The following is a 129,320-nucleotide window of genomic DNA, read 5'->3' as shown; positions in this document are numbered from 1 at the left end:
CCAGTGTGGGCTGGCATGGCCCTCAAGTGCTTGGGACCTTCACAGGCCACCCCGATGCCTTGGTGCATCGTCAGCCCACTGCAGCGTGCCTGTGTGGCAGCCAGGAGCAGCAGCGCACGGATGGAGGATCTTCCCTGGAGCCAGAGGTTAATTATGCTTTATTGGATAATTTTCAGCCGCCATTCCTGGCAATAAAGGGGATTTCCTCTAGATGGCACGCTTATCTCTGCGCTGGGAGGGAAGCCCACCAGCCTGCTCCCCCACAGGACCCCAGCCATGTATTTTCGGGGAGCAGGTAACCTACAACCTCTTAGAACACAATTTTAAGGCTCAATATGTAAACTGTGCAGAAGCCTGGAAAATGGTAATAAGAAAAGAGGCATTTTGTAATGAGTGTTTGTGAGATTCAGTTAGCTGGGTGATGCTGAGTATCTTCTACCGCAGAAATCAGGTCTCTCACAGTAATGTAAAGCCAGATGTGAAACATCAGCCTTTCCTTCAGCAGCCCTCAGTATTGTTTGTTCCATCTGAGTGATGCAGCTTCCTCTTCCGAGCAAGACCAAGCACAGGCTCACCTGCAGTAAGTGAAAGAAGGGGAGCTGTGTGTATCCATGCAGCCTCAACACCCCCAGAGTGGCTGGATTAACCTTAATCTGTGTGCTGACAGGCTTTCCCTCTCTTGCCTCTGTGCAGCTCAGGGCAACAGTTTCTTCTGATGGTTTGAAGTAAGGGGCAGGAGAAGTCGATACCTGTCTGGAGAGGCTGGACATGGGTTTGTTGTGTGTTCCTTTTCCCTAGTGTGCACTGCAAAGCACCTATTTTATAGAGATGCAGAGCTGTCCCTTGCAGCCACACTGATGCTGCCACAAGGGCAGCCTGGACTGTGCCAGTGTTCTGTGTCCCAGGGGCAAAGCAGGGGTTAGATTCTGGTCCTGGACCTGAAGAAAGGAGCTGCTGGTGTGTGGAAGTGCTGAAGCCAAGCTGTGGGGTGAAGCTGTGACCCAGTGATGATGCAGTGCAGGAACTGGCATCAGCAATGAAGCCAAGATTCACCCTTCTGTGCAGATTCAGCTCCAGAATATTGCAGTGATGCCTTATCTGATATTGTTCCTATGTGTCTGTTCTTCACTAGATAAAAGGACAGAGTAAAGGGGTTTGGTTCTGCCTCTGTTCTGCATGGGTGAGATACTTCACCTGCCCCCTCACACTTCAGGTTGCCCCTGTTTATTCAGCTCCTTCCCAAGATGGGAACAGAGAAAAGGAGCCCTGTGATATATTCCTGCATGGACTTACTTGAGGCCAAGAGGCAAAATATATCTAGGAACCTCTTTGCAAGGCAGATCTGTTCATATCAGCATGTATGTGCAGGGCTGATTATTGTAAGGATACAGCAGATTCACCCCAACCTGATCTCCAGATGGCAATTGCTGCATACTTCCAGAATGGCTCCTATCTGCAGCCATTTACTACATGCAGGAAAAGAATACAAAGGAGTCAAATCCTCAAAGGACTGGAACTTGTCCCAGTGAAGTTATATTCCATTATTTTTCCACCTTCTCTGTAATTTCCGTCTTTGAAAGCCCTTTCTCCTATATTCTATATTCCTCCTATACTCTATATTCCTCCTATACTGCTCCTGGCCCCCAAGCTGAGGGTGCTCAGGTGGTGTTTCTGGCAGAAGTGGACTTCTGCAAACTCAGCGGGTGAGCTGGGCATTTGGGCTGCTCAGCTGTCGAATGCAGAGAACTCAGCAGCAGGGATTTCCCGGGCACGTTTGGCATGATCAGATGCTGACATGGAAAACTTGGACTCTGAAACTTCATCGCGAGTTTCTACACCCTTGCGAATCTGGCCATTTCCTTGGGTTCTTGCACTGGTGCAGCCACTTTTGGAAAATCTGATTCCCTCAGACATCTATCTCCCATCACCCCCCAAAGAAATCCTCTCTTTTAATTTCAGGGACTTAAGAGAGAAAGAAGTGTCTTAGCAGGCTTGTTTTCACAGGGATATTTTTCCTTGTGTGGTAGGCACAGTTACCAGGCTGTTCTATACACGTTGCCATGTGCCAGAGTATAATTGCCTTCCACATGCATCAGCCTTTGGCTAATGTGTTTTTTATGGCAAGCAGGAGAGCTGGCTTTGGTGAGTCTCGAAAGTGCACCTGGTGGTTTATGGCTTGAAATCACTGCGTTCCCCTCACTCGTGTGTGTGTATCCATCGCTTTTCATGTCACATGGAAAAAAAAAAGCTTATACCAAGCCAGAGTTAATCAGTTGAGTGTTATGCTGAGTATGAGCTTGCTGGGCTTCAAATCCTTGTGGGATGGGATCAGTTATGAATGGAAAACAGCAAATACAGATTTTAAATAAAGCAAATCCAAACCCGAAGTCCTAAAGTCAGATCACAGCACCGAAATGAATGGATGTGCATAGGAGAGGAGTTTCCCACTCAGCTGAAGAGCAGGAAAGACACATGTGCTTGCTCTCCAGAGCTTCGTGGGGTTTAGCCAAGCACATGGGGTGTCTGGGAAAAGTCTCCCTTGACATCCAGGCCTTTTCCTGGGGTGTGTTTTGAGACACCTGCATTGAAAATCCAGGTCAACCAAACCGAGCTGTCCAACATCCGAGCGCTGCAGGGATGAATATAAACACTTGGCTCCAGTGGTTTCCAGACTGGGAATTTCATACATCCCGCACTATCTGGCACCACCATTCCCAGTAACCTCCCTGTGCTGGGAGCTCTTGGTGTGCAGGCTGCAAACTGATCTTTGCAAGCTGGGAGCTGGCGGTACGGGGCTGGAAAAAAGGTTGAACTGCAGGGAGCACTGAAGGTCTGAGCCTTGGATATAGAAAGAAGAGAAATAATATCAAAGGAAATCACATAAGTGGAAAAAGAGCCCCCTGGGGCAGTCCAGGCAGCAGCAGGTCTGTCTTGTTCATGTTTTTAGAGAAGTTAGAGGTCAGCCAAGCTTGATAACGAGGTAATACAGAAAAATCCATCACTGAGCCTTAGGGGACTTGTAGATGCGGTTCTCATCAGAATAAACGAATTTAGATGCTGCTCAGCAGAGGAAACAAGAACGATTATGTATCACAAAACCAACAGATCATTTGGAAGCATCTGGGAGCAACGTCGGCTGGGCTGGAGCTAAATCCCCCGCATTGCCCAAGGCAGCGCTCGGAAACACCGCAGGGCCCGATGCTGCCCTTCGCAGGGCTTTGCCCCAGTAAAGCCCAACCACGGGGATGCTCCGGCCACGACCAGCTGCATTAGGCGGCGACGTGGCCAGTGCCAGGGCGGGAGCAGCGATCGCAACCAGCCGTGCTCCGGGGCCGGTGTCCTGCCCTCCCTTCCACCATCACCCCGGCAATATCGGTCTCTGCGGACAGGCAGGGAGCAAGCTTTTCCCTGTGGATAAAGAATTGTGCCTGCTCTCTGCGGCCGTTCTGCAGGTTGCAGGGGCTCCGAGCCGCTCCCACGTTGCTCCCAAGGAGCGGGAGCACAGGGACACTGGGGGGATCCACCTGCTGTGGGGCGTTCAAACGCCGGTCCTACACGCCTGGATCAAACCCCTCATTAAGCCAGGCGGGATAGACAGACAAAGTCAATTTAAAGGAGATGGGGAAACAACCCTGATGGGCTGATGGCCTTTTATTTGCGGCTTGGTTTTTTTCCCCCCTACTTTTCAGATTTATTGGAGACTCTCGGCACCCCGCCAGCTCTCAGCCCCACGCACGTTTGATACCGCAATTTAACGTGAAATGTACAGCAGGATCGGGTTAAAACGGGAGATGGGAAGCCAGCCTGTCTGTAATGAAACCCTTCAGAGAGGAAAGCATAAAAAATCTGCCTAAGGAAAACCGCTTCCCTCCCTGCCCTGGAAACAGTGGGACGATGACAAAGCAATCCTTTCGGGTAGATCGATCGAGTTGCTTTTTCGGGACACCGCATCATATCTTACACCGGCATACACACCCGTGATTTAAAACTCACCCCTCGCTCCGTGTGCGGGTGCACGGCCGGGAGCGTGTGTGTGTGTGAGTACGTGTCTGGGATCCGACCATCTGGTTTGTTTCAGCCCAAGGTTTCCCTTTCCTAAATCATTTCGGGACGGGTGTAGTTTAGGTCCTTTTTCTCGTTTTGATTTGTTTCTACAGCCGGTCTTGCGTGGCAGAGCCGCGGGTAACACCACCTCGGCGAACGGGAGCCGCTCGCAGATGAAGGGACTGGGACTCATTCCCTGTCGTTTCTTTTTGGGTTGTTCCCGACTTTAACGGGGACTATATTTTGCCTTGAAACAGGCAGGAATCGTGTTGATGGTGGCTGGTCGGGACATACTATTTCTCGAGCTGCGGTGGCTCTGGATGCGCGATGATGCTGGGCGGAGGGCGCTAGGGAAGGTCCACGCGGGAGCGGGACAAGGCACCGGCCGCATCCCATCAGTAGCCGCCTCGAATCGACCCCTTTCCCCCCCCCCCCCATCATTTTCGGGCTCATCGAGATCCCGATGCCCATGAGTACAGCTGCAAACACAGACAATCCCAAACCCTCCGTTGCCGGGGGCTCCCCACCGGGCTGCCCTGCGCTGCCTTGCAGGCAGGGGGGAGACGGCAGCCGGGGCAGGGAAGGGTGGGGGAATCATACCCCAGGAGACAGGCACCTACATCTGTTTCACTTCGAGCAGTGAGGGACCAGCCTCTAGGCAGAGCGACCGAGAGGCAGCCGCCCTGCCCCCAGGGAGCGGAGGGGCTGCGGGGCATCCCCCAAGCGTTTGCTACCCTCCTGCCCTTCCCCTTCGCCGCCCTGCAGAGGCACAAGGCGCAGCTCCCGGCGGTTCCTCGCTGCCACGAAATGCACCAAGTAGAAATTCAATCGCCCCGTTGTGTGTGTGGTCGAAATCTCTGGCAGCTGCTTCGGAATTTTTTATGACACTTTCGTTTATGTAGGGGAGGCATAACTATTATTTTACTTAATAAAAATGGAAGGCGGTGCGGGTCTTTTCCCTCCTCGCCCTCTTCCATTTGTTCTTCCCGTCGCCTCTTCTGCAGGGCTGATGAACGGAGAGTTTAAAATGAAGTCGTAGGAAAGATGCGGCGTCTCCGAAGCACTTATCCATGTAAGCTTATTATATTTACATATATAAGAAAAATACATAAGAAATATACATAAATGCAAATATATATAGCTGAATACACATATATGCACATATGAGTGGGAGATGTACGTGTATGTGTTGCAAAAGTAGGTTATCAGCATCGGAAGAGTATAAAAGTGAAAGAGCTTAGGCAAGCTCCACCGGCCCTGACACACGTCTGCGGGACAGAATTCCCACCTTCCCGAAACATTCTCAGCCCCGTCATTCATCTATTTTCTCCTCTCCGGTAGAGAAATCCTCCCCGATTACAGCTTTGGTGGTGAGGGAGGAGGATGCGACCGGGACCGCGCAGAGGCTCTGAAATAGCTGCTTCAATGAGAGATGTGCTGGAGAAGCTCCGGCCGATCCTGCCCGCTCCTCGGGGTCCCCCCGAGCTTGGCGAGCCTGTGGACCGAGTCGTTAGGGCTTGAGTAATTGTGACCGGCATTTGGAAGCGGGGCCGCGCAGCTGTTTGGCCCGGCTCCCCGGTATTAGTGCTGGAGATTTTATCACCAAATGCTCGCACCTGTTAACGGCAGCGACTGGCAATTCATCACCGCAGATTCTCACACTGCTGAACGCGGCCCTGGAGGGGCAGATCTGCCCCTGGCACTCCCCTGGAGGAAACCATCGCCTTCCTCCCTCCTCAGGCATCCTTCTTGGGGAAGGGGCTATGTGTTTGCGGAGCCTCAAAGGGAGGGGAAAACCCAAACGTCCGAGCGTAGCTCTATGTGTCCAAGGCAGCGACAGCGACAACCGGCTGACACAGTCACCCCATGTGGGGTGGGGTGGGCGATTGCAGCCCCAGCACTGGGGTGGCCGCCTCCGCCTTGCCATGGGGAGGGGAGGCCGCAGGCGGGCAGCGGAGCTCCGCCACGCTGCTGAGGCTCCGGGGGCCCTGGGGTGACTCTGGTCACTGGGAAATCCTTCCGCTTGCGCTGCAGCCCGCGGCACAGCGGGTGTCCGCTGCCCGCCACCTCCCTGCCAGCCGTCGGGGGATGCTGCACCTCAAGGGGGAGCGATGGCAGGAGAGCGGCAGACAGGAGAACCCGAGGCCGGAGGAGATTCCCCGTCCTTGGGGCCTGGCCGAGCTGCGGGTGGGCCACCTCGGAAAGTGGTACCCGGCCGAGCCAGCCCCGTCCAGGGATGCGGGATGCGGGATGCGGATGCCATCCCAGCACTCGCGGACACGCACAGCTTTAATTATGGTTTATTCGTGAGGGGAGAGAGGCTTGGCCACGCGTTGCTCCCCGCCTTCCACCCCGCACCTGCCAGGCAGCAGCATCCCTCCAGCGGGTGCGGGCCCGTGGGAGCCCTCGGGGAAGTCAGATCTCCAGGATGGGTGCTCTGGACTCAGTGACGTGTCGGTGACGTGAGCGGGTGGAGAAGGGGAGCAGGGATCCCCAGATTCACACGACCCCTCAAGGGTACCGAGGGCTCGCCCCTGGCGGATTGAGGGTCTCCAACTGGGTGGTGGGCAACCCTCAGGAGGGAAGGGACCCTCCGCAGGCCCCGGGCGGAGGGAGGCGGCCGCCCCATCCCGCAGGAAAGGGGCCCTGCGAGCCTCCAGCCGCGGAGGGCGCTCGGGACAGAGAGGGAAAAGCTTTATCCAGCGCCGACCCCCCCTGTAGCTGCAGCCGGCTCCAGGCGCAGCCGGAGCATCCGAACGCCGGCGGAAAGGGCAGCGCCTTTCCTCGAAAGCATCCCTGCCCGGACGGGGGCCGCGCTCCCCGGGGATCCGGGCCGGGCCGGGCAGCCCCTCACCGGGACCCGCGGGGGCTGCGGCGGGCGCCACGTGATGCCGGAGCGGCGGTATAAAGGCCTGGGGAGCGCTGGCAGGAGGCGCAGAGTGGGAGCGTTTCCATCGGGTCCCAGCTCGGGAGGGGTGGGGAGGGGGGAGCCGCCTTCCCAACTTCTGCCCTCCCCCCTCCCTCTTCCCCCGCCCCTCCCTCCCTCTTTCCCTCCTTCCCCCTCCCTCCCTTCAGCCCAGCCAAGGAGCCGCCGTAACCCCGAATTTTTTTCCCCCTTTTCCTTTTTTTCCCCCCTTTTTCTCTCCTTTTATTATCATTATTACTGTTATTTATTACCGCTGCTTCCAAGCTCCCTGCCCAGCCTCCGGGCGCCCCGTCCCTCCCCCCCGCCCCGCGCCCCTTCGCTGCCCCTCCCTCCATAGCCACCACCCCGCAGCCCGGCCGCGGCCCCGCCAGCAGCGGCGCGGCGAGCGGGGCGCGGAGCGGCGGCGCCGGGGCGCGGAGTCCCAGCGGCGGCCGCAGCCCTCCGGCACGGCCCCGGGCCCATCCCGGGAGCCGCCGCTAGGTGGGGGGGGGAGCCCGGCCCCGGCCGCCCCGGCCGCACAACAATGACTTTGGGCAGCAGCGGCGGCGGCGGCTGCGGGATCATGTCCGAGCGCTCCCCGGAGGAAGAGCCGCTCTCCGAGGTGGAGGACGCGGATATCGACGTGGTGGGCCCGCCCCAGGATGGGGGCAAGTACAGCGAGGACGAGGAGGAGGAGGACGAGGAGGAGGACGAGGACGAGGAGGACGGCGGCGATCCGCTGGGGCTCGCCCTGCCGCGGAGCGGGGCCGCCAAGGCGCGCATGGGGGGGTCCCCGGAGCGACTTTCCCCCGCCGGCGGCTCGGAGCCGGCGTGTGCCCGCGGCGCCGCGCCCGGGGAGAAGGCGCCCGCGGGCGGCGGCGGCGGCGGCGGAGGAGGAGCGGGGGGAAAGAACCCGCTGGTGAAGCCGCCCTACTCGTACATCGCCCTCATCACCATGGCCATCCTGCAGAGCCCCAAGAAGCGGCTGACGCTGAGCGAGATCTGCGAGTTCATCAGCGGGCGCTTCCCCTACTACCGGGAGAAGTTCCCCGCCTGGCAGAACAGCATCCGCCACAACCTCTCCCTCAACGACTGCTTCGTCAAGATCCCCCGGGAGCCCGGCAACCCGGGCAAGGGCAACTACTGGACGCTGGACCCTGAGTCCGCCGACATGTTCGACAACGGGAGCTTCCTGCGCCGGAGGAAGCGCTTCAAGCGGCAGCAGCAGCTGCACCCGCCGCACCCCGAGCTGCTGCTGCGGGCCGGGGCCGCCGACCCTGCCGCCTTCCTGCCCAGCTTCGCCTACGGACCCTACGGCTACAACTACGGCCTGCAGCTCCAGGGTTATCCCCACCACCACCACCACCACCCCGGCGGCGGAGCCGGGGGCACCGCGGGCGCCTTCCCCTTCCCGGCGCCGCACTGCCCGTTACCGGCTCCGCCACCTCCCGCCGCCGCCTCCGTCTTCTCCGCCGCCTCGGGGCTGCCCTCCTTCCTGGGCGGCGAGCTGAACTGCAGGAAGTCCTTCTACCACCCCCAGCTGAGCCCCACCGCCCTGCCCGCTGCCCTCCTCCAGACCCTGAAGCCGGACCCCACGCCCGCCGGTGGCGGTGGCAGCGGCGGCGGCACCGGCACCAACCACCCGTCCCGGCCCTCTTTTTCCATAGACAACATCATCGGGGGGGCCGTGCCCCCGCCGCCCAGCACCAACCCCAGCGCCGCGCCCGCCGCGCCCTACCCGGCCGGCCAGGCGGGCCCCCCGGCGCAGGTCCTGGCCGTGCTCAGCCCCGCCTTGGCCCCGGCACAGCCCCAGGTCAGCCTGGCACACGAGCCGCTCCTGCAGCCGGCCCAGAACTTCTCCAGTAAAATCACAACCCTGAGCAGCTGTCATTTTTAAAGTGTGCTGGGGACGGGGGGGACCGGGGAGGGGGCGAGAGTCGCGAAGCAAAAGGCCCCTTCCCAGCTCTCCCCCCTCCTCCGAAACTGGCTCCCTTTCCCTCTCCCCTTCTCCCCCATCTCCTCCTGTTGTGTTTTAAAGGTAGGAAATATTTTTTTTTTAATTTTAATTTTTATTTTTAATTTTTACTTTATTTCCAGGCTCGGCGGCATCCAAATCTGTTTGTGTCTATTTGCTCGGGGGAAAAAAAAAAATATCATTAAATAACTCGGGAGGGAGAGAGAGGGGAAAGAACAACACGGTTTGGTCCCGCAAGCGCCAAAGCGTATTTATAAAGTGGCCGTAACCTAAGCTGGGACCTGGACTGGTTGAACACGCAACGTCTTGCGGGGGGGTGAAAGGGGGGGGGGGATTTTAAGAAAGAAACGGTCTTAGGGTCGGAAATGTTTCCTTTGAGAGGTGCGGGTTTTCCGCGGGGTCCCCTAAATCGCCTGGGAAAGCGCCCCGGGGAGTTGCAGACGCTCCCGGTCGCAGCGAGCCCGTTTTCGTCCCTGCAAGTCTCTCTCCCGGGCGGTTTTTGCCATGTGTTTCCGTGTCTCCCCTGCTCTCAAAGAAAATGTTTTAATGGTTCGATCTTATTTTTAGTTTCTTTGAAGCTTCGGGTTTGGTTTGAAAAGGCACTGTTTAGGGTTTCTTTATTTTTAAGAAGAAAAGTCGGTGAAACTCAGGACTGCGGTTTATTTTTGTTTCCTTTTTTTTTTTTTGTTTCTTTTTTTTATTATTTTCTTTTTCCAATGAGACATTCAAATGCACGTTTTAAAGAAAATCCGATCCGTTTGATGAGTTCCCATCCTATTCTTTTTTTTTTGACCCCCGTTTTCCCACCCCTTCCGTGCGTGGGTTTTTTGGTGTATTGGTAATTATTTGTATATAGATTATTTGGGAGCTAATGAGCGGAGTCCAGTTAACTCTTCACTGGTTGTGCATCCGTCATATCTATTTTATTGAGAGAATCTGTGAATAATTTGATGTGGAAAAGGCAACAGAATTTTGTCCACCGTTGGTGTAAATTAATAAATGTTTGTGACCTGGTTAAAAAAAATGATATTAATACTCCCAAACGTTCTTTGCGATGTCCTTTGTCACGCTGAGAGCCCAGAGCCCCGCTCGGGCCTCGGGGAAGCGAGTGACTCCCACCCTGGGGTTGGCGACACTCGCCCTGCCGCTGAGTTTCTGTGCCCGAAGCCGGCGGCGCCGAGCGCTCCCCTCCGCGGCCGGGAGCGCAGTTTACGCGGGGTGCTCCGCGCCACCTCCCTCCCGCTGCCTCTCCCGGCCGGGCCGGAGAGGGGGTCCCCGCTTTGGCCGACAAGGGGAAGGACCCCCGCATATTTTTATTTTTTCTTCATTATATTTTTTATTTACTTGCTTTTTGGTGTGTTCCCCACCCCCCCCCACCAAAATGCCTGTTTCTAGGGAGAGGGAGGTGGGGGTCGGGAGAGAGGTTCTCCCCCCCCCCCCCATCTCCTTTTATTTTGTTTGGAAAAGTTGACACATGAGAAAATCAGTTGGAGGGTTTCCCCCCCGCACACACGTCCCCCTTGGGCCTGCAGCATTTGAATGACCGAATGAAACTTGATCTCCGCCTAAATTTTGCAACAACTTACAAAGTAAATAAACATCTTTAAGCGCTCCCTTCTTCTCCAAACTTCTACCTCCCCCCCTACCCCCCCCCCCCCCCATTTATTTATTTCAGGGACCAAACGTGGCTCTTTGGTTTGTTCGTTGGCAGGGACCCTGGCCTAAAGAATCGAGGCCTTTCTCCCCGTGCAGCTGAAGGAGAAAAAGGAAAAGACAAAAAAGCAAGAGCTGAAACGTACGAGGCAGGGAGCGGGGGCCGGTCCCCGGGCGAGCGGGGCTTTGTGCGGGGCCCGCCGGGGCTCAGGCAGGAGCCGGGCGATGTGCGCCGATGAGGAGGGGGGTGTCGGCTTTTCTTTTCTCTCCCCCCCCTTCTCCTTTTTTCTCCCCCCTCCTCTGCCCCTGTCTGTGCCACCGCGAACCTCCGCGCAGTTTGTTGATGTTGTTCCTGAACGTGCCGCCTCCCCGCAGCGAGCGGTCTCACATCTCGCCTTCACACACATTTGCTTTTGAAAAGCGATCTTCGTGTCCGGCACTTGGTTGTCTCCCTTTCATGTCCAGCTCCTACAAAAGGGGCTACAAGACTCGACATGGGAGAAAAGAGGAGGCCAATGAATCTATTTTCCAGATTGCCAAGCACATGGTTGGAAATTGAAGGGGCTTTTGTAGCATTTCCCCTTCCTCCCTCCCTCCCCGCTCCTTTTCTTTTGCTTGTGTGCAAATTGTTCAATTGCTCTGGCAGGGGTGTTCCTGACAAGCTCATTACTAGAAGGTGCCAGACCCCTCCTCTCCCTCTCCCCCGAAGTCTTTGATGAAGTTAAAATGCGCTGATAACCGCTCTCGGGGCTATCTTTGTTCAGCCTTCTTTAATAACCGAGCCTGCTTTGAGGAGACGGGATCCGAAGGAAGAAAGCGATGTGCAGCGGGGCTGGGTGGTGGTTGTGGTGTGTCTGGAAGGGGGGGTGTGTGTATTTTAATATAAAGTAGCTATTTTTAATATTTTGGGGGCTTGTTTGTTTGAGAAGTGCGGATGGAAAATGAGCCAAAGGGGCCAGGAGCGGATAAGAAACAGCAGCCGGTGTCCCTGCAGCCCCCGCTGGTGCAGGAGGTTCTCCAAGTTGGTGGTCCCAGGGTTTGGAGGGATGGAGGGGGGTCCTCTCTGCAGGGAAGCGGTGTTTCCCCAGAGAGACCCCTTTCTCCCCCCTCTCAGGGGAGGAGGCTCAGGGGGTTCTGTCTCTGGGACACTTTACCCCAGCTCCGTTCCCCTTCTTTTGCCTTGCGGAGTCATTGCGGGGTTTTAAGCCGCGGGCGCCGGCCGGGATTGAAGTTAAGCTGGCTTGGGTGCGGGGGGATTTTGCCCCCTTATCCATGAGCCCTGGTAGCCCCCTCAGGACGGGCCGGAGCTGCGGGCTCTTCTCTCTTAGGCCTGCGGGGGCTGCGAGCGCCGGCGCCGTTGGGTTTTGGGGTTAGTTTCTTTTGGGGGCCAAGATCCCCAAACGGCCCTAACTTTAGATTTTCCCCATCCCCTAAATTTCCCCCAAGCACTCGAGCTCTTCCCGTGTCCCGGTCAAACTCACGCCGCCTGCAAGTATCCGCGGCGCTCAGGGAACAGGGAGGGGGGACCATCGGGGACCCCCCGAGAACCAGCTCCCCATGGCCGCCGGTACAGGGGGCAGCAGGGAAGGGCCCAGGGGGTTCCAACAGGGTCAGGAACCCCTAGTAGGGCTCAGATCGGGGGGCTGAGGTGAAATCTCGCCTCGGCGAGGCAGGACGGATAATGGCTCCTAATTACGGGGCTGGCTGGCTCCGCAGCCCCGATCTTCACGGGACATTATTTTTAAGCGTTCAGCGAGGATCATTTTTCACGCCTCGCTGCCTAAAGGAGGGTTTTATTTATTTATTGGAGGGGAGGCGGGGAGGACACCGGCAATAACGGAGCACTGAAAGGAAAATAATTAGCTGTTGCAGTCGCTGCTTGGGAGTCCCCGGCCAAAAAGGCGACCCTACATTTCTCTTCCTTCTCTTCCATAGGCGAATTCTCCCTGTTCTCGGAGTTGCTGTCGGTGGTTGTTTTGCCGGTGTTAAAGCCTCTCTCCGGCCGGTGGTGACCCCGCTCTCGCCGCGGGGCCCGATCCTTTGCTGTCGGTTTGGGCTTTTTTTCCCTTCTCCTTTACGCGCCGGGGTTCGGCGGCTGCTTGCGAGCGGGGCAGGGCGATGCGGGTTTCTCCTCCTTGCTCCGGCTTTGGTCAGGCAGCTGCGAAGCTGGGTTTTATTTATTTATGTTTTAAATGTGCCCCCGCTCCTCTCCTTTCCATATGTCAGATGAACGGGTTGTAACAAAACCGCGTATTTACTCCGCGGCGGTTTTCCGTGTAAGCGCAGCCGGGGAGAAGCGGAAAACACGGGGCTCTCCATGGGTTTATCGGGGCGGGATAAACCAATCCTGCCTCGGAATATCCCCTTCGGGACCTCAGCGGGGATGTGGGTTAATTTCTTTCTCTGCTTTCGCTTAACTAAACCCGCGTTCAGCAGAGCGGGTCCCGAGGAAGGAAGAGAATGGCCCTTCTCTCGCCGGCCGGGCTGCGGGGTGCGGAACCCCGGCCCGCTCGGCCTCGCCTCCTGCCTCCTCCCCTGGCACCTTCTGCTTTCCATTACTGCTGATTTGGAGAATTAGGAAAGGTCAAGATCTTATTCTTTTCTCCGGTAGCTTTTTGGTTTTCTCTTTCTAGTTCCTCGCAGCCCCGAACAAAAATAAATCAACCTGGATTACAGAAACCCCCTCAAGACAGCGACAGCATCTTTCCCAATAGCTCGGTCCTTCCTCCGGCAGTGCCCTGGCCCTTCCCTGTGACTGCGCAGAAACTCCCCTCTTCACGGTAGATTTAGGATTTAATAATAACGCCCAAGTCTCCCTGTGCCCCGGTGCCCGACCTGAAAACATTTTTCTGCCTCCTAACTTTGGAAAATAGCTGCCCTCCAGCATCTCCTTTCTCTTCCCATCTCCCTTTCGTTTCTTTCCTTTCCCGGCAGAGAAAGTAGAGGAAAAAAAAAAGGAATCCCGTTTTCCGATCTGGAGAGGGCGGGAGGAGCCGACTCAGCCGCAGGAAATTGCCTTGGAAATTAAGTTGGTACTTTTGAAATCCTCCTCGAGATGTTCGCGGTAGGTCAGGGCACTGCTCTCGTCCCTCCGTTTGTCTGTCGGGCGAGGAGAGGGGCCGAGGCTCCGCACTCTACCCTCGCTTCCCGGACCACGGCTCATCTTTCCTTCCTCCTCCTCTTCATCGCCTTTTCTTCTCGTCCGCTCTTCCCAATTTCTTTGTTTTTTCCCGTCTTTTCTTATTCTCCCTCTCTTCGTTCTTCTTTCCTTCTTCACTTCTTTCCTTTTTTCTTGCTGTCTCATTCTCTTTCCTTCTATTTTCCCGTCTTTCTTTCTTCTATTCAATTTACCTGTTTCTTTTTACTTTTCGTCCCCTTTCCCTCTTTCTTTTTATCTCTTCTTCTTTTTCCCCTCCCCTCTTTAGCTCTCCCCATTTAGCGTTTCCTCTCTTTTTACCTCTTTCTCTCTTTCCTTTTACTCTTTTTCCCCTTCTTTTAATCTCTCTCTCCTCTTATCATTTTCAAATCATTCTCTCGCTCCTTCTTTTCTTTTCCCCTTCTCTCTTCCCCCCCTTTCCCGCTTTCCTTCCCCCTCTCTTGCTCTTCTTAGCTTTCTCTCTCTCCCCCTCTTTCTTCTCTCCTTCCTGTGTCTCTCCCTGTCTCTCCAGTCTCACCCGCTTCATCCCGGGTTCATCGAGGGCCACTCTCCCGCTCTCTCCAGGAATTTTCCAGCCCTCTTCACCCGGGGGAATCTCAAGCCCGACCGAGGCAGGGGGTCCCCCCCTCTTCCTTTGATCCAGGGGAGACACCGGCGGCCCCCCCCGGGGTCCATGCGGGAGGCGCCGTTCGCATTTAATTGTTTCATTAAGTAAGATTCAAGTTGGCAGCCCAAGCCCGTGGCAGCAACAGGTGACGCTGCGAGCCGGGACGGGCATAAAACCCCGAACACTCGCGGCAAGGTTTCATCGCGCGTTTCCAACCCTTCACCATTCAAACGCTGACGGTCTCGGGTGGACGGTACCAGGGCTTTCCAGCCCCGCCGGGCAGTCGGTACCGGCATCCCAGAGGCCTTTCCCAGACGCGGGCAGGAGGGATGCCCCGCTTCTTAACCACCCTGGCTGCCGGGATCCGGATAAATCAGATATATGGGCATGGAGTGAACTATAGTCATTCATCTCCCCGTGTGCCAAGGCAGGTCTCGTAAACCGGAATGAGAAGCTGCAAGGGAGATCGATTGTCTCCCCGGTGAGAGGTCGGGTGTCGTGAGTTTGTGTGGCTGTTCCTACAGGGGAGGTTTCATGTCGGTGCCTCGGGATCGTTCTAATTACCGGTTTGGTGGTGTTTCCCCCCCTCTTCCTCCCGATGCTTTCCGACTATCGAGGCTTCATGTCGCAGAGTGGCAAAGAAACACTTTTCGGTGCTGTCCTTTGCCTTTGCGATCAGATTTCGATTTCCGCGCTTTAACTCGCCTTTTAAGTTTAATTACAGCCCTCTTTCGTTATCACCGGGCTTTTGAAAAGGGTTTCATCAACACCCGCGATTCCTTTCACTCTCGCGCAAATTCCCAGATCCTCCACTTTTCCCTGACGACGGAGGCGAGCGGAGAGTCCTCAGAAAACCCGTGTAACCTGAATGAGCCCCCATTCCCCTCCCTCCCCTCTTCCAAATCACTTCTCAGCAATGAGAGCCACCAGCGGGCACACGATCGCTTTTAATTCCAGCCGGACTCACTACAAAATCCGTGGGAATTTTCCCCTCCGCATGGACGACATTCCCTGGGGTGCCCCCCATGGTCCTCCTCCATCAGCCCTGCGCAGAGGAGGGACACACACACACAGAGGACAAGACCAGGGTGTAGGAAACCTTGCAGCGGGGTGGGAGCGGAGGAGCCGTGTTCGGGGCACCCCCGGATCCCCGCAGGGCCGGAGGAGCCGCCGCTGTCGCTTTAAATTCAGACAAAGTAAGTGCAGAAGGAAAAACTTTCCCCGTATGAGGACGGGGCCCAAAAATGCCCGGGTCCATGGACGGACCCCCTGGCCTCGGACCCTGGCTCCCCCCCGCTGCAGGTCCTGCGGGGTGCGTGGGGCGAGGGGGATGTGAAGCGGCCGGCGGGGCAGCGCTGCCCCCCGCCAGTCCCGGCTGCAGGGCTCCTCTGCTCTCCGCTTCCCAGGAGACAAACGTGGCCGCAAAACAGAAGCAACAAAAGGAGCGGGCAGGGCTCGGCTGGGACCGGGGGCCGGGCGGGAGACCCCCTCCGAGGGGTGTAGCGCCGAGCACCCACTGCCAGTCTGGAGGGGGTGAGGGGATCTGGGGGGCAGCCCCTTCCCTAGGCGAGCAGGGTCTCCCAGCGATGCTCTCTCCTGTATCGCCCAAACGCGCCTTCTCACCGCTCCCTCCCTCCCCCCACCTCCCCCCCGAGATTTTAAAGGGGTTATTTCTGAAATCCCCCCACTTTTGGGTTGTTTCTTTCTTTCTTTTTTCCTATTTTCTCTCTGTTATTTAACGACTTCACTTGCAAAATCCGAGGCCGCTGCCACCTAACGCGGATCCCGGCGCTGAAATCCACGTCTCCTCTGTGACTTACAACCCAAATCCCAGTCCCATGACCTTTCTCTTCCCCCCTCCCGTCCCGGGTTCCCCACCCTCGGTCATGTGGGACACGAGTAAATTTATCCACCCTAGTGGAAAGGCCTCCCTTCTGCAGTGGCTCCGGGGAAGCCCGACACATTTCACATGGAAGATAATTTCTTTTCCCCACCTTTTCCACTCCATTCCGTTCTTCTTTTTAATTCTGTTTTAATTTCATTTCCTCCTCTGCCCCACAACGCTCCCATCTCCTCTCGGGCATGCTCCTACACTGTGTATCTCTTTCAACAAGCCCCTGACAAGAGGATCACTTCAGAGGGACGTTTCTGACGGCTCTTATGCTCAGGAGATCATAGAAAAGGGCATTTCTGGCCTCCCGGGAGCGGAGAAGAGCTGAGCCCTGGCTGCTTCCCGTCACCCTGCAGCTCCCACCCCCAAACCGAACTGCGAAGGGTCCCACAGCCCCAAGGAGACGGAGTTGCTGCTGGTGGCTGAGACCTTCCCTGCGGAAGGGGAGAACCCCCCCATCCGGCCGCAACTCCATCTCCCCCGCGACTCCGGCCCGTCCTTCCCCCCATCCTTGCCCCTCTGCCCCCTCCAGATCATGGGGGTAAACCGCATCCCTGGGTCTTTTCGGGAAACTGCGGCGGGTGAAACAGCCCACCCCGGCTGTGTGTGTGTGTGTGTGTCCAGCCCAAGTGCGTTTTCCAGTTGCAGCCGGAGATGGGGACCCTCGGCCAGACTGCAGGGGGGTGCCCGTGTCCCCCCTCCCCATCTCTGCTGGGAGGTGAGTGGCGTTAGGAATAAGGTGCCACCCTCCTCGGGGCAGCACGGCAGCTACAGAGATCATGTGCGAGGGAGGCAGCTTCGGAGGGTCGTGAGCCCCTCTGGGAGGTTGAGGCCAAGCGGTGTCCCCACATCCCCACTGTCCCTGTCCCAGCGCTCCTCGGGTCTTTCCCCACCCGTGATGGGCGCTCCGAGCGGGGAGCCTGGAGCCATTCACGGGAGCTTGTGGGATGCTCGGCGTGGACGGCCAGGAGCAGGAGCTGATGCCGCCAGCTCCGCCGTCGGGGCCGGCTGGAAGAAGCCGCTCCTCCACCGCCAACGGCGCGTGAACCGGCTGCTGGCGGCTCCGGTTCAGGTCGCGCCGAATCCCCCCCCCCCACCACACTTTTATGTTTGTCCTGTTTTCTCTTTATTTTTGGCTCTCCAACGTGGGCCCGTTCTGCGCTTTATCCCATCCGCAGGCAGGTGCCGGGCAGTTTGGTGAAGGAAATGACACCCCGGCTCTGAGCGGAGCTATCTGGTCTTTCCCGTCCGTCCTTGCCTGGCAAACTCCTGCCTCAAGGGCTCCCCTGGGAAACGCCATAAAAATGGCAAGGAATTGATAGAAACGAATCGTTTCTCGGACCCTCTTTGACATCGAGAGAGGTATTTGGGAAAGCGTCACCGAAGCCCCGAAAAGCCAGATTTCAGGCGCTGCTGTCGGCTGCGAAAGTAGGGCAGTACATTCTCCCATATGGAAAATACACATATTGGAGACCCCTCGCCAGATCCAGCTGATATTACGATCGATATGCCCAGAAATTTCCTTTTGCTTTTGCACATTATTCCCTGGTCGCGCTTTTTTTCTTACGTGACAGAAGGGAAACATTCATGGAGAGGGAAGGTGCCTTGGGATAATAGGAAACACGGGTCCTTTTAAAAAATGAAAACACCACTTCCTCCCCCCACCCCCCCAGACACATTTCAAAGGGAAAAATAAAAATGTTGGAAAACAGCAGCGCCGATGGGAAAAAAAAAAAAAAAGGCAAATCAATCGGAATCGAACGTTTTCCCGAGAACCAAGTAACTTAAAGTGGATTTCCAACGCGGGGCCGAGCCAAGGGAGCGGATCCCACCACCCAGCCCGCAGGTGCCTCGGCAGGGACTCCCTATAACCCACCGGTTTGTACCATTTTCCACTCGGGCAGGGATGGACCCTTGCGCATTCCCGCTCCCAAATCCTGGTCACAGGCGCATTCCCGCTCCCCCCAGACACTGTATTTGGGTACCGGTGCTATTTCCAGGGCCTCCCCAACGGGAAAGGTGCGGAGATTTTACAGCGATGCTGTAGGTTTTCAAGGAGGGAGAAGCACGGAGTGGAGGGGGGGTGTGGGGGGGGTGTGTATGTGTGCGACGGCTGCCTCCTCTATTTTAATGTCATTATAGTTGCCGTGGCAACCCATTGGATCACTCCTCCTGGAATGAACCTTGTGACAATGGTTGGTTTGAGAGAAATCGGTAAATGTGCAACCGAGGGACACAGCTACATTACCGCGAACAACAGCGGGGGTTTAACATGTGACCCTTCCAATTACACTGATGATACCTCGGTGCAGCTGCCTCCGCCGCGCTGCCAAGATGTGGCTGTTTCGGGGATGGGGGGGGATTGGGGCTGTTTCGGGGTATAGCTTGATGGGGATGGGGCCACAACTCCCCATGACTCTTCCCTCCCGATGAGCGTTAAGAGGGGAATAGCATCTCTGCACCGGGATCGGGAATGTGGTCCTAACCCTTCCAAAAGGAAAACAGAAGAAAGGAAGAAAAGCTGCTTCGGGGAACGTGGAGGGAGCTGAACATGCGGAGGAGCTGGTGAATAATGACGTGCCTGGGGGGGGGGAAAAGGGACACCCCACCTCCCCACCCCCGTGGGGCACACAGTACCGGGGCACATCTGTAGCACGGCTGTAGGGAGGAATGAGCAGATTCCGCCCCCCCCAAAACTCCACATAGTTTGAAGCCTTAAAATATGGTTCAGAGAATTACAAGTAATCAGAGCTGCGGGGGTCAGCAGTGCAAACTTTTTAAGACTAATGTTTATTTAGAAAAGTGAGTGGTGTCTGCGTTGCTTTTCTTGTGCCCCGGCACAAAAGTCCTAATGGCTTTTGCAGACTTTCCATCACAAACTCCTGCGCAGGGCGCGGGGACCACCGCCGAAAACAACCCCCTGTCAAAGGGAGCATCGGCACAGGCTTTTAAATGCCCCCCCTCATCTTTCCATGAATCGGTGACAGTATTTTCGGCACCCCGTCCCCAGTTTTGCCCCGCTTTCCCGTTTATTTGATGTAACCAGAACCCTCGATAACGCTGGGAAGGAGAAATCGAGGAATGGGGACGGTGATTCCCCCCCCTCCCCAGCCCCGTTCAGTCCCGGTCCTCAAAGCAACGCGGGGGTTCAGCCGAGCTGGAAACCTCGTTAGGAGGAACCCGGGGGCAGAGGCAGGAACCGATCGGGCAGGCTGGCTGCTCGCCTCCGGGGAGGCATCGCTGGCAAACCCATTCATTCCCCCGTCTCCCCCACTCCAGGCGCTCTCCCGGAAGAGCCCCTGGGCACTTTTGGGGGTCTCTGTTGATCCCACCCCCAAATTCCCACGCTGGGGATCAAACAGGATCTCCAGGTGGGATTTGACCTGCCCTTGACGAGACTCAAGTCTCCGTCTCTGGATGCTACTTTTGTTCCCAGGAGGAATAAAACCAAGAACCCCCAAAACCTCACTCACTTTTTGGGGCAGTCCCTGTTCAACTTTAAACAAGAGGAGGATCCAAGGGAAACACAGACCTGGGATCCCTTTGGAAATCGGTGACACCAGCACTAAGTGCCTTGCAGCGTGCCTGGGAGAGCTCAGCTGTGCTTCATTCCTTCTCACATCACCCTCCTGCCCTTGACAGGTGGCAGGAGCAGGGAAGGGGCTCAGCTCCTTTTCCATCAAAGCACAGCAATAGCAGCCTAGATGTGGACCACAACCAGCAGCAAATCACACCTCCTCCCCAGGGTCTCAGCAGGTTTGAGTGTGCAACAGCAGAGGGATAGGGTTAGCCTGATTTAGCCAGGGTTAGCTTGTCCACATCCCACCATGTGTCCCAGGGGATCCTGCTCAGAAAAAGCATCCAGCAGGAAAGGGCTGGGTGATGGAGCCATGGGGAGTGGAGACCTTGAGAGAGCTCCATCTCTGGACTTGGGGGTATGAGGGTAGTGATCCGCCCCTATGTGTTGGGTCCCCAGTGGGGATGGACTGGAAACCCCTTGGTGTGGCTCAGACTGGGGTAGGGTGCCATTGTCCCCTCTCGCATCATTAGGGTTCACAGCTCATCATCAGGGGGCATGGGAGGCTCTGCAGTGGGACAGTGCTCTCAGAAGTGGGATGTGAGGAGAGAAACACAGTGGGGGAGAGGAACAGAGGACAAGGAGGAAAGAAAGAGACTGGATCCTGCTCCCTTTCCAGCCCAGTGACTGTCTTGTCCTACTCCCAGAACGCCAAGCTCAGTTTAACCCCTTCTTTGGTCTGAAGGGAAAAAAATAATAGCTCAAACCTGAGAAGGCTGAACCAAGCAATGGCAGCTGAAGGTGCCTCTGGGCACACAGGCATACCTGAGGCCTGATCCTGCCTTCCCCATGCCACGTCAAGCTCAGATGCTCAGCTCCCTCAGGAAAGGGTACCAGAGATGAGGATGCAGCCAGTGCTGAGAGGCTGAGCAAGGACTTTGGTATTTATAAACTGCTGAAAAGTGCCTGACACTTGAGGGAAGATCTTCGCTCTCTCAAGGGCTTTTGTTTGAAGGGCTTGACTCTGCCTTCCAAGAAGTTGATAAGACCTTCTGGCTCCCATTATCTCCCTGAGGACTCTGCATCACCCTTCTCACCATGTGCTGAAGGACACAGATCACGTCGCTGTAATTGCTTGGGGAATGATGGGAGAGAGCACAATAGCATCAGACCCCAGGGAAGGACCTGGCACCTCTCTTTAGGGTTTAGTCTCCTGGTACAAAGCTGGGCTGTGGGTCAGGGCTGGGTGGCACCAGTCCCTTGCTGTTCTGCATCCTTCCATCCCTTTTTCAATGCACAAATGCTGTGAATGCTGTTCAGCCCCAAATTGGGAACATTTGGGCTGAAATCTTTTGAATGCATTGAGGGTGGGGAGAGGAACACGGAAAGGGGAAAAAGCCTTGATGGCATGAAGCTTATTTGTCTGGATTCTGTCCCTTTGTGGCTGTCATCTGTCACTGTACCAGGGAGATGCTGCAAAAACCGCGTGTAGCTGAGCCTCAGGCGTACAAGAAGCCACATCAGGTGTTGTGACATTGCTCCCACCACAGCTTGCACCCCAATTTAAATCAAAGCTGCCTGGCAGGGAAAGGGTGGGCATCTCAACCAGCTCCTCCCGCATCTGTGTCATTTGACAGCATGGATGACATGGGTGACAGTGCAGGTGCTGATGGGTATCCCATGGAGGCCATGGGCCAGTGGAGCAAAGCCCCTGTGTCTCATGAGGGCTGGGGCCAAGCTGATGCTCCAGTGAGGTTTGTATCTGCCTCCACGATGTCAGCAGCACACAAAGGCAGGGGAGAGGTGAGCCCCTCTGTTAATACACATGTTTTAAATAACTGGTATTTTTATTTCTCCCCTTCGGTGCAGTGGGCTTGGCATGCATCGTTGTTTGCACAATTACCCTGCCTGTACGTTCTGCTGCCCAAGTAAGGAGAAAAAGATCCCGTGCGTGATCTGGAGGTGTGCTCTGCTGGTTCTGACATACAAATATTAATCCAGAAACGCTACAGAGAGGAAAAAAACCTCTCCTACCCTTGAACCCCTTCAGATCCCTTTATTGTCCTGGCAGTTGTTGCACTTGGACTGGCTTTTTGCTTTCTCTTTCCAGAGTGGCTGGCTCCAGCAACGGTCCCCAGATTCCTCAGCTATGTCCTACTGAGGGAAAACATTTATTGAAGTTTTCAGATTATTAGGGAAATACATATTTCTGCTTCTTTTCCAAGCTCCACCGACATCTTTTCTAAGCCAGCCCTGTGTGTCAGCATGGGGGCAGGAGAGGCATCCTCTCGCAGCTGGTGCCTCCTGCATGAACTTTGAGTACCCAAAATGCCACGGAGGAGGATTCCTACCACTGCCACGTGCTTCAGTAGTGGGCAATAGCAGTGAGTATGTGTGTGGTTTATTTTCCTCCATAAAGCTGCACTTCAGCTCACTCACACCTCTGCAGAAACAGAGGGTATGGACACACACATGCATCTCCTCAGATAACCACATTTCACATTACCTTTGCTGAGGCAGTGTGGGAGGAAGCATAGAAGTGAGGGTTATCAAAAGAGAGGAGGTCAGAGAAGGAGGAAAGGATTGGCATGAATCTGCCCTCACCTTGTTGGCACACATGCCTGTGACTGGCCTGCACGTACGCACTTGGGGTTGGGCCATGTGCTTGACTGGACCATACCTCATCGTTCCTCCCTTGTGATCATTGCCTGTAAGCATCATATGTGCCCAGCACTCACCTCCTGCCTCTCAGCACCCTCAACCAGGGCCAGGGTGCTCAGCATTCTTGCCAGCAAGGGATGTGGTGTTCTAAACCAGCAGCAGGATGCTTGCCCCAGTGCGTGTACTGCAGGCTCTGCTCCATGTGTGTACTCGTGTGCAGGCGCACGTGTGGAGGTGTGTATGCGTGTGTATGTGATCATGTCTCCCTTGGCAGCACAACGGAAGAGCAAAGTGTAAAATGCTCCCTCTGTGGCTTCTTGGATGAATTGTCTACAAAGGGCTCTTCAAGCTGAACACACATTACAAAGGCGCATGGCACTTCTCTGGGTGAACAATGGCTGGGGCTGAGAGACAGTGCTGCTGAGAAGCACCCCAACACTGCCTGTCAAGGGAAAGGGGCTTGTGTTTTACCCCTGAAACAGCATTTATAAATGAATTTCTGTGATCACTGTGGGATCAGGGGCACAGGAAAGAAGAGGAAAGGGAGGACAGGGATGAAATGCCCAGGCTCCATGTCTGTGGGATGGATGAAGTGCTTGCAGCAATAAGCAGATCTACAAGTGACACTGGTCCCTTTCCAGTTTCCACTGGCTGGGACCAGGGGAAGAAGGCACAGGGAGGTGTCCAGTTAAAGAACCCAGCAGCCTGTTTCACATGAAGAAGAGGAAATACCTTTCCCCAGGGCACCCCATAAAACTCCCTCTGCTATGGCTTGCACTCCACTGGCAGCTTCTCAGATGGTAAGTGCTCAGTTTTGGATGTGGCCTTTAGCTTCAGATGTCCTTGAAGCTTCAGCTGCCAGAGATTGGCAGGGTGCAGCAGGGAGAGGATTGTTCTGTGCTCTTGCTTTCTGATATTTCTTTAAAGTGTCTATCTCCAGCCACTGCTGGAGAGGAGGTTATTGGAGCTTTGGAAGAAATCCCACAAATTTTCATGGAAGCAGAACAGCAGGAAGGCAAACAGGAAAGAAGAGGAGTAATATACTATTCTCGGGGGCACTTGTTGCATTTCTCTGTTTGCTTTGCTGTGTCGTTTCCTTTTCTTCCAGCCACATAGTGCAGGATTATGGCAAATGAATTAAGGGATTAAATCTTAAGGGAGAACTAGGATCCTGGTGATTCTGAAGCAGAAACCCAGGTGGACTTACTGAGCTCTAGATAATGCAAAAGCATCTTGGGTACTGCTGTGGATGTAGATCACAGCATAATTTATGTTGGAAGGAACCTCTGAGGGTCTCTGGCCCAATTGCCCTCAAAGCAGAACGATGTTAAATCAGCTTGCCCAGGGCTCTGTCCAGCCAAGTTTTGATTGCCTCCAAGGGTAGAGATTCTGTCACCTCTCTGTTCCCCTGTGTTTAACCACCCTCATGATGAATTTTTCCCCTAACATCTAATCACAGCTTTCTCCTCTCCTGTTTGTGTTCATTGCCTCTCCTATCGCTGTGCACCTTCGGTGGATGCCCAGATGCATCAGGGACCTACTCAGGCTCTGTTCTGCCTGTCTTGTAAGCCAGATTGTTGGGCACAAGCTTCAGAGATGGTTCCAACTTAGACAGCAGGTTCTGGGCCTCCCTTGGACTCTCCTCATGGGAGCTCTGTGAGAGTTCTCACCTCTCCATGCTGCATCAGTACTGTGTTGAATGCGTCTCACCCATTCAACAGGGTGAGGATTTGCTATTGCTATGATAAAGACATCCCAAAGAGCATCCAAAGACTGCTCCCACAACCCATTTCTAGGGTTATTCTGGAGATGGGTCTGGGGAAAAAGGACACACAGTGGCCTTGTTCTGCTGCATCCACCCGTGGAAACAAAGGCACCAATAAAAACGATCACCTGCCCACCTTCATTGTTGGCAACTGGGACAAGCAGTTCTTCCTCCCCAGTGCCCTGAGCACTCCTCCATGCTGTCTGGGGTCACACAGCATGAGGCCATGCTGAGCCACAGCTTCTGGTGACAGGCTCCCAGACAGGTGGACCTCTCCCTGTACGTTTGGGCAGCTGGAAATCATCTCTGTGAAGGATCTGTGACATGTTTAGCTGCACCTTGGAAAACAGAAAAGAAGGGAAGGGAAAGGAAAGGAAGGGAAATGAAGGGAAGGGTAGAGAAGAGAGGAGGGAAAGGGAAAGGAGAAGAGAAAGAAAGGGAACAGAAAGGAAGAGAGGAAGGGAAGGGAAATGAAATGAAGGGGAGAGGAGAAGAGAGGAGAGAAGAGGAAAGGAGAAGAGAAAGGAGAGGAATGAAAAGAAAAGGAATGAAAAGGACATAAAATAAAATAAAGAGAAGAAAAAAGAAAAGGGAAAGAAAAGAAAAAAGGGAAAGAAAAGGAAAAGAAAAGAAAAGAAAAGAAAAGAAAAGAAAAGAAAAGAAAAAAGAAAGTTGTCTACAGCATCCTGGCTTGTCTCTGCCACTAGGAATGGATGTGAGGGCTCGTTCAGGGAGGAGGCAGCCTGGCCCTGTGCAGTGAGGAAGGGAGAGGCAGAAGTCATGAAACAGGGCTCTGTTTGGCCCCAAATTTGATTTGCATGGTTAAAACTTGTTGATCCCATAGAAGGTTCTCCTGGCTGGGAGCTGAACTTGGTTCCACAGCCAAGCTTTTTCCTTTTCCAGAATGTTCAGCATAAATCAGACTTTCATAGCCGCCTTTGAATGGAGGGAGCAAGAAATCTTGTTTTGTCTCCTGTCCAGGAGCTCTGGGAGAAAGGAGCTGTCAGGAACCAGCCCAGATCCTCTGACGTTGCTCCATGCATCCTTACTGCTTGGCTCTGCATTCCCCCATCTGGTGTAACGGCCCCATCAGCTCCTGTGCCTTACCTTCCCCAGCTGAGATCCCAGCAGGCTGCTGACATCCAAGTCAAGCTGTGCCCCAAGTGAGGGACACTCTAACACCTTTTGAGACCTGGTGCTCTCCCCTGCCTCTCATCCAAGACATTAAGTGGGTTCTAGCACAGATCCGGATATGGCGTGGTGCGCTGCTCTGGCCTCTTGCACCCTGCTGGTGTCATATCTTTAGGCTCTTTTTGACTCCAGGGAAGTCACCCTTCCACGTCCTTTCCTAGCTCTGTCACTGCTCTCACTTGGAATTATTTTCCTAATATCTAGGTAGAATTTCCCTTGCTGTGCCTTGTGTCCGTGGACTCCCACGCGTCCCCAGGAAGCGTGCAGCTCTCTTTTCCATATAACCACCCGTTATCCTTCTCCTTTGGCCGAGCAAGGCCAGCACCCTCCACATCTTCTGTTTTGGCTAAGTACTGCTAATTTTCCTTGTACTGCTTCATAAGCATTTGAAGGAGATGGGTAGGTTCCCATAAACACTACATGGGGCACCGGCACTCAAGCATCTCTTGGCAGGTAGGGAGGACTTTGGTGGAGATGGCTGTAGAAATCCTGCCAGCACCTGCAGTGGAACCAAGCAAAGGATTCAGCTCCATTGCTGATCCTGTTAAAGTAGAGGTTTAAAGCCTCTCTACTGGAGCCATTCCCTGCTAGTGAGATCCATGCAGTCTATTAAAATTAGGGATCTTATTATGGGCTATATAAAAAAGGTAAAGAGGAAATTAGAACCCTATGAAGTGTTTCATGCGTGCAGATGGTAAGGGCATCTGAGGCCAAGAAAGTCTCTACAATAGGCTTATTTCAAATAGAACTGTGAATTCTGCAGGTTTTCCCAGATGAAGGAGTATGTTTTCTGCACAGCTCACCGCTGCTGACCAGCCACACTGTCCTTGGGATGGAGAAACAGACCCTAAATATACGTGATGCTCTGTCTTGTTTTCGTCTGGAATAGAGTTAATTTTCTTCCTAGCAGCTGGTACTGTGCTGTGTTTTGGATCAAGTATGAGGGTAACGTTGGTAGCACACTGATGTTTTAGTTGTTGCTGAGTAGTGCTTACCCTAAGTGAAGGACTTTCCAGTTTCCCATGCTCTGCACGTGAGGAGGGGCACAAGAAGCTAGGAGAGAGCAGAGACAGGACAGCTGACCTGAACTAGCCAAAGGGGTATTCCATGCCATAGAGCAGCATGCTCAGTGTAGCAACTGGGGGGGAATTGGCTGGGAGGGGCCAATTGCTGCTTGGGGACAGGCTGGGAATCAGTCAGTGTGTGGTGGGCAGTTATACTGTGCATCACTTGCTTTTCCTTGGGTTTTATTCCTCTCACTCTTTTTGTTATATCCTTTTTAATTATTACTATTATTATTAATATTTATATTGTTATTACTATTATTATTATTTTAATAATTAAACTGTTCTTATCTGCCTCACAGCCCACCAGGATGTGTGTGGAGTGAGTGAACAGTGCATGGTACTTTGTTATTGAATGGGTTAAGCTGTGACATGGTCTCAGGAGCAAGGTCACCTCTTCTCCTAGCACCAAATTCAGCCTTCAAATGCACCTTTAAGTAATACTGAGGTCTATTCCAAACCCAAAGGATATGACTGTGTTTGCCTCCCCTAGCCTAGCTGAGGACCAGTGAGACATTCTCTATCCATCAGCATAGATAAGCTGTTTGAGTCTACTGAGTAGCACCAAAAGCACTGAGAGCTAGCCAAAACTGGGAATTTAGCCATCCAGCAGCAGCACCAGGCCACTGCTCTGCCCTTGTTTCAAGACAGCAGAAAACAGGGACCTCAAATACGGGATGGACTTTGGGTCTGTAGCAGAACCAGAGACCTTAGGAGACTGCGCATCCATTTGTTTGCCGGGACAACCTGCTGGGATGATTTTTCCTTTTCTCTTGCCATCTGCACCCGCTGTGTGTGGTGGTGCCAGTGTCAGGGAGGGTCCCAGAGCTGCTCTCTGAACCTGTTCTTGCAGGACCCCTTGCCCACCCACTTGTGTCCTACCGGAGCCCCAAAGGGACTGCAGAGACGGGCAGTGTCCCTGGAGCATGATTTATACAGCAGTCTAATGCCTCTCTATACAGAAGTATAATCGCTCTCTAGAGTTGTCCCCTTGTGCAGCTCTTAGCCTGAAGCACGGTGAAGCTAAGTGACATGACCAAGGTTGTGCAAGCAACCTGTGGCAGAGCAAGCAGCTCAGCAGTGTTGTGAGCCCTCATCCCTGCTGCTTGTCACCACTGTTTGGTAGTAGAGCCCTGGCTGCCTCTCCTCCCTGCCCGCCCAGGCAGCCAGCCTGCTCCTTTCTCCTTCAGACTCTTAAAATAAGACTTGCAAAGGCTGGAGCGTGGTTTCGATTTCATTAATAAATCCCTGCTTGCACTTGAAGCTGCTGTGCCTTTTAAAACATTATCCGTGGCTCTGATTACACTCCTGATGAAAGCAGGCATGGCCCTATTAGTTTTCATTGCAAACAGCACTGCCACCTCCTGCTATTCTTTATGCACTCAGTGTAACCCAAGTTCCACAGGAAGGGAAGGGGGCAAGAAAAGGTGTCTTGTAAAGGCAGTGTCTGTCTCCACCTTCACTTCAGACTGGGGACATTACACTTGCAATGCCCCCCTAGAAGCAGCCTGGATTAGTCCATACCAATTTTTTAAGCTATTTTCTTAATTGTTGCCAACAATTAACTCCTGCTGTGCAGCTCCAACCCAATGCCTCTGCCCCTCTGACCCCTTCAAGGGGCTGCACCAGCTGTAATGGGCATGGGGCAGGGAAAAGGGGAACAGGAGCTGTTCAAGCAGTGATGGGCAATAGGTGCTCTGAAGCAGTGTCTCCTCTTCATGGCTCAGAGAGGAGGTGGATTTTTGTTAAGTGCTTGCAGCCAACCGGTGGCAACACACCACTGGCAACAGGTCATTAATTCAGATATGCAGTTGGGTAAAATGAGGCACAAAGGGGTTAATGTTCTCTAGTAGGAGAGGATGGGAGGAGAAGGGGACCTCTGTTACAAAGCTGCCAAGGTGAGCTTTCCAAACTCCTTCAGCTTTGTTCTGCCCCTTAGGCAATGACTGGAGAGCTTTTGGGGAATGAGTTTGCAGTGAAAACAGGGAGTCTGTGCTCAGACAGGCCTGCAGGCACCGACATGGAGATGTGGGACTGTGGCATCAAGGAAAGGAAATAGATATAGAGGGATAGAGGGATAGAGGAACAGAGAAATAAAGAGTAGAGAAGAGGAAAGGAAAGGAAAGGAAAGGAAAGGAAAGGAAAGGAAAGGAAAGGAAAGGAAAGGAAAGGAAAGGAAAGGAAAGGAAAGGAAAGGAAAGGAAGGGAAAGGAGACGAAAGGAAAGGAAAAGAAAGGAAAGGAAAGGGAAAAGAAAGGAAAGGAAAGGATAAGGAAAGGAAGGGAAGGGAAAGGAAAGGAAGGGAAAGGAAAGGAAATGAGAAAGGGGAAAAGGAAAGGAAAGAGAAAGCAAAAAGGAAAAGGAAGGAAGAAAGGGAAAGGGAAGGAAGAAAAAGGAAAGTAAAAGGAAAAAGGAGAAGGAAGGAAAAGAGGGAGAGGGAAAGAGAGGTAGAAAGAGGACAGTAAGAATTAGAAAAAGAGAAAGATAAAAAGAGAAAGAAGGTGAGAATGAGGAGGAAAGAGTGAAGAAGACAAGGAAGATCCTCTTGTGGCTCCTGGGGCAGCTGGGTGCTGGAGGGCCATGCTCCTGTTTGTCCCGTGCTGCATCACACACCACCATCTGTGTCCAGGCACATTCCCTCTGGCTGCCCTGCCCACCCCAAAACTGAGCCTGGCAGCAGCCGGAGGGGCCAGGCAGGATGGGGAAGTGCTGGCTTGGCTTGGCTGCTGCCCGGGAGAGGGTGGCAGGTGAGCGGAGCACAGTCATCACTACAACAGATGGGACAGGCATGACATTACATGGCAGAGCTATTATTTACTGAGTGCTCGTGTTTGTCATGGCTGAAGATGATATCTTATTAAGGAGTCATGACACTGGGTTATTTTCTGAAGCCTGGGGGCCAAGAAGACTAATGAACAGGGATAGCTCTAGGAATAGATGGAGGGCAGGGCTGTTTTCAGCTGACTAATGTTTTACTGACCCGACCTCTGGTTGATTTCCAGGCTGTGGCACATCTCCCTTTTGTGTATAGGAATGGATGCTCCTTGCCATGGCCTGATTGTGCTGGCTCAGGTGGAAGTGTCTGTCTTGAAGGACCCTGCTGCAAGGGAGGAAACCCTAAACTGTGTCACCATAATGCTACCACCTAATGCCCATGGGCAGTCAAACACTGGTACTCCTGCAAGCAAGTCTGTATGGCAGGCACTGGCTTTTGGACTGTTTACCCTAATCCCACCTTGCAGGGGGTTTGGAGGAGGGCTTTTGGGCTGCATACGCAATAGCTGGGGGAGCACTCAAGGGTGACCTTGCTGTTAGCGTGTCACCCCTGTGTGATGCTTGTCAGGACGACTAGACCAAAAGCAGGGCTGCCTGGCTCATTTTGTCCCCCTCTCAGCCTTCCTCAACACCTTCTCTGAAGCCTTCACCTGAAACAAGAGTCTTCTCCCTGCAGCTCCCATCTGCTGGCTTCTTATCGCTGACCAGCTCTGTCAGCGTGGACGCTTGACTAATGTTCCCTTGTAAAATGTTGTGTTAAGCACATTCCAGCCGCTGACATTAAATACTTGGGCTGGGGCAGCTCTCGCCCTCCGGCGGACAGAGCGCTGAGCCAGCCCCAGCCACACGCCTGATGTTGCCATAGCCAAAACATTTGCTCTTTTCCGCCCCATCTCCACCTCTTCCGTGCTCTCCCTCCAGCACAGGCAGCATGGGCACTGGGGGAAGCGAGGAGGCAGCGGGCAGGACCATGGCTATCTGGCAGATGAACTAATAATTACCCCGGCCTCCCCTGCATTCCTCTGTGCTAACAGCTCAGCTTATTTTGTTTTCGTCCACAAATATTGACTTGCTGGGTTCTTTTCACCTCGTGCCTATTAAAAAGGCGTTGCTCATGGTATTGTTATTGAATTGGTTCTGCAGCTGGGAGAAGCATCCAGCGGCTTCAAGGAATTCATCGCTAGCACAGGCCCTGAGGGCTGTGTGCCCTTGATACCCTTGATGCCCTTGATACCTGAAACTGCTTTGCCTGCTGCTGTCCTATGGACAGGACCCAGGACTGGGGAAGTAAGGATGATACCCAGCCTTTCCGCCAAGAGTGGTGCTGGGCATGCGGCTGCAGAGATGTGGACAGCTCCTGGGGATGCTGCTTTGCTGCTCTGTGCCTCAGTTTCCCTATTCGCCCTTGTTATTTGTGACCATTTTTGTAATGCAAATGAACAAAAAGACGTTTGATTTAACAGCGTGACTTTGTGCTGCTGCAGTTTGTCCCTCTATGCGCAGTTCAGCTTGAAAACGTGGGATTTGTTTCCAAATGCCTTAACCTGGGGCAATAACCAGAAAAATAACCTCCTTCATTTCACACTGAGCTATATTGTCTGGGTCATTACTGAGCGTGATGGCAACGCTCACCTGACACAGCCCTGAGAGTCTGGGATCGTGGCTGTGCTGGGGGGCTGATGCTTCTCCCCCATGCAGGGGGGGTTTGCCATCTCTCCTGCCTTCCTGGCAGTGTTCAGGGCAGGGGCAGCGGGACAGCAGCCTGCTCGTGAGGAAATCCCCTGTTTCGGCAGCTGTGCTCAGCTTTGGCATCTCTCCCAGAATAAAAATGACTGGCACCACATTCCCGGAGACTCCCCTCTGTCCCCAGCCACCTCTCCAGGGGAAATCCCAGGGATGCTGGCTCTCTGTCAGCGGATCTTACCTGATTCCCAAATGCCAAGACAGAATGGGAATAGCGGATTGGGACAGGTGAGAAAGGCTGCAGCAGTGTCAGTGGGCACCCAGGGATGGGTGTCCTCATTGAAACCTTTCCCTGTCCCCTGCGAAGTGTCCTGATGCCCTCTTCTCCATTGGAGGTCTGACATATGCACATTCCTGTGGGTGGACTAGGGGTGGGCAGCCTTGGGATCCTCTGTATACACATCTCCTGCAGCATCTGGGGAAGGGAAGGAGCCAAGGCAGCAGCTCACTGGGGTGATGTCTGCACACATAACCAGTGACAGGACTGCCTCTTCTCCTTCCAGCTGGTCTGGGGACCACAGAGCAGTAAATCTGAAGAATCACAGAACCATGAAATCATAGAATCACTTAAGCTGGAAAAGACCTTTAAGACCATCAAGTCCTACATTTACCCCAGGACTACCATGTCTGCCACTAAACTATGTCACTAAGGGCCTCAGGGACTTTCCATGTTGATCTTATGGACCAACCCTTTCCATCCTCTGGCTCAACTTCACCCCTCTAACCTCCCTTCAGATGCTTTTTTAACCTCCCTCAGCATGAAAAGAGCCAGCAGGTGAAATCCCAGCTTATAACCCTGCCTAGACTTCAGCAATAGCCACCAGGCAAGCATGGTGGCTGCTTTTGTCACTGGCATCAGGCAGAGCTGTGACGCCCTTGGTGGAGGGATGCTCTTTTGAAGGGAGGGATGGGCCATGTGAGGGCTGCCAAGGGCTGCCTGCCTCGTGCCCAATGGGGCCATACATGTTGAGTCCTACTCAACCATCCCACTCATGGGGCTGCTGCCCTGTGGACCCCAGTAGATCCTGGCATAGGGACAGCAAAGCATGGCAAGAGGTGTTTAACCCAGGAGCATCACGAAGGCTTGGGACACAGCAGCGGGCTTAAAAAGGGGAGAGGTCCATGTAGAGGGGGTATACTGGGGATGGCTGCAAAGTCATGGGGGCAGATGTGATCCCAAACTCCCTGTGCTGAGCAGGTTGTCTCCAACCTCGTGACCAGCCTGCAAAATATAACACTGCTGCCGCCTCCTCGCAGCGCCTGTTCAAGGAAGGCAAATGTCAGCGTTGCCATGCCTGAGTGTTTATTTTGGCAGTGACCAGGGGCTTGGCTAGTAAGCACGAGGAGGGGGATGCGGCGAGGAGGATTAGCCACCCCTAGCAGCTCCTACCACCCCACCGAGGATACAGTGTGCACTTATCTCTTGGTTTCAAGCTTCACCACATCAGGTCTACTGTAAATACTGACTGGCTGCAGGGTGGGCATCATACCAGGCCCTGGCAGCAGCCAAAACTTGGAGGAGAATGGGACCTGCCTATGGGTACCACTGAACCCCAGTGTGACGCATCAGGGCACTGGCTTCAGCTAATGCCCAGGGTCATTCCAGGCATAGCAGCCCCATGTCCCTGCTGCGGGGGAAGGAAGAAAATGATTGCTGAGGAGTGTCCTGTTCTCCTGACCTTTGCTCTCCAAATATTTAGGATCCCACAGTGCATAGTCACAGGCCTTGTTCGGCTTCAGCGTGATGCCATTTGCCTCCTGTCTCAGCTGTCCTCAGTAATTCATCTCTGGCTTGCTGAGCCAGGGTTGGGGAAGAGAGAGACCTCACTTGGAGTATTGTGTGCAGTTCTGGTGTCCTCAACATAAAAAGGACATGGAGCTGTTGGAGCAAGTCCAGAGGAGGCCACGAGGATGACCAGAGGACTGGAGCACCTCCCGTATGAAGATAGGCTGAGAAAGTTGGGGCTGTTCAGCCTGGAGAAGAGAAGGCTGCGTGGAGACCTCATAGCAGCCTGCCAGTACCTGAAGGGGGGCTATAGGGATGCTGGGGAGGGATTCTTCATCAGGGCCTGTAGTGACAGGACAAGGGGTAATGGGTTCAAACTTAAACAGGGGAAGTTTGGATTGGATATAAGGAAGAAGTTCTTTACTGTGAGGGTGGTGAGGCACTGGAATGGGTTGCCCAGGGAGGTTGTGAATGCTCCATCCCTGGCAGTGTTCAGCGCCAGGTTGGACAGAGCCTTGGGTGACATGGTTTAGTGTGAGGCGTCCCTGCCCATGTCAGGGGGGTTGGAACTGGATGATCTTAAGGTCCTTTCCAGCCCTAACTATTCTATGATTCTATGACTCTAAGACATGCTTGCACCAGAAGGCTCCTGTGGGGTGAATGCAGGTATCAAAGCACCCTTCCAAGCCCCATCTGACCCCTGTTCCCTGCCACCCCCTGTCTTGTCACAGGTCCATGGTCACCACGGATGGAGGGGAGCACCCATGGGAGTCCCCTGTCCCTGTCTCTGCTCAATCCTTGCTCCCTGTTCTGCATCCATTGCCATCCCAGTGGTGACCAAAGAAAGCCCAATCAGGCATGGTCAGTGACCAAACCCTAGCAAAGAGCTGGACTTTGCATTAGGGAAGGTGCTGGAGAGTACATCTGGGGAGTCGATGTAATAAGCAGGATGATAAAACTGGGCTATACATGAGCCACTGGTAAGCCAAGAGAAGCAATCCCAGACTCCAATATAACCTGGTGTTTTTTGGCCAAGGGCCTGGGCTGGTGGCCATATGAACTTGCACTGCATATGCTCTAATTCTGTGCACATGGCCTTGTGCAGCACCAGAGGGGCCTGAGGTTGCTGTTAGGAGGTGGGATAGATTAAGAAGGATGCTCTTATCTCCTGGAATAGCTGTGGATATACAACCCCTGCTTCTTGACTTCCTAGAGGTGTCTCTGCCCTGAGTCTTCTTGGAAGAGATGCCTGGCTGGAGAGGTCTGGACAGAGGCTGGGATCTTCAGAAGAGACCCCAAGAGGAAGAGCCTCATTTGGGCAAGATCATCCTCTTGGTGAAGGAGGGAGAGTGCTCAGGTGGCAGGTCCTTGGGGCATGGCACCCGCTGTCATTGAGCCATTATTGAGCATTAGTGACCCGAGGGTGCAAACGAAGAGGCCAGGAGGAGGGTGCTGAAAACAGGAGTGAGACCTTGAAAGGGTCGGTAGTGGCTGTCAGAATATCTCTGCTCTGAATGTAAGTACGGCTTATGATATATGCTAAGATCCCATGGTTAGCCATGCTTTTACTCATTTTGGTTGAAAATCCGCTGCTTCCCCAGAGGAATTTCCCATCCACACCTGACACAATTGTCCTGGGTTCAGCAGTAGCAGTCATTTTTTTTCTCCTTGGTGGCTGGTGCAGCACTGTGTTTTTGATTTTCGGCCTGGGAACAGTGCTGATAACGCCGATGTTTTCAGTTGCTGCTCAAATGTTTGGTCTGGCCAAGGACTTTGTGAGCCTCATGCTCTGCCAGGGAGGAGGGGAAGCCGGGAGAAAGCAGAGACAGGACACCTGCCCCAAACTGACCCAAGAGGTATTCCATACCACAGCACGGCATGCCCAGGATGTAACGGGGAGTGACCCGGAAGGGCTAGGGACTGCAGGGTTGGGCGAGGTATCGGTCGATGCTTGGTCAGGTGGGGTTGGGCGAGTTGTCGGTCGGCTGCTGCTGAGGTGTTGTATCCTCTCCCCTTGTTATTTCCTTTATCATTATTATCATTGGTGGTAGCAGTAGTGATTTGTGTTATACCTTAGTTACTAAACTGTTCTTATCTCAACCTGTGGGAGTTGCATTCTTTTTGATTCTCTTCTCCATCCCTCCAGGAGTAGAGGAGGGAAAGAAGGGGGGGAAGTGAGTGAACGAGCTGTGTGACTTTGTTTAAACCACAACAACAATGAAAGAAGAATATGGATTACTTTAATGAAGACACCACATAAGAGTAAATTCTTTAAATAAGACAGAGCCAGAGGGGATGTGTCTATCAGAGACCATTAAGCCAGAAGCCCTGGATGGACCCTGCAATTCCAAAGTCCCTTTGGTGCTGGTTGCCAGGGGCTGAAGAGGGTAAAACCCCCAAACCACAGCGAGGTTTGATGGTGAGCTAAAGTTTATGATGTTCCACCATAACAAAAGTATTTTACTTTTTAAGCTTTTTCAAAAGAAACTTAATGAAACTGGTTTAGCACTAATTACGTTTTCATATTTTCTTAGGAAATTAGAGGTGATTTTTCACTATGTTCTTTGAAATCCTGATAGCAATTCTTTTATTGGCCAGACAATATATTTTCTTACCAAAAGTCATATTTCCAGTGGTTTCCAAAACCAATAATTTCAATAGAAAGCACTAATGAAAAATCATAGAAAAAGTGCCAGTTTCAAAGCATATGAAATGTGAAAAAAATGTATTTCTGTATTTTTATTTTTTTTCCCTTGTATGGATTTATTTCCATGTCCAACCAAATTTTGATCATCTAATAATGGTGTTTTGTTGAGAGGAAAGAAACCCCAAGTTGACCATAGCAACACAGCTTAGAGTTTCAGCTGATGCAAATCAGCCCATCTCCAGAGGGGCTACACTCAATGTAGCACAGAGGGAATATTTAGCCCTGTGTGTTTATGTAGCGTCTTCACACCCCTCCATTTGCTGCTGAAACCAGTAGCAGCACTTCTGCCCAGACCAACAGCGCTGTGATTGTACGGCGAAGAGCAAAAAACCCTGTGGAGATAGAGGGAATACCATAAGCAAATAAAAAATGGAAGTTGAAAGGTGAGGTTTGAGGAGAGGAAGTGACTCACGGGTTGGGAATGAGGGATGGGGTCTCAGGGAGCCTCAGCAGCTCAAGCTTCAGTGACCCCCGACTGTGAGGAGTCATGGAGAGGACAGAGGAGAGGCCAAGCATGGAGCAATGAAATGAACAGTTGGGTCCAGGGAGAGCTATGAAACCCTGGAAGACAAGCCCATGGCGGTCATGCAGAAAGGGGAGGAATATCCAGCCTTTCCAGACTGTCTGTGCTGTTTATTCTTCCCTTGGCTTTGATCGGGGGCTGTGTGAGACATGACAAGGTAGAGACCTGAGGGAAACCAGTAAAGCTGAAGCATCTACAGAGATGGTTTAAAGCTGTGCTCAAGCTCCTGACTCCACATCTGCTGTGCTGTACAGGGAAAGGGCAGCAGTATTTCCTCAGCCACTGTAGCATAAAGGAATGTGGTAGTATATTTTAGATAGTTTGAATATCCTTGAATGAACCCCCCGACCTGTTCCTGCAAAAGCCACCAGAACCCAGCCAAGCCATCAAGTGTTTGCAGCCAGTGTTGGGGAAGGATGCATGGATGCCACAGCAGCGCACAAGTATTGCATCAAGACATGCGAGTGTGGGGGTGAAGCAGGGACCAGGTCCTCTTCCCTCCACCCTCCAGTAAATCTGTGCCTGTGTGTGGAGAGGCTTGGTGTATTGCATCTGGTTGTAAAAAAAGCTATTTAGACGCTGGCTGTCCCTTAGCAAATAGTGCCTGAAATAACACAAAGACGACCTCAAGCCTGTAAAATGGGGCTGGCTTGTGAGTTGGAGAGCTTCTTGCCAAGATGCTGCAGTGGCAGCTTGAAACAAAGCTGTGTGCTCACTTCTCCGCCTGCCCTAACCCCATATCCTGCTGCCTGCACCCTTCTCTCCTGCTCTACATGGGTTGATGCTCTCCCAGGGCATGTTCACAGCTCTGAGATCATGCAGAGGGCAAGTGCCAACAGGCATCCTTGGTCTCTCCTGACTTTGGCAACACTGAGCTGTTCTTGGCTTCATTAGAGCCTGATTTGCATGGTATGGAAATAATTGGCTCTCATTAACTTAGTCTGGACGTGGTTTTCAGAGGAACGCAGTGCTTGCAAGGGAGTTGTGGAGCAAAGGGTTTTTTTCTACTGTTATAGGGAAAGGACAACACACACACACACACACATATATATATGTAGTACACACCTGCTTTTGCAGGCAGATAAAGCTTTTTATTTCACCTCATTGTAACGAAAACAGATTTTAGCTTTAGCACCACATGGTGGCATTTAGTTTCTGAACATCCCAGATGCACCTTCCTCATTCACACATGGTTTGGCTGGAGTATTTCTAGCGGCAAAGCAAGCTGGAGATGCTGCTTTCTCAGGAGAACGCAGCATTACCTGGAAACCCTGTTGGTAACTGAGCTGCCTTGTACCAGGACACAAGAAAGACTTAATTCAAGGCCTGTTTCCCAGGGTTATACAGCCTCAAGGAGGTAGAGCTGAAGAAGACCCCATTGATCTCTTGGTCCTTCTACTTTCATATGTGATCATTGTTTCTGAGGGCTGAGGAGGCAGAACTCTGTTACTGGGAACATGAACTTATTTGGTGAGCTATTGCTGCATGGAGATGCTCTGAATCCCAGTTTCTAGCACAGATGCTGAAAAGCACAGCTTTTAATGATCCTTTCTGGGTGGAAAGCCACAGCAATACCACACAGAGCCTACCAAAGCCCTGGCTGGGCTTCTGCCTCCATGGAGCAGTTTCCATGCTCGCATCCAGAAGGCTTATGGCCAACCTAGTTTAAACGCAGCGTGTGGCAGAGCTCAGCTCAGTGAAGACGAGAGTCAATCAAGGTATGTTTGATGCTTCCCATCTCTTCTGATCAATCTTCAGCACTCATGAACTAAAACTAAGCTTTTGACTGTAACAGGGGAATTTCTCTCCTACGTTCATAGGCCAGCACTTGGATGAGGCTCAGCAGCAGTTTTAGCGTGGATTCTACTGGGCATAATACTGGAGGCTTTAATTGCAGGAGTTGGCTTGGAGTCCTCTATTTCTTGAACACTGTTGAGACAAACATCCTGGCCAAAGAATCAGTGCAGGCATCCTCTTACTCTGAGGCAGTAACACAGGCCAACTATTGCTGTGAAGCACCGAACAACGTGCCGGCATCCAGCCTGGCTTTGCCTTTAAAATGCATAAGGCAGTACATGACATTGATGTGGGCCATGCACTTGAAGAAGAACACTTAAAGAGCCCAAACCCTGCAAAGCAGTGCTGCTCTAGAGCCAGGGCAGGGATGCTCCTGATGCCGTCCAGCATACACTGGTGACCACCTTCTCTGTATGTTTTAGCCCCATCTCTTCACAACAAACCCCTCCTTGTCCTGACAAGCTCCACCCAAAGACACCTCTCCTATAAATCACCCTCCAGTCAGAGCAGGCTTTTCTCTGCAGTTGAAGGTGCTGAGCATAGGGAGAAGATGGAAGAGTGTGCTCTGCTTGGAGAGGAAGAATAGGAAAGCTAGGTTAGTGGTCAGTTCTCTGCAAGTATTTCTTCTGCTTGTCCTCCAATTAGGCCAGCAGTATCATTCTGCTGTTAGAAAATAACCTCTGTGATATCCACCAGTGATGGATTTGTTGGTTGTAAAGTTAAAGAGGCTTTGGGCTTAGGGAGTCTGACCTTGGATCTAACTCTTCTGAGCTTGTGAGTGCAGGCTGGTGTTTTAGCTGGAAAGCAGAAACTTTTGAGCTAGTAAGTAACAATAAACAAGCTTAATGTTGGTTTGTTATGCATCTGTTAGAAGGGGTTTTAATGTGGAGCCCTGTTTGTAGGGAAAGACAGGTTAATACTACGTAAAGGAAGCTGGTTGGTTGCTTTTTTAATGTTGTTTTGGAAAACCTTGAGTTTTTTTGTGGGAGAGAAAAATGTTTCCCTCACTTTCAGAAGCTATTTTTAATGGTTTGCTTTTTTTAAGCATGAGCTGAGTTTTTGGTGAATAACTGCTATGTCCTCTTCTGCCTTACTAAAATGGTAGGTGAAAGATAAAGGAGGTAGGAGAGAGATAAAAAAACAATGTAAAAAGATTAATCCCTCTCCCTTAGTCTTTTTAATGGAAGTATTTGCAAAATAGCTTTTCAAGAGTAAGCATTGCTCCTTCTTGAAGTTTATGGGATGCAAACAGTGGTATTGTAGAAGAATGTGCCTTTCACTTTTTAAAACAAAGCTTAGCAAAATATCTGTAATATAACTGGAGGGTCTTAAGCTGCATTTACCTACATGCTCAGAAGTCTTTCCATTACATTCTAGAAACTCAGAAATATGGGTTTTCTTTTTTCTTCCTTCCCCCCCCCCCCCCCAAATCTGTCTGTGCTGTATGTCAATGATGAAATAATTGCAGTCTGGATAAAGCTTTTTAGTGCTGAGAATGAAAAAATAAGCAATGGGAATGGAGCTGCTCTGTCTCTCCCCTTGGAGAAGGAAGACTCTTGTGACCTAGTTGCCATAGTGTCAGTCAGAACTGATTTGCAAATGAAGGGTCTGGAACTCCAGCATGAGCCTATTGCTGCTCCAGGAGTTCATCCCATAATTTTGTCTGTGCTTTTGTCTGCTGACCTGCTCAGGGGTATGGCCAGGTGCCAGCAATGTGACAGCAAGGGGTGAGCACTGCCAGCAGATCCATTTCGGGCTTAGCTATGGGTATCCCAGGTGAAAAGTGTTAGCTAATAAAGTCTGCCTCAAGTGTCAGCCTCCATCTCCAGGAGGAGACTTCAGCTGGGATGTCATTTGAGAAAGGAAAGAACCTGCCCTGTATTATTCTACTTCTCTACAAGGTGATTTTGGCTGAAGTTTTTAAGCCTCTATTTTCATGGCAGTCCATGTTCCACGTATCCAACAGGGCTTGGTTTAGAAAGATGCTGGTCACAAGCATAATTGGATGGTTGGGGTCTCTGGGGAGGAGAAGGTCTTGGGCAGCTTGTGATGGGTCTCTGCTTTGTCTTGTGCCCAGGTTCCCTGGGGTGTTAGCAACTGGGATCAGTGATCAACGGGACAGCAGTGCCTAGCTGTAACCCAGCACCTTGATTGCAAGGTAAAGACACAGGGACATCTTTTATTCCAAAGGAAGAGAAGAAGCTCCACCAGCTATGCCAGGCAGCCAGCTTGATGTCTAGCCCTTGTGTGTCTCCATCCATCATGGGCTCAGAGGTGAGAAATATTTACTATGCTCGGAGAGATAAATCTAAAGGTGAAGCTGTTTGTTGTCATACATTTATTGCTATTGTTTTATTGTACCCATGTGGAGCTTTATCCTGTTCATATCTGTCCTTGGCTCTCCTGTGGTGTTTCAAAAATTCATTCTGGCTAAGTTGTTTGCAGTGCTGCTGAGGGCAGCTTTGGTTGATGTACAGGGTTCTTCCTCTAGGTTTGAGGACTGAGATGTGACATGGATGGGGTTACTTTAATTTCTGTTGTCAAAGGGAAGGTTCAAATGTTGTTTTGATGTATGTGTTGTGTTCAAATGTAAATGTATTTTTGTATTCAAATGAAATACTATTGGAATGTGGATTTTTCACTGCAAAGAAATGTTTGTTTCATTACATTGTATGAACCTTTAGAAACAGTGGAAGTCTCCTGAGGATAAGGGACTGGATGTATTTGTGTGGCCTGCTAAATTGTCCCTTGTAGTAATGCAGGCTGGTGGGACAGGAGAAGGTCACCTGCATTGAGATTTCCTAGTGGGCAAACTTAGTGAGAAATATATATGAGACTCTGTGATTTGCTTGCAAAGAGTCTGGAGTGGCAGTAGTACTGTGTAATAGTGTGTGAAACTGCTTTTGAGGTCTGATTTTTGTTTTGCTTATCCAGCCACATTATTTCAGGACAGATGTGGTGGTTTGCTACAGGTGCTTCTGGGGTGGTGGATGAGTGGTGAAGGAGATCAGGTGTAGCTGGGGGTGTAATCAAACACTAATTCAGCAAACCAGGCCTTTTGACTCTGTGAAACCATGTTGGAAATATTTATTTTCCTCTCGGGGAAGGATGTGTTTGCAACATCTGGGATTTCTGGGAATTCCCCCTTCTAGATGGGCTTAGGCACAAGTAGAGCAGGAGCTGTGCTCATCTAATGTGCCTGTCCATGCAGCTCTAGCTGGGGACTTCACTGGGTGATCCTTGCGTCTGGCACAAAGTCCTGGGGCTGAGCAGTGTCTAAAGGCACAGGAAGAAAACCAGTTTCTAACTGAAGCTACAAAATGCTGAGGAATGCATCTTGTTAACTTCATGCTCTGCTGAGGTTTCCTAGCATGTTCTCACTCAGCTGTTTGCCCAGGTTTGTGCAATGGGCATTGGGTATCTTGCTTGGTAAGGAATGGAGATGTCAGTGGGACTCAAGCAGGCCTTGAAGAGATTTGGGGTTGGTTTTGTTCCCACACCCCTTCTGGGTGATTCGCCCCCTTGACTCTGCCAGTCTGGTTCAGCTTTAGGTCCAATTTTGGATGGTTTTGGGCATTATTTAAACCTGTGCAATATTTTATTCTACAAATAAAATTACTCTTTGTTCATAAACATGTTTTCTATTTAGTACAGAGACACTAATCCTAACAAATCCCTTTTTCTTTAGCAATTAAAATACAGATTACAATCCTCACTGCTTGGGTGAAAAACTTTCTGCAGATAATTCTTAACCCTGCTTATGTGTTGATGTCTGTTACTCATCTTTGGTGCAATCAAAGACCTTCGTTAAAACAGCTGAAACCAGATTGTCCAAAATGTTAAGTGTGGTATGTTTGACCTCGTGTTAATTACATGTGTCAGTGATATTTAAGTGGTAGAGATGGGGAGATGCGTCAAAGACTGAGTTTTGCTGGGCAAAGATTCAGTAGCAAAACAGGATGTGGCTTTTATAAAGAGAATCCAGTCTCTGGCAACATCAGCTCCAGGTCCTGGAAGCCAGAGCCCACAAATATGGGCACTACTCAAATTCGCTTTGATGCAGGAAGGCAGCATTAGATCAGGTATTATAGGGGTAGTGGAGGGTGAGTGAGCATCAATCTCATGTACTTGGTTTTGGAGCAGAAGAGCTGAGATGATGCCTTTTACTTGGGCAGGATGTCTTCTGTTGGGAATGAGAGCAGCTGCATCACAATCTCTTGACCAGGTCTCTGACATGTGAGCTCTGGATTGTATCCTGAAAATATGCAGCTTCAGTGGCAAGGCAGTTTCTGACCCATTTCCTGAAATGTAAGAAAATTCTGCTTTAACGAAGGAAAACGAGATTTTCCTGAGCAGTGAATCCAATGAAATCTTTGTTGTGATCTTCACTTTTCATATGTTCTTGTCCAAAATGGTTTCTTATTTCTCTGATTTCCTAGTGCTTCTCTGGACAGCAGCAGGCACAAGATGCATCTAGTTCTGAGCAGTTCGTGGTGTTTAGCTGGTTGTATTTCTGTGTTCATAGGGTAGTTTAACTGCTTCTGTTTTGTTTGCACTGAGGGACACAAGCGAGGCTTCTTTAATTTTACTCCTTTGTTTCTGCCCCTTCCTCAACCAATTCACAGCAGTTTTGGTTTAAACTCAGTAAAGACTGGCCAAGGGGTAGAAAATTTGGAAGAATGGGTTCAACATTTTTAGGAGAAAGGAGAAATCAACAGCATTATTGCATCAGTGTCTTTAGAGTTAGCTCATGAGGTTAAGAGAACAAAGTTCAGTATTTACATCTCAAAGATGCGATGACTTTGTTAGTATTTAGGTTGCCATCACCAGGAGAAAATGTACTAATTCATATCCTTGGCGTGGGTGAAGAAAAATAGTACCTGGATACCAGACCTGTATTCAAAGTAGAATTAGGGATTAGGATTAGGGTAGAGCAGTTGATGTCATCTACTTGGACTTGTGCAAAGTGTTTGACACTGTCCCACAAGACAACCTTGTCTCTAAATTGGAGAGACATCAATTTGATGGATGGATCACTTGCTGGATAAAGAACTGGCTGGATGGCCGCACACAAAGAGTTGTGGTCAATGGCTCAATGTCCAGCTGGAGGCCAGTAACGAGTGGTGTCCCTCAGGGATCGGTGTTGGGACTGGTCTTGTTCAACATCTTTGTCGCTGACATGGACAGTGGGATTGAGCGTGCCCTCAGCAAGTTTGCCGATGACACCAGGCTGTGTGGTCCGGTTGATACGCTGGAGGGCAGGAATGCCATCCAGAGGGACCTCAACACGCTTGTGAGGTGGGCTGATGCCAGCCTTATGAAGTTCAACCATGACAAGTGCAAGGTCCTACACCTGGGTCGGGGCAATGCCAGGCACAGCTACAGACTGGGCAAAGAAAAGATTCAGAGTGGCCCTGCAGAGAAGGACTTGGGGGTGCTGGTCGATGAGAAAATGAACATGAGCCGGCTGCAGTGTGCGCTCGCAGCCCAGAAAGCAACCGTATCCTGGGCTGCATCAAAAGGAGCGTGACCAGCAGGTCGAAGGAGGTGATCCTGCCCCTCTACTCTGCTCTTGTGAGACCTCACCTGGAGCATTGTGTGCAGTTCTGGTGTCCTCAACACAAAAAGGACATGGAACTGTTGGAACAAGTCCAGAGGAGGGCCATGAGGATGATCAGGGGACTGGAGCACCTCCCGTATGAAGACAGGCTGAGGAAGTTGGGGCTGTTCAGCCTGGAGAAGAGAAGGCTGCGTGGAGACCTCATAGCAGCCTTCCAGTATCTGAAGGGGGCCTATAGGGATGCTGGGGAGGGACTCTTCATTAACGACTGTAGTGACGGGACAAGGGGTAACAGGTTAAAACTTAAACAGGGGACGTTTAGATTGGATCTAAGGAGGAAATTCTTTCCTGTTAGGATGGTGAGACACTGGAATGGGTTGCAAAGGGAAGCTGTGAATGCTCCATCCCTGGCAGTGTTCAAGGCCAGGTTGGACAGAGCCTTGGGTGAGATGGTTTAGTGTGAGGTGTCCCTGCCCATGTCAGGGGGGTTGGAACTGGATGGTCTTAAGGTCCTTTCCAACCCTAACTATTCTATGATTCTATAATTAGTGAGGAGTGAGCTGCAAAGAGAAATAATGTAATCTTAATCTTTAGTCTTAAAACAAGAAGGAACGTTCTCTTAGATGTCCTGTTCAGTTGGAAATTACTGGGCTCAATTCAGGACTAACTGGATTAACTTCTGTTCTAGATCTTTGGTTACTTTGGAGGGTCTTGTCTTTCCTGTCATGTCTCCAGAGTGCAGCACATAAACCAGAAGACTTTACAGTAACTTGTCATGTGGGGCATGTTCCTGAAGTGCCTGATCTAATAATCTACATGTGTTAGCAACCCAAATAACAGATTTCAGGGAAATAGCAGGGCTCTGCCTGTCTGGAAAAAGTGAATTTGTAGTTGCTGGAGCCAGTACTGATTTATATATGAGGGTCTCTTCCTGGTGGAGTAATGACATGTTTGAAACCAAGCTGGGTTAGAAGTTGGCTGCGATGAGGGTTTCCTTCTTGGGTTTCCTTTTAGATTACTTGTCTCAGATTTTGTCTCTTTCTGTTGGCTTTTTACATCTGATTTTGTAAATCAATGATGAAGCTTGCAAGAAAAGGTGTATCAGGAGAAGGAACATGCTGTACAAGCCTGGTTCTTGCATTATTTTGGACTCCCTTGTGGTCCTCTGCCAATTGCTGGTCAACAGATAGACTTTGTAGCTGCTCCAGCATCAAAGCTTGCTTACAGATTGAGCTAAACCTTTTATTAAGCACACCACCGGTTTCAGTGAGGTAGGTGTTTACCCCACGTTTGCACTGCACACTAGATATAGCTTAAAGCTCTCCTGGCTGCCTCATGACCACAACTTCCGCCAAAAGAGTGGAACAGGACACCTTTCTGGCTGCCTGGAAACCTTGCTGAGATTTTCTGTAGAAGGAGGAACAATACATCCTCGACAGAGAAGTTACTTATAGAAATGGAAACTTTTTCTTTAAGACTTTGATGTGAGGCTGATATTGCTTTTCACCAGGATAGAAGTGTCAGGAATGCCACTTTTAATGAAAAATGTTTTAATGGCAGATACTTTCCACAGTGTAATAGTTATTCTTGGGTTTGCCTGATGCCTATTGAACCTCTGTATTTCTTTGCAGAGTTATATGTAACATGGTTTGGCTCTGCTTTTTCACTCTTGCTCAGGTGCAGTCCTTGTCTAGGTAGGGAAGTCATGGGAACTGAATATGATAATGTATTTTGTCTGTTATTTGTATTGAAGTTCTGTATGAAGTAAGATGGTTCTGAATCTTGGACTAATGGGTATTTACTTCTGCTACCCTGGTCCCTGTAAAATCATAGGCCTTATTCTAATATCTATCTTAAACTCCATCCAGCTTGAACTATTCCTGATTAATCTGGGTTTAAACATGCGAGAATTCTCCTAAGGATTGATCCTATAGGCTGATTATTAGGGAAGGACTGCCCTGGATGTCAGTGGTAAGTATCATCTCAACACGGATACAATCCTAAAGCAGGGATCTGGCATCAGTTTTCTCCGTAATGACAGTTTTTTAGGGTGAGGAGACAGAAATTTTTATATAGCTGAGATTTGTTCATCTGTTCTTATCCTGTTCCATCTCTGGACAGTCTGAACTGTGCTTTAGCTTCTGTGGTGCCAGACTTGCCAAGCTCCCCCTCTTCTCTGGAAATCTCTGCAACTAAGACAGTGCTATGACATCTCTATGACTAAGGACATCTTATGCTAGCTGGGAAGGTGTGAAGCGAGTGGCCAGGCTGGGTTATGGCATCGGATTGCCACTGACAATAATAAAAGGACTGGTAATCTAGTCATGTTTTTGAATACTCAAGTAACTTCTATGGCCTTAATGATATGGAGAGGAGGAGGGGGAGGGAATGGAGTAGGGATTGGCTGCAAATAAATTCACCTGTAAACCTGTGAAATAAAAGAAGCCGTGAGCTTTGCACTTCGCTATGATCTTTTCTTTTGATCTCATGGAGTGGTACAGTCAGCATTTGGATACTGTGGCCAGAGCTGACACAACTCCTCCAGCACCATGCTGTGCCCTGGTGCATTTGCTACACCAGTGGGACTCTGCCACTTGATGCCATCATGACCATGAGTACAAGTGGGATACAAGGGGATTAGATATAGTCACAAATGACAAGCTCATCCACGGCTGTTGATCATGGAAATCTTCAGCTCATAGAAAATTATTCAGAGGGAGGTTCTGTACTTGAGTGGACCTTTTCTCTTATGTGCTGGGGCACCTGAAATCTGGATCTTGCTACAGCACTGAGACAGCTCCTTTTTGGGAAAGCTGAGACCTCATCCTATAGGTGGATAGCTAAATTTGTTATGTCTGCACCTCCTGAAGAGCCAGTTGATGTGCTTCAGGTGTGTCTAAGACCATTCTAATAGCATTGAGTCCAGAACTGTGTATGGCCTCTCAAGGAGGTTGAGCTGTTCTCTTCTGAGCACGTTTAGATATGTGCGAGAGATTTGAGGTTTTGGTGGCTTAAGGCTTCTACTTCCAATGCTACTTTTCCATGTTATTTAGCCACTCTTGGATGCAAAATAAAACTTTAGAACCGGAGTTCAGCACTCCTCAGATCACAGGACAAAATCTGGTCCCTGCTTGCTTTTCTCTTTTGGACCATATAAGTTGATTGTGGTAACATGGTTGAAGGGAATCCCTTCATCTCTGGAGGGTGTGGATGGAGAGTACAGGCTATAATACCTCCTGGCTTTGTTGCTTTCCAGGTGAGGGTGCTTGTCACCAGGTTCAAGATCCTTGGGATGCCTCCCTTTCTGCTGAGCTTTGGAAGGAAGAAGTTGAGTATCTGTACACAAAGAATTCTGTTAAGTTTCTACCACTGGCACAAATTTCGGGTGAATCCCAGTTTCTGAAGGCCTAGTGGAGGCCTGTTGTGACAGAAGCCTCTGTTTACTGCCTGAAAAGTAATACACAGCAACATGAGTTATGGAGCCTTTTCTAGCACCCATAAATCTTGGAAGAGAATCAGAGTCTTCAACCATGTACCCACTCAGGCTAATACCACTTCTTGCAGCTGGAATTAATCATGTCATTAGGCAAACAACAGGGGTTCATTAGGACCAAAGGTGACTTTAATTTAATTGAAATATAACTTGGCAAGTAAAGAGGTGATCCAGTTCACAACACCTAATGGGAGGTCTGGGTTATATATGGAAAAGTTAATGGCCGTAAAAATATCCAAACAACATATTTGTGCACGTGTTCCAGTAAAAGTCCGAGCCAACTACTTTTTAATGGTTTGGGTTTTCAAATGTATATATTAATGTTCTTGAAATAAGAGTAAGACTATATGCACACACAGTATAGAAATATGAGGTGGGTGGGGGTGTGAGGGAGGGGAACCTCATGGTCAGGACAGCATCAGTGGAAGCCACTGTTCTCCTTGTGCTGGAGATGGCCACTAAACTTCTTTGTTCCCCAAAGCATGTGTGTGTGTAATGGCTGTTACAGTCTTGGCCTTAGTAGTTGAGGAATAAAGGTTCTTACCTGCTTCTTGTGGTATTATGGGTAATGGTGCTATACAAATGTACCTGAAAATGATGTTTTCAGGTTTTGGCAGTTTCATGTATTCAGATTTCAGACAGTTAAATGACCCTGTGAAATAAATGAAAAGCCTTCTAATAATGATATTGGCATTCCCTTGTGAATGACCACCCACAGCCCCCCAAATCATATTCAAATACTAATTAAATTGGGCAGCCTGTAAATCAGTGCAGCAACACAGCCCTTTTAACCTCCCCTCTCTCCTGCAGAACAGGCACTCCCATTTCTGCATAAACACTGCCTTGTAAATGGACTCCTACATAAAATATTATTTATATTTTAGTAGGTAAATATATGACAGTATGCACACATCGGTGGGCTGTGACATCATAGGACCAGCTTGTGGAGTATGTAGCTTTATACCTATTTTATTCCCTAGGCTGTTTTTCATGGAGAAGGGACCATCTACATGGGCATGTGATGTGTATATCCAATGTTGAATGTGGATCTGTACTTTGAAATAGACTGCTGGAAATAAAACTAAAAACCCACTTCATTTTTCCATCCCCTTAATTTCTTGTGCATCCTGGTGAAAGGGCTCATGGCAGAACATCATCTCAAAACTGATTTCACAGGGAGTTGGCCAGTGCCTGTAGCGTGATGCTAACATAGTGAAAGTCTGTGAGATGCTTGATTCTTCAGTGCTCAGATTGAGAGGGTAGGGGAAAGTAGAGAGCCTTGAGTAACAACGAGTTATGAGTGAATAATGAAAGAACATTTATGCATTGAAAGTAAAGAAAAAGGTGAGGAGGGCAGGGGGCAAAAAAAGCAAGGTAGAGGTCAAGTGAAGAAAAGGTTCATGTCTGAGACTCAGGAGGTCTTTGCTGAATGGCTTGCTTGGTGTTACCACTTTGCATAGGTACTTGGGATGTTTCTGTGCTGAAAGAGAGACTTGTATGAGGCTGTTGGAGAGCACACTAGTGGGTGCCAGATAGGAATACATCTACTGAGACTGACATATGGTTTTGCTTAGACAGTGCCTCTTGGGGCTTGCTTTGTCTTTGTGGCCTGTGTGCCTGTTTCTTGTTTCAGCAGTTTCTCTGATGGTTTTATCTCTATGTCCTTTGGGTTTTGGACCACTGGAGAGAAGACAATGTTTTCACCAACTGACTTAAGCCTTCAGCAGGGCTCACCTTGTAGTCAAGCTGTCTTTAAGCATTTCCTTTTTAGTAAAGCAGCTGTTTCGGAAGCTTTGCAAAACACACACTTGGGAGGAGAACAAGAAAAATGAGCTAGAATGGCAAATGACAAACTGCTGCTGCAAACAGGGATGGTGGACTTCCAAGCCCCAAGGGGAGGAGTGTGATTGAATGTTAATAGTGAACCCTTTTCATTAGCTCTACAGCAAATGAGAGATAAGAGCAGAAATGATTGCCAATCTCTGGTTTTAGCACAGAAATGTGTCTGCCAGACACCACCTCCCTGTGCTGGAGATGTCTCCAAAGGGATCTCCCCAAAAGGGGGAGCTTTTAGCCCACCATATGGCATGTCCCCCACTGGCTGTCCTGTTTCACTGTGTTGGAGACCCTGTTGGACAGAAAGGATGCTTTGCACCTTGCAGTTACCCCTGGCACTCAGCTGTCCTCTCTGCTATGTGGGGAAGTGAGGTGTGAAAGTAGCCGCACTTCACCAAGGAAGCCATGGTTTGAATCGTTTCTTCTACGGTGAATCGTTCACTGTAAGACATGGAAAATTCCCCCCAGAGGAGGTCACTTGCCTTCTGTTATTGCAGGGGAAGAGCAGCACAGGGAGGTGAAATGATTTTTTAGAGGTCCCTGTAGGGGCTTGCAGCAGATCCCACACTGACAGCTCTTCCCACTCCTCCCCCTGCTGACATCTGCTAATATCCCTGTCTGTATGGTGCTTCAAAAGGCCAGAATGCCAGAAGATGTGTGTTTGCTTTTAGCTGGTAATGGCATGTTTGACCTTCCCCAGCACTTCTGGCACCTGGTGTCTTGACTAGTTTTGCATGTGTGACCCTGCATCTGCAAAGCCACCTTAAAGGCTTGGCTTTAGGTAGCTGTCAATCACTGCATGGGATCATGGTATTGTCACCTATACTAGCCTTCTGCTGCCTGTGCCAGCTCTGGCCCTTGTGCCCCTCCGCTGGCTGATGCTCAGCGTAACCTGCCTTTGCAGCATGCTGACCCTATACTCCCTCTGTCCTTGTATGGCAAAGGGGAGCAAGTAGAATAGCTGACCTGCAGTGGATGTATTTGAGCACTGAGGTGGCCTGATGTTGGCTTGGTGCCCTTCAGCTTGGCCAAGAAGCCAGGCCGAATGGAAGTGAAGCCAGCTGATCCGTTTTAGAAACTTCCTTGAAGAAATCTAGGCTGGACTCAGCCCTACTCCCCTCCACCAGAGTTCCTTGGTGCCTTGCACGAAAGCATGGCTCTCTGCTGCCACTGCTCCGATTCACTGCAGCCTCCTGGGCTAAACTGCTGTGGCTTTTCCTGCACCATTGGGAACAGGAGGCTGTGAGAGGCACCGCAGGCAGGGATAGGGTGGGCAGTGGATTGAACATGATGCTGGGATGACAAATGTACCCTGGCTTCTCCATCCCTTCACCCTCAGCTTTCTTGCAAGTGATGGTGGTTGCAAACTTGCTATTGTCCAAACCTGGGGGCTTTCTGGGGACACTTAAGGATGTTGATCTCAAGCCTAAGCTCTTACATGCTGGGGGCTGAACGTATTTCTCCTAACCCTTTTCTTGCTCCCTGGTGTAGACTTGCTAGTCAATGTGCAAAGCCAGCGGTGCAGGTGAAAAACAAGGAGTTGATGGAGCTCAGTATACTCTTGTGGGCTTCTGTGCAAAGAAGCATTTGTCAGAAGGTAAATGAAGTAAACTAGTTCCTAATTAGTCTACACAAAGGATCTAATGCTATAAATGTGGAGTGAGCACTATAAATCCAGCCTGTAGCTCGCTGCACAGTAATTTCCCTGCATAGACAAGCCTCAAGTCACAATTCATTATGGCTCTGCTACATAGACCCTCCGACATTGTGCCTCCCCTTTACTGAGGGCAGATTGTCAAGCTGTGACCCTGCCTTAGTTAATTAACCTTCAAATGGGATTTATTTTCCCTTAGTTACTTGTGCGTGCACACATTTGGTAATAATGACTGTCCGCTTCCCTCGCATTTGCTACAAGGGGAGTAAGTCATTTGTTAGCATTTTACCAGGGGTAAAAAAATAAAATGAAATAAGAAGCAGGCCTCAACTTTCGTGGAAAATTGATAGCTTTATGCCAGAAAGAGACAGTTCCATCAGCGCCACTTCTTCAGCTGTCTGCAAATATTCGAAACCCTGAGATATTTAATGTTTTTCAGATGGCAATAAATCTGCAATAGCGCGGCCTTGCTCGAGCTTAGTGAGAGATGAAGTGAGATAGGAGAAAACGCATGAGCCGGTATGAGAGAGGTATTGCTGCTGGTCACACTTCTGCTGATGTCCGGACAGGTTTTCAGGACCTTGCATGCACCAGCTGGCTTCTCTTCACCAGGGAGAAATACACACAAATGCGAGCTTCCAGTTCATTTCCCATCCAGTTGTGAGCTAAATGTTTGCTTTTTTTATTTTGCTTCTCTCCCCCCTTTTTATTATTTTTGCAATCTGGCATTAAAAATATGAACCTACAGCTGGGGAAGGAGAAATGTCACTGGCTGAAAGCATTTCTGACTTGCATCTGGCAAGCTTGAGACCTCGCTCGGGGTTTGTTTGTTTAACCTTTTGTTTGCTGTGCAGAACCTCTGTGGCAAGTTGCAGAATGTGGTTTGGTTGCAGATGCGTTGGTGTTTTGAAGGAGGAAATAATAGCATCTCCATGTGTTTTGCTTGCGGCATTGCCTCTGCCTAGGGTAAGCTTTGGATATCTTTTCTTGTTGCTCTGATGCACCTGATGTACCTGATGTACCCTGGGGTTGGTCCATAGGGAGGTGGATGGTCTGGAGGGAAGGCTATGGGATCGGCAGGAGCCTTGAGGGCAGGTATGCTGGGCAGGAATGAGGTCTCATCTGCAGCATGTGCATCACCTGGACAAGGATGAGTGGGAGCAGGAGGAGTTTCTGGTTGGCTTTCCAGGCACTGGGGCTGTGGATGTCTGACAAGCAGAGCAGCAAGGTGACAAGCTGTGGGAATATGGGGCAGGTGGTGCGAATGCAAGGTGCAGATGCTTAACTGAGTGGATTGCCATCACCCTACTGAAATATGCCTGCAGCATAGCCTGATAACACTGGAACAGGAGGAGGCCTGGATGTTTTCAGATTTATTTTCCTTTTGGAAGTATGGAGTAGAATGATTATTGCAGAAAGTGCTGTTTTAATCAAATCAAAGAGCAGTCTGGTTCTCCGAACACCAAGTGAAGAGGTGGTGGGTAATGTCAGTGTGGTTGTGTGGCTGTAAAACCCTTGCATGGAATGACAGAGGGATAAGGCTGCATCTCAGTTTGGTTTTCTTGCTTTCAGCTTGCCATGGCTAAATCAAATCCCCCTACCGCAGCTGCGATTCACTTATGGTTTTTGTCCAAGTGTCTGTTCATGAAGTTTTAAAGAGACAGAAACACCTCAGCAATTTGATTTTGGCAAACAGCTGTGAGCCAAGTGTGGAACAACAACAAAAAAAATCCCTGTAAAAATCGGGGAAAATGCCTGCGAATTTCCACACATTTCACAGAGGCGGTGTGGTCTCCGAAGCAGCAGGGTGGTCTGGATGCTTTAGCACTGGTGTAGAAAACAGGCACTCCTGTGCTTGAATGCCAGCTCCGCCACTGATGTGCCATTGAGCCTTGGCGAAGGCATTTGACCTTTCCATGTCTTGGTGGTTCTTCTCTTCCCTTACCCCCCTTTTGTACTTAAACATGAGAATTGGTGGCCCCAAACCTGGGTGATGGCCAGCCTGGGCTTGGCACGGCCAGGGAAGGTGGGGCAAAGGTGGCTATGTTCCCAGGTTTCAAGGGCAGCCAGGGACTGGAGATGTTCCAGGAATAAAAAGTGTCTTTGACCTTGATGGAGGCCCTGATCCCGTAGCACAAGCTGTTAATGCTTAGCTGCCTCCCACCTCCCCACTATTCTCAAGTATCCTGGAGAAGTGAAGATGTTTTTCCAGGAGTTTGGGATGTCAAATGGGACTTTATTAGCACCCGGGCAGTCTGGTTTTGGCAAAGGCCATGCAGTCTCCACACCCTGCTTTTACATATTCATGCTTATCCAAAATGTTCTCTTCTGGGCTGGGCTTTCCCAGGCTTCATCTCTGGTCTCTGAGCTTGTGGACTGGGGGAGGGCAGGGAAACCCTTTTGAAAGAGTGAAATTTGGGCAGAGCTGCAACAGCTAAAATGGCCAAATGCTGCCCTTACAGATGGGTTGAAGAGGGAAGAGTTGTGGGGAGGTGCGGATGCTTGTTGGGCTGTGAGTTTGGGGATAGGGATGGGAAAGGGACCCAGACATCCTGGCTGCCTCCTCTCGTGGGCAGCTGCCCTCCCCTGCCTGTCCTCTTACTGACCATCCTTATCCCTATGCTGTTGAATGAATGGAAAAGCTTTAATAGGAATTGATTCAGGCCTTAAATTTTGAGTGCTCTGAGGATGTCCAGAGCCTGCTGCCAAGTTCAGCGAAGCTTGTAAAATGTTCAATTCAGTTCCTGTCACTTTTCTATCTACTGGCATTTCAAGAACAGGCTTAGGAATTTAGGTGAAACGAACAGGGAGGAATAAGAATAATTGGTAGAGCAGGTGTGCCAAAGCTGCAGATATTCCCCAGCTGCCGCTTGAGTTTGAAAAGCTTAATATTTGCTTCTCCTGTTCATTGTCTTGCTGGTGACCACAGATGCAATCTGCAGGCTGGTAGCTGAGAGGGACCTTCTGTGCTTATCCTGTGAGCATCCCTGAGCAGAGAGCTGCTGAGCTCCTGAACCTGTGATTTCCCAGGGCTCTTCAGGCCCTGCTCACCAGATTGTAAGTGTGCTACAAACCCCTGTGCAACCTCCAGGTACTTCCTTACACCTCAGCAGGTTTTACTCTGAGGATTGTGCTAAGCATCTCTGTGAGAGGCAGTTGTAAATTGGAGCCCCTCCGGGGGAGCTCAAGCTTGCATCCAGAGCTGTCTTGGTGAAACAGGACCTAAGGGATGTGATATCCTCTCTGTCCTTCTCTCTTCTCCTGGGTTTACAGCCATTAATAACTACTGTAGAGCAAACAGGATACCTAATGTTGTCAAGTTAACATTGTTCTTTGACTGAGACCATCTGAAGGGGAAGCACTGATATCATTTAATGCTTCAGCCCTTTTTTCTTGTGTTGGTTTTATTCTAGACTTGAGCTGAATAACAAGGAGAGAAAATTAACAGGGACCTAGCCACAAGTCAGGCTTCTTTACTGCAGTGCTAGCTCCTGCCAGCTCTCTGCTAAAATGTGAATAACTGGAGAAGTACCTAGAAGAATAGTCAATGAATGCTCCATGTAGTTCTTTTGGAAACAATTATTATTTGCTCTCCTCGATCCACACAAATATTGTTGTTTGTTCTGCATAATTGACTTAAGATGTTACACAATTAATTCGTGTTCTTAAGGTAACTATGGAAAGCTCTTGCCTGTTGGATTCGAAGTATAACCTGCCTGACTTGAATTTTAATACTCATTCTTGCTCAGCAAAAATGCCTTTCTCTGAGGAATCCAGCCTTGTGTTCCAAGTAATGCACTTACTGCTGGCAATTGATGTTTTCTTGTAGCTGGCAGTTCTAGGGTAGTCAAACAAAAAGCAGTAGTGAAGTATTCCTTTACTTGATGGTGTTTTCACAGGCTATCACACAATGCTTTTACTGACATCTTATGATATATTATCAAAAGCAGTGGGAATAGAAATATTTCTGCCCAGGACTGAAATTATTCTAGTATGCTTTGTAGTGTTGTCCGTACTCTTTCTCTAATTTCTTTGCATCCAGATCCAGCAAAGCACTTAAATAAAGCACTGCAAGAATTTTTTGACAATCCATTTCCCTCCTTCTATTCCCCTAACCCCTGTTTGGAAATTGCAGCTTTATTAAAAAAAAATAAAAGTAAATTTTAAAGGAAACTTCCCATGTTCCCTGTGATTCCTGAGAGAAATGACTTCTCCCAGCCGCCCTTTGGTTGAGACATGAAAATGGGACGTGGTGGTGGCTCCAGACTTTGCTGTAAGAGGTGTAGGGTTTGGTCCAAAGGATCCTATACTACTGGGAGCAGAGCAGTCAGGAGGTTGTCCAGTGGGTAGGACTAGAGGAATCTGGCTCTTGTAAACCTTGTTTTGGGCTGTTCAGGTTTTCCTGAAGACTTCAGAAGTGGGTTCGGTGAGGTTGTAAAGGCAAGTCCTCTGCCCTTGTATGGGGTGTAAAAGGTGATGCTCCAGGTGTGCTTTGATAAGCATTGGGTTCTCCTCACACACAGCTATGGCTTTCTCAGCAGTGGTCCTGATGCTCTCCACCATGGGATGCTCTACGGTGCCTATAGACCACTGCCTGAAACTTCCATGGGACTGGGACCTGCTTGTTGGCCCCCTTGAAGAGCAGTCAAGGGCTGATGTGTCTTTCACCCTGTAGCCTTGCTGCTTGTTGTCACTGTTTGTTGCAGAAAGAAATGCCAAAAGATAAAAAGCATTCCTGAGATGAGAAAAGGACCAGAGCTCCATGTCTTATGCCTAAGCATGTGCTTAGTTTTCATTAATGGGAGTGCTCGTCCTGGGACCTACTGCTTTGGGGTCCAATTCACATCACCTTTTATAGCAGTCTTCAATCAGTGGGTGTTTGCACCTCATCTTCACCATGCTTAAAACTGGTCAGTAAAAAATGTATTTGTGTACTTGTAGCACCTCTCATTTCCCTTGGGTATAGGGGAAACTCTGCTATCAGTCTTCTAGGCTCTTTGCCTTTTTTTGCCTGATGTTAGTTGTTCCAGCTCCTTTGAGCTATAGGAGCTCCCTTCCTAGACAAGAGGCATCAGATGCCAATGCTCTTTCAGATAGGAAATACATGGGTTTGATTCTGGCTTTCAAATGAGTGACTGAGCCTGGTAGCACTGCTGAAGGACCAGGAGCCTTGTGCTGGAGAGGCAAAGACACAACTTCTACCTGAAAGCCTGTCCCACAGTGCTGGACAGCCTCTTCACTACCTCATGGAGCTGCAGTCATGTTTCCTTTGTTATAAATGAACTCCTTGGCTTCTTGTGCACATCCAAGTGAAGCAGAGTCAGGGCCATACATATATTTTGACAACTTTAATTAACATACCATAACTTTTTAAGTGCTATGACAATGTTCTGTGACCATAGGTCTTGAGAGACACTCTTAATGCTTTGGAGCAAACTAGTTTCTGGCCTGAAGTGTAAACTCAGTGGAGTCACACCATTGCTGGATTTGGCCCCATGAGTTCAGCGGCTCCAGCAGGCTGTTTGCTAGAGTCAAACTCTGGCAAATGATGGACTCTGAGCTCAGTTGGAAAAGCTTGTGAAATGAAATCACAGTGCTTTGCCCATTAGGCTTGGGATGAAAAGCGAGCCTTAGAGCTGCCAGTGGTTCATATTTCATGTGCAGAGATTTACTTGTATTAGTTAAGATTGCGATGAGTTTGAGAAAGAAAGAGAGGGAGACAATTTGTAAGCCAACGCAGAAATAATACTTCCCTATAGTAAGTGTATAATGAGAACTGTTGCTTTTATTGGATTGAATAAGTTTAGATTGTTTAAGATAAATAGGTTCTGAATTGTGAACTGTATCACTGATGATTGACCTCCTATGTTATTTTTACATCACTTCTTATGTGTTAACATCCTGAGTTTGCTTCTGAGACTTTTCTTTCCTATTCCTCTGCTCTTTTCCTTTCACACCTCTTCCCTTAATCTTTCCTGCTCTGGCTTTGGAAGCCTATTGGCTTTTAATAACCATATAATATTTGTCATAGACAGCATATGCTTTGCTGTCTCTATAATTACAGTATGTGCAAGCAAATCTGAGCTGGTTTTAATCAGAAAGCAATGTAACATCAAAGAGCCTTATAGAGATTTGCCCATGCTGTGGTTTGCGGCACCTACATTGGTCACTTGAGAAGCATCTTTCATTGCTTGTGTTTTCATGGTAGCTCAGGTCTTTTGACAGTTAGATCCTGTAGAAAGAGCAAATTCATGTGCAACGCTGAGCCTGGCACAAAGACCCCACCGCAGTTGCATACCACAGTCCTGCCTGGTTGCTGACAGATTTCCCTGTAACTTGAAAGCTTTGGCTTTCAGATTCAGTGGTTGAGGTCAAGAATTTAGTTAAACTCTGAAGAAGGCTGCCCATCTTCTGGGTATGGAATCACTGCCCTTCCAGAGCAAGTGAGCTTTCTCACAGGAAGCAAGGGAGGATATTTCAGCTGATTTCATGTTCCTTGGCTTTGGATCTTGCTTCCTCTTTGGTTTAGGATTCTTTTTTTCCCATGCTCTGCATTTGGAGACTTCCAGAGCAAGCTACCAATCCTGCCAGTTTCTTTGGGAAACTGTAGAGGTCTCAAAGCAGTGAAACAGATGCTGGGCTTGGGCAGGTGATTTAGGGTCCATTGCCCAAGACATCTGGGGCTGGGGACCTGATTGTTTGAATGGGATGAGGAGCTATCTGCTTTCTGAACATCTTCTAATGCTCCCCACAGAGCACCTTCCAGTATTGTTTACTCTCAACAGCTCTGGGAATGGGGATGCAGTATGGTTTATTATTTACCTGTGCTTCCAGTGGACCCAGCAACAGATAAGAACAGGAAAAGCCCAATGAACAGGTCAGCCCTGCTCTGTCACCCTTCCAATGTAGTTTGATCTGTTTTCCCTAACTCGCTGTATGTAAGCAGAAATGGCTAAGGAATACCGAAGGCAATAAACAAATGTGGTGATCCAGAGGTTATATGGAATTTTAGAATAAGAGATAAATGTATTTATATCTATATAATATATATTCTTATTTTGAATTTCATTGGTACTTTTGTTGTGTATGGAAGAATTAATCTATATTTATAATGGATGTACTGGTGGCATACACATACGTGGAGCATTAAGAGACCAGATTTAATTTACAGCAGGGTGAGATACCAAACTGGTTCTTTAAAAAAGATATCCTGAAACTGTTGAAAACCTGATGGAGGCTTTCTGACAGAAAGCTGGGATTTCAACCAGAAGGATTCAGTTTTTTGGGTAATTTCTGCTTTTCATCAGATTCTGATCATATAGCATAGCTCTCCACATACCTCCATTGTTCATTGACACTGGTCAAGCATGGAATATTTTTTGCCCCAATACCTTTTGCCAGAATGCCCCTTTATAGATATAGGAAAGGAAAGCTGATTATTTTTACCACCTCTCCCTTTTCTCCATTCGTGTGCGTAGAGCTTCTATAACACATCTTGTTAGGTTAGGGTATCTCAAGGCAGGCTCACTCCTATGCTGAATAACCACATCAAGTGTGAGGAGCACAGTAGTGTCCCTCTTGCATGTAACTCTGGGCCTCTCCAAGGCTTTTGGGAGCAGTTAAGAAGCAATCAACTGTCGCAGAAAGGGGCCAGGAAAAATGGGAATACTCCAAACTGGCTCTAATAGAGGTTGGAGTACCAAAGCCATGTACTGCCAGATCTGTTTTGCTGCACTGTGGTGTGCCTGCTGTTAACGTGCACATCTGCACAGTGTGTACTGTGATGAAGTGTGGGGATAAAGCATCAGGTTCCTGCCACCTGTCTTCAACATAGTCCAGCTGGTAGGAGGCAGAAAGATACCAGGCTTGCTTTCAGCATTGTGGGATCATGGGGTGGCAGCAGCAGGGGCTGTGCTGCTGACTGCTAGTGTCCTGGGAGCACAGGAACAAGGAGTGTTGCCAGCCAGCAAGCTGCTGCTGAGGGGTGAGGACAGTGGAGCTGCTGTCCCCAGGCATGAGGGACCAGGGTGTTACAAGACAGAGGCTGTGATCACTTGTGTTTGGGTCACACTTCTTAGGTCTGAGTGGCTCCTGAGCAGTTTGCATTCCATTGCTGGAGTTGCAGGTGCTTCCTGGGATGTGGGGAATATCCTTTGCTCAGTCTGAATCTGGAGGTAGGATGGGCTCCTGAAGACATCCATGGGGTGTTCTAGGTTTAGCTCCTCACTAGGAATATTTCATTTACATGTCCTGCAGGGTATCTTCAGGAAAAGACAGAAGTTTGTGGTGCAGGTTGCTCCAAACCCAGTGATGTTGCCTTTGCCCCTAGCTTTGCAAATGTTTTTTTCACTTGTTCTGTTGTGACTGTTGAACTGCCTCAATTTAAAGACTAAAATGAGAGAGATAAAATGTTCTTAATTTTAATTAAAACAAAGTTTATTTTATTTCATTAGCTAGCTGTGTTATTTCAGGGCTTGACAGTAAAGTTATATGTTACCCTGTGGGTACTTCTAATTGTGTTACAGGGTTTCTTGTTCCCCTTGTCCAACACAGTTTAACTCTGTGCTGAGCATTATTCTCCTGCAGCCTGGAACCAGCACAGCTAATGAAAAACACTCCAGTAATAACAGGGGGCTCTCAAGGGCTCCAGATAATTGGGGAAAGGTACTATTAACTTTACTGGAAGGCAAGCCAGCGGAGCTTTAAGAGCCTACTGCTAAAGATACCAAGAAATATGGCCTGATCGCTTTGGAGGTAAGATAAGAATGTGGGAACTGGTCAAAGTAAATCAACAGAACTGGGGAAAAGACCCAATAAATGTCAATGTAAGGACATGTTAGACCAAGGCAGCCCCAGGCATATGAGGTAAAGTCTTCTCCTGCCATGCTGTCTAGAGAGGTGTATTCCCAATGGTGCAGCTTGTCAGAGACCAGGGGGAAAATGTCATGCTCCAGGTGGGAACCTGGGACTGTTAATTTTTGAGGTGCAGGAATAGTTGCTTCTCTGTTCTGGGCTATGTGGACTGACACCTGGTCCCTCTGCCTCTGGCAGCACCAGCACAATACACTTTGAAAAGAGAGATAGGAACCCAAAGGAAGGCTGCTGGGGGACATGCTCCCTGCACACAAAGCCTTCTCCCATTCGTTAGGAGTCACAGATTTGCTTAAATCCCCAGTCATAAATCCTGGTATCTTGTGCAGCATGAACCCAGGGTGGCTGTAAAATGCTTTTGCAGGGGAACCTGAATAGAGAATTACAGCGATTTAGAGGTGTTTTATCTGCTGTCCCTGGTATAACTGCAACTGCTGCTGCTGAAGTTTTGGTGTCTGGAATTTATTTGCTCTAGCAGAGAAGGTGCAAAGGGAGAGGTGTGACAGTTTAATTCTTCTCTTGTGTTGCTTGCATGGCTTTAATGTTTTCAAGAAAATATTTAATAGGCATTTAAGGCAAAATGAATCATGTGGGATGGAAGGGTGTTTTGAGGATAGTGGTGAAGCAGAATGGAGAACACTTAGATTCAGTTCCCTACTTTGACCCAGAGATCAGTCCTGCAGAAGGTAGAGAGGTGCCTGATTTCCAGTTATCCAGCTAAGTACCTCTGGCTGGATGGGTTGAACTTCTTTATGCCTCTTTTTCTCACCTATTGTGAGGTGTTATCTTAAGCTTGGGTATTATATCAGCTGTTTTGCTAATTTTCCTCTGAGTTTCTCTTGTTGGTTGCGTTACAGGCTTACATCATTTTGTAAAAATATGAACTTCTAAGTTGTTTCATCCAGTGCTTAGGTTTCAACAGAATTGTACTGTACTTAACCTTCGGTATGTTATTGTTTTAGTAGTTTTGTCCAATATGAATAACACCTTATACCATAACATCCTCAGTGGATGTGGAAAGATGTAGAAAGAACTGAAAAGGGTTCCAGGAAAGTCAAGCTGTATGGCTTGTTTGATTTCTCTGTTCAGCCTCTTAGAGTAGCCGGAGTAGGGGGAATAAAAACATTGCAAAGGATACACTGCTGGATAAAAGTTACTCTTTTCCAAGTCCTGTCAACATTAATAACTCGCATCTCTTCAACAGTGCTCTGAGCTGTCAATAAGAAACAGGAATGAACCAAGATAAAACCAATCTGTCAGAAAGCAGATTGCATCGGAGAGATAATAGAATCAAATTAATTTATGGTGCAGAGATTTCACAACAGACAACAAAGCAATACTGGAAACCACAGTCCAATGTAATCCCTTTGAAGAAACATTGTACTTATTACAGCTGTGATAATTACAAATGTTTGGTTTAAAAAGCTGCGTTGCAGTCTGGAGGGGGAAAAAAAACCTCTGGGCTATTTATGGCATCCAGTTTTTCAAGATGGGAGCTAAAGAAAATAAGCTCATAGACATATGAGCTGAGGCTTAGTATTTCCATCTTCACTTAAGAAGGGGTGGTTAGAAAATAGACCTGCCAGCCTGAAGACAGCTTGTACGTGTCAATAGTTTGCTGGGCTCGTGAAAGTTCTGGTTCCTGTTTAAGATGGAATAGTCAAAATAACCTGTTCCCATTGAATAAGAAGTTCTGATTCAATAGTGCCAGGAAGTTTAACTATGTCAGTCTCCTCAAGGTTAAAGTGCCTTAAAACAAATCGTTCCATTTGCAATGTCCATTTTGATTTGGAATAGCATGATTTCAAACTCTATTTGATCTGGAATGCTTCACTTAAAACTGTTAAGTGAAACCTTACATTTGGACAAGATGCTCCTAGTTTTCCTGAAGTAGCTCTGCTTCCCAGAATTTGATGGTTTCTCTTGTTTGGAGAATGGGAGGAGGAAGAGACTCCCTGATTTAAAAAAAAAAAAAATCCTGGAAAGAATTATTATAATGCAAAATGCATTTTATATATATTATATATATATATATAATATACATATTGCATATAATGCATTCTTATAATGCAAAATTAGGATTATACCCATACTCCTAGTTTGATTTTTCTCATTAGATAATGCACATGAAGTTGCAAATCTCCCATGGTTTAAGATCTCCCTTTATTACTCCCTGTGATCCTGCTCCTCCTTTCCCAGTCTGTGACACTGGATAGGGCACAGCCATGCTGCCTTTGGAATGGGGACAAGTTGGTGCTGCCCAGTATGACTGGGGGGAGGTGGGGTCTATGTCTCTCGCTTTTGTTACTCCTGGTCTCAACTTCATAAACCTGACCTAGAATGGTCTATGTTATGTGGGTAGCAGAATGAACTTGGTAATATAGTCCTTTCCTCATCCCTGAACCAAAGCAAGTGAATAACTAAAGCAGGCTTGGATGTGCCCTTTGTCTCTGCACATGTCCTGCGTTACCCTATCTGGCAGAGGGTAAATACCCCTTTTGTATCTGGAGCCACTGAGTGCTCCAACAGCCCCATGGCCCTATTGGCTTTGAAGCCTGTGAGATGCCAACACTGCCTCCCCAAAAAGGGAAGGGGTTGGTTGTTGTTCAGAGTCGTGGCAAGGGCTGTTTCCACCTCTGCATACCTGGGGGGGCAGGTACAAAGGAGCCAGGAGGAGGGGTGTGTGAGGACAGGCAGCAGGTTGTGGGAGTGGGTGCTGTTTTGCCTCTGGTACCGTGCCCCAAGGCAGCCTGAACCCATGGTTTAGGGAGCAGGAGGATGGAGGCCTGGAGCTGTCTTTCCCATGCCAGGAATTGTGTGTGCATGGCTGTCTGAAGCCCTGATGGCTGTTTTGGAGTGGGTGCCATGTGTGGGAGAGACATTGCTCCTTTCCCTTCCTCCACTGTCTTTCATCACCCCCAAAGGGACCTGTGCTCCAGCTGAATTAATCTTCCTCCAGTGGCTCCAGATGTCCCTGTCTCTCTTCACCGCATCATTCCCTTTTTGCTGGAAGCTTCTGCCTTCGGTGCTGCTGGATGTGGAAGTCTGTGGCTGCAATCAAACTGAGGGGGTGGGAACATCCAGCAGAGGAATCGGAAGGGATAAAGGTTCCCACCATCTGTCCTCCCTCTTCGTAGTCCCCTGTGTTACTTACATACCAAAATAAACAACCTGAATCTAAACTATGTGTGTTTTAAAGGGATGAATCCTTCAGGTCCTTCTTGCTGTCAGGGCTGCCTGTGCCTGCCAGCCCTGTGTGTGGGCATCGTCCGCAATGTGCTTAGCACTGACTCCCCCCCCGGCTTAATGACAAGTTCTCACTTTGTTTGTTGTTGTTTGTTTTGTTTTGTTTTTTCCCCTTCCAGCCAAGCTGACATTTAATTCTGCTTCGGCCAGTTAAATATAACCCCGAAACCTGTGGGTGAGAAAATGTGGCTCTCTGTCACGCTCGTTTCAGAGGAGCCAATTAGCAATGGTGATCCTTGGGACTTGGCAGCCTCCTCCCAGGCACCCGGCAGCCCTGGCCCTGCCTCTGCCTGTCATTCTCAGGATAACTGTGCTAGGAAATGGTCTTGTGGTTTACTAAGAAAAGCAAAACAAACAAACTGCCTCTCTCCCGCCTTTGCAACCCAACAACCTGTGGGCATAATTGATTTGCATGATTGGCAGTCAGGATGTGGCTTTGCTGCAGGTGAAGCTGGTGAAGAGCCTGCTCCTCTCTGGCTCTTTGCCTAGTGCACCCCCCCCCCCCCCCCCCCCAAGGCCAGCAACTTTCCACAACTAAACATATCCAGTGTGGAGGCACTGGTGGGACATAGCTGCCTCTTCTACGTCACCCTTCCTTTTACCACCTCTGTTCCCCTTTCCTACTGCAGTGCTGGTACCACTCTTATTCCCACTTCCAGCCTGTGGTTTCCCCTCTGGAAGTGGGAGGCTGACTGACCCAGCTGTGGCCTCACTGGGATGCCTCCTATCCCTGAGACCTGCTTGAAGGCTGCATGCTGGAAACTACTAGGTGCAAAGGTATCATGCACTGAGCTGGGTCAGTCTAACCCACTGCTGTACCTGTGGCTGGGTCTGCTTGCTGCTGACTGGGAAAAATGGGATGAGCGATGCTTCCATTGACACATCTTCCACATGTTAAGGGAGTGGTGGGGTGGAGGTTCTATTCTGTTTGGGTTAGTGGTGGGTCTGGCATTGAATTTGTCTTGTCCTTTGTTCTTTTTTCTTATATTAGGAAACCTCTCATCCATGAAAGGCTTCTTGGTCTCCTCAAAGCTCTGGCAAAGGCTTCTACTGTTAGTGTCTATTTGTAATCTCCTCCCTGATCTCTTCAGCAGTGACGCCCTTCTTGCAGTGGTGTGAGACATACTTGTTAATTTTGTTCTCTGGAGCCCTATTCAGTTTTTCCTCTCTTTGCGTGCAAAACATCAGAAGCTGTTTCAGTGCAAAGGTACCTTACAGAGTCTGCAGGTTGATGTGCTCCAACAATGCAGCAAACTCAGGCTAGTTTAAGACATTTATGGTTGGTTTATGCAGATCCCGTCTGTGTCTGAGCCAGGGCTTCCACTTCCCAGAAATGCTCCCTCCGGCCTCCCTTGTGTCTTTAGGACCTGCACTTTTATTTGCCATGAGGCTCCTCATTCTGACTTGGCTTTTGTTCCTTTCTCCCTTGTGCTAAGCTGGTGTGATGCAAAGTGATCCTCTAGGGGAAGGGCACCCGTGTTGTCCATTAGATATCGGTGAATGGGGCCAGCTGGGACTGCCATCAACCCTCTGACTTGTGTGCAGTTAGCTCCTGGTGGGAGTAAGCCTTGGTGATTGTAGAGCAGGCAACACAATGGCAATCCAGCAAATAAATGGACATGATATTCGTGAAAGAACAGGGGTGACTTGCTATCTGCTGGAGCAGGAATATGGGATTAACTCTATGCTAGTCTCTGGGGGTTAGTTGGTGTCTGTTATCACCTCTTATCTGTCAGTCCTATGTGCTGACATGCAGTATGTGTCATAACAGTTTGTACCTCATTAGAGAGTGGTGCTGCCTGAAATCACTTGTGGGCAGAGGTGATGGTGATGCTGCCCAAAACCACCATGGCCATATGCTGCTTGGTGTGGACATACCCACGGGCACATTAGTATGGGGACAAAGCGATGGTTTTATGAAGGCTCTATGACCCTATCTCCAGTTATTAGCTCACTTCTGGTGAATGGCCCAGCTTTGGTTTGCTCACTCAAAATCAGGCATGATAGATGTTTGCATGGTGCTCAGACATCGTTGTCACTTCTGTATTTTACATCTGGCTGTGGCTTATTTTAAAACCATTTGAGGCAAAATAGCTCCCCTAAACAATGTTTCCTCTTAATGTTGTGACCTATTTTCCTTATGCTCCTTTGATTTTTATCTCCTCCATGTTTTCTGTACATCACCCTAACAAGTCGTAGAGGCTGGACAGTGTCCATATCACATCAATACTAAATTTCATTATATACAAACATCAATCTGGCTCTGGGCTGCCTTTTTAAACTGTCATCCAACCTGGCAGTGTTCAGTTTCTGTTTAGGTCTGACCGTGAAAAAGCATTGGTTCAAAGCTTGTTACCCATAATGTTCAGATCAAAACAGTTCCTCTGCGTGTTTATTATAAAAATATATTTTCACCAGCTCTTGGGAGCATTGACATTTTCATCAAGGCAATTTTCTATGGCCCCAATCCATCACAACACACAAGCTGTTCCATTGGTTCCAGTATGACTACTCATTGCTTAAAGTAAATTGTTTGCTTAAAAGCCTGTTGGATCAGGGCCTATAAGCGAGAAAAGATTGCTGATTAGAAAGTGCATTTGTTCCTGTTGTGGGAATTGATGGCAAATTAAGGACATTAGGGGGATTCCAAGATTAATGCCTCTGTATTTTGGGAAAGAAATATTTTAATACTTGCACATTATCTAGAGGCCCTATAATAAACAGAGCTTATGCAAATGGGACACTAAAGACCAAATACCAGACATTAATGGGGTTCAATGAGAGTAAACTGAAGGCAGAATTAGTTTCCAGGAGAACTAAATGGCTATTTTCATGCTTATGAACTTAACATACTTTCAACTCCACCTTAATGAAAGACACACTCAGTACACTGTTAAAAGAGGCACTTAAAAGGTATTAGAGGCATAAGTCCAGCTGTTACAAACTCCAATAAATTTGGATTAGGTCTCCACTGTTTGAGTTGCGTGTGTGGGTGCCTGACCTCAAAGCGAGTTGTTGGTTTTTTTAACTTATTGATATATAGCATTACATCAGGTTAATTACACGTAGTTGTATTTCATGTCGTCTCGGCACAAACCCTCATGCATCACAGCATGGCAATGGAGAATAGGGCATTGGGAGCCCCTTGGAGGGCTGGGCCATGTTGGCCTCTGCCCCACCACCCAGCCCTCCCTGGAGATGAATGCTTTAAGCAGGGGCGGCTCTTTGGGTTTACAGTACACAACTGGCTCTGTGCCTTTGCTTCTCCACCCCAACCCATCCCATTTTTTCATTCCCTGGAGTGAGCTCTCATCCTTCACCTCGCTTTATAACAAAGCATATTTTTAAACATTTATTTTGGTGTGTTGAAGCAAAACGCCCAGTGTTGTAGGGCAGAATCAGGAGCCTGAATTGGTGGGGCTTTGGTTTAAATTTTGTCTCTCTGATTGTGGAAAATATTTGGTCTGTGTGCTGTTTTGATAGGAATTCCTGGCCACCCGTGGAAGGGATCACACATGGGCAGGGCACGTTCAGATTTACAGCTGCATCTGGGTAGATGGGTCTAGATAACAGCAACTCTTTTGCTCTGAAGGCACTGCAGCAGCTACGACAAAAGAGATGGCTTAAAATTGCATTTCCATTTAAAGTAACGGCAAGCGCTGAGGCCAGCCCAGCCATGTGAGGGAAACATAAAGCTCCGTGATAGGGAGCAAAGGAGGAGAGGGGAAAAAATCTGGGTAGCAAGTAACTAAAATAGATGAAGTGGAACAGTTGGAAATCTCAACTTGAGTGACAAGGGAGAAGAGATCCAAAGTCAGCATCAGATGACTCCGGTCTCACGTCCCATCCCTCTTTCCCCTCCTCCTTCGCCACTGTCGCCGCCGCTTTCCCAGCGAAAGGCAAGAGAAAACCAGAACGTCTTTTCCAGACTGGGGGCTGAGCGGCCTCACTTGTTGACACAGCAATAATTTTTAATGAGAAAGCTTTAGTATTTGTGTGGGAGAAGTTAGCGTTGTGTACACAGATGCCTCTCCGGCCACTGCGCCGTGGTCCAGGCTCAGCCGCGTCCCCCTCCGGCACGGCCCGCGGGGTCCCAAAGCAGATTCCTTTCAGGCAAAGGGAAACATTTAGGCTTGCTCACCTTTGAACTGCATGCGATGGTGTTTACCTTGGCAAGACAACGTGGCAGTTTTACAGATATTAAAAACAGTCCTGAGGGGAATCTGGAGGCCTTCCTATATTTTAATCACCCAATTTAGCCAGCCCGAGGAGTCGGCTGGAGCGAAAATGTGTGGCAGAGCATGTTTTGGTTTGCTTGGTTTTGTGTTTTATTTATTCTTACTATTATTTTTAAGGGGATTTGACAGAAAATAGCCCAGTGCTAAAACAAGCAGGGAGAAAAAGAATGTACGTTTTATTTTTGATGTCCTCCCCTCTGTAAAGAAAAACACAAAAATAGTAGGAATTTTCATATTAATCCATAGCACCTCCACGCTCCATATGGTTTCTTTTTCGGCATTTCCTGCTGGGCTGTGCTCTACCTCAGCTAACCCCGCTCCCCTCGCCCTCCCTGGGTGCGTTCCTCTTCTAATTTGACTTTTACCCATCAGGAAAGATGGGCGCAAATGGGTTTTGCCCGTATCTTGAGGCAAGACCTCCCCTCCCTGCCAGCACTCCCTCTGGTGTGCACGATTAAAAGGAAAGCTAGTTTTTTTCTGGGGGAAGAGATTCAAAGGACTCTTGAGTGATGCCCAAAGTTATGCTGAGGTCAGGACCTTGCTTATTGATTTTCTAACGCAGCAGAGCCATGTACAAAAGGAAGAGACCTCCTCGCCTCCCCCTGATCCAAGATACTCCTTGAGCCTGTGGAAAAAAAAAGAAATCTGGCTGCAAGCAGTCAGGCTTCAACCAGGCTGTCAGACGGCTCTCCGCAGGAACACAATCCATGTTGATTTTACAGAGAAGGTTGTTATCCACATTTCACCACTGATTTATTGTTTTTTAACCAGCTCCTTATGCTAGACTTTTCTTTTTCTATTAAAAAAAAAAAGAGGGTCCTTTTGCACTTTGCTTGCTGAGAGACTCACTGATGGTGGGGTGGTGGCAGAGGTGCCCTGCTCCTGCTGGGCTAGGGAGGAGCAGGGACAGGCGCTACCATGCTCCGGCTCCTGCCACCAGCCACCTGCGATGCTTTCCTTAATGCTTGTCAGGATTTATGAAGGCCGTGGCTGAAGCCCGATAACGCACTCATGTGTTCACTTTCCCCACGGGCCGCAGTGGGGCAACCCAGCTTTGAGAGCACCAAAACCTCTTCAGTCACTTCAAGAGTAAGATGGGTATGTTGGAGACGGGTCTGATGAAGCCCTGCAGAATTAAAACAGCCATACGTGTCCCCTCGCCTCCATCTGCAGAATTCATTAGGCGGGCTTGATTGGCCTTTGTTAAACAAAGATGGGATAAGGTTTCATACTTTTTCTGTGGGAGTCGAGCTAAAGTTTCAGGCTGATGATTTAGTCAGGTGTAAGCATGAAGTTTCCAATTTAGAGAAATAAATCTAAAGTGATTTTATTATCCTCTGTTTTACCCTGACACCCTGCTTCACCCCGACTCCCTGTCAGAGCACGCATGATGTGTTTATACAGGCTGCACCGTAATCGACTGGCAGGCAGTATAACATGAGACACAAAATGCATCTTCCACCTAACACTGCCTTTGGTAGCGTCTATATTTCATCATCTTCCAATTTCTTTGCCGACAACTCTTCCTTTCTCAGAATCCCTCGTATTCTGCCTGGTGAGAATGTGTATCCTGGCCCTGTAGAAACCGCTATTGGTGTTCTGAGACATTGATTTTTTTCAGCTCCTGTTGTGCACTGCAGCTTTGTTTTACTTCATTCCATGCATCTTCCAGGGGGATCCTTGGATCAGACTAGGCATCCTTTGGCTGGAGTCATTTTAACAATCGTGTGTGCCTAAAACACCCACAAAGCTTTATTTTGTGGGAATTGGCAAAATTGTAAATGCTTTAAATAGAAAACATTCTTTATTTCTTAGTTTCTGCTTCAGGAATTAGTATGATATGAAAACTGTATGTTAAGATTTTGACAATAGACTCATAAAAATATTATGTGATAAAATTAATAGAATCATAGAATAGTTAGGGTTGGAAAGGACCTCAAGATCATCTAGTTCCAACCCCCCTGCCATGGGCAGGGACACCTCACACTAAACCATCCCACATAAGGCTTCATCCAACCTGGCCTTGAACACTGCCAGGGATGGAGCACTCACAGCCTCCCTGGGCAACCCATTCCAGTGCCTCACCACCCTCACAGGAAAGAATTTCCTCCTTATATCCAATCTAAACTTCCCCTGTTTAAGTTTTAACCCGTTACCCCTTGTCTTGTCACTACAGTCCCTGACGAAGAGTCCCTCCCCAGCATCCCTATAGGGCCCCTTCAGGTACTGGAAGGCTGCTATTAGGTCCCCACGCAGCCTTCTCTTCTCCAGGCTGAAAAGCCCCAACTTCCTCAGCCTGTCTTCATACGGCTGAAAATACCTGTTTTCTAAACTTAAAGTAATATGAAAGTACAGATAACAATGCTGGGGGGAAGAAAGCGAGCTGCTTTGGCCAGGTTTCCAGATTCTGTTGACTAAAAGTTTGCACAATTTAGTTATTAGTTAGAACATAAGGACACAAAACACAATAGGTCAAATTCATTTCTTCGTCTCGGATATATCCCTGTTGACTCCAGCGAAGTTTCTTTAATGATGAATTTGTCCCACTGGCTCAAAGATAAAAAGAGAAGCTATTGTTGTTTAATATTTCAACAAGGGGAAGAGGTTAGTGAGGGGAATTTGGTTTGCACAAGTTGTGTTTTTCCATGAAGTTTAACAAGGGCAGCCACCACCTAGCCAGCCCTCTTGTATGTTTGCCTTCTTGAGGGCTGAGTGCTTTCTCTATAGCCTGTCCCAAACCCTTTTTTGCCAGATGCAACCTGTAAAGGACATTCACAGTTCACGTTCCTGCAAGCAGTGATGGGAGCTGCCCTCATTCAGGTGCCTGCTGATTTGGTTTCATTTGAGGGTAGGCTTTTTGAGGTAGAGCTCTGCAGTGTGTCTCTGTTGTCCCTGAGTGCCACCTGGTGCTCTCAGCAGCGTGCCTATCTCTGTTCACATCTTTGTTATGCTTTTCCTGGGTGAGCCTCTTGCTGTTGGCCTCATGTTTGCCTTGATGTACGGTTTTGCCCGATGTGGTATCCTTTGCTTTCCCAGGCTTTCTTCCACTTCCATCAGGCCCTTCTGGATGATGGCAGAACAATGAGAGGACAGGATCCCACAAAACCTGGAGAAGCTTTCGGAGACCTCGTGAGGCAACAGCCAGCTCCACCTGCACTGTTTCCTCTTATATCTAGACTACACAGAAGAGTGGGGTTCAGCATTCCCAGTGTAAGCCAGATCAGGAGTCAATATGTGTGATGTGCAGCTGGCTGGGGAGGCTTGGTTTTCTTGTGGGATCAAACTCTGGGTGAACTTGGTGATGTGGGAATCCTCCATATGTGCTCCCTGGCATGGACAACCTGTGCTGTTTGGTTGTTCAGTTGTTGTCGTGTGTCTGCAGGGCTGTTCTGCATGGCCTGGTTTAATGGGTGTTGTGCAGGTATGCATGGAGTGTTGTTTCACCATCTTATTCTTGCTCCAGAGAAAATGGCCTCTTGCCCAGGTAAGAAGCTGAAAGCTTCACTGGTTGCTTTCCATCCTGGAGTTCAAGGCATCTGGCAGGTTTCTGTAAGCCTTGGCTAAAAGCAGCCCCTCTGCTGTGGGGAGCATTGCTTTCAAACCCAGGAGAAAGATCTTTTGATGAAAGAGGAGGAAACCTTTCCCGTGCTCTTCTCATCCTTGTATCCCTGGGTGCTTTCCAGAGTAATTCAAAACTATTGCAACTGGACAAACGGAGGCACCAAGCAGTTTAGTGTGTGGTTTGGCAAACTCCTCTTTATCTAGGGTAGCTTTTAGGGAGACTTCAGCTTTCTCAGATGGAGAAGAGCCTTAAAATAGCTTTTTTTTTTTTTTTTTTTTTTTTTCCTAGGAAAGAACTGCCATGTTTTGAGATGCTAAACTGACTGTAGTTAGTGATACAGAGGTGTAGCTTTATACACCTGTTGGCCTGATGTCCCCAGTGATGCGTATCATGATGTACTGTTCATGGCTACCTGCAAGAAGGCCCTCAGTGGTAAGGGAAGTGGGAGAAACTGGAAGAAAGTGTTAATCAGCCTAATAGGAGAACAGCCCTTGGTCTTGGCTGTCTTTATCATTTACCCGTGACGAATGCTGCTGTTCATCCCTCAGTTCCCATACCATGTGGAAATCTGGAGCTAGGATGAGGGTCCCCATACATGGGGCTGGGATGTGCACAGGCACTGGTTCTGGGTGTGAGGTTTGGGAGCCATTCCTGGATGCTGTAGTTGTGTGGACCCAGTGGCTGTCTCTGCCCAAGTCATAAGACTTCTGGGACAGAGACAATAGAAAGACTAGGCAAAATGAATGTGGGGGATTGAATGAAAAGTTAGAGGCTAAAAACTTGACATAGCCACACAGCTGTGAGGAACAGGGTAGAGGCAGGAGCTGGTAGCATCTCCCCTGTCACTGACCCAGTGTCATTGCCCTTAGCATCTCCTGCTGTCCCACTTCCTCCTGGTTTACCCGGTAGCCCTTGTGCCAGCATGTCCCTGCTGCCACTCAAGTGGACAAGCCTCGGAGACCACATGTAAACTTCTTGTGAGGTACAGATGTTGCAGAGTCAAAGCTTGGCCACCCTTGGTCTAGGAGGGACTTGGATTTCCAGTGCCCTGGAGAAGCAGGAAGTGCAGGAGACATGGATATCATGAGAAAAGAATCAATAGTCCCTCCCTAGCCTGACCAAATATTGATTTTGCTGTTCGGTTCGTATCATTTTTCACCGTCTTGCTGGCCCTGGGGGTGGGAGCTCCCTCTTGTAGACCCATAAGGGGTGCTTTGGAGTGGGAGGGAGGCAGAGAGACTGGACCTCTCATTGGCAGGGTGTGAGGACAAGGATCAGTCACTTGCTAACCTGACCCTGGCCAAGGTGATGGCAGTGGTAGGGTGCGGGGGGGTGGGTCTTGGGTATCCAGTCCTTCCCAAAGCCTTCAGCCGTGTCCTGTTAGCTAATACTGTTGAGAGCTTGTATTGGACAAGGTTTGCTGTCTTGTGTTCCCTGTCAGTGCCCCGCACTGTGCTGTGATTCTACTTTAAGATTTGATATAAAATCCAGGGAATGCAAAAGATCTTCCTGGCTTTTGTCGGTTTTGGAGTGCACACTTAATTTTTGGATCCAATCGTTAATAAATGCAGCGATCGGCAACCACAGTTCAGCCTTCCCCAGCAATTCGTGCTACCACAGCTTTGCAGGAGCGCTGCTATCCAAACATTCACAAATTTATGATTTTCGACTCAAAATTGTATCTGCTGCTGCTGGAGGTAAAAGTATTAATATATAACTAAAGGCTAATTCTGTCCTGGTTGTTTTTCTTCATGAGGTCACCAGTCCCTGAGGAATGATAAGCAAAACAGCAGAGTGCCTCACAAGAAATAGGAAAAAAATCATCTCTCATGGCATGAAAAAGAAAGATGTTTGGAATGTTTTTAAAGGATGTTCTCTAGCTTTCTTTGGTTGTAGTTTCTACCGCATATACCATGTTTTTACTGGGGTTGAAAAAGATGGTGCTTTCTGCACGACACTGTTGCTCGAATCTGGACTTGCTGGGAATTACGTGGCCAGTTCATTTTTACTTTGTGTAGCTGATTTATGTATTGATATAGTGATGCAAAACCACTTTGAATCCCCATTAAAACAATAATTTTCAGCAATTCTGTGGTCTCAAGGCAATACTGACGTGCTGTCTTCACAAATCTTTGGCTTAATTATAAGTTATGTTACCTGATGGGAAAATACTCTTTAAAACAGGAAGAAATAGTGTATGGGTTTTTTTTTTCCAGGCAATTTTGGGCAGTGTTTCTCAGCCTATGTAAACCAAAGAGCTAACCAGCCTTATAAAAACCCCAACAAACCACAACACCAGTAAGTATCAAAGAATTGCATGTTTGTGTGACATGACCCACCTATTGCAATGAAAAATCGGGTTAATCTTTAAATGCCTACTTGTACTTTGCACATCTGGATGTATCGGTCTTTTCTTACCAATGTTGCACATTAAGACAAGATGATTTGCTTGGAATGGTGTGGTGCTGGAGCAGATAACCAGGAAAGTTACTAGGATCACCACACCTGGGGGCTTACAAGACTCAGCTAGTAGCTGACCTGCTCTGATGTTTGCAATAACCCTGCTGCAAGAGGGAGTTTGAGCTAGGCAATCTGCAAGTGCCTTGCTTCTATGGCTCTTTTGCACCTTTGCGAGTGTTGCGTCTTCTGGTGCCTTGTGGGTCACAAGAATGGCTGTGTTCACCTGAAGCAGGTGCAGTCTGACATGCCACTTCAGGGACAGTGGAGCTTCCCATGCAGAAGACTGGAAATCATGAGCTTGCAGGCAAAGGTGTTTTTCTGTCTCATCCTGTGATTCAGGGCTAAAAGCCCGAATTTTCCCAATGTAGGTGTTTCAGTGTGGCATCTTGGTTGGAACAGCTTGGGTTTCTTTTCTAGAGAGTAAACAAAAAGCCCTCCAGAAAGCAGCTCAGTCCTCCAAAATTAGCTTCACCTGGACAATGGGAATCTTGAGTTGTTCTTGGGCACTGTCTCTCTGGCCATAGCTTAGAAAGCATCTACAGTGATTGTCACTGTATTTCATGGGAAATCAGAGTTGAGTCCTGGCTCTGGACTGATTTTGTCATTCCCCTTTTGCTTGTAGACAGGCAGAGTAAGCAGTGAAGTCCTAACCTACACTGCCTTTGGTAGCACGATGCTCATGACCAGGCATGGGGCAGCAGAACTGCCCCAAATCCTATGATATGACTGTATTTGTCTGCCTGGGCTTTTAGCCCAATGCAGATAGAACCCATATTTCAGGATAATCCTCAACATCATAAATTCACCTGTGCAGAGGGGACCCAAAGGGAATATTAGAACAATGAAGGGAAAAAATCAAGAAGGAAAAATGTACCTATTAGGCAGTCTGAACCTTTGTGCTGCCTTCATTAGTACCAGCAGGGTTATAGTTACTTTTAATCATTCAGCTGACTGTACTAGCAAAATCTTTCAACTGTCAGCCATTTAAATTGGAAAGGTCTTTAAAATATTTATTATTACTGTAAATCACACCATTTAAGGTCAAAGCAGAAGCATTTGTTGGATTCGAGCAAGATCCCAAGTTGTTTTCTTACCTGGAGGTTGAGTCCTGGTGGAAAGGTCTGTGTTTCTAATTTTGCTGTGCTATTTTGTTACTATGAGATGATGGGAACACCATTATGCTGTGCTATTTTCTATTTTTTAATTGGTCATTCATACACAGGTCTGGCTGGAGTTGAAAATCTCAGGGAAAAAGCCATTAACACCTGCATGTTTGACCTGCAGTTTATAAATCAGAACATATGTTTTCATATTTCTAACCCCCCCAAAACCAGAAAAACGTGTTAGGGGATATTTGCAGCAAACTCAGATGCACATTGTCTTTCCAGTGTCAGCAGACCAGAGTGTCAAAAGGTATAAATCATTGCAATTACACAGATTTTTGCCTGAGGTCTGGCCTTGATGAATGTCTCTCCTGAACAAGACATTATTGGGGATGTGGAACATGCACATTACTTAACCTGCTGTATTAAGATTGCAAAATGCCACTCCTGCACTCTTTGTGAAGGGCATCTAATATCCTTGGTGGATTTCTTCATGTTGTTTGTGTGATGACCGTCATCTTAGATGGTTTATTTAGCTTCCTATTGTGGAAAACACTTAAGCACATTCTTGCATCCTGTTGCAATCACTGTTGAAACCAGCAAGACTGACTGTTGCACTTGCAGGTCATCCCAGTTTAGCTGAATACGATCATTAACAAAGTCTGTGTGGAGTGGCTTATACCAATGAAACAATGCAAGTGTGATGGTAAAAATGCTCTCTTCTCTTTCAATCCCAAAGCAGAGCTATCTAAGCATTGCTTTGAGCTGCCTAATTCATCCTGTCCTTCCCACTTTGAGCACACCTTCAGCAAATATAGTACCTGCACTATTTTTATACTCTATCAGCATTACCCTGTTGCTCACCTGGCATGGTAGGAAACCCAAACCTCCCTACAGGTTTTTGGTCTTAACATTTGTGTTTTGCTTTGAGATGACACAAGGAAAATGTAGTTGGAAGGCTAGCTGGATTTGAAAGGCCAGGGTAGCTACTGCTGCAATCTGGATCGGAGCTTGTGAATTGAGCTGTTTGAACGTGATATCTCAAGATCTCACTGACTTCCGCAGAAGAAAGATCAGGGCTAATTACATCCCTGAGCTGAAAACTTTTATCTGCAAGGCAATATAAATTTGTTCTGTATCCCAATTTGGGTGCGTATTGAGGCTGTACGTTAAAACCAAACATCCAAACGAAGAAACCCAACCTAAAATAAACACAAAACCACAAAAAACCCCAAACCCCCAAACAATCAAAAAAACCCAACGCAAAACCCAAACCCAACAAGAGGGATCAGTGGGCTGTCATTGAAAAATGCATATGAAAGGAATTAATGAATCTGTGTGGGTATATTCCATCTTTTAAAATCTCTTACTCTTCCTGTCCTGTCATTTCAGGTAACAAAGATGTAACCATTTTCTGAGGGTAATGATTTAAATAGAAGAAAAAAGGAGAAACTTTGGGTAGTTTTTTTCTTTTTTTCCTAGAGTAATGGCACTTATTTGGAAATCATTTTAAAGGTTACCTTACCCTTTAAGACCTAAAGTTCTAACTCGAGTCAATGTACTTAGCTAAAAATCCCTGTAGAGATTCAAGTTTCTTGCTCGAGCTGCCTGGAGTGGCGAGTTCAGGCCTTTGCAGTGATTGTCAGCTAGGAGAACATTAATGGAGTATTAGAAAAATGAAGTCCCCGACCCCTCCTCCCTTCTGGCTGGTTGTTTCTACATGGTGGGAAGGAAAACATTTTCCCCATCAGCCATTTACTGTGCAACAGGGGGAAACTGTCAGTTTGCTATGAGCAAACCCCTGCAAGATAAGTCAAAATGATTTACCCTGTAAATAAAGTGGGCTGTTTTCTTTACTTGGAAGAATTGCCCATGTGGCGAGACTTCCTATGGGAGGGGATGTGGTTGGCCATTCACATTTATCCACTGTGTTTGTCTTTTTTGAAAAAGCAACATTGGAAAGATTAACAAGTCTGTCACAGAAGGAACTGATATATCAAAGCTGCGGAGACAAAGCAGACCATTCATTCCTTACGTCTCTGAAATCTCACTTCCAGTGCAAACCAGGCCTTCCCATTTAGGTCTAGATGAAAGGAGGGATTTCCCTCTTCTTCCTTCCCGGCAGAGTACTGGGGACTTTTATAAGTATACGTGTGTGCGTACATACATATAAAAATGTGTGTCCATATGCTCACTCTATACATTGCAATTGCAGCCCTCCCAAGCTGGTGAGTTATTTGCCACTGGGGGAGAGGCCATGGGGGTGCAAGAAGATGGGAGTGATTTGAGCATAGTACGAGACACAAGGAATGGCGCTCCCGTGGACACCCCTGGAGATTTAGGATGAGTCTCTCTGCATTTAAATTTAATCTCCTCATTGTGAAGCTGGAGGAAGCTTTGGTGTGGTGTTTTTGGTGGGTGCGGGTTTTTGTTCCTTTGTTGTGGTGTGTTTTGGGTATTTTTTTAATCTAGCCATGAGAGAGATTGGGGTAAAGAAGGGAGAAGACAGAGACTGCTGTAGGAGGGCCTGGATGCCTTGAGATCCCTTCCAGCTGTGTGGCTGTGACTTAGTGATTGCTAAGGCTTCCATTCATGCAGAAAATCCTGTAGAGAAGTATGCATATGCATAGTACATCTGGCAGGTACTGGCTATACAGGATTTATGGTGCACAGAATGTGTGCACATAGATCATATTGATGAGCACATATGCACTGGAGAGGAAATAAATCTTGTCTTATCAGGCTGAAGGATTTTCTGAAGTTTCTAATATGGTATTTGGTCCACGTTGCCATTTCTTAGGGACAACCCAGAGATGCAGCAGTCCCCTCTTGCAGACATTGCTTGGTAGACAGGATGTTTTCAAGTCACATGTTTCACTTAGGTCTTTAATTTGTCTACCTTAGCTGCTCATCTCTGTGTAGAACTGTAGAAGCACAGAATGGTTTCGGTTGCAAAGGATCTTCGGATCATCTAATTCCAACCCCCTTGCCGTGGGCAGGGACGCCTCTCACTAGACCATGTTGCCCAAGGCCCATCCAACCTTCCCTTGAACACTGCCAGGATTGGAACATTTACCACTTCTCTGGGCAACCCATTCCAGTGCCTCACCACCCTCACAGTGAAGAACTTCTTCCTTATGTCTAAACTGAAATATATGTGTATGTTCTTCCTTCTAAGGCAGAGAAACATGTACTGCATTGTTGCTCCCAATGCTAGAAATGCTGTTTTAAACCCTCAGGAGCATAAACAGCTGGTGTCCAGATAAGGATCCCAACATTTTAACCACCCCCACCCCGAACTATTTAAAAGTGCCATTTGTGACATGCCATGTGCTTCCTGGCATATTCAGCAGAGAGGCAGGAAGATGCATGCAGCATGCTTTCCAGGGTGTCACTTCTGAAGCACTCTGACATGGAGGAAAAGCCCTTTTGAGAAGAGATGCTGCCTCCCCAGATGTGCTGGACTACATCTGGAAAGCAAAACTCTGCTTGCCTGGGACTCCTTGTTCCATTGGCCTGCAGAGATTCAGCCACCTTCCCCTGCACCCTTGTTTATGCCTCAGGCAGGGCAATGCAGGTGTGTGTCCCAGGCTGTGGAGGTGCTTCCTTGCTGGCTGTTGCTGCTGAAGCATGTTATGTGAGCAGGCACAGTGATATGCTGTATAGGCACTGGCTTCCCTGTGTATCGGTGGAGTAGGAATGTCTTCCTTGCTTTCACAGGTGGCCAAGATCATGTGTCCTCAGCTGGTAGTATGCTCACAAAGGACTGAAGGGCATCCCTTGGGTGAGCATCGTGCGTATTTCAGCAGTGAAACCTGCTGCTCTACCCCTGCCCATCATGTGCGTGCCCAGAGTGTGCTTGTGATGGAGGGTGGGAGCAGCAAGCCCTGCCGGCATCCTGCTTTCCTTTCCTTCCACAAGTCATTTACTAGAGGGAAGCAGCCCTCCTAGTGCTGTTAGATGAAAGATTTAGGAATTGCCTCTTGTTTCTAGTTTCTCCTTCCCTGTACGTGTCTATCCCAAGGACCCTTGGAAAGAAAGGGGTGCGAATAAGTGTATAATTCACTTAGCTGGCAAGAAAGTTCAGTGCCCAAATTGGAGCAGCAGTGTGAGGGGCAGTGAGGTGGTTAAAGGTGTTTTCTTGAATGAAGAGGATTGAAAGTTTAAATCCTTGCTGTAGAAGAAGCAGGTTCTGGTTTTCTTGCATCCCAGGGCAGTTGTGGTCTTGAGGTTCCCTCTTCTCTTTCCTTCCTTTTTCTCTTGTAAAGATTTTGGGCTTAGCCTGGTATAGGGCACAAATTACTCAAATGTTGTGTCAAACGAGGCCTATATTTATTGCACTACAGTCTGTGCAAACTTCAGTGACAAGCTTTTTATATGACCTTGGGCTATACTCTTACCTGGATAAGTGGAAAGTGTTTCTCTTCTGAACACCTGGGTTGTATTTTGTATAAAATATGTACATTCTGGAGAAAACAGTAACTATGGCCATGAACTCCTGAGCTCAAGTTTCTTCAAATATCCACCACTTCCCTAAGGTATAAAAAAATAAAAAAAGCCCAGAAAATGCTGAAGCTTCCCTGTACAAACGACAATAAAATACGATTGCCAGGCACAATTCCATCAAGTTTTACAACAATTGCTTTTGAGCTGTTAAGTATGCTGTGCTTTAGTCAAGGATCTTGTGCTTTTGTACACAAGCCTCATGTTTGGTGACATTGAACCTTCGTATGCAGATACCAATTATTCAAAAGGAGGGGGGGAGGAAAGAAAACTCGGGAAAGCTATTTTGCATTTGTACTGAGGATTGTTCCCTTTAATCTGCAGTCAGAACAAAGATTCAGTTTTTATTACAGTCCTCTTGGAGTCTGCTGGCTACAGTGTGAACCCCTCTGGGGTTAAAGTGTAGAAAAATTGGGAGATGCTTGTGGTTTTGATGGAGAAGTGGAAGATTCCAGTGAGAGAAAGGTTGGTGCCTCTGTTGGAGGGAAACAGGAGGCAGTGTTAAGTGAAAGATGTTAGCTCATTTACAATCACTTTAGTTCAATTTACTCTCTGAGGTCACCATCCTGCAGAGTTCTGTGCAAGCTTTATGCTCTCACATATTAATAGTTTCACTGAAGCCCTTAGCTTAACCAAGTCATTATCTACCAAGAGCAAGCCACAGGCAGGGTGATGCTATTGTTAGCCAGATGTACATAATACATACCCTGCTTGTGCTGCCTAGAGCTATGGCTGAATATCATGGCTTTCATTTGGAAGTATCTGTTTTCTTCCTCAGCTTCTTCATTAGATTTCTTGTATTTCCCTCCAAATTCAGCATTTTGGCATTTGCCTGTAGGAACACGCTTCTGGGACAGGTGACCCTGGAATCACCATCCCTGGAAGTGTTCAAAAGCTGTGCAGATGAGGCCCTCAGTGATACTGTTTAGTGGTGGTTTTGGCCCTGCTGGGGTAATGGTTGGACTTGATCTTAAAGGTCTTTTCCAACCTAGTTGATTCTGTGATTCCATGACACAGTTACTCAAAGACAGTTGTTGTTTTGGCCAGGCACATCTGCTGATGAGTCAGGAGAAAGGACACAGGTTTTAAATTTCTGGGTTTGCTTTAAATTTTCTGGCTCTGAGAAGTTTTTTCTCAAGGAACAAGACAGTGAGAAGTCATTGCTGGGTGTTATTCCTGTCTAGAGAGGCAGCTGAGTTTTGTGTTACTCAGCAGGGTGAGAGGGCACAGTATCATTGCACCTTCTTATGAAGTGTAGCTGTGTGGTGGAGAGAGGAGAACAGTCACTTTCCAGGTCGTGCTGCTCCTGTGATGATTTTTCTTACCATGCCTCAGTTTCCCTTGATAATACCTTTATACATACTTTTCCCATCTGATGCTCCTGGTATGATGGTGTTGTTAATTAGTACCCCATTTTATGGTGCTGTTTCTTGTACCATGTTTGAGAGGGTCACTAACAGTCAGTGGTGGATGTTTGTCAGTGAGCTGCGGTGTGTTGCAAGAAGGGGTTAAAACAATCCAGGAAAAAGAATCACCTCCTTTGTAACCTTTGTTTCAGAATCCTGACAACCCAAGGATGTTTGCTTTTCTCCCTGAAGGTTAAGTTGTCCCAACAGGTGCTAATTTTGTGTTTTCTTATGGAGATCTGTCCATACTAGAAGCAACTGTGAGCAAACAAAAAAGCCAATTAGAGTGCAAGGGTATTCTTCCTCCTCCCTGTCTCCATGTAGTCCCCAGCTATCTCTATCAGTCACCTTAAGCCATAGACTTATCCTTTCAAACCTTGAGAATCCGTAGACTTGTGCCTTCTTTGGGAGAAATACCATCCTTTTAATGTCATGGGAAAAATACTGTCATGGGCAAGTAGATGATCCATGCTAACTGGGGTTTGTCATCAGCTTTGGCAATCTGTGTAACAGGGTTTGAGATTAATGGAGCCAAAGACTTTAAGCAAATATTGTTGGCGTGTACTTAAACTGTCAAGAGAGCAAGAAAAAGACTTGCACTGCAGCCACTAAATAAAGATTTGCATTCACCAAACACAGTGAACCTTTTATTAGCAATTATTTGCAGCTCACTACCTTCCAAAAAGGAAACAACTTGGTGTAACTTATTGTCAAGGGTTTATTTGCAGTTTGGGGCTTCCTCCCCCTACTCTCTTCCTCTCTTTTTTGAAGGTTTAATTTGAGCAGGAATTAAGCTCTGCCATCTTCATTTCTTTCAGAACACTATGGGCCAAATGCTTGTGTCATAAATAGCTTCATTTGATTTCAGAGTGATTGAAGTCATTGGCCAAATTCGTACAGGCTGTTTAAACAATAAAATCCCCCCAAACCAACACCCCGCCCCCAACAAACCAAACCCTTCACCAAAATACCCCAAATGCAAATAATGGCTGTTAATTATTACAATATGTTAACACAAGGTCCAAAATGTTTTCTTCTATGCAATCGACTATCTAGTTTGTGAGCTGTAATAAACCAGAACAGCACATCAATTATAATATTTTATGATTATTTTATACTCTTGGCAAAATACATGCGCTGTTATCTCAAACCTTATTAAAGCTCAGCTGATTAGAGGTTGAAGTTTTTACATAAGTTATTGATGTTGCTTCTTTTATTCAAACATTTTCATAACAAACTAGCTAGGAAAATATTTTTCTTGGCCACACTTGAAGATGAGAGACTTATGTTGTAGGTAAGAGTATGCAACTGTTTATTTGGATTAAGAGCGCTGAACAAACAGCTCTGTGCATCTGTCTTTGGAGCAGCTCTGTAGCACAACACATTTACATCTTCAAAAATGAGACTGATCTCTTGTGCTCAGAAGATGGGTTATTTAAGAATAACCCTTATCGATTGCTTGTGACTGTTAGGCTCCTTTTGGTCATTCAGTGGCTGCTCAGCTGCCTAGCTCCCCCTTCATAGAATATTGATACATCTATTGCTTTAAAATCCAATAGTGCTGGTCTTTTCCTGAAGAATTAATTTCTGCCCCGTTTAAAAGGAAATTGTTTCTCTGGTTATACAGTGGTGCAGGAAGGAGATGCGTTCGTGCGTATTTATCGCTTAAATGCAATAATGCATTTAAGTCAGTCTGATCCAGAACAGTATGATGAAACTTCAGGGGTGAGATAAAAATCACATAAAAACCATAGGGATTGTGACTTACTCCTCCTCCAGGCATCTCTTCTGTTCCTCTCCTCTGGCTCCCTCAGCAGCCTGGTGAGGCATCTGCATCTTAAGCAGGAGAGTACTGCAGGTAGCTGAGACAGCTCATGCTGTGATCTGAAAGACCAGAGTAGTCCAGGCACACCATTTCAGAGCTCTCAGTATATGTGAGAGGAGTCCCACCTCCACCTATGCACCTTGAACCCTGCAGGCTGGTTTATCTGCTTTTCTGCACATCTCTGCGTCTTGCACTGCTGCCTCCTTGTTCCCTTTACCTAGGTGGGCATTTAGCCTGCCTTATAGGTGATGGAGAAATGGGTGCTCAAAATGTCATGCAGCTTTCCTAAAGTGTTTTAAGTAGCTTGTGACAAAAGGGAAGTGGACCCAGGTCTCCTGAACTATCTGGAACCCTGCTCAGGAGGGCTTGAGTAGCTGGCGTCACAGAGGATAACACAAGAAAACTATTGGAAAACCTCGGTGATCGAGAGGTACAAGAGCTGGCATGAAGGCTGTGCAAGGAAAGATGCCCTTCATGTGAACAGCATTTAGAAAACTCTGTGTGCCCAAAGCTTGTTTTCTTTAGCTGTTTCAGTTGATCCAGGAAAAGATTATTGTCTAGAAACCTTGTTCCTCTATTTTCGGACCATCAGAGCTGCAACAACACTGGGAGAAAGTACACACTGGAGAATTATTTCTGGGTCAGTATGTACATTTCTGCTTCTACCTTTGAATGTTTCCCCAGATTCTGGGAAGGAAGTCTAGAGGCAGTTCATTGCAGAAATGCCACTTGGTTTTCCTTTGCCCTTTTGACATAGAAAATGCGTATCTGATGGAGGTTATTTGTTTTCACTTGCCATGTGCTAAGAAAGTTTATACATTGCAAGTATTACCAATCTAAACAACACAGGCTAACTGGTATCCTTGTAAAAACAAAACAACATGGTTGTTTGAAGGATTGTCGTGTTCTGGAGTGGAAATGTTTAAATGTCAAAAAGATTCAGTGTCAGTGATTGAACTTTCATCCATCTTCTGAGTTTATAGCTGCAGGAACCCCTTCATCTCTGAGTCATCTTCAAGCATGACTTAATGCAAAGAATTGGATTCTGCATATTTAAAGGTTTGGGGTGTTTTTTAAATAGACAAATGGTCTTTGTGTAGAGGCATTAATGATCCTAGTCACATGTGTAGTGATCTGTGCTTGACAAAGTGATGGGGATATCTGAAAAGTGTTTCTTAACACTTCAAAGGGAAGTCAAGACAGCAAAAGTGAAATAAGATGAATGGCTCTTGGGAACAGTCTCCTCCAACATGTGATGTGCTGTGTATTGAACATGTCCTTGTTAGTTTAGTGCTGTGGAGTTACCATGTGTCAGCTTCTCCCCAGTAACATGCTTAACAGCTAATAGATCTGCTGTCAGTACCTTGATGGTGCACAGATTAATTCTGTAGTAGTCTAAGATGTTGACTATACCAACACATTATCTCTGCAGCTCTACTGAGTCTTTAATGTGGCGTACCACCCTGCTTATGGCTGTACTAACACTGAAATGAGTGTTCCTGTTGACATGAACTGTTGTCAGCAGAAGGAGAAGTAGCTGTATTGCAGTGAGGTGTCACAAAGGTGACCAGTGACACAGGCATGTTTTTGGTTGAGCTGTGCCCTAAACTTGAGTTATTCTGCTGGGCATGAAAAAGGCGTCTGAGCATAAATACTAGGTTATTTTGCCTCCCTCTGTGCCATGGGCCAATGAAATCAGCATGCACAAATACCATTAGCCAGAGGTTGAATCCTTGCCAGACGTTGAATCCTTATCATAGGGAAAAAAAGTTTCCTTACCCAGGATGCTTTTCTTGGAGTATCTTGAGCCCCTTGGAAACCCTGGGCAGTTGAGATCCAATGCCATGAGGAAGCATAGCCCTGTTGTGCATGCACAATGTACCTGGAGATTTTGGTGTAATAGGCAGCATTTATGGAATAGGCTTTCCTTGAATATATGGCTTCCTAACTAGAGAAGTCCAAAAAGTGCAGAAACCTCCATGCAACAGTATGAAGGCTTGGGCAGCAGTGATGTCTCTGCAGATAGTGCTCTGTTGGATTCTTTCCCTTTATTATGGATTTTCCTCTTCTCTATGGAAGATGGCCATGATTCTTGTCTTGCTGCCATCCTCTATAAGCTTCCTCCTAAAGAAGGAAGACCAGAAGCACAGAAATGTTTGGGAAATATCTGAAGGTGCAGCTGGATGTTTAGATTATGTAAAAGGGTGACTGGAATCGGAAAAATAGTTCATGTGAGTTTAACTTCCAGGAAAAGATGCTTCTGAGTGACTTGAGTCCTGACTAACGCAATTCAGGCAGTGAAATGAAGGATTCTGGTCTTGAACACTGACCAGAGCTCCTGGAGGACTCAAGCTCAGGTACTGGACTCAGTTTTAAGAGCTCTAGAGACCTTTGTGTGTGCTTATCAGCTTTTTCTGAAGCTCTTTTTGAGCTCAAGAGTGTTTGAAACTACCTTTGAAAATGTCATATGTATTTGTATCTTGAGCTGTGATGCAGCTCACTTTGAGCTGGGTGAAGTCAGGTAGTAGCTTAAGCCGCGAATAGCTATGGGCAGTGGTGCTGGATGGAGGTACAGTCATGGCTGGGTCCAGGGAACCCCTGTGACAGTGCCTTGCTGTTTGTGGGGACATCAGCATCTGCAGAAAAGAGCGATCCAGGGTGACAAGGGAGTGGGGGGAGAAGGCTGTGGTGATTCCCAGCAGAAGCTCACATCACGTAAGCTATTTCCTTTCCGGCCCGTCTCAGGACGCTCCTTGTTGACATATGTGTTTCCATTTACATTGCAGTATGTTTGCCAGAGGGCAATTGCTCCTTTAACCCGAACCCTTCTCTTTATGCCTTCTCTGTTTGCTCGTTTTAACCCTGTTCCCTTTATCACTGCCCATCCCTTCCCTTCTCTCTCCTCTACCTCTGATTCCTATTTCCTAATCTGCCTTGTTTTTTTACCCTCCTGGGTTTTTTTTGGTTTCTATCTCCTCCCTCCCTCTGAATCTGCCGCCATCTGTCCCTTCCATCTTGACTGGTTTCTTCCATCTTTTACCCTTATCCTTTCTTTTGTTCTTTTTATTTTGCTTACACTGATCTAAAGGTCATCCTCACATGGAAAAAGGTGCCCTTTTGGGGGTCACATCTCTGTCTTTGATTTCATTTTCATATTTGAGGTCCCAGGAGTCTTGAATCTCCTTTTCCTTTTTTTCCATAGCAGATGAATGCCCTGCAAGACTGCCTGGATACAGCAGGTAGCCTTCATCCAGGGATGTATTCACACCGATATACCATGGCTGAATTTGGTGGAGCTAAGCCAGTCACACCAGCTGAGGACCTAGTTCAGGGCTAACCTACTTCCACTGTTCAAAGAAGTGGTTTGCAACATTTGCAATGTTTTCCTGTATTACCTGTATCTTTTGAGTTTGATTTTCAGCTCTTCCCATTTTCAATTACTTTGACATAGCTTGGAGCCAGGCTCGTACAACAGTGCCTTCTGTATCACCCCTTTACCCCAAAAGAGACTTGGTATCAATTGCCTTTTTGCTGCTAGACATATTTCAAATGCTTATTCACATCGATGAGTTCTAGAGAATCATGCTTTTAAAGAGGTGGGAGATGTCTGTGTTCCCATGACTCCAGGATCTGAGGACTGGTGGAAAAGTTCCTCTTACCACTGTGCAGAGAAAATCATCCTAGTGTAAGAATCACACCTCATGGGTTATGGCTGCAGAGGTCAAAGTCATCGTCCATTTTGGAAGGTGGGGTTTTAGATTGCGTGTGCCCTGGGTTTGCACTTTGGACCCCAATCTGCTTGTTGTTGTACCAGGGTTATGTAAAGCCCAAGTAAAAATAATTTGAGCCATGGCATACAAGCTCATTCTGCCTTAATAAGGAGAACGCCACCACATTCGCTCCTCACACTTTGAAATTAAAGTTGTAATGTCATAAAAAGGAATTTTTATTGTTTTCAGAGGACATAAAAGCCCTTGGTGAAAAGTCAGAAGGGTATTTTGATGAATAAGGTCAAAGTCTGGTGTACATAAAGCGATCATTGTACAGCGTTATAGGTTGTACTGAGTGTCAGCAAGTTACCAGAAGCCCTGATCCTGGCAACACTAGTATGTGTGTGTGAGTTTACCCTTGTAAATACAACTGTAGTAAAGTTATGCTCAAACTCAGGTGTTGGAACAATCAGCATCTTTCTTAATGAAATGGTAAGGAATCAACATTTTGAAACTGCAAGTTGGACCCAAAGATCAAAACTGTGGATTTTCCAATGAAACTTCATTTTCAAAACTGTGAAAGCTTTCATTTTAGAGAGTTTGAAATATTTCATTTGATGCTCATGCTTGGGTTTTTATAATGTCCAATATTCTTCTAAAATAACATTATAACTGTAAACCCCCAAACCAGAAGGACAGTACAGAAATGCTTTCTCTGAATTATTCCCCCTTTCAATAAAATTTCCATGTAAATCACCAAGCCTCCAGAGAAAGATTCAGCTTTGACACAAGTGTCTTTTTCAACTCTGCAATTAAAGTCAGGCAGAAAGCTCTTCCTGACAAGGAACTGAAATGGTAAAATTTTCAAACACTTTCTTAGAGGAGCTAAAATTATTTTCTTTAAATACTTTTAAAACTGCTCTCTGTGTTTTGTTAAAAGCAAAGCAACGTGAAACTCGGAGGTTTGGAGTGTGCAGAATCTCTCTGTAGCTATTCTAGTATCATTTCAAAGGGTATTTTGAAATAAAAACCAAACAGAAAGTAAAATTCTGTGAAAGAGGAGGCAATTCAGTCATGAGAAAATACTGTTTGATGGAGGGGAGGGAGGAAGTGCACTTAATCGCCCAAATTTCAGGAAGGACCAATATTTGGACCTTTAAAATCTGTAAGACCCTACCATTGGCTTTAGCTAGTGGAGGGTGAGTTGTGTTTCTTTGTACATATGTTGCACTGCGGTGGCTGGCCCTCTTCATGCCCAATGCTGTGCAGCTCCATTCCCCCTGGCAGTTACAATTATTCCAGTCCTCTAAATGTGCAGCAGTATTTAACTTCAGGCACCCCACCATGGCCCAGTTTTCCAGCCAAAAAAGGATGCCCCAGAGCAAAGATCTGAGAGGACCAAGAGGTGTGGCAGGAGGAGGGAGTCAAAGGGAGTGGGCGAAACAGAGGTTGGCAGCCCTGATCCTTGCCAGCCCCATCTCAGCTTGTTTGAAGCTGAATAATGGTTCTGAAGGGTGGAATAAAGCTTGTTGAGATAAATATGACTTTTATTTCCTTCACATGAGGAAAGGCACGCTGACTTGCAGTCAATGGTGTGACTCACTGTGACAGAAAAAACCCACCAAGCCACAGCGTGTTTGCTTGCGCGATCGCTGCGTTGCTGCCCTCCTCCATCCCTTCCCTGTTTTGCTCCTGAGCCCACGTGGCAGACATTAAGTTGATCTATTCTTAAACTGTTTCTGGTTTCTTTTCGGTACCAACCGCACGGAAACGGCATCACAGAAGCAAAGGCAGTATGGTATGTGGCTCTGACAGCCATGTCCAGCCTGGTGGCTCCAAAGTCTGGTGCAGAATGTGGGAGCAGCCTCATCCACAAGTTTTCTCTGCTCCTCCCAAAGTGGGTGTCTGTATTTGTCCCTGGGTGGAAAAGAAAGAGACAAACCCTAAACCAACAAACCCCCCAAAAATAAGAGGAAAGAAAAAGAAAGGATCAAAGTGTTAATTATGAAACATCTTGTGGTGCCAGGTGGAAATGAAAGTGGAGTGATCAGTGAAATAACTGATGGGGATGGAACTGAAGTGTGTTTTCCAGCAGCTCATTAGAATAATGAGGAACCCACAAAGGACATGGGAGATGCAAATAAGCTTTGTTGCTCTGTCATTATTTTTAGGAGCAATGTGGTAGCACTGAGCACTGGGTTAATAGCAGATAATTGCCTGGCTTTACTCTTGGTTTTTTTTTCTCTTCTCCCTCCCCCCTTCCTTGAACGGTTTTATGGGATGTGGACTTAGTAATGTTGTGGCAAAGTGTCATTTCCTGTTTTATTGGAATAACTCAGGTCTGCTCATTGTGGTGGAGGTCAGGAGCACGTGAAGTTTGCACTGTGGTTAATCAGTAGGAGATGAGAAGTTTCTTTCTCTGTCTCTTCATTTCTAGGGGGGGGGATGTGGAGCAAACTCTCCATAAATTTTCCTGGACCACATTGCTCTTGATCTTGATCCTGAAATGATGTCCTTGAATCAGCCAATGGGTCCTCCCAAGACTTCCGACCCACAAGAGCTGCCATGCTCAGCCTCTACAACTGTTGCAAATCTGTTTTCTTGAAGCTTATTGAAGCCCTAAGATTTTGAACTAAAGAAGGGTCTGGGCTACCCTCTTTCTTGTTATTCCTCCTTTGCCCAGGCCCATTGGATGACTTTTAGCAAAAGCTTTTCTGCCTGTGGCCAGTTTCCTTTCCTGCTCAGGCTGCACTGAAAGCTGTCCCTGGACAGCCTTGGGCATAAGGACCTGCTTCCTGTTGGTCGTGTTCTGACTGTTCATGCTTGATGTAGAGGCAGCAGTTGGGCAAATACAGATCCAGAGCAGGGCAAATGGAAAGGAGAAGTGCTTTTATGACTGATGGTAATGCAATAAACCAAATGAAGTTGCTGTTTCTGACTAATTTAGGTCACAGTTTCAATAAAACCTCCCTATTATTATATTAGTTGATATAATTCATTTTTATTTTATTTTTTATTATTTTAAGGTCAGCTTTTGACTTTATTTTATGGCCTTGGTTTAGCTGCCTGACTTCCTGGGTCTGCAGAGAGACTCCTAGCTGTCATCAAGAGCTCCCAATTGTTCATGGGTTTGCACTTGTTGACCTATGTGGGGCTCAGGGACTGTATTTGCAAGGAACCGTAGTCACAGTCAGGCAGCCAGCTCACTCCAAGTCCTATCACACCCTTTTTGAACTGGCACAGCCATGGTGAAGAACTCCATGAGCACAAATACAGATGTGCATGGCCACTGGGTAGACCTGCTAACAGTGATGTAGAGAGGAAAGTATTCAGCAGCACAGCCAATTAGGGCATGAAGCTGCTTGGAAAAGAACCAAAAAGGGTGGAATTTGGTGGGCATGAACAGGAGAAAATACCAGCAGAAGAATCAAGGAGAAATGGGACTTTACAGAAAATAAAACAAGGCTCATTAGATGAGAAGCTGTAACTTTTTGGCTGTGTTTCAAGAGACTTGTGTGCAGGGCAGCTGAGGCAGATTGTTTTATGCTCTTTGACTTGGTCTAGACCCATGTAAGTTAAAGCTGAAACTGAAAAAACCCCACAAATTTCCTTGTAGTTCAGTGTCCTGCTCCTTTAAGTAAAATTTGGAGTACAGGTAAACAAAAAGCCTCTGGAAATAAACTTGTTCAAATCTGATCTGGGTTACACTCATGGAAAATCCAAAATACAGTCATGAAATGTGTTAGCCTATTGAAAGAGTATTAGTGATTTGCTCTTTCTAATAAAAGACATCAAGTGGAAAAGGAAGTAAGCACCCAGTTTAACTTGATGCCTGTCTATGTGGTTTAAGAATTTACAGCCATAATATGGGATAGCAAAATATGTAGATTAAGAGCAGGAGTTAATCCTTTATTTCCACCCACTATGTAGTCAGATGGTGTTGGACAAAGCTGTTGTTTCATCTCCATTCAGGCCATAGGGTCAGAGATGTGGACACTGAATGTTTCTAAGGGGTGGTTGTGATGGGATGTCCAAACTTATGTTAGGCTTTCTCATGCTCTTCAGAGAAGAGGCTGCAGACAATGAAGATATCAGGACAACTGATGAGTCTGAGACTGCAGGTTTGAGAAGCAGCAGATAGAAGTCACATGAAGGGGTGCAAATAGGGAGAGTGGCGTAGAAAAGGCAAGGAGATACTTGGACCAGCAGAAGGGCAACAAAGATGATGCTACTATGGCTGTGTTCAGAATCCTCTGAGATAAGCTGTTGGTGAAACAGAGACAGCGATTGCCTGCTGCAACCCTACAGCTTGCTTTGTCCTTTTATGCTGTATTTGGTTTATAGAAGCACTTAGTGGCCAGATGTGAGGGTATAAGCAGCAGCCAGGGGGCTGTTAATGTAGTCTCTTCTTGATCTGTTTCTAATGAATGCTCAACCATTTAGTCTCATTTTCTTAGCTGTATACTGTGAATGTGGGCTAAATAAATCAGTAACCAGTTAGCAAAGATGTCCAGAGGAAGCTTAAAAAACAAAAAAGCAACTCATGTTCAAGTCATGTTAAGAATGGGATGAAACCATCAAAAGGAAGGAAATTAAAATTGAAAGCAATCTTAACTCGTGCAATTAGAGATGGGAGGGGACCTGGAAATACAATATGTCTGAAAGTGACCTCAAGGTGATAGCACACAGCAGATGAAAACTAAGTTCTTAATACAGTGCCGAAGGCAGGGAACAAAATAGCTGTTTAAGACCTCCCATCGCTGAGCTTAGAGTGGCAGCCTTCTGTACACGTGAGTACAAGCACATGTAAAGAACATGTCATCTTGGTGTTGTACAAAGATACCAATAAGTCAGGTTTTAGAGAACAGAGGATCATGTTTTAAAAGCTCAAAGGGCTGAGCCGTGGGCAAAGCAGAGAGGCAGCACTCAATGAAGAGAATTAATATCACAAGGACTATTACTGCTATTGAAAAACACTGGATGAATAGAGAAAAGGAATCATTAAAGGTGAATTTGGTGCAGGTTTAAGGGATGAATCTCCTATGGATGAAGCTATATGAAAAGATAAAGAGAAATCTTTTGGAGCAGGGAACAGCATAAGCACTAGATGAATTTGAACCAGGAAATAGTGCCAAAACCACTGGAGGCACTATGTGAGGCTTAAGCTTGCATCAAGGGTCTAATTTGGGTGCTTCTCTCTGGTCATTCTGTACAATAGACCAGAAATGAGATGCCAGGCTTTGGGGAAACTCCAGATCACTTCCAGATTTGGGTGTGAGTGTTACAATTCTTGGATTATCTCTGTTTTTGAAAGCAAGGAATGTTTGCATGGAGTGACTATGGGGATGTTATGATGGCAGATGGGCACCAGAGTGGGATCATTGGCATGGGAATTGAACAGAGACTATGGACTATGTGCAATATCCTCTGACTACCCAGCTTATGGTAGGTGGTCCATGTTTCTTCACTCCCACAGGCATAGCTGAGTCTCCCAGAAAAAAGAAAGAAAGAAATCGTTTTTGCCTTTAACAACTGAGCCACCCTTGGTGGTACATGAGGGAGAGCATGCAGCTTAAATTATGGGGGGTGGGGGGAAAAGTGGTTCACAATCTTATCCTGGTTTTCAAACCCACCAAAGAATCTGGGGGCCTTGAAAAGCCTCCAGCACTACGAGGTTTGCCTATCCCAACTTCGTCTCATTATTTTCCTTTCCCTGCACCTCTGTGCGTCTGGAGCCCAGCTGAGAATGGAATGAGCAGTGCTGAAAGACTGTGAGAAAGACGATTTGTGTGGTAAACCCAGCACAGCCAGAAGCAGGAAGTACCAGATATATCATGGGAAATCCTCTTGTTGTTAGATGTTTCTAGCCTACTTCTCCAGGCTTATGATATCTTGATGCTGTGTGTAGGCCCTGGTTCAACAGGGATGCTCAGCATTTGCCTGACCATGAAGTTAATTAGCACCCTGTTACATCAGGGGTATGTCACTATGCCAGACAATCCCCACTGACTCAGAGCTGGTTGAAAATGGCCTGTGTCTCCTGGAACAGGCTATAGAGGGAGTTTAAGTTACTCAAGGTGGGGCTGGATTCCCTGTGTCCTCCTTTGGAAATGCCTACGCCAGTCCTGCTCTAGTTATACTTCATACATTCATGTGGCTTTGTCTCCTTCTTGAGGAGCAGGTCCTCTGCCTGCTATCTTTGTGGCAGCTCTGCAGTCAGACATATCCTCTGTGAACCTGGTCCTCACTTCTCCCATCACATCCAGAATTGGGAGCCAATTTTCTTGCAGTCCTCATGCAGATGATAGTGTAGGATCAATAGTGCCTTCAGGTACAGAGCCATGCTGTGAATGTTATCTCTGTGTGCCCATTTTCCCTGCTATGGTGGAGAAAGAGAGCCCAGCCCTTCATCCCCATCTTCTGCTCTGGCTGCCCTTGGCCTTGGAGATTGACTTGAAGCCCTTAGAAAATTCCTTTCTGTGCAGCCTCTGGCAACAGGGAGTTGCACAGCTTTACTACACAGCATGTGAAGAATATTTGTCTGCTTTCTCTTCTGTTTCATGCTGGCTCTCTTTAATGATTAGTAAGTAGGATGAGATGGTTTGATCATTCCCTATGTGTCTGCTCTATGATACTCAGGATTTATGCACCTTTCATACCTTTGTGGCATCTCTCCCACTGTAGCACACCCATCTTTGTACTTCAGGGTACCTTCTTTTCTCTGGAGGAGCCTCCATCACTGCTGCACTGGTCTGAGTTGTATGCAAATCAGCACTAATCAGGAAGAATAAGCCAACCAACAGCTAGGACAGAGCAGGGGGCCATGAATGATTTATAATTATTTTCTCCTGAAACCACTTGACATTTGCCATTACTTGAAGTCTGTTTGCTGTGCTTGAATCAGGCAGAAACATGTCTCCCGTTGAACATAATGGGGGTCATTCCAGTAAGCAAAACTGTATGTACTGTTGATGGCTACAGTATAATTTTATTGATTTAAAGTGTTTTAAGTAAAGGCATGATTTCAAGCCTGGAGATAAAGGTGGCTCGTTGGTGTAATTGCACAGTAATCTTGTTCAGTGCCCCAAATAACACTGATGTCTCCTAATTTATGAACACTGTGTACATCAAGTGATTAGGGGTCTGAGATGATGAGGATGCAGTATGGAGGGCATGAATGAGTGGGAGGAGATGACAGAGTCCTAGGCAGAGGCACTTCATGTGGGCAGGAAGCTCCACTTTGCGCTTAGCTGGTGTCCTGCTTGTGTCCCCCACATGTCACAGGGAAGCAGAGGTCAGAAGCGAGGACTGTAAGGTATACAGCTCGGATGTGAGTCTCTAGGGAGGTTTCACAAAAATTCTGGGAGCATCCAGAACTGGAGTTTTTGAGTCAGGCTTATTTCCAGGCCCTTCTGTTTATAATGCAGCAGTCTGTTTTAATTGTGGATGATGCGTATCTCTGTTGTAGCTGCCCTTCATAACAAAATAAAACCAAACTGAGGTACAAAGTTGTTGAAAACTTTAAGCTAGTGCCTAGGTTTCTTAAGCTTTGATGATTGTCTGCTCAAATTAAGAACTTTTGCAGCATTGCTTCTCAAACAATGCCCAGAGCTTCAGGGAAAGGACGTGCTGTGTTTTGGGAGCCAAGGAACTCGTCACACTTGCTGTAGGACTCATGGCTGTAAGATGCCAACTCTGGGAGAGAATAAGAAGTTCTCCTAGAAGCAGAGAAGTACTGAAGGGCAGGATTGCAATCTTATTGCAGCCTTGTTGGGCCAAGAAATTTCCAACCATGCGAGCTGAGTGTAAGCACAGCAAGTGAGGATGCCGAACAGGAGTAAGCTGGCCTGTGACCCTGACTTCCCATACTGCCGTGCTTTGCTTTGATACTATAATGACTATAAAACCCTCCAAAAAAACCCAATGAGAAGTAATAGATTAAAGCAGAATGCATGCAGTCTTCCTTGTAATTTTAACAAGTTAATATGTGCCTAGCACATCCCAGTGGGATGCCAGTCACTTCCATGAAATTTCACTGGGAATAAACTGGGCACCTCTGGTCAGAGGGAAGACTCAGGCTGCAGCAAACTTTCGCTCCCTCTGTGATTATTTTATTTAGATGCATATATGTATGAATGTATATATGGTCATTCAAGGCTATGACTGTTGTATTGACTATCATTTTTAAAAGGCTTTGAAAGAAAGCAGGAGCTTTGTTGCCTCACAACTGAGCTAGGGAAGCTTTGTTGAGATTGAATCTTCTAGGCTGGCTCGAGAGAATACTCAGGGACTGATTATCATTATTTCATTGTTAAACCTTCACACTACAGGTTGGGGGATCTTGAAGGCTCTGTTCTGGACTCATTGCTCTATAAGTCTTTCCTTACCACCTGAGATGATGGAAGGAGAACGTACCCATTAATTCTGAGGGTGCCTCTGAAGATCTGCTGAGGCCAGGTTTAAGATATAAGTGAGTTTGGCAAAGTATGATCCAAGAGGAGAATTTTTGGTAAAGATCAGGGCAAGGTTTGGTAGGAGAAAATCAGCTGTGAGAATACAAGAGGCTGTAGGCAGCAGCTCTGCAGAAAAACTTCTGGGGTTGAGAGTCAAACACAAGCTTAAGCGTTAGTCAGCTTAAGTGTGATGATGAGGGGCAAATAACCTGGTGGGATGTGCAAGTGTCACATGAGACACACGAAGAGGTCCTTCATTTGGGTTGGGTGCAGTGAAGACCTTTCAAGACGGTCCTCATTTACACCACTGGTTGGAGATCAAGACCATAGGGCTTGTGTGGAAGGGTTGAAGGCTATTTAGTATAAGGAGTTAAAAAAGTGGGATTTGATGCGAGCATTCCAATACGTTAAGGTTGTTGTAGTGGCAAGAAATAACCTGCTATCTACTTCTATTTGGGCTCAGACAGAGGATCATGGATTTAAGTGCAATCAGGGGAAACTAGGGGAGTAGTTTATCAGGTTTCGATTGGTCATGTTACCTCTGTGTGTGTGCTTGTTTGTGTATATATATATAACGTATATAGAGGAGCCTTTTGGCTTCTGGGATAGGAGGTTTCAAGGTATCTGTTTGTAAAGGTCTGATTGTTACATGTCACATCATGGGTAAGGAAGCAAGGACCCTCTCTGTGCCAAGGGACTGGGATGTAGGTGGTGGGATAGCTTTTGCCAGATTTCTAATGCCCAGTTTTCAGAGCTGAAGAGTGAAGCAGAGCTGCAGTGAAACCAAGGTCTCACTAGCTGGTGATTTATACATAGATATCAGAGAGTTGGCTGAATGGGGAGGTCTTGTGCTCTATTACTAACTCAGCACCATATTGCAGAGCATTTCTTGGCACCAAGCACAGGCAGAATATGCATCTGTCTGTCTATAAATAACTGAGAAGATACCATCTGAGATGGCAGTTGCTTGCATGTGCCACCCATGTGAAAGAAGGACGGCATGCCTTGGTGGGATTTGCCCTGCCATGGGATCAGAGCCCCACTTTACCAGTTGATTTAGGCTACAGGGCCATAATTTTCTCCTAATAACATCTTTGCTATGCATGACTAGGACCACTGCAGCCTTCTCCTTCTTGCTTCCTATGACAGTGACGAGGCTGTAAAAGTAATCCCTTCTTAGGGATTTGATTTTGTAACATTTTGGTTTTAGAAGATTTTTGGAATCTGACTAGCCAGAAATAGAATGAGAAGCCTTTAGAATGGCATTCAGGGCATGTGAAAATGTCCATCAATTCCTCTCCACTTGGGTGTGTGCTTCAAGGGAAAGGATGGCTGTGGTAAAAGCGCAATCAGTTACGAGGGCTTAATTGCCTTTGAAATGACCATGATCTTTTCATTACCATAGCAGAACGTGCTTTGGACTCCACAGTGGCCAGTGTTTAGATTGAGGCAGACCACAGGAGGAAAAGAGCATGACCCTGCTGCTCAGTTCCCCACGCTCCTGTCTAAAAACAGATAGGCAATAAAAAGAAAAAAGAATTTTTCCACGTATTCTGGTCCTCAGAGCTGTACAAGCTGCATCTAGCTGCAGGCTGTGGTGTTTGGGGTCCTGTGCTATTAGTTTTGTGGAGGAGGGGACATGCATTTCTCAGCTCATCCATGCAGTCTGCAGGCTGCTCACTGGCTGGTCTCCATTCTCAGAGAATTTTCTTGGCCATATCTTCAAGAGGAGGAAGCTCTTCAGCCTACTTCAGGCAGAGGCAGAACCAAAGCAAAGTCTTCATATGAAACCTATGAGGTTGGAAGAGCCCCTCTGCAGATCATCTAGTCCAACCCCTTGCTCAGATCAAAGTAAAACAGAACAGGTTACTCAAGAAAAATCAGAAATGTCCTAAGTAAACTAGAGCTCATTGCCCAGCTGGGTGTTGGGTATCTCCAGCAACGGAGACTGCAATCTTTCTGGTCAGCCTCTTCCAGTGCTTGACCACCCTCAATGTAAGAAAGTGTTTGGTTTCTCTTTATCTTTGATTGGAGAAGGTGAAACATGGATTCTGTTTTTGGCTCGTGGAGTTCTGTGTGCTGTCCAGATTGCATACCTTGGCCTCTTTTTATGGAAGCCAAATTGAAAGTGACAGTCTTAGACTTCTGTGGCTGATGTTAATGCCTGAAATCTGGCTCTCTGGGCCTCAGGTTTTGACTTACCCCTTGCATTGAGACATCTCATGTTCCTAATTCTCTGAGTGCTTGTAGCCCCAACTGGGCCAGTTTCACAGCCAGCTCCTTTACAGCAGAGAGGAATTGTTCCCACTTCACCTCACCTGAAGGGTGGGCTAATTGTTTTATGAGATATACAATGAATCTCTGTATGGTAGAGAATGTTTGCAGGCCCTACCCGAGGCTTTCATAATGCCTAGAAGGAATTTTTGCCTTCACTCACTCCCTTTTCTCTGTCATGCCTTAGGGAATTCAGTGAGACGTGTGTAAAGGGAATGGTGAGCACAGCCTGGCTACAAAGGGTTGCACTTGTGAAATATCTCCATTTTAATCCACATGTTTGTTCCAGCTAGACTTATTTTCACAGCTGTTTGGGGGGGGAGGGAAAGGACACTAACAAATCTTGTGAGAGACCTCTCCAGTGCTTCAGTTTCTCATTTCCAAACATCCTTGGAAAAGAGATCACAACCACTTACTTACACAAATGCCCCAAATAGATTTATTTTTTGTAAACTGAGGGAGAAACAAAATATTCAGTCTCTACTTGGAATTTAATTCAACAAAGGGCTGAATCCTCCCAGCACACTGGAGCTGTTCCACATTTGCATCCGTCGAGGATGTGACCCTCAGCCCTCAGCCCTAACTGAACTTTCTCAGTAGTTTTATACAGCAATAGGACACACACACTAAAAAATAAATGTAGATTTCAATGGGAAGCATTTACAAGCCTGTATTGTTTCCATAGTTTCACTGCGACTATAATTCTAGCCCTAATGATAAAAGCTATAGTATTACTAAGATATAGAGCTTTTTTTATTTCTCTTTTCTGGTCTTGGGTGGTCCAGAATGTGCAGTAATTCATGTTCTCAGCTGGGTTTCCACCACATTTCTGATTGACCTGATTACTTTCCCAATGACAGAATCCAAAATTGAAACCACATCAGAACTCACTGGAATTGGTTCTGTTTTTGATGTTCCTGGAGTTCTCTGGTGGCTCAGCAGGATATATGTCTTCATGAGCTTTTTTTTCCTCCTCTTTTTTTCCCTTTTTTTCTTCTCATGGTGGGCTTACACTTGGGACATGAACTGGTTAGGGAAGTCCTGGAGAGAGCGGAGAGAATTCAATAGAGATGTTATATTTCAAGGCCTAATTCTGGGCATTAGCATGTATGGCTTGAGGGGACTGTGCAAAGGAAAGGGGTTCTCCTGCAGGAAAAAGTATAGAATCATAGAATCATAGAACAGTTAGGGTTGGAAAGGACCTTAAGGTCATCTACTTCCAACCCCCCTGACATGGGCAGGGACACCTCACACTAAACCATCTCACCCAAGGCTTCATCCAAACTGGCCTTGAACACTGCCAGGGATGGAGCCTTCACAACCTCCCTGGGCAACCCATTCCAGTGCCTCACCACCCTAACAGGAAAGAACTTCCTCCTTAGATCCAATCTAAACTTCCCCTGTTTAAGTTTTAACCCGTTACCCCTTGTCCTATCACTACAGTCCTTAATGGAGATTCCCTCCTCGGCATCCCTGTAGGCCCCCTTCAGATACTGGAAGGCTGCTATGAGGTCTATCTCTCATGACAGTTATACTGACCCCCTAACGCTCTTCCTTCTCCCAGTCCTCTGAAGGATGGGCACATGTTAACAGTAAAGAACTTAAATTTTCATCACCTTTGCTATAAAGGGACAGATTGGGTCAAGCTGAGGTGAATTTGTTATAGGCAAGAGTGCTTATGATAGCATTGGGAAGGTTCTTCTGAAAGCTCTGGTGCCTCACTGGGAGGTCTGAATCTTATTGTAATTGACTGGGGAGGTTTATCTACTTTCTTTGTCTTCCTGCCCCAAATTCTTATAGCCATATCCTGGCAGAGCGAAGGAGCAGTGCAAAGAGTAATGGGCTCTCACTGTGACTGGGTCCATTCCTCTTTCTCTCCCAGTGAGAGACATAAAATCATTAGGGCAGTATGTGATGTGGGGTTGGAGCTAGTCCAACTCGCACCGAGGACTTCCTTGTGCCCCTGCACCCACGTCTTTGAACAGTTAATATCCATGCTTGTATGACTTGGGTAGGGTTGCAACTGGGGGAATATGTGCCATATTAGGTAGTGTTAATGGTAGTGGCACCTTCTCCTATTTCCTCTGCTCACTAAAAGAGTTTGGAGGTGGGAAAGCGAAGCTGCATACACTGTATTTCTGTGCAGTCATAGACAAATGGGTTCCAGAGAAGACATCAAGTTTGTGCTCAGCTCAGTAGCTCCTCCTAGCAGAAAATCTTCACTCTGAGGTGTATTGTTTTCAGAGTCCTTTTAAGAAGGTGGAAAAAGCGTTTTGCAAAACAATAGGAAGTGGAGAGTGTCGTGAAAACACACTCCAGCTGAGTCTTGGCACCAGCAATAGAAAGCTTAAAGAATCTTGTCCAACTCTTCATGACTTTCAAAATGAACATCGCGATGCTGTAAGTCAAATAACATTGTCCAACCCTTTTCATCCTGTTTGTAATTCCACTAGGGACATCATTACAGTAACCAGCTGCTCTGGGATTCTCTAATGAAAACTTTGTTTCTGAATAGAATAATTAAAGCTTCATATTCAATTGTCAAACAGTTCCATCTTTGCTTGGTGCATGGATGTGATTAGCCACAGCAAACCATTCTGCAGCTTAAACACACAATTGCATCTAGTATAAAAATGATTAATTAGGCGACGTGCTGTTTGGGAAGTTTACAAGCAGATCAATGAATAATGTTTAAGTGAAAATTTTATAGAGACGTTACGGGCACTGCAGGTTGTGTGAAAGCCTCTTGATGGCTTACGAATGCATGTGCTCGTGTCCTGTAAAGAAATTCTACATCATGAAGACAGATTCAGCAATTACACATGGGAAGGGAAAGCCTGAGGTTTTGGGGGTTTTCTTTCTGTAAATGTTTTTGACAGAAAATAGTTTCTTCACCCTCCCCTCCAAACAAAGTTTAATAGGTAGTTTCTACTTTGAGCAAGACTTCCCCAATGTTCTTCAAAAATGTCCGTTTTCTTGTTTCTTTGCTTCATTTGTGTTCTGAATGGGGAAACAAAAGGGAGAGGCTGTGTATGTCTGGGAAAATTACCAGCGAGCAGGAAAAAATCCACTACCAGTAATTGAGGTATTAAAAAAGATTACCTATCAATTCAAATGAAGTGACCTCTGCTCTTCATTTTCCTGATGGTTTTTTGCATATGCAGAGAAAAGGGTAGCTGTATTTTGCTGTTGAAACAACTATTTTTATTGCATAATCATGAAAATTCTCTAGCCTCTCCTGAAATGTATGCTTCCTGTGCTGTAATCCTTGTGGCTACTGTGACAAAGGTGAATCAGGGCTTTTAACCGAATCTTACAAGCATCTGTCATCTTGTTTTGTTCTCTATAGCTGTTTCAGTAATTTCTTTAGAAAGTGTTAATGTCTTTAATTTAACAGAACAGTCTGTTGTGGAGTTAGGAGTATGTCAGTGAAGAACTTCTTTAGGTGTCTTTGTCACCCTTTGTTTCTGGTTCCTGTCAGATGATTACAGTTGTCTTCTGCTCCTTGCAGAAGCTGCTCCCTTAGCTCTGGTCATGGACATAGCTAGGTTTGGTATTGGGTTTCCTGAGCTCTTTTCCTAGGGGAAGCTTAGAGAGGACATAGTATGGAGGCAAAAATGAATTCTCAAAGAATGATTAATTCTGTCTTGCTGTGTGTGGCCCACAGATGGCCCTAGGAGAAGCCTTTTGATTTGCACCTGAACCGTCTTTACATTGACAGTCACAGGCTTTCTCTTAAGTTACTTCTAATACATCTTTCCCCCCGTTTGCAGCCTTGGGATGAAGACAAATAAATAAACGCGAGCAGGCACATTTCTATCTTGTACCGTATGTTGCCAAAAATAGTAGTCAGATGGAAAAGATTTTTCCAGAAGTCTTCTGCTGCATAATCTGTTTCAAATAAAGATAATAAAATAAACAACTGTTTATAAAGGGAATGTGAATGAGCAAGGCTCCCCTGCTGCCTATTGCGAGGGCGCTCTGTGCAGGCATAGTCTGCGAGAGAATTCCTGATCTGGCATACAAAGTTCTGGTTTTTATCTCCAAGCCCCCCACTCTGAAGCACCAAGGACAGATTTCAGGAGACCTATGTTAAATATAGCACCCCATGAAACCCTCGAACTCTAGTGTGAGCAGAGAAGGTTTGGGATCCAACACCCTTGGTCCTCATCTCCATCAGCAGCAGGCAGGGTCCTTGAGTGGTCCCCGTCTCTTTGGTTCAGTAGTGGGTAATATGTTGCGTGAACTAGGAGATTTATCAGCTATCACTGTTAAAGGACATTGCAGAGCAAAAAGTGATCTGTATAAATACTGATCCAGCCAGAGAGATGTCACTTTGATGGAGCTGCTGCTCAGTTCCCCTTAGCCACAAACGTTCACAAGCTCCTGGAGATGTGAGTATGGCCATCTTCCAGAGCTCTTTATTTCCCCTCCAGCATTGCTGTGGAAGTCTTTGAGAATCAGCTTTATTTGGAGATTTCCAACTCATCTTGCACTGAGAATGGTGGCCAGAAATCCTTCCAGAGCAGCCCTTCACACCACAGTATGTTTAAGAAAGTCTGCCTCTGATCCTGGCCAGATAGCTTGAAATGCAGAAGAGCAACAAATGAACTAGAGCCAGGGAATGTGGGAAAGGAAAAAGTGACCCAAACTTGGGGTTGGTTTTTCTTTCTTTGGTTATTTAATTTTTTTTCTTTTTTCTTCTGGGAAGATTTGATTCAAATTTTGGCCTTTTCTTTTGACTTATTCTCTTATTAAAAAAGCAAAAAAAAAAAAGCTAAACCCCGAGCTTAAATACACAGAGAAATAGATTTCCCATCACAGGAAAAGAGGAGCAGACCTACATGGCAAGCACAGGGGAGAAGATTGCCAGAGGTGGAAATTTTCTGAGATCTGCAAGTTGGGTTCAGCTGGTTACAAGTAAGAGGGGCTAGATGTGAATATTGTGGATCCCTCTCTAATTTGATTCTTATGGCAGTGATTATATTTATATACAGCCTGCAGACTCCAACCAAGTGTGGTGTCTCCAGGGATGGCACAGCCACACGCAGAAGTGTTCCTACCCTAAATTGTCTGTAGTTGAAGCCAACAACAACTGAAAAGGGAAATGGAAGAAGAGAAAAAGGGGTGATCACCAGGAAGCTTAGATGTGAGGTTTTGATTCAGGCTCCCCTCCCACTGGAGAATATGCCTCATCTCTTTCACCTTTCCCTTGGCCCTGCTGCCTTCATGCTGATCCTGCTGCTTGGCATCCACCCTCCAAGCTCCTGCTGAGATTTGGGGTGGCCAGTTCTTGATGGCACCCTACAATGTCATAGGGTGGGGATGTGAAGGAGCAGAGAGATAGACAACTGTCTTTCCTCTTGGAAACCCACAACCTGGGCCTCTTGCCTGGATGAGGACTTAAAAATGTGAATATCTTTATAACTTGGGTTATGCAGTTTACAGTACAATTCCCTGGCAATGTATCTTTCCAATGGGCTTTTTTTTTCCCCTCTTCTGTTTATCACAACTTTTCCACTCTTCAGTGTATAGTTCTGTTTTATTAGTGTAAGTTTACATGTTATGAGCAGCCTAAGGTTGGATGAAGCATATAAAAGAGGGTGATGTTAGTGTAGAGCAATTAAAAAAAATACTGCCTGAACTCACTGATCTTGTCAGACCAATATTTGCAGCTTGTGCCTGTTACTGGTGTCCTTTAAATTGTTAATTTTGGAATCAAGATAGGATTTGTCCTCTTTCCTCCCTCTCAGCCCTCTCACCAGCATGTGCTGTGTGCTCCTAAACACTATATTTATCTACAGAGCATCTTTGCAAACTGGGTTCTCCTCTCACCCTTCCACTTTTATTGCAGCCAAGGTTTCCTTTTAGGAATGAGGAGGGGAGGCAGGCTCGGCTTCTTTCTCATCCAGCCATTTCTGGGCTTTATTTAATTTTTAACTGCTTTATTTAAATGCTCATAAACTTGGGGCCTAAGCTGGGCTTAGGACTGCACTGGGAAAGTGTTAAAACCCCATGTCTCTATCAAGGCTGAGAAGAATTCGTTGATGCCAGGGCAATGTGTGTTTGATAAACATACGGATTTAAAGGCAGATAGGAGCAAGGAGGCACTTCGCCTTCATATAGCTGTATTATTTATGGATGTCTTTGCTGTGCAGTGAGAACCAGGTTCTGTTTAGCTCTCTCTTTGGGTGGTCCGCGAGAGATTCTGAGTAGCCTTCAGTAGCCTTCAGGCATAATTGCCAGGCATGCTCTTGTATCTGAGATAGCTTAATAAAGCATTACATATCTTACTGCTTCTATATTTTATTACCTAACCCAGTGCATGCGGTCAGCGGGTAATTAAATTCAGCTGTGTTTTTACTCTCTGTTTTAAGGTCGAAGTATGAATTTCTCCGCGAATTCTTTGAAACGGACTAATACGATGCATGCATGATAAAGGCAAGGCTAATCAGAGCCAGACTGTTAGTGCAATATAAGGTTGCCCCAGGTGTAATTTATTTTCATATTATTGGTGGTTTTACTGTCGAACATATTAGAAGATGAAGAAGAAACAATAATTCTTTCCCGTGTATGGCCAGAAAGCTACAGGCCGGGTTGAGAAGCTGGGTTTTCTTTTCATTTCTATTTTATGCCACGTTTCGGCTCAACTGCTCGTGCTCTCCGTAGTGAAGTCTATTTCAATTAACCTATTCCTTCATTAACTCACTCTCTAAGTGCATGAGGATATTGCTAGATTGCTCAGTGCCATTATGAAAAGGATTGCGGTGCAGCCTTTATTAAAAGCAATGTCTGCAGTAAAACCTATGCTGGAAAAAGCTTAAACAAATCTTTTTCTTGGATTTGACCAGCTAGGGTTGGAGTGGCCACATGGACTACAGGAGGTGGAGTGTTTTAACTGGGGTGAGAGTGGGTTGGGATTTGAGGGTGACTGTGGGGTGGGGAGGAGGAAAGGAGCAGTTGACCTGTATCTTTCTGCCTCACACTGGTGAGTCTGGGCAAAGCCACTTGTGTTTGGGTCTTTGTGGTTGTCATGTCAGGAGTGAAGGTTGACCAGGAGAAATGAAGAAGTAACAAAGTCATGAAGGTAGGACCCAACCCCACTGCTGTTGGGGTTCACCTATGGGACTCACTGAAGAGGGAAAATAGGCATTTGGAATATCCGGAGTTACCACGAAGCTGCAGTGTTTTTCTCCCCAGTCAAACCTATTTTACCAACCTCTCCCTTCAAAACTGGCCTTGCTTATCTCCTTAGACCACCATCTGTGCAATTTTGCTGTTGCTGCTGCATACCAGTTGTCAGTGCCAGAAAAGTGTTTCATGAGCAGCAAAATCAGTGAGACCTGAAGTCCTGGTGCCCCAGGGTCAGTGCCTGAGAGGCATCTCTGGTGCCTGCTGGTGGCTGAGCTTTAACCTCGCAGGGGCCCTCCCTTTCCTCCAAGAAAGACTTTTGGAAAACTCACAGGAGCTTTAGGTGTGATTCATCTCTGAACTGAATTGATTACAAGAAAAACATGCCTGTGGAGCTAGTCAGCACCACCTTTTTCGCTGGGGGGAGATGGGTGCCTTCAGGATGAAACTCATCCGACTCAGCTCAGCATCTGTATAAAACATGTCCAATACTGCCTGTTTATGTTAACTGATTAAAAACAGTTGAGGAGAAGACATCATGTTTGTCCTGATGAACCTTTATGGTCTCCTTCCATGGATAAAGATGTGTTGGAGATCAGCCACTGGATTGAAATCCACAGGAGATGGCCCTGTGCATAGACGTATGGCCAAACAGACCTCATGAAAGAAGGCTCTAAAAACGTTAGACTTTTGAGGGGGAGGACTCAAGTCACCCATGACCAAACACAGCAAAGTTGTGGTGAATTTTCCATATGAAGTGCTGCAACTTACAGCAATGTTGCCCTTGTTCACACCTGCCTTATGGCCCAATGTGTTAGATTAAACTTTCCTTTGCTGAAGTCCTGTTCCAGGACCATTTACCACCATGCAGGTAAATGGTCCTACACATGCCACTTCCAGGGCATTTCCTCTTGCACTGTCCTTTCAAACAGCTGGCTCATAACCCTGGTCAGTGGAAGGAGGCCGAACAAAGGTTGGGCATGTGTAGCTGCTTGGTGAATCTGCCCTTGCAATTGCCACAATGACTTAGGCGAATCTCGGCAACAGCAGAGCCTGGCTTTAACATGTGTGAACTCAGGTTTTTTGACCCCTGTTTCTGCTTCCCCAGCTGTGAAGCAGTGACAGAAGTGTCCCCTCTCTCACAGCTGACTTTGCCTCTGAATTCATATTTGCAAAATACTCAGAGCTCCCTGGCTGATAGTGCTGCAAACCACACAGCTTGACTCTGCTGTCACCAATTGGAAAGAGCCATGCTGGGCTTGGGATTTAGTCCTATAGAAGCAACATTATTTTATTGTTCTAGGAACGATAGGGTGGTCTGGCTGCTAAATTACAGCACTCCCAGGGCTGGGCCAGTGCTTTCCCTGCCTGTTTGGGGTCAGGATTTGGCCCTTTCAGGTTTCATGTTTTCCTACTGAACTCATGAACCTGTATCGAATGTCGAAGCAGCAAGAACTTGATGGCGATGCTCTGCCAGGGAGAAGGGGCTTCCCAAAAGACAGAGCTCTCCTTCCACTGAACTCAATCCCTTTCTCCCTCCTTTCCTTGCTCTCCCCCCCACCCCATCACTGTTGCCCCAGTAGAAAACGGCCCCCTGAAGCTGGTGAACCCAAGTACTGCCTAAAATCCAGGAAACTTGATAGTGTGCAGATGCTGTTCTGTCTCGTGCATTATTTACTTTTTGGATAGGTCTTAAGTAAGTGTGAGGCCAGGAGACGCTGGAGCACTTCTTGACATGATGAAACAGCCATGGCCTCCTCCAGCCCTTCCCTGAATTTTCTCACCCTCCTTGTCCTTGCTTGGGGAGCGGGTGGAGCTGGACCAGCACCCCCATTCCCTGATCCCTGACTCACTCTGTGACCTGGGTGTGGAGGAGAAAAAAAGGCTGTTTCTCCCTTCCACCCCCCCTCCCCAAACACTGTCTGGGATTATTTAGGCATTGTGATATTGGGAATAGTTTTGCTCCATCTCCTCTTTAGCCTGTGGTCTGCAGACACTGCTGGGAGTCATAGGAATGCCCACCCTCTGCTGGAGTGAGCAGAAAGGGATTCCCTCTGCCCAAAGGGGATGGGTTTAGTGGGACAGGGAGCTGAAGGGCTGTATTCCTTCACTTCCCAGGCATGGTTTTTGGGATGCAGGCAGGCTTCACTGTGCAGAGGCCTGCCCTGGGGCCCCGGCGAGCTCTTGAGGGATTTAAGGTTTTCTCCAAACCCATCTCTGATGTTGAGATCTAACTCGAACACATGCGGCAAGATAATCGCGTGCATCTGTGTCTTTTAAAAACGCGGTTGCCTCCTGATTGGGTTTAATTCTTTATCTTATTCCTGCTAATCCGTTTTCCAATCTGGTTCCCATTTGGAAACAAATTCCCCCAAAAGCCCAGCCACTGGTTGGATGGATATGTGGCAGCAGGGTAAGGAGGGGGAGAAGGGAGCAATGCTTTCCATGGGGCAGTTACGGGCCAAGGAGAGGACATGCTACCCTGTTAGATGCTGGATAACAAAACCCCACCCTGGCTTGTGCCACAAACGTGTAACAGCCTCATAACTGTCTCCACTTGGGATCCCACCTCCCACAGGCTGCTATTGCCATGAAAACGTGACAGCAGCACGCTGCCAGGCATCCAAGGAATAACGGCCTCAGGGTTTTATTGCGTGGAAAGATTCCCTTCAAACACACTATGGAGCTGGCCTGGTGGTCCAGGAGTAGTGTAACAACCTGCGCTGCTTTGAATTTCATGGCTGGAGTTGGCTGGAAGGCAGCAGCACCCAGGAGTTTGCTGTAGGGGTGGTGAGCCCCTGATGGCTTTGCTGGACCATCGGAGGCAGACAGCACTTCCCAGCCAGGAAAAGATGCATTGGATGCATATACTGTTCTCCTTCCTCCTCTTGTTCTCTCTCCTTGCCTAAGCCTCCAACGTTTTTATACTCAGGAGCTGCCAACAAGGGGGAAAATATGCCCTGGCACTGTGCATTGTCTGCAGTGAGGGTGTTTTCCCTTCTGCCAAGGGAGAAGAGGGAGATCTGCCATCTGAAGGCTGAGAAACCCTCACTCTGGCACCCCTCTGGCTTTCAGGAAATCGTTAACTGCTGTGCCTCTGTTTCTCCCCTTTTCCTCATGGTTATCCTCTGTTTCACCTCAAATTTCCCCCTGTATTGCTGCAGATTTTGGTTCTCCTCAACTGCAAATATTCATGGGGCAAAAGTTGCTGTGATGTGCTTCTGTTGTGGAGTGTTTCGTCAAAGGGCTGGTTTTCCCTTTGGAAAAGTGTATGCTGTTAATGTGAATGACTTGAAGCCAGGTGAAATCTGGGAGAAACCAGCATGAGCTGACTGTAAACACTCATGCCTCCTGAACTTCATCTTGTCCTGCCACCTTGATAAAAAAAATCACAGTTTCCTGTCTTTTTTATGCTTTAGCTCAGGTGTGTAACCCGCAGGACTGTTTTCCAGTAAAGATCAAACCCAACAAACACTGTAGCAAAAGACCTAACCGACAGATAAAGTCCTTCCAGTTTCTGGGGGATAAAAGTCAGCAGCAAAAATTTAGATCCACTTAAAAATTAAGTTGTGCAAACAAGGAGTCTGAACCCAGGACACTTGTTTAGAGTCATCTGGGGACCTGTGTTTCCGCAGGTGTATGCATTAGCCTTGGTTCCTTGCTGAGTGTTCAGGGGATGGGCTCTGTCCTCCTAAGTCACCTTCCTCTGGGACCCCCAGCCCTTTCGTTCTCCCTTAACCACCCATAGTACAATAAGCAGATTTTTTTTTTGACCTGAAAAATACAGCTTTCTGTAAAAATGCATTGCAATTTAGCCAGAGATTCAAGAGCCATGGGTGGGAATTAACAGGCAAGTACAGAAGGCAAATGGAAATGGGTGATTTATTCTGCTGTGATAAAGGTCCAGAGGATGTGGCTCCTGTTCCCAGATTTATCACTGGTTTGCTTTGTGGCCTTGAGTGAGCCATTTTACTTCCTTCTGTCTCTGTTTGTCCTCCTGCTCTTTGGCCCTTGAGCTTATTAGCTCTCCAAGACAAGCAGACTCTACCTTGTGCTCATGCAAAGGATCTGGTCCTACAGCCGTGAGCACCAATTTGACCTATGTGTCGGTACAGCACCTTGTGTTGCGAAGAGCTGGGATCCTCAAGTGTTGGGTAATAAATAATGGATTGAAAAAAAAAAAGTAGAAACATAGCTAAACTGGTGACATGAAAGGAAATAACCATTTCTAAGCTCTCAAATATATCAAATATATCAAAAATATAAAATATTTTTTTTTCTTGATCCCGCAACATTAGCAAATCATAGCATTGAAGGACAATGAGCTTGAAAGAACCGTGCATTTTTAATCTGTTCCCAATCGCGTGTGTGTGCACATGCATAAAATCCACAGTACATTTTATAGACCGGCCAGAAGGCACATGAGTGAAGCAGCACGTGGTACAGCCGCCGAAAGAACCCATCACCCAGCCCAGGAAAAAATTACGACTGTAGTTGTAACCATTTTTTATCGTTTCCATCTCTATTGACTGACATGTATTTTCTTCCTTCCCTGACCCAGAACACCAGGACTCTGAAACTACTGAAATGTTTGCACAATCTTGAAGCATTTATTTAAAAGTTGCTTTTCCCTGAAGGGTAGGTACTACAGCCAGATTCAAAGTCAGATCAAAAAAACCAAACAAATACTATCTTTACAAGCCCTTCATATCGGTATGTACCAAAGGACCTATCAGCTTCCTTTTCCTTTTGGCATGCTGACAACAGCCCAGCGCCTGAGGCAGAGAGCTGGAGTACGTGTTTACAACCCTTTCAAATTCACAGGCCAAACAGGAAAAGAAGGAAAATGTCAAAAATTACAAATAAAACAGTTGATCTTCAAAAGCAACGAGGCCTGCAAATGAATAATTTTTAGGCATGCTGTATCGGATTTCTTAAATATTTGTCACAGCTGTGAGTTGCATAGTGCAGTGTTTGTTAACCTTAGGACTTGTCTTAAGTGCTCTTATGAATAAATTTATTTATACTGAAAAATCCAAGTGTCTCAACTAAAACGTTTTTCAGAGGAGTTTTTCCTCCCCTTTTTTTCTTTTTCCTTGGTTAATGCTGTTCCAGAGGATCCTTCCCCATGTGCTCAACATATTGCAGATTTGCTTCAGTGCAGAGTGGATGATGATGGAGATAATGAGATGAGAAAAAGAATAATGGGGGAAAAAAAAAGGTGGAAAAATGATGGGACTTGCCCATGTCTTATGTTTTTGGCATGGACCTGCTGTTACGTGGTGCCCTTCGGGCTCTGGGTGCATCAACGTCTTGGATGTTTTGCTTTTCTAAACCTTTCTGGTCTTCATGGAGATCTTGTCTGAGGAACTCAGGCACAGAAAGGTTTGCAGTGGGAATAGTCTCATTTAGGGACTTCTTGACTTCTTAGTTGGGGGCATAGAATAGTTAGGGTTGGAAAGCACCTTAAGATTCACTTAGTTCCAGCCCCCTGCCATGGACAGGGACGCCACACACCCATGTCACCCAAGGCTCTGTCCAGCCTGGCCTTGGACACTGACATGAATACAGCATTCACAGCAACCTTGGGCATCTGGGCCTGGTTCATCTAGATTTTCCCTCCAGTGACTGGGGAGAGACTGCAGCTCCCCAGTGGAATCCTTCTTATCCCAAGAGAAGTTCTGAAGTTGCTGCAAGTGGTGCGTTTCTCTCCATGGCTATTGCAGGATCCTAAATTACTAGTCTGGAGTAAGCCCAAACTGCTCTCACACATGGTGCTTCAGGCGCCCAGTAGCTGATGAAACACTTGGGCTCAGACCCATCCACTCTCCATCACTTTCCCTAAGAAAATGGGGAAAGTGAGATTCATCTCAACCAATTCCAGCCATCCAAAAGCAGAGGGGTCTAATCCAAATTCCCTGAAGACTGCTTGCAAAGATGAGTCTGCAATTTGGCAATCTGCTTTGGGCAAAAGAAAGCACTGATGCTTTCTGCATGGCCTGGGCAGGCAGACGTGATTTGAACAAGCTGCTTTTTAGCTCCGTGCATCTCTGTCATTTTGAAGAGATGAGGAAACTGTTCCAGCCTATGTAGCCTGTGATGTATGGTTTGGTAACTCAGCATAGCTTGTTTACCTAAGAAAATGCAGAAAGAGGCTGAAAGCAGAGTATGACTAGTACTTGAATAGCTTGCCTGAGGAAGAGATGGAATGGCCATCACTGGAGGTCTTCAGGAATTAAGAAGGAAATAAGATTCCACCCCCACCCCCCTAACTTCTGACAATGAGATGCATCCTAAAACGTCTTCCTGTTTATGTGTTGTGAAGCTGTAGAACTTTCTGTACCCCTGAGTTGACAATTTCTGGTCCAGGTAAAGGATGCAATGAGGGATCACATCAGTCATCTGTTGCTGCGATGCTGCTGCGCCAGCCTAGCGCAGCTGCCAGTGTATCCATGCTAGCCAGCATGGTATTGATTAAGAAATCCCTACTGTGATGCACAGGGTAGAAAGAGATGTATTTAAAACCACTATTTTGGCAGTACTCACAATCTTTTTTGTTTTGTTGAGAAAACCAATTCAACGTGAATAATCTTTTCCTGTAAACACATAGAAAACCTTTAATCAAATACAAATTAGTTCTAGGCATGAGAAATAGATGTTTGATGAAAACATATCTTAGTCATGGCACATAAATAGCTCTTCACAGTCAGTATATAATCTTGCATCATTATGAAAGGAAGTGATCATTAAAAATATAATTTGGAGAGAAATATATTACCTCGTAGTTGTCACAAGACCCCCCTTTCTGCACACAGTTATGGGCAGGGTTAATCCCCAAATGACTTGCACCATTGTAAATCAGGAGTAACAAACCCTGATTTCCAGCAAAGGCTCTTGGTGTAAAACACAAGAGGATCTAATCCCGTTGCCCAAGAAAAAAATGGAAATGTCTTAGGAAAATACAACTGCTTTGGCACTGCAGAGAGAAAAAAAAATAAAGCAAATTACTTTAAACTTCTAAAGTAATATTTCTTTTCAGCTTCACCTGTGCTTTCAGTCCTGTAAATCAGTAAGCTGTTATAAAAGAAAATTATATGTTCCAATCTCCTGATGAATTGTGTAGTGAGATTTTGCATTAGTAACCATGAGCATTTACGCTTTCCTAAGATTAAAGGCAGTTTTCCAAAGCTGTGTCTGCTTATTAATTAGTGTCTGATGAAGACAGATTGCAGACAGAAATAGTGGTAAGAAAATGGAGCTAACCTTTAAGACCAAATTAATCTCAGGTTTAATGGGTTTTAGTATGATTTACAGGTTTTGTACCTTTTCTGGTAAATTTCCAATAGAAACGAAAGTGGGTGCAAGCACAAAAGAGAAGGCTGAGTAAACACAGTGAGAGCAGATCCTTAAGAAGTGCAGATCCACCATTATTTGCTAGAATGGGTTTGTAAATCTTTGCAAGTGCACAATGAGGCGAGGGGTTTTGAGGGGCCAGATCCGCAGCCCAACACCACCAGGGGAAGGTCCATTGCCCCTCTAGAGATGTCCCAGCTGGTGCCAGTATGGACTGAGTTCTGTCATGGTAACTCCAAGAAGATGAGAACAGGGCCAAGGCTGAATGCATGTGCTGCCTTAGGGGTATCCTCAGGTATATCTTCATAAGGGGAGGTTTCTTCCTTGCTACTAGCCGCATTTTGGGGGTGATGCTGCTGCCTTACCACTTGAACGTGTACCTAGAGGAGTTGGACTGGTCTCTTGGGTCCGGGAGCAAGCTGAGTTAACAGCAGCGGGACCCCACTGCTGTGTCTTAAACAGAGGCCATGCATTTTATTTCAGAGCTCTCCTAAGGTTAGCAGCTGGTTTATTTTCTGACATTTATTTTTCGTATTGTTTTTGTATTGTGTTTTAACGTGATGTTAAAAGCAGTGACAACAAAGCATGAGGGAGAATGGGCTTGGATGGAAACCTAGTCTTGTACAACTAGTTAACATGTGTTTCCATAAATCTGCTAATCTGCTTCAGTGTGCTTTGAACATAATCTGGGCCTAGTAAAATTCAGTTAATTATATATCCATTTTAATTGTAAACCAAGTTTCAGAATGCTTGTATTGTTACGTAAGTGCTTATAATTCTCCTATTTCTATCATATTTCCCTGGCACCTCATTTGAATTTACATGTATCTGAGGTCATAACTGGAGTGGAAATTCTGCTTTTGGTTAACTCTGAGGCATAGATCAGCTATCAAGAGTTTAATGAAAACGTTGTCATTTTAGTGACTTGTTAAAAAAAAGCCTAGAAAAGTATTGCCATGTTGGTGACTGTTCCCTTCTGTCAGCACAGGGTGGCTGTGTCATAACACACCACGGAGCAATCACCACCATGGATAAGCATACTTGGTAGCCTAAATCCTTGTGATTTCATGAGTGCATAAGAAAGTGATCTCATTTAGGTCCTTTAAAGGGTTTGGCCCAGCAGAGATAGGCAGTTGGGGTTTACTTTGAATGACAAGAAAAAAAAGGTGGCATTGCAATGAGGAGTGAGGTTAGAAATGTGCACCAGCCCTGGGGTACCCAGCTGTATGAGCCCATTTGCGCTTTGATTTAGACACTTCTGTTTGCATCAGCATTGGTTATTTCTGGTTTACAGTGAAGCTCTAGCTGAGCTTTCTATCCGGAAAAGTGGGTAAAATCAACTCCAAATGATGGCACAGGTGATGGCTGGAAGCCTGATTTTCACTCTGTGCCTTCCTAGCTTCTAACACCTCTAGTGATTGTGTGGACAGCAAAACCTGCAAATAAGGGCTTCAAATTGCACTGTGTTTCCAGCCCTGAAAACACACTAAAAGGCAAACAGCTCTGGTCTTTTCCTTCACTTTGATTGATTTGATGTTGGTGCCAGAGAAAAAAACTGATTTTTTTAAATTCATTAAAATAAACTCTTCTTTAGATTATTTTAGAGTTCTGAGATAACAAACAGCAGGCAAAGATCAGAGCTGAAGACTTTTATATCATCAGAATCGTTAGTCATTGTCTTTGAGCTTTGTATAAATAAATGATCGATGCCTCAAAACAAGACCCTTGAAGGTGTTTTTATAAGGCCACAAATGTGTCAAGCAGACTTATTAGATGTGAAGGGAATGATTATTTGTACAAAGTGAAATGAACATGTGCAATAATATTGTAAAATGTTTATTAGTCTAGAGTGTGCTGAATTTTCCTAAAATATATCAGGTTCTCAGTTTGCATTTAATGTAGTGTTAGGTATGACGCTATATCCTTCCTAGGCTATTTTCAGTTAGAGTTATGCCTTTTGCAGAGTAAATCATGGGTTTGTGTCCTTTGTAACAAGGGCATTATCAAATGTGAGGCAATGCTACCTGTCTAGAAATCCAGTGTGAAAGAGAACACACACTGGTTCTTGGTTCAAAGTGTGATTGATTGGATCGTGTCTCTTGAGCAAATATTTGCAGAGCAAATGGGATGAGAAGCTCTGGGAACACCTGAGCATCTCTGCTCTCTGGTGGCTGTCAGTGCACCCATGCACCAAGATACGAGTTCCCTGTCTGCTGGTAACTCTGTTCTCATATGGCACTAGCCAGTCAAAAGATGGGATTCTACCCAGGGTGATGGTTTTGGGGTGAGCAGAGCTGTAAAAGAGACATTTAGTCACACAGTTCTCCAGGTCGTGTCCTTCATGCTTGCACTCTAACATCAAGGCTTGCTCTGTTAGGATGGTAAGAGCAGCAATGCAGTGTTTTTGTTCAACCTGTTTCCCACTAACCTGTGGCCTCTTTTCCCCTGCAACTGCAGGGATGACAGTGTACCTGCATGGTTTGTGGGGGTTTAGAATTAACCTCTGAGGACCTGGACTTAAACACTCAGTGATGCTCTGGAGCACATCTGAGCTATAAGTCTAGTGGAGGCATTGAGTATGGGGCTTCAGAGCTCTGTTGCACCTGCTCCTAGGATCAATATATTTTGCTAGATTTTATTCTGCTCCTTCTTCACTCAAGATATTGCTCCAGGAGTTGAGTTTTTCCTTGGTTCAGTGCTGTCTATCCTCACTCATTTGGAGTTACACTCCAACACATTTAAAGACACATGTTGGGGAATAGCAAGTTAAGTCATATTAGATCTATGTAGATCTACTTGTCTTCTCTTCAGAGATACACCTAGTTAATGGGCTTCAACTAGGCAGGACCTTTTAGTTCTCCTTTAGGAAGAACCTTTAGGGAGTCTTTGCTAGCAGACAATCTGAAATAGAGCTTCTTGCATTAAGGTACACAGCCTACTTCAAACTTGAATTTTCCTATGTTATGGAAGCCCTTCTGCAGACCAGCACTGTCCTGGTGGGACTAGCTTTCAAGACGATTGATGGCTGCACTGCTGTTCTCTTCCCTTATTGTTCCCTGCCCAAGGATACAACTCAGAGCTATTGGTTGTGGAAACCTTTACATGAAAGTCTAGCATAGATTTTATCCTTTTAATTGTTTTGAGGCATGTCTTGAAAATTCCTTAGGAAACTCTATGGAAGGCATTGACTTTGAGCTCATATTCTTACACAAAATTTAATGCATTTCAGGTAATTGTCACCAGGTTACTCTTCGGCTTTCCTGGTTCAAAAATCTGGTTGAATTTAACAAAGAAATTAGGGGATCACACCTAGGGAATAAGGCTTGCTGTGAAATGTTTTCTGTGAAAGCCAGAACCAGGTGAAAATCACTTAGTTTCAGGTTTCATTACAAATTTGAAAACCATATCTCAGGTTCACTGAAAGGTTGGTTAAGGGTCATGCTGCAGGGCCTGGACTGGAATGAATGTGGCTGATTTATGTCATTTGCAGCAGAACTGGGTATCGTTCATTGCTTTGACCCAGGTTCAGGGGTCTGCTCCTGTAAGCTCTCGTTGTGTGTTGAAGTCAATGGGAATTCCCTCCACTGAGGCCTTGGATGATCCATCTCCATGAAAAACTCAAGTTTTTGATTGCTTTAAATGGTAGCTTTATTTCAACCCCTCACCACCTCCTCTGGTGTAAGTTAACTTAATTTCATGTTAGCCAGACGAACTGCTCTGTTGCCTCCAGGTGAGGATCCAACCTGACTTGGAGAACCCAGGAGCCAAGCAATCTAACACAAAGTTTGCACAAATCCATCTGTGTTGAAATCACTAACTCCAGTACAGCCCTGCTGAGGGTCCCATTGCCATTTTGCAGGTAGTGAAACGCACAGGTTAAAATCCAGATCAGCACGCTATTGGTGGAATAATAGCCACATCTTTGACTAATGAGCATCTGGTTCCCCTTACCATTAAGAAGATCCATGCAACTCCAGGCAAGGTCTTACAGACCTGGTTGTTGATGCAGAAGGATCAGTCACTTCATCTCCACTCCCTAGGGATGCTGTTCTTTCCCACTCATGCCTCCAGGCTGTTCATCACATACGTATTCTGGAAAGGAAAGCAAACAGTGATAAGAAGACTGAGTATCATCTTAACACTTCTGACACCCCAGGAGCATCCATTGGAGCACCACTGCCAACTGGAACCTTTTTGTCTTGTTCTTTTCCAGTTATTAACCACTTGCAGATGCTCCCACAACAGCATTCCTGTGGGAGACTATCGACGTCAGCATGGATTCCTTGCTGCAGTGTTACAAGAGCAAGGAAAAAAGCTGTCCTGAAGTTCTGGAGAGGGTTTGATTAATCCCTCAAAAGCAAGAACATTCACTCATGTAGCAAACCTGGAAACCTGGACTAGCAGTATGCCTTTCAAGTGGCTGAAGCAATGTGGAGCAATTCTTGAAACCAGAGATTAGGCTCTCTGAACTCAGTGCCTGAGCTGGTATCTATAAATGTTAAACTGGAAATAACCTGGAAAGCTGATTGATTTGCCCAGCCCACCTGACAAAACTGAATTGCTTCACCTGATTTCTGCTTTTACCTGCTTCTGGGAAAATCTTTACTTCCCAAAACAGTAGTGTGGCAGTCAGAACCTTGTCAGCATCCACTGGGATATCTCTGTGACTTCTTGGCTGGAAGGTACACCCCGAAGATCAGATTGTGACTGAAACGTTGTCAGTTTGGTGGGATATGTGGGAGGCTGAAACAGATAAGCAAGTCTAGAGACTGATTATCCTGCTGAGCTAGAGTGAGCTCTGTAATGTGCAGTCAATGGCCAGTGCCACAGGGCTTGGCTGTAGCTTGGCTCCTGGTGGCTAGGTTTGAGATAACCTTGTGTATGTGTGTTTTGGCCACTGGCAAATGTGAAAGGACTCAGCCTAGCTTAAACCTCCTTCTGGGTGGGTTAAATTAATCCAAATTACCTCATGTTTGCTGCAGGCTAGGAACACACGCAGGCAATTGCTGTGGTGGTTCATATAACGTAACATCAGTTTTAGCAGGTAGTGCCAAAGGTCTCTAACATGGTACTCTGCCGTTGATAGTGGTCACTAGGTATGCCAAAGAAGAACTACAACAGGGCAAGCATCTGGTGACATTTTTCAAGCATCACTGTTTTAACCTTCAGCATTTTATTCCTCAAACACTTATCAGACAATGGTGGTGTTGGTTTTTCTGATGAATTTGGCTGATCTCTTTTTGAACCCACATACATTTCATAGCATCCCAAGCAAGGAGTCCCTTAGCTTCACAAGGTGCTGGGGGAAGAGGTCTTTGGTTTAGTTTGTTCTCAGTCTCCTTACTTCTTGCCATTTTCCTGTCTCTTTCCCAGGTATTGTGCTGAATAGGAGAGTAAACAGCTCATCCCTACTCACTGTGGCCAGAATGCCACTGATCTCTACCACATACCATCTCAGTCATCTCTTCTTATTTGAGCAGTCGTTCTCTATTGAACCATGTCCTGTGCACCAGCCATTCAAGAGCTCGGATCATTCTTGTCATGTCGCTGGTCCAAATGTGGGTGCGTGCAAAGACCATTTGATTCAGGGCTTTTTATTCAGATCTCTTTTCACTCAAAACTTTGAACAACAAATCACATGAAAAAATGAAGTGGTAGATGTGTGATACAAGCAGAATCTACTTGGTTTCATACTGATGCACTCTTGATCCTTTCCTTTTCTCATGAGTCACAGCACCATTAGTAATGTTCCTCATTACTGATCCCCTCTGTTTCCCCTGTATCTGAGCCTTGAGAATTAAAGATAGGGTGGCAAAATATGATATTAAGAAGTTCTCTACATGGTTAAAGGAGTAAATGGGATTGTTCTAAAAAAGGCAGATGGATTTTGCCTTTTACTGGAGATTATCCATATTCATTTGCTTAAAAGGCTAGGATTATTTGGCTCTTGAAGCTTTCAGGGTGGGGTAGGGAAGATGTTCAGTATATATGTACCGTGTTACTAAGACACATTGAGCAGTAACCTGATGCCCAACCTCTGTGTGGCCTTTCTGTTTTACATGCTACGGACAAGTACATTACTGTTTTAACAGTCGACTTCCTGTGAAATAGAAGGCTGGATTTTTATTGATCTTATGCTGTTTCAAATCCACCTACTCTCAGCTGCATGGTGTTCACTTGGAAAGCATCTGACGGGATGTTCCTGGAAAAACCTCACTTCGCGGAACAATACAATGCTTCTTTGTTTGTCGTCTTCTCGCTGAGGCCAGCTAGCCCTATTGAATGAACCTCAGATGTTTTGATTTGCTCTTTAGTGAGAGTTTATATGACTTAAGCTGTCTTTTTACCCTTCCCGCCTTCCCCTTTAGGTTTCTTCTAAAGAACAAAGCCGATTGAATTAAATTGCTCTGTATTGGGATTTCAAACATTAATGAATGTTGTTTCAAAGTGTTATCTCATTTGGAGCCTGAAATGACTAAGGGCCACCATTCTTGTGCCAATACAAGAGTCTGTGGCTTTAGAATTGTTTGCTATTTCTTCTAACAGATCGGCAGGTTGAAAGGGTCATTTGTTTCCATACATTTGTTATTATAAAAACAAAAATAATGAACAGTTAGAAGGCCAACATAAAGCAGCTGTATTATACATGCAGGGAGATGCAATGTGTAGTCTAGCTATTGAAATAGTAGACTGAAGATTATTAAAAAAGAACCCTTACTACTATTTTTGAGACCTGCAGGCATTGAAACTGTTTATTTTATGTAGGTAAGAAGCCAAATTCTTCACAGTGCAGCGCCTCCACTTCCCTGGAATCACAGAGATGAAGATGGCCTTCTGACATGGTGTATTAAAGATTTTCATTAAATTAATGTGTCCCCAGATAACAACCTTGGACTGAGCCTTTCAGGCTTCCTCTGAAATCACAGCACAAAGGCTGTGTGTAAAAGCAGATGTTTGCAGTATGTGTATTTCCAGTAGAGCTCAACAAATATTACACTAAAAAAAGATCTTTTATTTTGTATTTTTTATTTTAATGGAAGCTGTTGAGTGGCATTCATGGTAATGGGTGGCTATGGTCAAGTCAGATTCTTTATTGATAATAATCCCTGTGTCATTGAGAACAGTTTCTATAGGTACAAATGAGCCAGTATAAAGGAAGCCAGTACAATACATCAGGGCTGGGTGGGAGGTTACTTCATTTAACTTCCGCCTTCCTTTCTTTGAGTTCCTATTAAGCTAAATAATGGCAGTCTACAAAATGAAGGAGCGATTGAAGTGCGCCTGCAAACCAATTATATCATTCTGGACATGGTTTCCAGGACTCTTTGTATATGCATGTGTCCGTGTGTCTTGTCTCTCTTCACTGGGACTCTAACTCTCTTGAAACTGCTGTTTTATGGGCATTGTGAGAGCCTTTGGTTTTCAGAATTGTTGCTTTTATTCTTTTCCCCTCCTTAGCCGCTGGTTGCGTTTTGTGTCATAAAAAGTTTTGTGAAGGGCTGTGCTCTGAGTTTGGAGTTTAGAACCTGGTCTTGCATTTTGGTCCTCCAGCAAAATCTCTGCTAGCTCTAAAAAGTGGAAAAAGAAAAGGGAAGATAAAAGACGACTTGACAAATGTGCATAAAACAGATCTCTCATCTAATCCCTCTCTGGGAATGTCATTGGAGAAAGGAATATCTGGGGTCGGGCCTGAGGGGTGAAACATGAAAAAATACATCACACCAAAGCCAAATACTGAGACGGTGGTTTGGTGGGACCCACCATATCAGGTCATGACCCATTTAGTCCTTTCTTTGAGACCAATAATTAGAGGTAAAGTTCAAAATCCATAGCACATAATTTTGTATCAAGATGTCAGAGAAATTAATTTCTTACGTTAGATATTGCTTTACAGAAGACTGAAGGATTATATCTTTTGTGGTTTGTGCCTTTGCTACATCATGGAGGTTTTTGTTATAATTACCATCAGAATGTTATCCTTTTTCATGTCCAGTGGGACTCTTGGGCCTTTTGATGTCAGGAGAGAGGAAGTCCCATGGGTTAGTGGAGTAAGAATTTAAGAAACAGAGTTTATTGCAGACTTGTACACTCATCAGCTGCCTTTCTTCTAAGGTGTGATGGAAAAGAGTAAATGCAATGCCAGCATTTCTTTTCCTTGTTCTATGAAGTCTCTCTCTGTTGGCCTAGGTGAGTTTAGGCTGGCTGTGAGAGTTTGATATGGGTGAAGCTGAAGGAGACCAGATCCACACCAAATGACTTAAAGTCTCATATCAGGCCCATATGTCATTGTGATGAGGTTTAGATGACAGTGATATCCCTGTCCCTTCATGAAACATGGTTATACCTTAGTAAACCATTTCTAGCCATCTGAGTGCAAACAATGTATATAATACAATGGATTAAGCTAGAGCAACAGAGCTGTATAAACCATTGGAGGCTTAAAAAATGTGACCAAACTAGGAATAAACTGTCCAAATAGGTGCACCATGATGCCCATGATCAAATACAAAAATCAAGTGAAGCTACATAGCATGGACCTTGGCTCCTTGCTTGCTTTACACTACCATCAATGACAGTCTCGTACAAAATCCTAAGATTATATGTGTATGTTGCTTCTTATGAAAAATCTGCTTAGAAGTGTTTGCTAAGGATAAGCAGGTGATTAATAGATGCTTTAAAAAAGATTATAAATTGTTATGGAAGCCAACAGGTTGCGTAGAATCATGGCTTAGGCCAACTAAGGGCGTTGCAGTGGTCTGTACCTCACAGGGCTTGCATTCACTACCATGTTACTACAGCTATTAATAATCTCTTGGCTCCTTTTAAAAAGCTTGTGAGTGTAACTTTTGCAGGAAGTGAAATAGACATGTCTGTATCTGTCTGTTTTATAATGGTAATGTTGCTGTAGCTGTGATGATATAAAAATATATTAGAGCTAAACCCACCCTGTTGTATTTTATAGCTTTGTATTATGGGAGTAGGGAGATCGTAGCTGAGATGAAGTGGGAACTTGCATTTAAACCTCTGTTTTGGCTCATTTAAAACGTGTGTTCATAATGGTCTTTAGAGGCCAAATTTCTCTTTTTTATTTTTTTTTTTCTTTAACATCCAAGATGGTCTCTTTCCAGACATTCCTTTGGGCACAAGGAGGGTTAGGTCAGTTTTCAGTGGTCTTATCTTTTGGAAGAAGTTTAGCGGCAAAGGTAACTTTAGGTTGCTGAATATACACGATTTCAAAGCAATTGTTGTTAGGGTCCGTAGGTGCTGTCAGGCTGCTGGACTGGGATGCCCTGATTTCTTCTCCTTTTTTATACCTTCTCTTCCATTACAGGTTATTTTCCCTTTGTATGTATAAAGATGCTTTTTATGTGCTCTAGAGTTTCTTTAACACCAAAGCATTTTGTACCCCTCAACTTGAAAACACCATAGAAGAAAAGAGAATTCTCTTTACCAAAAAGGGTGCATGGGGCGGGAGGAAGAGAAAAAGTGTATTTTCTTTTCTTTCACTTAATTCCAGAACTTTGTAGTTTGTAGTAACAACTTTCAGTGAAGCGTTAATGTGCGTACATGCTAGAACTTACACAGGAGCTTATGCCCACGAAAGAGCTGGCAAGAAATCTCCCCAGTTAGAGCCTTACTTTCCCTCAAGAAAATCATACCCAACTGATACAATCATTTAGAGAGAGAAGGGAAAGTGATGCTCCAAGGGACATTACTGCACCCTAGGGAGCACTCCAAACTGTTCCATTCTTGTTGAGAAGGTGGGAATGATTCTGCTGTGTCTGCAAGAGTCCATGTGGATTTGTTCAAGAAAAAGCCACTGAAAAGTAAAAAGAAAAGTCAAATTGTGCTGAGCTCAATAAAAACTTGATAAATGGGGAATGCTTTTTTTCCCTGTGTGCTTCCATTTATGAAAATCAGTCACCAAAAAGGAGTATGAACATCTTCCCCATCCAATGTCCAAGCTCGGCCTTTTCTGTGGTTACCCTACTTGAGGGCTTAGTAACTGAGACCAGAGGGTCTCGCCTGTCTGTTGGTACCTCCACAGGTATAAAGAAAGGAACTGAAAATGGAAGTAGCCATCCTAGTGTAGAAAGGGGAAAGAAGCACAGGCAAGGAACTGAAAGGGGGGTCAGTTTAGAAGGTCCATTTTCCTGAGCATTTCCAGCCAGCTACTGGAAGAAACAGACTGTTGGGCTTTTGGTTCCTGCAGCACTCAGGATTAATTGATGGCTTTTACAATTTGTTTTCAGCTGTCTAAACTTACTGAGAAACTGTAGTGATAGCAATGTACCTTTGCTCTTGGGACAGCTTAGAATGTGGTGGAGAAATTACAGTATTTCCATGTTTAACCTGTATGGTTGTCTTCCAAATATCATACAACTTGTTGTTCTTAGCAATTCATGTGTGTTGAGACATCTTCAGTCTCTTCTTCCGTGCTGTTATGGTTTAACCCCAGGCAGCAACTGAATACCACCCAGCTGCACGCTCCCCACCATGGAATGGAGAGGAGGATAGGAAAAGGGTAAAACCTGTAGATTGAGATACGAACAGTTTAATAATCGAAATAAAGCAAAATGTAGTAACAATAACAGAAATTAAAAGGAGCATGAGAGAGAGAGGAATAAAACGTGAGAAAGACAAGTGATACACAACACAACTGCTCACTACCTGCTGACTGATGCCCAGCCTGTTCCCCAGCAGCCATTGGTGGCTCCCAGTGAACTCCCCCCAAGCTTCTATACTGAACATGGTGCTCTATAGTATGGAATATCCCTCTAGCTAGTTCTGGTCAGCTGTTCTAGCTGTGTTCCCTCCTGGTTTCTTGTGCCACTCCTCACTGGCAGAGCATGGGAAACTGAAAAGTCTTTGACTTAGGGTAAGCACTACTTAGCAACAACTAAAACATCAGTGTGCTACCAACATTATTCTCATACTAAATCCAAAACACAGCACAGTACCAGCTGCTAGGAAGAATGTTAACTCTATCCCAGACAAAACCAGGACAGCAGTGGTCCTGTACCTACCTTGTTTTCTTCATTGATGCCATATGGCCTTGTTCCTAGGTCACCCCATGCTTCTGCACCTTGTTTGACATACATTGAAGCTAAAGCATTATCTCCACTTAGTGGTATTTTTAAGGTTTTCTAAAATGCAAGCTGAGTGTGTGAAAAGCAGGCTTGCAATCTCTCTTGAATGCAGGGTTTGGGAAGTACATTGTAAAGGAGGCTTGGGTCAAGCATCAACTCTAGAAGTTTATAAAGACATGTTCAGTAATACTGTATGCAGCAAACACCATCCATCCTGCTCAGTGACCAAACCATGGGTTGTATTAAAAGATACACATAGAGAGTGGTGCATTTAAAGACTTTTGCATAAGACAGACAGCCAAAAAGCCGTGCAAAACTTACACAGACATTCTCCATTCTGGTGTTTCCAGACTTTTAGATCACTTGACCTGTGCAGGTTTGAAGTTCTCTCTATGCAAGTTATTTCTGAGTGCAATAGATGCTTATAATCTTGATTGGTGCATAACTCATGAAAATGTCTATGCTGGTATCTGTATTTATATACAGAGATAGCTGTTGCTGTGTTTATGTGGTGTCCTGAAAATGTTCGGTCTTCTTTTCCTATTTACATTTCAAGCAGGACTTGGTCAAGTAAAGTAAATATTTTGCCTTCATTTAGGTTTTATGTTTGCTGTAAAACTTGTTAAAAAAAAAAAAAAATATATATATATATAGAAAGCAACATTAAGCATTTCACAGTAAAAACACAAAAATTTTACATTACCAGGCAAGTCGACTTTGGCATTTTTCCTTTCAGTCAGTTTGTTTTTCTAATATAAAACTAATATGACATAATGTATAATCTAATTTGGAAATTACAATTTACTTGGAAGGATTATGCTGCCAGCCAATACCAACAAAGAAAGAAATTATTCGAGAATGTTTCTTTCCTTCTTAACGTGGTCGATAATTTATTTTTCCTTCAGAAGATTACTTTTTTTCTTTACGACATTTCCTGCTGGTGTGATTTGCATTAGGATTAAATAATATGTTCCATGCTTCACTTATGCACCGAAGAAAGTGAATTTTTCCTCAAATTAAGAAGAAAAAGGTGCAAATTACTATCTTGTTATGGGCTTCACCCTGCGTACTAAGCAGCGAAGTGTGGTGATAATTTTCAGATGGCTTGACAATAATTACTCTATTTGTACTGACAGTATTTACACGAGTGGGCAAATTGAAATGCACAGATTAGGTCTTTTAGGAACCAAGGCCACTAGATTAGAACAGGGAATCTGAAAAACAGGTAATCCAACCGTGGTAATTCAGACTAACACCAAATTATCATGTTGACTTTTGTTAACCACCTAAGTTTAAGTGTTCATCCAACATGTTGGGTAATAGGACTATGACATTTGTTCAGGAGCTTGTCATTCACAGCAGCATGATGGGAACATGTTAGTTGCATTAAATGTTCCCTTGTCTCCTGCAGACGTTGTGGAGGGAGTAGGAGGGGAACAGGATTGTTAGCCTTAAGAATGTAAAGGAGCATTTGGAAGAAGGGGGGATAGGCAGTTGCTGGAGCAAGTTTGTGTCTGGCATGGCACCGAAAAATGCAGCCTGTAGGATAAGTGGAGAAAATTAGACACAAAGGACGCATTTAATGAAGAATTTACTGTTCTGAGCAAATAAATAAAAGTGCTCTTGAAAAAAAAAAGTGTATCCGCTTCTGATTTCTTCAGTTAAATAATGAGTGAGATCCAAGTGTAATGTTATTAGGGATGATTTAAAGGCAGGTCTGCTACTGGATTCGGATAGTATTGGAGTTGGATTTGGAAAATCTGGGCTCTGTTATAGGTCTGCCACAGGCTTCTGATTGCAGCCTCTGGCAAGTCACTTATCCTTTGCATTCCTGTTTCCCATCTGTAAAAGCAGGGGTCATTTCATTTCCCTCTCTTCTTTCCCTCTTGCCTATTTAGTCTTGAGTTTCTTTAAGGGGTGGCTTCTTTCAGTGTATTTCTTGGTTTTTACAAGTGTCCAGCACAATGAGACCTTAATCTCAGTTGGGATCTCTGCTGTAATACAGATAATGTTATTGTTGACAGTTGTTGTTGTATCTGTGTAATGTAGTAGCATAAAGCAATAAAGCTTCCTCCCCTCTTGGTATTTAAAACTTAGAGAACAGTCTTGTTGACTCTTCTTCTTGTTTGTTCTTTAATGAAGCTAGCTCAAAGCTATTTTCCACTAGACCGATCGTGTGCTCATGGTAGTAAACCAGGACTTCGAATGAAATCAGGGTGCTGCCATCCTGCTGTAAAGATCTACCTTTTGTTGTAGTTCCTTATCTTGAAACCTTGAACATATGTTGGTATCGTAGTAGGTCATCTACAGAGTAGGTAATTGGCATCATCATTTTAAACAGCTTGTTTGAGTTTTTAAAATGTCTCTTCCTGCCGTAAGTAGTTCTGTTCTTAAGTTGAAAATTAGACTGTAGGAATTTTTAGTTTGTTTTCCTTATGCGAGTATGCAGTCTGTCTGTTTATCCTTATTTCCACTGACCTGTTAAGTTTGTCGGAAAAACTGACACACAGTGAAGGTCTGAAAAAGATTGCTTACCGGATTCATGAAAATCTGAAGGAAAGAGACTTTTAGCCTCCCCTGGATGATCTTCAGCTTAGGCTCAGCCTGAGCATTGGACACTGGAGAATTTAAAGCACAAACCTCCCAGGACATAGATTTCATGTAACTTCCTAACATGACAGGGTGTGTTGTAAGTACAGCAAGACCTGGTGTATCTTCCTAAACAAAAGATGTTTTTGATTGTGTTGAAGGTGCCTTTTACATTTAACCCAACCCAAGTGTCTCTTCCACTGGCCTTTCATCTTAGGGGCTTGCAAGTAGGTGGAGGGTGCAGTTAGCACCAGGACTTAGCTGTGCCAGCTCCCATGCAAACCTGCCCTCAGAGGACCTGGTGTGTAAATAGGTGCAGGAATGCCAAACCATCTTGGAATAACTTGGATTCCAGCTGTATTAAGCGCAGAAACAAACTTTGGTTTGGACATAAAAAATATCCTCCTTTTACTGTAGTTGCTGGTGTCAAGTTAGTGCCAAAGTCCAAGCAGCCATCAGTTTATATAACAGCAGTGAACGGCGGAGTTCAGGGGCAGGCTGTAAAGATCTGCATGTTGTCACTGCTGTTTCCAGCCTTAATTGCCAGACTCGAAGACAGAAAGCAACATGGAGATAAGGCAAGTAATCTCACTTTTATTGAGTGAGTTTGGCCTTGAGGATTGTCCACTCCACGGCTTCATCTAAAAGTCGATCTCTGAGAGATTCTGAAAGGCTTAATAAAACTGTGCAATGTATTTGGAAAATGAGTATGGACGTGCTGAAACACCCTCCAGTATATCCCACCATAAAAGATACGTATCAGGTTCCTTGTGTGGCATTTGAGGACTATAAACATGTTGCCATGATTTGCTATGTTTCCTGAGGGTTTACAGAAAAAGTGGCTTTTTTTAGGGGACTGCCATATTGAGATTGACAATTTGATGTAAACCATGGCCCAGCATCCAATGTTCTGTTTAATGCAATTCTGTTTGTCAGCTGTAACCAATTACGCTTTTCATTGTGTTAAATGACACCAACATGGCTCCTTTCTAACAAGTTGTTGCTAATACCATTCTATGCACCTTCCATGGCTGAGCCCTGTTGAAGGCAGTGTCAAAGGTATGAGCTGCTGCTCTTCTCCCAGGTGTTGAGATATTGAGATCAGCGTTGAATTTAGGATGTTAAGAAATCTTTTGCTGGGCTTAGAGAATGGGATCTTGAGGAAAGCACTGGGCCCTGGAGCTGAGTATCCATAGAATAATCTTTTGTAACTAAAAATGGTATCTGAGATGCTTCTGGGGGATTGTGCTGGTCTCCTGTATACCAGGACTGCTGATCCTGGTTTGTAATTGCAGTAGGAAACCTTAAACTGGAAACAGGTCAAAGCTTTAATTTCATCTGCTTCTCCCTCCAACCCATATACACAAAGGCCATGAAAACCCTATTACTCATGGTCACCAGTGTGGTCCTGTACGGTTTCATAATGAAGTCCAGGACCTTAAATGACCCTGGAGAGGGAGGGATGTGTATGCCCGTGGAGAGAGATTTTTGGCAGAGTGCACTCCTATTGGTTGGGTGTCATCTTCACATCCAGGGCTGTTTTCTTGCTGCCTTTTCCCCACAAAAAGGAGCTGCTTTTACTATGGGGAAAGCTCAGTATTTGGTATGGTTTGCTTCAAGAGGCTTGTTTGTGAAGCTGTTAGTCAAGAAATCAGTATCTGTTTTTCTGCAGGTCCATGTTTACCAGAGAAGCAGGTCATGGCAGCTGTATGTCATCAACACGGTAGCTCCCACTGCCCTTTGTTTGCAGTAAGGCATCTTTGGAGGTGGTGGTAGGGTCTCGGGTGTGAAGGCAGCTGAGGCCTGGGAATGCTTCCATGAAGCATTTCAGGACTTTGATCTCACAGCATAGAAGTGGCCACCATGAGGGTCTATCTCATCCAGGATTTTGTCTCTGAGGCTACATATGGGTATGAACATATGAACAAGAGGAAAGGGGAGCAGAGCAAGCATGTACAATGTTTCAGAATACTCTCCATCTTCTATGTACTCTCCATGGATCTCCTGAACTAGAAGAGGTTTAATCTTTAACAACCCTCAGTGTCTGGGTGCTTTCCTTTTTTTCTTTCTTGAACTTGTGCGGTTCTCCCTTTAACCTGAATTATCTGTTAATTATAAATCCTATGACAGAGTCTCACAGCTGAAGTTCAGGTTGCATTTGAACCACCCAACCTATTCCCCTGTGTTTGCTTTGAACCTGCTACAGGCTGGCTTTGTTTGATGCTCCCACTCTAGCAAATGCAATTCCAGTGCTACAGGAGGTCATGAACAAGTGCTTGTCCAACCCCAGGATTTTGTACAACCAGATAATATTCCCTCTTGTGCATCTCTTTTACCAGCCAGAAACCTGCTTAGTCATTCCTTGTACCAAGACCGTCAGCTGTTTTATATTCCTTTTCTTGGTGAAACAGGCAGCAGGACCCCAGATCAAGTCCATGAGGCTCAGAAGCTTTCCATGAGGCAGTTGGTTTGGAGACTAGGGCCTAGGGGTGCTGCAGCTGGAAATGGGATACAATCTGGAAAATGCTTCTAATTTTTGACCTTCAGATCTACCTTGAACACTGAGTGTAGATTTCCCCAAGGCAGCCGGGTGGGTGTCTTCACCCTGATATTACTGCAGAGAGCCTGAGAGTATGCGACCAGACTTCTTCCAGTCTATCCAAGTAATCCTTGGGAGAGCTGGGAAGAAATCAAGTTACCTTCACTCTGCAGCCAGGACTTTGCTTGTCATTAGAGTAAATGAAAGTACTTCCTCCTTCATATCATAAATAAACCACTAAATCCAACTCGGAGAGAGGAAGCAAAAGAGCACTCTACAGGAGTAGTGTTGTTTCCTGAGCACAACTATCAGTTGGCTTCAAACCCAGGGTTTAGCTGCTGCTTGTTTTAAAACAAAGTCAGCCCTGCTGTGGTGCCATAAACTCATAGAAAACGGGAAAGAGTCTTCGTGGTCTGAGTGAGAGTTTTATTTCTGCTGCATTTCCAGAAAACCCATGAAAAGGCTGGGTGAGTGACAGCGCAGTGATTGTTTTTCATTTTTATCACTTTCCCAGTAGAAAGTTATTTTTCTGCAAAGTAAATACCAGGAGAAAAGAGTTTGCAGGGAAAAATGTGCATTTTTTTCCCATGAGGCTTTTGGTTTTATAAAGCCGAAAACCCACCCTTTGCTTCCATTGCTTTTGGCAGCCAACACCTTAGAAGGGCTGGTTTCTAGGAACATAACATTTTTGGCAGTATGGCGTAAAATGACAAAAGTCTTAAAACGAGGAGCAATTTTCTATTTAGGCAAAATCCCTCCCTTTTCTTGTTTTATCTATATGTTTCACCAAGAAAGATTCTTCAGCTGAGACCCAAACCCATGTGCCTGAGACAGGGAAGTTGCTGCATTCCCATCATGGACTGTGTTTTTTGAGCCATGTGTTGCTGGCTGTGAAATGATGTTGCAAATCCATTAATAACAAAAAAGCATGGCTGTCGCTACACACCAACAAATTAGTGTCCCAGGGAAGCAAACAGCCATGGGTTATGGTAGAGGTTGGCCTTTTGCTGCCCAAATTTCCTTGTAAGGAGGTGTCTGTGAGACCCTCATCTCCATCTGGAGCCATGGTGCAGAGTGTCTGGCCCCAGATGAGCCCTGCAGGCAAGGTGAGATGTGGGTGGGTGAGATCTCTGTTCTGTGGAGGCATCTCGAGTCATTCGTGTTGCACAGGTTGGAGGTTTGCCTGATGTGCAGTGGGTGCGTGCTCCTCATTTCTCCCTCCCACTCCATGCCATTGAGCAGCTGAGCTCTGTTGTTCCTTTCTGGCAGCTGTTGCACGACTCCCAAGTGCTCTTAGGGAAAAAAGGAAGAAAATAAGTGGAATTTAACTAACTATGACTTGTAACAGACCGTTAGCTGAAAGCTGATTTTATGGATAATGGATGTTGCTTTAAAGATTACTGCTGGAAGCTGATGCTTGACCATAAAACCCATCAAGATTACACTTTACGATGATAATGCTTTGTTCCTCTGAAAGTGTCCTTCAGCTCATTTCTCCTAGAGCTTTGCAAATGCTCATTTACCCTTTGAACAGTCCTGTGAAGGTGGTTTTTTTTCTTTTAAACAGCCGATCGACCCAAACTGCGACATTCTGATGTATGGACGCTGATTTTCAAGACCTGCAAGGGAGCTTATGGCAGAGTTGGGAGCTGAGCTATCCCTCCTTCCACCTGTGCCAGTTCCGCCTTTGGAAGGTGTCATTTGTTGTGGAAAAGTTGTTGTGTATTACCTGTATATGTGACCTGTGTTTCTCTCCTGTCATGGTTTACATTTCTCTCCTTTCTTTTCCTTTCTGCTTCTTTATTCCTCTTTTACTGGAGGTGGGTTATCCCAATGGGAAACTTGCTCTTAACTACTCAAGACTACATCTTGACTGTACAATAGAAAGGATGAGAAGCTTGGGTGATTACTGGGGAGACTCAGGGGAGAAAAGCTTTCTGTTGGGAAGACAAGTGAAGCTGCGGCTTGTGTAGCCTGGAGTCTTCAGTCTAGGAGGATGCTGAAAACAGATCAGGCAAATCTCCATCATGTGCTTCTTGCCTACACTCAAAGGGATAGATGAGACATGTTCTGAAGTGTCCAGACACAAGCATATGAGGGAGGTGAGGGTGTGTAAAATGTTACCTGTCTTCTGCCAGCAGGGGATGCATTTTGAGGCTGGTAATCTTGTTTTCAAGTGGAAGAAAAAAGTATTATTGATATAAGGGTTTCTAGAGGAACTTTGCTTATTTGTGTTGTGAAACGACTGTTAAAATGGAAATGATTGGAGCCACTGGACAGAAAGTAAAACCATCAACAAAGAACAACCTTCTTCCCAAATCTTAGCTCGGGTTGAACTTCTGGTTCCTGGGAAGCAGTTTGTCTCTGCAACGGATGGTAGGAATTCATGGACTCCCAGCTTGCTAGGTCTGTTCCCAGAGCTACAGCAGCCTGGCATGTCTTTACACTTTGTCCATCACTGCATGTCATGATGTTAGTTTATGGTACAGTTCTGGCCCACAAGTGCCAGTCTCCATGGGTTTACCGTGCCCAATTTACCAGGGGGTAAATATCTCTCCCAGAGGGAAATGTCCAGCCCCTGGTTGTCTGTTTCCTAATGGCAATTGCTCTGAATCACCAAGTTATAGGGGCAAATTCAAGCTAATTAATCTGGCGTAATCTCATATTTCCTTTAGAAGTGGTAGTCCTACCTTTTCCTCAAGCTGAATGCCCACTCCAGTCCC

General features: G+C 46.5%; 1 protein-coding gene and 1 long non-coding RNA gene across 5 annotated transcripts; both read left to right on the top strand.

The window, feature by feature from the left end:
• Nucleotides 1–7,413: 7,413 nt before the first annotated feature.
• On the top strand, nucleotides 7,414–9,182 carry FOXD2 (forkhead box D2). Its single transcript, XM_065672555.1, is given in 3 exon segments — nucleotides 7,414–8,298; nucleotides 8,301–8,344; nucleotides 8,346–9,182. Coding segments are annotated over 3 exon segments (1,350 nt in total). The 5' UTR covers nucleotides 7,414–7,493; the 3' UTR covers nucleotides 8,847–9,182.
• A 29,041-nt stretch (nucleotides 9,183–38,223) lies between these two features.
• LOC136011512 (uncharacterized) lies at nucleotides 38,224–128,884 on the top strand. 4 transcript variants are annotated; one of them, XR_010611410.1, is made up of 5 exons: nucleotides 38,224–38,296; nucleotides 39,779–39,975; nucleotides 69,636–69,809; nucleotides 72,378–72,459; nucleotides 128,165–128,884. It is a non-coding gene; the product is annotated as an uncharacterized LOC136011512 (long non-coding RNA). The 4 variants fall into 4 exon arrangements; XR_010611407.1 differs by lacking the exon at nucleotides 128,165–128,884 and adding an exon at nucleotides 84,661–86,045; XR_010611409.1 differs by lacking the exons at nucleotides 38,224–38,296; nucleotides 128,165–128,884 and adding exons at nucleotides 39,385–39,602; nucleotides 84,661–86,045.
• Nucleotides 128,885–129,320: the final 436 nt, after the last annotated feature.

Source organism: Lathamus discolor, chromosome 3, assembly GCF_037157495.1.
Source record: "Lathamus discolor isolate bLatDis1 chromosome 3, bLatDis1.hap1, whole genome shotgun sequence".
Taxonomy (NCBI): domain Eukaryota; kingdom Metazoa; phylum Chordata; class Aves; order Psittaciformes; family Psittacidae; genus Lathamus; species Lathamus discolor.
The sequence above is the reverse complement of the archived record's forward strand: the minus strand, read 5'-3'. Positions and strand labels throughout refer to the sequence as shown.